The 121,896-nt window shown below is 39.2% G+C and overlaps 8 protein-coding genes across 11 annotated transcripts; 4 read left to right on the forward strand and 4 right to left on the reverse strand.

Moving 5' to 3' along the window:
• Positions 1 to 24,187: 24,187 nt before the first annotated feature.
• LOC134670311 (uncharacterized) lies at positions 24,188 to 26,516 on the reverse strand. The gene is made up of 5 exons (XM_063528065.1): positions 26,345 to 26,516; positions 26,152 to 26,259; positions 25,941 to 26,074; positions 25,305 to 25,407; positions 24,188 to 24,449 (listed from the first exon to the last, which is right to left on the reverse strand). Exons 1-5 carry the CDS (start codon positions 26,369 to 26,371, stop codon positions 24,246 to 24,248), a joined length of 576 nt encoding a protein of 191 aa, XP_063384135.1. The 5' UTR covers positions 26,372 to 26,516; the 3' UTR covers positions 24,188 to 24,245.
• A 323-nt stretch (positions 26,517 to 26,839) lies between these two features.
• Positions 26,840 to 31,522, forward strand: LOC134678547 (mitochondrial import receptor subunit TOM70). The gene is made up of 2 exons (XM_063537181.1): positions 26,840 to 28,499; positions 29,570 to 31,522. The coding sequence occupies exons 1-2, from the start codon at positions 27,007 to 27,009 to the stop codon at positions 29,721 to 29,723; spliced, it is 1,647 nt and encodes a 548-aa protein (XP_063393251.1). The 5' UTR covers positions 26,840 to 27,006; the 3' UTR covers positions 29,724 to 31,522.
• Positions 31,523 to 31,955: 433 nt separating this feature from the next.
• Positions 31,956 to 34,784, forward strand: LOC134678622 (uncharacterized). 2 transcript variants are annotated; one of them, XM_063537294.1, is made up of 3 exons: positions 31,956 to 32,152; positions 34,172 to 34,319; positions 34,622 to 34,784. In XM_063537294.1, exons 1-3 carry the CDS (start codon positions 31,957 to 31,959, stop codon positions 34,758 to 34,760), a joined length of 483 nt encoding a protein of 160 aa, XP_063393364.1. In that variant the 5' UTR covers position 31,956; the 3' UTR covers positions 34,761 to 34,784. The 2 variants fall into 2 exon arrangements, with proteins under 2 accessions (XP_063393364.1, XP_063393436.1); XM_063537366.1 differs by lacking the exon at positions 31,956 to 32,152 and adding an exon at positions 33,420 to 33,627.
• Positions 34,785 to 36,962: 2,178 nt separating this feature from the next.
• Positions 36,963 to 69,094, reverse strand: LOC134679635 (mucin-2). 2 transcript variants are annotated; one of them, XM_063538595.1, is made up of 3 exons: positions 69,076 to 69,094; positions 39,169 to 39,271; positions 36,963 to 39,026 (listed from the first exon to the last, which is right to left on the reverse strand). In XM_063538595.1, exon 3 carries the CDS (start codon positions 39,007 to 39,009, stop codon positions 37,075 to 37,077), a length of 1,935 nt encoding a protein of 644 aa, XP_063394665.1. In that variant the 5' UTR covers positions 39,010 to 39,026; positions 39,169 to 39,271; positions 69,076 to 69,094; the 3' UTR covers positions 36,963 to 37,074. The 2 variants fall into 2 exon arrangements, with proteins under 2 accessions (XP_063394665.1, XP_063394657.1); XM_063538587.1 differs by lacking the exon at positions 69,076 to 69,094 and adding an exon at positions 59,089 to 59,252.
• A 1,201-nt stretch (positions 69,095 to 70,295) lies between these two features.
• Positions 70,296 to 71,508, reverse strand: LOC134679768 (coiled-coil domain-containing protein 97). The gene has a single exon (XM_063538665.1). The coding sequence runs from the start codon at positions 71,319 to 71,321 to the stop codon at positions 70,302 to 70,304; it is 1,020 nt and encodes a 339-aa protein (XP_063394735.1). The 5' UTR covers positions 71,322 to 71,508; the 3' UTR covers positions 70,296 to 70,301.
• Positions 71,509 to 75,779: 4,271 nt separating this feature from the next.
• LOC134679824 (ATP-binding cassette sub-family C member 10) lies at positions 75,780 to 108,857 on the forward strand. The gene is made up of 23 exons (XM_063538727.1): positions 75,780 to 76,571; positions 76,744 to 76,861; positions 77,247 to 77,405; positions 78,143 to 78,386; positions 79,105 to 79,369; positions 81,553 to 81,790; positions 82,462 to 82,610; positions 87,265 to 87,384; positions 88,821 to 89,003; positions 89,380 to 89,575; positions 91,811 to 91,933; positions 92,356 to 92,469; positions 92,719 to 92,898; positions 93,180 to 93,319; positions 93,811 to 94,296; positions 94,484 to 94,616; positions 94,944 to 95,117; positions 96,626 to 96,832; positions 97,733 to 97,860; positions 98,149 to 98,240; positions 101,449 to 101,643; positions 106,628 to 106,859; positions 107,435 to 108,857. The coding sequence occupies exons 1-23, from the start codon at positions 75,966 to 75,968 to the stop codon at positions 107,681 to 107,683; spliced, it is 4,731 nt and encodes a 1,576-aa protein (XP_063394797.1). The 5' UTR covers positions 75,780 to 75,965; the 3' UTR covers positions 107,684 to 108,857.
• LOC134679783 (DNA polymerase beta-like) lies at positions 108,106 to 112,915 on the reverse strand. 2 transcript variants are annotated; one of them, XM_063538679.1, is made up of 6 exons: positions 112,762 to 112,915; positions 111,813 to 112,253; positions 110,969 to 111,091; positions 110,182 to 110,344; positions 109,660 to 109,846; positions 108,106 to 109,119 (listed from the first exon to the last, which is right to left on the reverse strand). In XM_063538679.1, the coding sequence occupies exons 2-6, from the start codon at positions 112,238 to 112,240 to the stop codon at positions 109,025 to 109,027; spliced, it is 996 nt and encodes a 331-aa protein (XP_063394749.1). In that variant the 5' UTR covers positions 112,241 to 112,253; positions 112,762 to 112,915; the 3' UTR covers positions 108,106 to 109,024. The 2 variants fall into 2 exon arrangements, with proteins under 2 accessions (XP_063394749.1, XP_063394741.1); XM_063538671.1 differs by lacking the exon at positions 112,762 to 112,915 and adding an exon at positions 112,562 to 112,704.
• Positions 112,389 to 121,436, forward strand: LOC134679835 (ATP-dependent DNA helicase Q5-like). The gene is made up of 12 exons (XM_063538738.1): positions 112,389 to 112,691; positions 113,210 to 113,856; positions 114,163 to 114,268; positions 115,038 to 115,138; positions 115,516 to 115,575; positions 115,855 to 116,045; positions 116,400 to 116,606; positions 116,829 to 117,036; positions 117,118 to 117,327; positions 118,095 to 118,254; positions 118,329 to 119,735; positions 120,374 to 121,436. The coding sequence occupies exons 1-12, from the start codon at positions 112,598 to 112,600 to the stop codon at positions 120,472 to 120,474; spliced, it is 3,492 nt and encodes a 1,163-aa protein (XP_063394808.1). The 5' UTR covers positions 112,389 to 112,597; the 3' UTR covers positions 120,475 to 121,436.
• Positions 121,437 to 121,896: the final 460 nt, after the last annotated feature.

Consider the following 121,896-nt stretch of genomic DNA (forward strand, 5'->3'; position numbering starts at 1 on the left):
AGCCAGCTTAAGGATTTATGGTATAGTTTCCCTCCAGGGCCCGACTTATCTTTCCACCCTGTATACATATGCATCCTTGCACCCATTTTTTCCACTTGACTGTACAGTCGCGATCAGATATATTATCAATATTATCATATATGCACTTTAACTTCTTGAAAATAAAGACTATGTTAAGATATTTGTGAACACCCTCTCAAATATATACAGTATACCTATGCAATCGCGGTAGCCCCGAAATGTGACAAACAACGTTTTAGAAGGTGTAAATAGCCAGTTTAGTGTCTGTCAGTAATGTTTCCATTGTACCTATACAAAGTTCGTAATACAACGTCATACATAGCTAGGCTTGCATTGAGACGAGAGTAAAATCCGTAGGCATACTATCTAATGTTAATGTTAGCTTGTAAAGCATTTTAGTCATGCTTGGTAGGACTTGTTTTGAAACTAAGCACTAAGTAAAATAAGCACGTAGGTACATAATAAGCATGTACCTAATTGTGTTTCCGTCCTTATTCAACTATAATACATTTAAGTACCCACATATATTCTAAAATTAAAATAATTTATTTTTATAATTAGTACCTACTTACCTATATGAAATTTTCAGAAAGATTATCACATTGAACAACGATTAAAATATGTATTAATAATGAAATCATACCATTTAGTATGTAAGTAGTTAAGTACCCCTTACATTTCATTAAAGTGTCAAAAGGTGTTGGCTTCAGCTCCGCGCACGCGCACGCGTCCGAAGGTCTGGAATCCGGAACACCATTACTCCGTGATAGGAAAGACATAAATCATACCATTAAAATTAATATTGTGTCTAATATTTGTTAATTTTAACAATATACAAAATTTAATTTTGAAATAGGCAAGTAAATACTAAACAGAAATAAGTAATAAATACATTATATAAATAAATACACAAACATTCCGTGTCATTAATTGATGAATGAACATTGAATTTCTATTACCTATGAGTTACATGTTCGTCACCAATTGAATAATAACAATTTCCTATGAAATGGTCAAATAAATATTTCTTAAAGGTTATTTCATTGGAAGGGCCTCGGGGAAGGGCCTCGTCAGTAAAAGTATTGAATAATTTTATTGCCATGTACCTAATTCATGCTTTTCCTGCTTAGTGAAAGGTTCGTCATGGGCATTATGTCTAGGTATAATGTAATGTACTTCTTGTAGATTGCATGGCTATAGTTTTAAAACGTTTGACATACCTAACTACATTTTTCACAGATGATACTGTTTAGCAAAAATACCTATGTCAAGTAATGTCAACCCACAATCATATTTCAATAAAATATATGCACATAAAATGTCAACTTTGTGCGTCAATTCTTTGAGTTGACATCTTATTGGAAAATTGATGTGGATTATTGCTTATCATCATCTAGATGTAGGTACATTGTAGGTACTATCACGCTCCGCGTTTGTTGTGCCATTAGGTCCTAGCTAAATTGGTTGTTCAATACTTACGCTATAGAATTTCCAATTTAGCAAGAACCCTAAATGGTATAACAATCCCGAGTGGTAACTGTAATCTTAATTTTTTTTGTGCCTAAATAAAGATCTGGAGACACTATCTGAATCTCTATCACTCTACAATGTAGAGTGATAGAGATTATGTAGAGTCTACATAATACATAGAGCGGTTGAGAGACAAGATGGCGTTTCGTTGTCGCAGCGCCATCGATTGTCATCTTGGCTAAGCCCCTGTGATCTAAATGCCAAGCCCAAGATAAATAAATTGGGTCACTGAACCGACTTGCACCGATCAGGCAGCGTAGCCAACATGCCAATCGCTTACGCTCCGTAATATATTTTGTCCTAATAATTTTCTAATTTAAGTACGATTTATAGAGATGCGCGTGGAATGACAGCATGTAGAAACACATTATACCCTCCCTATATAGTCGTGTTGTTGTATAAAAAGCCTTATTAGTAGATCTGTCTTCGTACGCACCATACTGCGACTTAATGGCACAAGTGGGCAAGCTGGAAAAAACTGTTCCGTGAAAGGAGCTAATTTCCCAATAGCATAATTCGCAACCCGCGAGCAGTAATCTCAGATTGTGGCATGAACCATCCAAAACACCAGGCAAATGAAAGCAACTTACGACACATTATATTGAGTGCAACTGCATGCAACGACACTACTTGATGTTCACAAGAAGAAGTAATTAGATCGGCGGAAGCAAATGATACCTAGTTTGACTGGAAACCGGTAACACAAAGTAGGTACCAACTTGTCAGCAATTTAATTTTATTAACCTCTTATAATTACATAAACGTAATAACGAAACGATCAACTATCTAATAAACTGATTGTTGCATCAATTCTTATGAAAAATAAATTCGTTTAAGTATATGGCCATGGTAGACCCCATGATAAATACAATGATATTTGATGATAACTGATTAGATACACTTCGCTCAAACACAGCTAGAGTTACTTAGATCAAGAAAAGTCTGCAACGGTTATATAGTATGATTAGTCCATATGATTAGTTCCTCTTCATTAACTCTTTTATGAACATAAGGTGACATAAGCCAAGTGGCTTAACAGACAAAGCAAAGAATATGAATCGCTTAAAAACGTGAATTAACTAATCTCGTTTAGTTGCTCTTGTTTTCACCAACAGTCGGTCTTCACCGACCGGATGCAATTATAAATTAATAAAAATACAATAAAGTAATTTTAACAATACAATATATTATTATACAGAATTGAGAACCTCCTCTAAGTTATTTAAAAAGCCAAAATATCAACGACACAAAGTGTAGTTAGAAGTTTTAAGATGTCCGAATGGTAGGAAGAGCTCTATCTTTCAAATATATTGCATTGATATGAGCGCACTAAAATTGCACTGTACGTACGTGGTCGTAACACAAGAAATATATGAAATATCAATAGATTTTTTAGTCTGAACCGATACGCCTTGGTCTAAAACATCTTTGGACATCTAGAAGAATATCAAATATATTTTTACAAGAAATTAAGTAGTTCGTAAATCGCTTGGAAATATTCATTCAGCCTTTTTCTGCCATAAAGGATTCGTTCAACCCGCACAACGAAGGCTTTTTACATTTATTACGTTCATTTTATTTACCCAATTGCAAGAATCACCGGAAAACAAATGTATTTCAATATCTTAAAGCTTAATATTAAATACTGCCGGAAAACAGACCGACTACGAGGCTAAGATGATTTTAAGAGTTTTTTATTAGTTACCGATCGGTAGTTATCTCCCAACTTGATTACGTCAATAATTAACTTAAGTTAACAATTTAAGTACATACGTTGTGTGCTTAAAATTGAGGTCAAAGGTAAGGCGGCGAGTTCGTTTTCATCTTAGCCTTGTGTGTCGGTAAACATGTATAACATCAAAACAAAAACGTCATTTACTAATTCGTAGAGTCGTAGATGCACTGATTGCGTAAAACACAATGCCGCCGTAAGATTAAAATCTAACTATGTACTATTAAAATCTGAGTGCCTACCGCGAACCACGTTTGCCTCTCTGTCGCACTTGATAATTCGTACGTAAGTGTGACAGGGAAGCAACACGTAGAACGTAGTTCTACGTGTAGTAATTACATGATAATAAGAGTCAAGGCACGCGTCTTCATGAATGACACGATCTATATGGTGAAAACATAGGAACTCCTCGTGGGGTTTCATGCACTGCACTCACCCACATCGGAGGCCTGAGAGGGTACCGCGAACCACGTTCGACGTGTTGCCTCCCTGTCACACTTACGTACGAATTCACAAGTGCGACAGAAAGGCAACACGTCAAACGTGGTTCGCGGTAGGCCCTCTGTGTTCATCATATTGCAATTGTTTAACGTTTAACGTTTTCTCGCAGCATTAATCCCAAGTACAACCTTGCCTATTTTCCAATGTCAATTACGGTTGTTACAGAGTCGATCCAAGCTAACTCTGCATGGTTATTGCAATGACAAAATACGACGTTTATGACACTCCCTCACTTTGGTATGTTGTGCAACGTTAGCTTAGGCAGACTCTACATAATCTTACGTGGTGAGTGGTTAGTGTGAGTTCATATGTCGTGTTGCCTTCCTTCCTTTCTCGAGTCAAATAGGCCCGAAGTATTATTACGTCAAAAGCGCGTGGAATATTGTGGCCTATAAATGAGTATTGTGGCCTATCAATGGCGTTGAATTTAAATATGAAGATGCGCTTTAGATTTTTTCGTACACGTTGCTTGCTAACTTGCTATTTGTATTGCTTGCTGGTAAATATATTTAATGCTAGTTAAATTAACATTTATATTTTTTATACAAGTATTTAGATATACCTAGTACTTTATTTATGTGCCCCACCCCTACCCCACTCGATCGTGGTGAATCAGGATCACAAAAAAATTTGCTCAAAATTAAAAATTCTCTGTAATATATTACAATATAGTACATTAGTAAATTATATAGGTATGCATGTATTAATATGTATAAGTATAATTGTGTAAGATGTACTGATAATGAAGTTCCGGACCGTGAGCAGAGATTTCCGACATTGACTGCTTAATCTGCCGAAGTTTCACAATATCACAATGCTATGTTTATGTTGGGACACATTCTGTGTCATCCACTGATTATCATATGACTTACAGAATTCGGTAACAAAAAACGTATGTACACCAAGGAGCCTGGACAAGATAGCAGCAATCGTTGATAGAAAACGCCAATATAAACTTTAATAATGTATGGATATAGTCACTGGACTTTTCGTAGCATCTGTCATCCCAATACATTTTTTGTCATTTTGGCTAGGTGCCCAAGTAGGCCCCTAGTGCCGTGGTCGCCATAGCGCTACATTTTACGACAAGTGGCGATAATTCCGCTCCGGCCTCACATTACTGATGTACAATTGTACAAAACACATAAAAAAATGCATTTTCGTGTAGGTACTACTTAATGTTGGCCGTAGCTGGTCAAATCAACAATTCTAAGGCTGACCTTACTGGTTGCCACATATTATTTGGAAGCACACGTTAATAATTAGTCTTCACCCGCCACGCCATGCGGCCTTCGCTCTAAATTATATCTTGAACTTTTGCGTGTAGTGTAGACTGTAGTGCATTCGAATCTTTCCGATCACTCGTATTTTTATAATGGCGGCAGTAAAGGCTAATTACGTCGACTGACTATGACTAGGAGGCCAAATTAGGTTTAACAACTTCTTAAGGTTTTGATACGACTCTGAACGCTCACGCTGATTGGTGTATGCAAAATAAATAAAAAAATCAAACTATATATATAAATTATCAATCCCAGGGAGGCAGTCAGTACAGTGATCCCCACGCTATATAGTTCGTTTTTTTTAGCATTAGAAAGAACTTGCAAGAACGTAAAGCGATCTTGACATATCTTATAATTTGAAAAACGCTTTTTAGAAATCAAAAACTACTTATGAAAGCAGAAGAATGGAAATGATCGTATTAGATTCATAATTGTTACATATTTGCACTAACTTATTTTTAAAATGTTTTTTTCAATTAAAAGACAAATCAAGATTGTTTACCTTATTTCTAATGCTAAAAAAACGAACTATAGGCTCAGCCTGTAACGGGGGATCTTAGAGGAATACAGAATATGTTGCGGCTATTAATTTAACAGAATACTACACAAAACTACATTAAAAATAAGAATGTTTATAAGAGAAGAGGAAGTTGTGCGTGAGATGCGCGCCAATCACCAAGACGATCGACGATCAAAGTCGTGTCAAAACCAGTTCAAAATCCATTACAAATGCCAAATTAGAATCTACATCTAGGTGCTTTTGCTGACGGATTAGTCTTGGTCAAAGTCCTATCAAAACCAGTTCAAACCCATTACAAATGCTAAATTAGAATCTACATCTAGGTGCTTTTGCTGACGGATTAGTCTTGGTCAAAGTCCTATCAAAACCAGTTCAAAACCCATTACAAATGCCAAGTTAGAATCTACATCTAGGTGCTTTTGCTGACGGATTAGTCTCGGTCATAAATCACTCTTGGTCATTTGGTAATAGATGCAGATGGTTCATGGTTCTTTATTACAATGCGTTCTAGTTTAGGTAATAGGTGAATAGCCTGAGAATATTGAGCGTGATCGTCTACATATTAATCATCAAGCATGATATTACACCAAATAGACATATCGAGCGTGTCTGATTTACTACTTATATACCTACACTTAACATAAGTACGTACATACCTGAGATAATTTTACTAGAGAATCCATTTTTATGAACAATCTTTTGTCCAATTCTATGGGCATTGGTCCGGCTCCGGCTTAAAAGATTTAATACCCGAGTACAAGAAATTCAATTCAAATATTTTAATTATCGCATTCGCCTTTGCCCTAAGGCTGGATATAAATTATAATTATAAACCATGCCCACACCTACAATAATAAATTTTAGTACGGATCGTGCTCTTAGTTTCTACTGTAGTTTTATTTATCTGGCATTTTTTATGTCACGTCTGTGGCAAACAAGCATACGGCCCGCGTGTGCCTAGCCTAATACGGACGCCTGTAACTCCGGGGCATCCATCTAACGATAGAAATGAGAATAAGTCATCATGCGTTTTTTTTCTCCTCGCTATTTTCGTTACTCGAATTTTAGTATTAATTTTTTTTCATCTCCATAGGCTAACCCCAACTCACCTTCAGTTTTGACCACAAAAAAGCACATGCATTTTTATTATTAAAGTGCATTGATAATCGTAATTATAGCTACGTACTAATTATCTAAAGTTCAAGTCGATCTGCTTGTATACTCGTAAACTATAATCCGAATCACGGTATACAAGGCCCCGAAATCCCCGTTCAGGGTAATACCTTTCTCATATGGTTAGCATTAGCATGCTGATCTTGCACTTCGCTGAAGTCATCGCCTCGGTGACGTCACGGTATTGCGGCAGAAGACACTTACTATAAACATGTGAACTGTCACCAGAGGCTGCGGCGAAACGAAGCGCGGAAATCGAAGCCATAGAAATAATTAGGCATTCCACAAAAAGGTCTACTTTGTCGGGGATGGCAGCTAATACATATATAGCTTAACCAATTTAACACATACAATGCCATAGCTAACTTCCATAAAGTTAGCTATTAAAATTATCGAATTTATATAAATAATTTTATATGTAATGCAGTAAATTAATAAAAAGAAACTGGTTAGGTACAAATTGATGATGGTAGAGAATTTTTTTCTCCTGTCATGGAGCGGTCATGATAAAAGGTAGAAAAGATGCATTGAAAAAACAGTTACCGTTACGATTGGAAGTATTTCCATAAACTATAGGTACTTAATATAATTTAATTAGGTATATGGCCAAACTAAAAAATCCTTATTTTACACTGTATATATATTGTATGTAAATAAATGTTTTCCTTTGTACCTAATAAATCCTTATTTTACAAACCAATCTCTTACAACCGCTGGAAGTTTCTCCATAGCCCGTTAGAACAAGTGCAATATCTCACGGCCAGATTACGAATTGCACATAAGTGATATCCTATGTCGTTGTCGCGCCGTATTTTATTTCAGATAGTCAGCTATATTTCGGGTTGTGCAAGTTTGGCCGTTCTCAGTTTTCAAATCTGAACCGAGACCAAGTAACTAAATATGTAGGTAGCTAGAAAGTCCAGACAAGTAGTCTATTAATTGGTTTACTAACGAATGGGCCAAAATCGTTTCCCAAAGTATCACATCCCAAACTATGTTTCCCAAATTATCATTTCCCAAAAAAATGTTTGGCAAAACAACTTATCGCAAATTTTCAGTTAGCAATAGTCTTTTTTGGCAAGTTATTGTTTAGCAAATAATTACTTGGACAAGTTTCATTTTACCAAATATTATTTAGTCAAATGTATCATTAAGCATAACTTACATGTCCCAAAATATTGCATGGCATACAATTTACATACCAATAAAGTGGAGGCTGCAGAATTTCATTTGTCTAGTATTTAACTGATCATTACATATACATAGTAAAATGTAACGTCAAAAAAAAACATTCTTACTGCCAAAAATATGTAGTAAATGATCACTAAAATTAAAACTCCATTTTAATGTAAAATGACAACCAAATTTGTTACATCTTGCTATTCTATTAAAGCAAATAACACCAAAAATAGTAAATAACCACCAACCACATTTTAGTTTAAAATGTCATGCAATTTTTTTACATCTCGTTATTCTATTAAATTAATTAATCCACTTCGATGACCTTTTTTTAGTACATAGAATTTCGTTTTTGTAAGGACCGCAGTTCTAACCTAACCTAACCCACTTTTCTAATAGCATTTCGATTCTGTGAGGGTGACAGTTCTAACCTAACCTAACCCACTTTTCTGATAGCGATTCCGTTTTGTGAGAATCGCAGTTCAAACCTAACCCAACCCACCCAAATTACGTAGAATTTAACGTACCTATTATAACATAACAAAAAGTACTTTAAATAGAGATGCCTATTTGTCAAATTTGAGAAGTGACAATTTTGACCAAACATCTTTTTGGAATATAATATTAGACAATAAAAAACGTTTGCTAAATAAGTTTTTGTCCTAATAACATTTGACAAAGTAAAATCATGCCAAATGATAATTTGACCAAATAAATTATATGCGAAGTGTAACTTTGCTAAAGGTTCCTTTGGGAAATGAAACTATTGCGATAAGTTTGTTGGGAAGTGAAATTTGGCGAAATGTATTTGGCCGAAACGAAAGTACACCCTATTAATTTCATATTTTGCCCTTTATTTATTAATATATAGGTAAAGGTAAACGAATTCGCATATATCATAGACCTGTGAGTAATAAATCATTACGTTTTTCTTCGGAATAATAAATAATACAAACAAGGTAGGTACTTCTTTAAAATCCATATGTGCCGTAGAATCTATATAGGTAAGGTAAACGTACTGATGCTCGACGCGGTTTCAGTACGTGTCAACTTGAAACTTAAGTCATTGTCGATAGAGGTGACAGCAAGGTGTCATCTATTGGGCATTAGCATGTCGAGCGCTAGTACGTTTACCTTAGTACATGCGCAAAGTTCGCGAGAACGCGTTGATGTCGTTTGTTCGATTCAGCGAGTGAGTGTAGTAAATACATACCATCGCCCACACTCTGTACATCGGTGGACCTTATGTGTTGTGTTATTTTTAAGAGCCCTTCAACGTGCACACTAGCGCCACTCCTAAATAATCGTGATTATTTAAATTTAACGACAGGTATTTAAAAATGGGGGCCGCTACGGACTGTATTGTGTATTTAAGTACCTTTTGAATCCCATCAAAAACATAAATGCATAAATAACAGCAATTGTTATAGGTATCCAATAAAGCAAAGAAATAGAGTTTAATACTTGTTTATAATGTTATTTTGTTCCTATAAATACATATTTGGATTTTGCATTGGCACTCATTTAGATCTCCATTCTTTTTGCGGCGAACCCCACAGCCAAGCATAATTTTTGTATTGAACTTGGCTCTCATTTTTTACATTAATGTTTTTGATGGGATATCAATACTTTTTGTAAAGAAAACTAGGCAGGTATTGAGATTTAATGCTTTTTCTTGTGTTTCCGCTGCATGTTTTTTACTTCTGTTCTTTGTATTAATTATGTGGTGCCGCGCGCCGCCAACGACACGCCGTTGGCCGGTTGTTTAGCGCGTATTACAGGTTTTTTTGTATGGGAACCCCCCCTATTTTTTAACTTTTTTTATTTTTCGATTTTTTCCTACGCTTACACACAATTACCGAGCTGGATTCCAAATTTCATCCTTTTAGGTCATCTGGAAGTAGGTTAGGTTTAGGTACTATATGTCAATCACAATAAAAAAGAAATTTGTATGGGGACCCCCCCTATTTATTAACTTTTTTTTGTTTTTAGATTTTTTCCTATGCTTACACACAATAACCGAGCTGGATTCCAAATTTCATCCTTCTAGGTCATCTGGAAGTAGGTTAGGTTTAGGTACTTATATGTCAGTCACAATAAAAAATGTTTTTTTTGTATGGGGACCCCCCCTATTTTATAACTTTTTTTTATTTTTAGATTTTTTCCTACACTTTCACACAATAACTGAGCTGGATTCCAAATTTCATCCTTCTAGGTCATCTGGAAGTAGGTTAGGTTTAGGTACTATAAGTCTGTCAGTCAGTCTTAAAATTTACGACTTTTTGACCTTCATATCTTTATAACCGTTTGAGCTAGCTTCATGAAATTTGGGCTTCTAGATGTCCTTATGGATATAATTAAACACACGTAGTTTTATGTGTTTACGTTAAAGATGTTTTGAGTTATAGAAGGGTCAAAAGTGGCACCAAGTGGTTCGTGTAATATTACACTTGGCGCTGGCTAGCCAGTTCCTTTGCTTGAACTTGGCTTGACACGCTGCCGCGTGTCTAGATACATCAAACTAGTTTTTATGTTGCTGGATTCGTCGATCTAGGAACTCAAAACAAAAACGGCCGTTTTTACTTTGGAGGCATAGATTGACAAATCAATCAACAAAAGTTAATTTATTTGAGCTTATTCGCACGTAAGTATACTAACTACCATACCCGTACTATATGTGGTCGTATCTAAAACCCACGCCACGCTGTACAATTGTTAAGTGAATATTTCAGTATTAGTATTCAGCATATTATATATAGTAGTATGCAGCATGCCATTGCCGTTATTGCTTGATTCAAGAACTCTAATTTAAATAATTATATATATTATATATTGGAGGCGAAAAAATCACGGCAACTTTATGTTATCTTGAACTTATGAACCATCTTGTAAGAGCTCATAACAGTAAAAATATTTTAGTTTTGACCGCAATATATTTTTATTGCGCATTCTTAATAGAAACTATAGCGATTATTTATAAACAATACCTACAAAAATACTTGATCCAATTTGAGCCTTCATGTCTAGATAGTAAGACTCAAAGTTGTATTTAGCCAAAAATTATGGAACATTATTTCAACGTTCAAGCACCGGCATGGCCAAAAGTACGTAAGCTCTGTTAATATTCATTGAAGTGGAAGATATACGTAATCTCATAATCAATATATGTATACCTCTCACCATTATAGCATTAACTTCCGTTTACACAAACTTGAGACTTGAAATGTTTGATGACGTAAATACTTTGTTAAATTGGTTACCGTTACATCCTGAATAGATAATTATAATCTCGTATAGGTAACGTAAACTGTGCTTAATATAGTTATTTTCTCTTACTTTACGAAATAAACATAAATTATAATTATATGCATATGCACGTTAATTATATGTTAACTTTATAATAATATTATATATGTCATTGTCATGTTGCGTTAGGCATATAAATACAACCATAAATTCTTCTTAGGGATCATCCATTAATTACGTCACACGAATTTCTAGGTTTATTGACCCCTCCCCCCCTCCTTGTCACACTTGGTCACATTTTGCAAATGTCACCTGGTGTGACGTCACATTTTAGGCAATTTTGTTTTCAACGAAATCGGCAATACTAACTCGGCATTATTTTTTTAATAAAAAAATATAATAATATAAATATTAGTAATTTTATAACACAAAACCAATTACTTAGGAACGAAAATTACCTACTTCCAAAACCTCATTATTTAAATGTACAGTCAGCAGCAGATATACCTGAGCGGGCAAGGTGTCCAAGAAAACATATACACTTCAATCGTCACAAAAATAAGGACATCTAAGATGTCATTTTCACGTAGGCTTTCAGTTCGTCACAAATACCTTAACTTCCGAGTTTTTCTTTAACACATACACCCTTATTTAATCACAATGACAATAACGGTTAAAAAGTCAGTGGTAACTAAGCAATCAAATTCAAGCTGCTGTCATTAATACCTACACGCACTGCCAATCACGTACGTCAGCAGCCAGGGTGCCACCAGTTGCTAAGCAGTTGTTATTTCAATGGTAACTAAGCATCAACATTTTATCTGTTTAACTTTAAAATAAATACTGTAGCACTACGAATTGACACCTCCTTTCTTAAAGAAGTATTTTATCGTTAAGTGTCAAACTTATACAATAAATAAGTAGGTTCTACTAGAATGATCGTTTTTTTTTATTTTAACTGTCATATGCAGCTGTTCTTCCAAACGGTTGATCATATTATATACCTTTGTTAATATATTTATTTAGCCCACTTATTGTAGTAAAATATACTATACAGGGTGGCCCATTTAGATCGGCCAGTATGGGAAAATCTGATACTATACGATATACACCGATCTCTTCTTAGGAATCATGTCATCAATTTTAGTAACACGAAAAACTGCATTCATACATTAAAAAAAATGTGTACTCAGCTCGGGAATCGAACCCCGAACGTTTTGAAAAATAAAACTAAGACTATTTCTATTTAGATATCGATTGTGTAGGTCTTAAGCAATAAATGTTACTATGAAACATGATGTCTGAAATTAATAAAATGCATTGTTTTCATATCCTTTAATTTAATTTAGTCAGTTTTCGAAGAGACCAGCCATTTTTAGGGTTCCGTACCCAAAGGGTAAAACGGGACCCTATTACTAAGACTCTGCTGTCCCTCCGTCTGTCTATCGACATCCGTCCGTCCGTCCGTCCGTCACCAGGCTGTATCTCAGGAACCGTGATAGCTAGACAGTTCAAATTTTCACAAATGATTTATTTCTATTGACGCTATTATAAGTAACAAGAAATACTAAAAACAGAATAAAATAAAGATTTAAGTGGGGCTCCCATACAACAACCGTGATTTTTGAGTAGTAAATATCAAATGGTACTCCGCACAGGAGTAATCTAAGTAACGCCCACTGCGGGTTCAAACCAGGGGTCGGAAACCGGTATTTGCTCCATACAAAAATACCGGTATTATTACGTTCGTTTTCGTTCTTTGGTTTATTATTTCATTTTTATTGGGACAATCTAATAATGCGAAGTTGTTACCTAAATACATGATTCAGTCCTATCCAAAGAGCATAAAATAATTCAAAATATGGGGCTATTTCGGGGTTTTTAAAAAATACCGGTTCCGAGCCCTGGTTCAAACCTACAACGTCCTGATAGAAAGTCGTACATACGCTACATGTGACATTATCTTCAAAAATTATATAAACTAATGCGAAATTAACATAAAACCAGAAGACACAAATTAATAATAGAAATGAAATCCAAAAAAAAAACAAAAAGCTGTAATCTCTAGGTGCGTACGACTGAGATTTGAACCCGCGGTCTCTGCTTTGAAAAGCAAACGCCTGTTACTGAGACCACGACGTGCGTTGACAATTGGCTCTAAATTCGGCTTCAGTTAGCTTTTGCTATGTGTCATTCGTCTTGACGATTCTGTTAAAAGAAATAGTTTGCAGTAAGTTGACCGAGAGGCTCCTGTCAAATGGTTGAAGGGCAAAACGTGAGATAGATGTATGTGATGACAAGACTGTACTGCTTTCGATGATTGTCAAAACGCTTTACCTGAAATTAGCATGGCTATCTTTTATTCAATATTCGACCATACTTGTATGCTTTAAAGTCTATTTTTCCATATTGTTCAGATATATTTGACACGTTGACCGCTTAGATACCATTGGTTTTTTGACAGCTAAGGTATCAATGACTTGTTGTAAGTGTAGAAATTAATGAATAGCGACTGTTAACATATTTGTGACACGTTGAGCGCTCACAAGTAAATACTACCATGACAGTCAACAACTTTTTGACAGTTTAAACGTTTACCTCTCTTTGAGCACCTGGAGTGTATAGCGACTTCTGCTGCTGACTGTACAGCGACTTGTGACTCCCCCCTCCTCCATGTCACAACATGTCACATTTTCTTGACCCCCTCCCTCCCCCTAAACGTGTGACGTAATTAATGGATGACCCCTTATATATATGTTTCTAAAGTTCCATGTTTTATTATGTTTAAACGCTCATATCTAACATATTCAATGACCCTCACCAATAATCATAAACTAATTTGTCAGCAATTGTGACTTAGCAGATACTTCTTAAAGCGAGCTTTTAAGTATGATTTTACTATTACAAGTAAAATCATACCTATTAATGCATAAAGTTCGTAAGTACGATTAGTGTAAATTACCTTTACGGTATAGACGGCGATATATATGTACAGTCAACTGTAAAAATATGGGTGTAGCCAACTTATTTAAAAATATGTCCCACAGTTCTTAATTCGCTGACATTCGAGCTATGGGACATATTTTTGAGATTATTTGTGCACCCATATTTTTACAGTTGACTGTACCTACGTATGCCTTGTACTTATTACCTAATAATCTTTCAAAGCAAATGAATACTTCATTCCAAATATGAGCATTATGTTGTATGTCTACTTGTCTGGGTACTTAACTATGTATGTCGTAATCGTAACATTGCATAGAATAACAATTAATTTAATAACACTGCTTCAAAATTTAAGCCAAAGTCGAAGTCCGAATAAATAAATAAGTAGGTAAACGTTCACTATGTACTTACTAAGATTGTTGCAAGGATTTATAGTTACATATATCTTTGATTGGTTGATCAAACAAATGCTTGTCTAGTGATTTGACATTAAGTTAGAATATTTTCTCAAACATGCAATGAAATATTGATGTTATGTTCCTTATAATAGGCTGCGAAGTATGACGTTTCAGGTGCGGCTAGGACAAAAGGTCGTTAATGGAATTTCATACAAATCTTGCAGGCCTAGGCCGGCAAAGTCCTCTTTTTTAATTTTCATTTCACAGATATTTGTGACACAGCATTGTGGCATTCATCCATTAAAAAAAAATAGAGGCTGTATTTGCTTTATGGTTCGTAATGACACCAAGGGCCCAACCTTTTCTGTTCTCTTTCACGACGCAGCAACTAGTATCATTTCTCTCTCCTCGCTCTTTTAAAATGCCGTTTGTCAAAAAAGGACAACCATACTGTTGACAAGGTGGACTTCAAATCAAGTGTTGCCTTTCTTGATGCGCCCAGGTTGTGTATGTGTGCGTAAAAGCGTATATGTGTGCTCTTTTAGGGATGTGAAAAGTCGATTTTAATCATGTTATATATCGATAAACGCTACACAGCGGAACAAAATAGCGATTAAGTGAAGCTTCAATATCTTCGTTAAACATAAACATAATTGAAATGCTAATGGATAATGAATATATTATAATATAATAATATAATTCAATTATTGCGGAACACCTATTTTAGGAGGTATTTATGTATTTTAATTAAATATCTGAACTTTCCCTTGGTTCCCTGCTGGGGCGTGACTATAAAATTGTGATCTGATAACCACAATAAAGAATAAAAGCGTTTTTGGTCATTTTAGGTATCGTTAAGCCTTTGAAGTAAAATTAAATTTGCAAGAAATGTCGATAGTTTATCGATATGACTTTATCGACATGGCTACAGCAACGTGGGCCTCATTGTTAATCGTACACTAAACAAAAGTGGCAACAGTGACAGCTCGCTGAGACTCCGTCTATATATATATTATGTCTATGAATGACACTGTCACTACGCCTATATAAAAAAAAAACAAAAAACAATGTTTGCTATAATTTGCAGTTTTATTTGTATAAAATCAACATGAACTTAATAAATAATACATTATTAATCAAATTCTATAATTTTAAATTATAAATTTAACTACACAAATAAAAACATTTAAAATATTTCATCTAAACGTTAGCGGTAAAAAGGTCTACTCAAACACGCGTAGTTATTTTTTTTAAATTGTTATGGAGGTAAAGTTGAAAAATTTTCATTCTGTTTTATTGGATTTATGGTGCGTTGTTGATTTTTTTACTTTAATATGAGTTCCGACGAAATAATGAAATTAATATTAGAGTCTGTGCGGAAAGAGAAGAGTTGTGGAATGTATTGAGCCCCATACATTCCACGACTCTTCTCTTTCCGCACAGACTCTAATTGTAATCGTAGGTGTTAGAATTGGCAGCGTAAGCAGAATTGATTTTAAATAACTTGCTGCCTCTGCCGCCAAGTCAAAGATGAAGTATGTATATGGTTGCTTATGGCAATTTTATTATTTGAGAAACTAAGAAAAATGGCTTACAGTTTATTAGAAACAGTTTTGTGGCATATTTTAAATGAATGTAACTGCAAATTCGTCAACACTGTGGAAATTATACTTATTTACTCCATGCATAAAGCAACGATGTATGTTAAACATGATATCAACATGAAAGACTATGTAAACTTATGTGACGAAAACGACAGTCAGACGGATACAAGGCGAAAAAATCAAAGATACATGAAAATATACGGGTAGTGAAAATACACGACTCGTGTAAAACATACGCGTGATAATGATATAGGTACGTGTTGGTTATATTTTGGGTGTAGTTTACTTTTAGTTTTTTCTATAAATAAAACTTGGGTTTCGTGGATTTTTTATTTTATTTATTTCATTGCATGTTTGAGAAAAGCACTATACATACCTCGGCGGGAAATGGGGTTGCCCGCGCTCAGACCTATCCGGCCTCGCTTCGCTCGGCCGTCTATATGTCTTCGGCCGGCAACCCCTTTCGTCCCGGCCTTTGTAGTAATGTACTATTACAAAATATCATGTGAGGATTTGACAACTTAGGTTTAACTGAGACGCGTCGAGCGAAAATAGTTTTTTTCACAAACATGATGACTACAACGGTCCGGGCCCGGTCCGAGGTGGCCGACACTTCGGTTTTCTATAGAAAGGATCACGAGATCACATTACCTGTCATAGAAAAGGAAGTGTCGAACGCCCCGGCCCGGGCCCGAAACGTTGTAGCGTGAGTCATCCTTAATGATCATTGTCGTTACCTCATATAATGAGACACGCCGGCAATAGATTTTCATGCAACTTGGCTGATCTATACCTCGTATTTTTTAGCATTAGAAAAAAGGTAAACAATCTTGATGTGTCTTTTAATTGAAAAACACATTTTAAAAATAAGTTACGGCAAATATGTAATCTAATACGATTATTCATATTCGTCTGCTTTCATAAGTAATAGTTTTTGGTTTTTAAAAAGCGTTTCTCAATTTAAAGACATGTCGTCTAGATCGCTTACCTTCTTGCAAGGTCTTTCTAACGCTAAAAAAACGAACTTTAGAATAGAACCATTTATTGCGAACCATGGTAGGTGCATAATTATAAAGCTGTTACAATAACATTTTTAGAACACATACTTATGCCACCCTGGTAGGGCATTGCAAATTAATTTTAATTTATGGATCTAGACCCAACTTAGCTGGTTATTTTATGTTTTAATTAGGTAGGCATTCGCTTTTTATGAAACCTAGGTATTACAACACTAAATAACCATTGTTTTAGATTAAGCTAAGAAGATAACATACTTGTAATTGCGCTAATTTGCAAAGTAAGTACATACCTAGATTACAAAATGCCCACTCAGATTTTGTTGGCCGATTTTACACGAGGTGTGATCGGAATGAAAAGTAGTGCGGTAGAATGAGAATGCAATATCACTTACTCCCTCTAACGTCTGCGTGGTTATGCCTTGGAGTGGCCAGCGTTGGCCCATCGTGTAGAGGACCCATAATAAATCCGTGTCACTCGTGTCAGCATATGATAATGCCCCCTATAAATATACCGTCTTGAAGGACGAAGGGAGCGCCCATCGGTACCTCGCCCACGCGTCCTCAATACTGATGGCCATCTATTCAAAGAACGCAGCTCATCTTTTGGCCAATCTAGTATAACTTGAACCAAAGGATTAACTCATTCGTGCGGGTGGCGAGGCAAATGATGTATTAGTCGCCATCAGATATATCGAAGCGGCCAAAGTGCTCAAAAATATCCGAACACGCACTCTAATGCTTTGACAATAGAGGCGTGTTATTATGAGCGATATTTGTGAGCATCATGGCTCCGAAACCTATATCGAAAGCGACTTACCTTTTCGACGCCGTGTCAAACACAAAAGCTGTCACTCAGGCAGGACGCCACATCGCCGAAGTGTCAAAATTTAACTTTATGCATATGCACGTAGGTCTATGTTGCTCTGTGGTCTGGGACCGATTAATCCGTCTTTGGCATTGGACCTGCGGTGCGGATATATCGGTCACTGGCGTCCAAAAGGTTAAATAAATAAATAAATATTATATAATAATATTATAGGACATTCTTACATTGACTAAGTCCCACAGTGACCTCAAGAAGGCTTGTGTTGTGGGAACTCAGACAACGATATATAATAAATTTAAAAGTGGAAAAATTACTGTCTTGGGTGAGACACGAACTCACGGCCTCATAGCATCGAATCGTTCGCAGACATTTCTGCTTGTTAAAAATTAAAACGATATATATAATATACAAATACTTAAATACATAGAAAACACCCATGACTCAGGAACAAATATCTGTATCATCAATATCATCATACAAATAAATGCCCTTACTGGGATTCGAACCCAGGACCATCGGCTTCGCAGGCAGGGTCACTACCCACTAGGCCAGACCGGTCGTCAAACAAACAATGTTTACTTTATTTCAAAGCGTAACTTGTAAAGTTGTAAATTGTATAGGTTCGTGTGACTCTTATATTATACGTTTACTTTGCCCGATTTAAGCTGCGAAGAAGTTTAGTTGCAGGAACCTTACACCTAATTGCTTAGTAGTTAGGAGTGGCAATTTCGCAACGACCACCGGTCATTCACAGTGCATATAATGGATCACTCCACCCGCTGATTGATCGAGTCTGATGCTTAGATCCGTTTATAGATTGCATAAAGCTTTGCTGTAAAAGTTTTGTTGCAAGAGTTTTAGTGAGTGTTTTGTAGGGCGAATAGGGAACGGCTTGAATTAGCTTGCGCAGAAATGACCACTTGGCCTTTAGAGACCTAAAGGATAGACTAGTCAATTTCGTAAACATAGAATTAATCTTCTAAGCTTAACATAGGTGGTGAAAATATTACCTACTAGGACTAGGTAAGGTGCATTGAGGTAACTTCGAAAGCGGAGGCGGGTAACTGAAAATATTCAGATACACACTACCTAGAACTACTACTAACTAGAAGCACGTTTTACTGTCGAGTTATACTTAGTTTTCCAAAGATTTTACTTGTTTTGTTACGAATGTAGAGGCCACACTAAAGGCGGCGGACTTGACGCTCGCGACCGGCGGCGCGGCGGCTAGAGGACGGCGACCGCCGAATTCGTACGAAAGTGTGACAGGGAGGCAACACGTGCACGTGCCACGAGGCAAGGCGTCCCGTGCCTCTGATGCGGGTTCGCACGCCGCTCCGGTATCATATGGGTATCACCGAGATAACGCTATAGCGCTCACTTACACAATATACGTACACCTATGACAGCGATGTCCCGCTCGCACACCAGAACGGCGTGCGGAGTTGTATCCCATGTGAACACCGCCTTAGAGACTAGACCTATAGAAGCGAACGCTCGGTTCGCGGTGGTAATAACAGCCCCTGTCCTTCACTTGAAGATATGTGTTAAGTATCGCCTAGATCGCATCTGGAGACGTGGATAACTTAGCAATTATCATTGTTTGTCTAGCAGTTGCGAAAATGCACCCGTTGTTAGGATTTGCACGAAATGTAATTGACCTTACGCAACTTGATGCAACGTCCATCTTGCACACGCGGACTCGAGACAGACCGCATTCAAATTAAGCTACTTACGGCTCGGCCACGACATCGAGCGACTTGCGACGGCGGGAGCGATAACCATTGGTTGGAGCGTGACCCAGCGATCGGACCTATGGTTATCGCTCCCGCCGTCGCAAGTCGCTCGATGTCGTGGCCGAGCCTTTAGGGTCGGTTGTACTAAACTGTTTGACATCGTCGCGGCGCGCCGGGTGACGTTGATCAGTCTGTCAAGTGCTGATGGTGCAACTGGCACTTAATCTTATCAGCATACTCCTCTAGCTGTTGGTGATGTACGATTGTACAGTCAGCAGCAAAACTAACGCGTCAAAAGGTTTTAGTATTCTCTAATAGGTAACTTAACAAAAAGGCATGTATTCTATAAGTAGAAGAACTACGTTTCATGCGCTTTTTTGATGCTAACTGTACCTTTGACGAAAAGTTTCACTATTATCTTTTAATGGATAGACCGAATCTTCTACTGCAGCCATTCTCAAAGAAAAAAACCAGCTCTTCTACAGGTATATCTGGTCCACAGTGATGAAAGGAAATTTTTAACTTGGGGTTCCGACAAATATTTCGCTTGCCGAAAGGGTTCCGTCACCAAATAGTTTGAGAACCGCTGTTCTACTGTCTAAAATGAAAATTGCCTTCAGGTTCATGAAATACCCAAAAACATTTCAAATTTTTAGGGTTCCGTAACTACCCAAAGGGTAGACTCTCACCAGTCTGTAACTCAAGAACTATGCTAGACAGTTGAAAATTTCGCTTATGATGCATTTTTGTTGCCGCTAAAACAAATACTAAAAACAAAATAAAATAAATATTTAAGTGGGGCTCTCCCATACAGCAACGTGATTTTTTTGCTGTTTTCTGTGTAACTGTACGGAACCCTTCGTGCGCGAGTGCGAGTCGCACTTGGCCGGTTTTTTTCCCAATTTGAGCATCAGCTTCTGTATCAAGTACGTAATTCTGACATCATTTGTTTTTGTGCTGATTACACAAAGATTGTCTGAAGCTGATTATGATCAGTCTATTGCAATATGAAGACTACCACTTATTTAATGTAATTTTGTGTGGTAGGTATGTACTTAAAAGGAAACCACTTCACACATCCCAAGGATATCTTATTAAGTTATTAGAGTTGTTAACCGAATCTGAATCTCATTAAAATAACGAATTGCGAAACATGCCTGTACCTATTATGTGTACCTACTTACAGTCAATTGTAAAAATATGGGTGTAGACAACTAACTCAAAAATATGTCCCATAGTACTTAATTCACTGACATAAGAGTTATGGGACATATTATTAAGATGATTTGTACATCCATATTTTAACATTTGACTGTACATACCTATACCTCTATATCATAGGTACATGCATATATTTTGTTCATACAGGTATAGAGTATATAATAGTTATCTACGCAAAATCACGCCGAAATGGTTTTTAAGGTTCCATATACCCGAAGGATATAGCCCTAGTTACGAAGACTCCTCTGTCTGACTGTCACCAGGCTGTATCTCATGAACCATCCAGGCTATCACAAATGATGTATTTCTGATGACGCTATAACAACAAATACTTAAAACAAAATAAAATAAATATTTAAGTGGGGCTCCCATAAAGAAAACGTATTTTTTTTGCCGTTTTTTGCATAATGGTACGGAACCCTTCGTGCGCGAGTCCGACTCGCCCTTGGCCGGTTTTTTATAGCGCCGGAGATTGAAGGTCCATCATTCTGAACAGGGCATGCGCTAAGGGCTTTATCACACTGCACTGGCGGTTTGCGAGCTAACGCATTATTTGGATCAATTACGAGTATTACAGCCTACTAACGATCCGGACTAAGAACAACCATAACTATAGGTTCAGGGATAACATACAATCCCTAGGTATCGGAGCGGCCAAGGTGCTCAAAAATATTTGAACTCGCACTCTAGCGCCTTAATCATGCCTTGACAATAGAGGCGTGTTCAGATATTTGTAAGCACCTTGGCCGGTCCGGTAGGTATATCTGATGGCGACTGTACTAATATAAATACGAAAGTAATATTAACTTCTGTCTGTTCACGCTTCAACCGCTGAACCGATTTAGAAAGAATTTGGTATGGAGATAGTAACAGACAGTTTGAGGCCTAGGGTTGGATATAGGATAGTTTTTATCACTCATCATCATCATCCCCGCAGACTACGCCTGCAGACGTTATTTAGTATGAAATAAAGGGCCACGCTGCGCAACTGCAGCGAACTCGCCGTGACTGAGCTAGCTACAAGCACGCTCACGGCTCGGCCATGACATTACGCGACTGGCGACAGCGGCAGCGACAGCCATAGGGAACGAAAGGTCCGATCGCTGTGTCTCGCTCCAACCTATGGTTATCGTTGCCGCCGTCGCAAGTCGCTCAAAGTCTTGGCCGAGCCATGATCGCATCGCTTGTAAATCACTCAAGTATGACCACGCCCTAAAGCGCATTAAGATGCGCTGACAATGTGTTTGATCTCCGAGGTTTCCACCGGACCGGACACGATAACATCACCGGCACCGCTAGTTCGGAACAACGAGAGTAAGTCGACAGAGACCAGTTTCTGATTCAGACCGTCAACCTTCAAAGTGTTGTACGAGTCTAAATATGAAGAGCTGTAATAACTAATTTTTAGAAGACTAGACTACGCTCTGAATGTGCACTGTTTTTGTCGATGTCTTAATGTTGCGAAGCGCGAATATAAAGGACTTCAGACGAATAACAGGAAATACGTAGGTACCTAACCTACAATTTAAGTAAACAAAATGCTAGTCATACCTATTGCAAAACTAGGTTTCATTTCAATTCTATTTAACTACTATTCATTTTTGTATTAGATTAAAAAACCGGGCAAGTGCGAGTCGGACTCGCGCACGAAGGGTTCCGTACCATAATGCAAAAAAAAAAACAAAAAAAAGGGAAAAAAAACGGTCACCCATCCAAGTACTGACCACTCCCGACGTTGCTTAACTTTGGTCAAAAATCACGTTTGTTCTATGGGAGCCCCATTTAAATTTTTATTTTATTCTGTTTTTAGTATTTGTTGTTATAGCGGCAACAGAAATACGTCATCTGTGAAAATTTCAACTGTCTAGCTATCACGGTTCGTGAGATACAGCCTGGTGACAGACAGACGGACGGACGGACGGACGGACGGACAGCGAAGTCTTAGTAATAGGGTCCCGTTTTACCCTTTGGGTACGGAACCCTAAAAAGGGACTCTAATCTGCATAGGAATACACCTTACCAAATTACAAGTATAACGAGGAAAGCCACTTTAATTTTAAACTTATAGCAGGCGTGGCTCACTCTGCGATTTCGTCGCTTTGCTACAGGTAGCTAAAAGTACATCCGTTCGACCCCAATTTTGGGGTTTACCATAAGCCGCGCGTGGCGCTGTCGCCACCTAGCGGCCATATCTGTGCTGATCGTGACAGACGCGTTTTGTTAGAGAGTGAGTCTTCTGTATCTAGAGTACTATTATTTATTATGAGCTTATAGGTAGTCTTTGTTTATAGTTTGTCGCGCGTAACTAATAAGATAAAGAATAAAAATGGACAGCCAAGGCCGTACGCGTCCCACGGAATTATAGCTTTGTAGAACCATTATTAGACGAATACAGATAAGTGATCCGCTAAAACGATTACGTTGTTACTTTTCTGTTTTGTGCGGCGTTTATTTATGTATGAACAAAGGTAAAATAAGTTCTCAGACGCTGGCTAGATTAAATATGAATAAGAAGCCGTTATATTTATGGTTTCGTTGTCAAGTATGGAACTGAACCGAAACTAACTAGGTATAATAATATTAATAATAGTCCCGGATAACCTGTGAAATATACCTGTGGGGGTATATTACAGATGCGCATTTCATGCATGCATTTTCATGGGAATTGCAGGAAATTTTCACAACACCTTTTCATTTTGGAAATGATAAATTACGATTGCTATACAACAAAAATATGAGAAGTTTCCTGCTTTCTTTCAAGTTTAAATTTCGCCGTACAACACCGCATGGTGGGATTTCAGCGCGATAAAAAAAAAAGCAAAAATGGCTTATTCACTTATTCAATGACTAATTTAAGCAAAGTTATTTTTATTATGATATAGGAGGCAAACGAGCAGACAAATCGCCTGATGGTAAGCGATTACCGTCGCGCATGGGCACCCGCAACTAGGGTTGCCAACCGTACTATATTATATAGTATTGTACTATATTTTGGCTCTCTGTACTATATACTTTTGGAAAAATATATAGTACGCTAAAATACTATATTTCCGATTAAACGTATATTACACTCATGTTTAGTATTTTATCTAAAAGTACTATATTTTTTTGAAATGTACTATATTTTTGATGCCTTATTCTGGAAAATACTATATTCCACCAAAAAAAAGTTGGCAACCCTACCCGCAACACCAGAGGGGTTGCCGGCCTTATCTTATTACGGGGTTGTATTCTTCGTAAGAAATAAAACGATTGTATAACAACAAAACTTTATTAACCTACTAAGTAAGACCTACATTAACCTACAAGTCTACTTCCTCTTCTTCTTCTCAGCGCGGCTGCCGCCCATATCCTCGAGTTGTTGCTTGAGCTCGAGCAGCTGGTTGTCGGGCACGTAGCGCACCTCCTCGTGCTCGACGGCGTGCTCGTGCACGCGCAGCTCGCAGCCCTGCGGGAGCGCGGCGCGCGCGCACCGCAGCAGCGTGCCCAGCGCCCACGCAGGCACGTCCACTACCTGACAACAATGTTATAGACCAGTGGTGGGCAAAGTACGGCCCGCGGGCCAGGTCCGGCCCGCGAAAGGGTTCTATCTGACCCGCCGCCGGTCATTTAAAAAAATGTATAATATGGCCAGCAATAACTATAATAAAAATACATTTTTGCTGTAAATCTGGCCCTTCTCTGAAATTCCTTCAAGTTTTGGCCCCTCATGAAAAAAGTTTGCCCACCACTGTTATAGACAGTTGCAGAATAGAGTGGTATCCAGACGGGACTGATCACATCGGTCGATTTGATCAGAAATGTAATTGGCGTCAATCTCAAATTTTAGATTTATGGTGATATTAGAGCCCTCTAAGTTGAAAAAATGCCCCAGAAAGAAAAGACTGGCCTTCCAAATTGGTATTCTTGCGTTCGCACCTCATTCTATCGGTAATATCGGTCATTATCGGCGGTTGAATTCGGCATACCAAATTGGCGTTTGCGTCGTCTAAATTGACTAGTCTGGATACACCCTATATGTTTGAGGAGTTATATGTAAGTAACATTTTCTTTGCAGATGTCGCTTTCGTTCTTCATTCCTTAAGATGAGCGAAACCGAATATTGCGAAAATCGAAATTTTGTAACAATTCGTATATAAGTATACAACTTCTATTTCAGTTTAAGTACACCTAAAGTGCTTTGCTTATAATTTATAAAATTTATATTTATACCACATAGCATTTATTTTCATAAATAGCAATTAAAGGACCAAATTGACTAAGTGGGAATAGGTGGTATTCAAATTCTTCAAGAATTTAAATATATTTTATAAACCTCAAGGTTAAGCATAGATCTAAAGACAAAATAGATACTAAATTTTTAATTTACCTGTACATTGCGTTCATAGACACTGAGGTTGTATTCTGCATCAACAATGGTGCCCCCCGGCTTGAACCTCTGCACCTTCAGCTTCTGAGCTGGCGTGGCCCAACTGTGCACAACCATCACTTTTTGTACACAACATTATGTTTGATAGGTTTATTAAATGTAAGGTTTAATATTGAGTTATAGTTTCAGTAATACTTTTATGAAGGTCTTTTATAAATCCATAAATTGTAATGAATCTAAGAATCTAAAATAAATATAGATTAATGAGCTAAGTACTCAAAGCATGTATTAGAAATTTTTCTTTAAGAAATATACAGTTCGAATTTTATTTTATTTTTTTAATATATGTATATTAATTTTGGCCGATATATTTTTAAATGATGTTACATGTTTCTGGTATTTAAATTGAAAATTTTTTAAGAAGATTATGTTTTAAAATATCATTACTACTTTGAAAAAAACTTGAATCTTGATCTGTCAATAAAAATTATTGGCAACTATGTATGAGATGTTATTACATTTACTGTGTTTCAGCTTGGAGTACCAGTGTTAAATACATACAAGATGTTTTTCAAAGTAACAATATATATAAAAACAGTAGTAACACTCCATATGCTTAGCTTCTATCTACCATACCTGTCATCAACCTGTATGCCCATAATTTCAGCATATCTGTGGATCTGCTTCTGGCAGGCCTCCAGCACGGCAAAGTCATAACCCTTCAACTGCAGGTTCAGGCAGTCGTACACCGGCTCGTCCGGCTCCATACTCTAAACATTTCAAGTTTGTATACACAATTGATTCTCAAATATCTTGATGTTAATTTCATTTTTATGTAAGTACTTACGATTAGATAGTCTGGTTCATATAGATCAGTTTTTGTTCGTATCTGATGGCATACTGAGACTCCTAAGCTAGGCCTGCTGTTGGATTTAAGCAATTGGGAGAATCTTGCCTGTAAGTAAATATAGAATAATTTCAGTAAGGTATACATAACCTAAAGAATGTTAGATATAACAAAATTGTTGACTGAGACTTACAAGCCTAGTAATTTTTGAACTAAACATTGCTGTGATTTCAATTAGCAAATTGTATACACAAGGTATCTCGTCAGTAATTGTTAATAATTCTATAACCAAATATATTAAATTATAAATCTAAACCTAAATAAACCAAACCGAACCCTAAAATGACATTGACATTTCATTGATTTGTTTTTTTTTTTCAACAATTAGGGTACGATTTTTTTAAGCTAATTGATTTGACAGTTATAAAAAAACGCCTGTAGCGCAGTAGTGCCAACATTTAAAAATAGATAATGTGTTAAAGGACATCTACACGTTACAATTTACAACTCCACAAAATGATATTGTACTATTTAGTTGCTCATAGTATTTAAAATGTAAATTGTAAATACTTGAATTGATTGCGTAATTTGAATGGAAACATATAATTTGAATCACTTACAATATTTATTAATGGTTATGCCTACTGGCAGGATGTGTGCACATGATTAATCAATTATAGAAAAAACTTAGTTGTCAAAATTTTGTCTATGTATGCTCCTCGCTTGGAACTTGCCTTGGTATCGAAATGGAAAGAGCGGTGTAATAGTTATAGTTTTTGTAGGTATTCTTGTAATTGTGTAAAGACAAAATAAATGGTGTAATCTTGAAACTTCTTGAAGAAATCCTTGTAGGACATGGCGTCAACCGGCAGCACACCCTTTCCTAAATGGCAACTGGCCATCCTTCTCGGCGCACCTTTGGCCATCGGCTTAGGTTACCTTTATCTAAGAAATAGATTAGAGGATCCGGAAAAGAAAAAAGTGTCGGAGCTAAAAGCCAAGAATACAATTTCACTAGACAATGAGGAGAACAATGTGAAAGCCGCCGAAAGCGCTATCGACCGCGCCATGAAGCTGAAAGGTGCAGGAAACCGAGCTTTCCACGCAGGCGAGTACGACAAGGCGATCTCGCTGTACAACGAAGCCATCGAGTCGTGTCCGCCCGACCGGCCGGTGGACCTCGCCACGTTCTACCAGAACCGCTCCGCGTGCTACGAGAAGCGCGAGATGTGGGAGCAGGTGAAGGAGGACTGCACCTTCGCGCTGAAGCTCAACGAAAAGTACGTCAAGGCGTTCCTGCGGCGCTCCCGGGCGGCCGAGAAGAGTGGCGACCTCGTCCTGGCCCTAGAGGACGTCACTTCCGCCTGCATCCTAGAAAGGTTCCAAGTGCAAAGCTCCCTAGTCAACGCCGACCGCATCCTAAAGGCGCTAGGCCGCCAGCACGCACGCGAGGCGCTGGCGCGGCGGCACCCCGTGATGCCGTCCAAGCATTTTATCAAAACATACTTCTCTGCCTTCTCTGAGGACCCTATTGCCAAGATCCAATTAGACGACAAGGCAACCGGTGGGTTTGCAAAGGCAAAACAAGCTCTTGATGCCCAGGATTATGATTCAATTGTAGATGCTTGCACTGCAGAGTTGCAGGCAGATGGAAAGTACAAAAATGAGGCACTGCTTCTGCGAGCTACATTCTATTTGTTGCTGGGCCGCCACGAGGAGGCTCAGGCTGATCTTGGCAGGGTGATTGACAGTGATGCTTCAACCAAGGTGAAAGTGAATGCTCTGATCAAGAGGGCCTCTCTGTACACTCAGCTGGAAAATACGGAACGCTGCTTGGAAGACTTTGCCAAGGCTGCCCAGTTGGATCCCAATAACTCGGACATATACCACCACCGAGGCCAAGTGTACCTGCTGTTGGAGCGCATGGATGAGGCCACCGCTGAGTTTGCTAAAGCCGTCCAACTAAACCCTGACTTCTCCATTGCTTATATTCAGAAATGCTATGCCGACTACAGACATGCCCAGTTGAGCAAGAATGTGGGTGCTCTGACACAGGTCCGAGCAGATTTTGAACGTGCACTGGAGAGGTTCCCGAAATGTGCTGAAGCATACATCCTGTTTGCTCAAGTGTTATCAGACCAGCAAGAGTGGGGACGAGCAGAGTCCCTGTTTGACTCGGCACTGACAGTGGACCCCCACAATGCCACGCTGTATGTGCACAAGGGGTTGGTGCAGTTGCAAAAGAGCACAGACTTTGACAAGGCTGTCAAACTTATTAACAAAGCTATTGAGATGGATGATAAATGTGATTTTGCTTATGAAACACTGGGTACCATTGAAGTTCAAAGGTAAGATCTCTGTTTTCATGTGTTTTACATAGCAAATAAACAAAACAGTAGATTTCAAATTTCCGAAAATTCTTTTCACATTTTCATAATTATAATTGAAAACACTCTTTAGAAAAAAATGTATACAGAACATTCTTAGCACTACTGTATTAAAAAGTTTAAAACACAAAAAAAAAAACTATCACATTTTATGACTTAAAAATTATTATTTATTAACTTCTGCTAAATTTCTTGTTTACCGAATGTAATATACACATATTTTCATAATCTTAAAAAAATTGCATTGGGTTCATAAATTTTTATGGAGATGTTTAAAATAATACCACCAAGTTTAGTTTAGTCAATGTACCAAAATCTCTTCCGCAATATAATAATAGCCCTACAAATGGCAAACAACAAATGCTTTGTCTTATTTCTTATGTTGACTGGATGTCAACATATCTTAATATATTGTTCAGGGTCAGAGGTCAGCCCAGTAGTTTGTAATCACTCGCAGTGTCAATATCAGTGACTTGTGGCGCTCCGCCAACATAATTTAGGCCACCTCTGTCTGAATCTGCATTGTGTTCCTATTAAACTGTTGTCTTGGCTAACTACATGTTAAGAAATAATTTTATGATTTAACTTTATCCATTGAGTTCTTAGTTTAGATTAGTCATTATCAGTATATGTCCTTGAGGCGTTAAAGATAGTAACAGATTATCATTTCTCTGCATCAACACCTGAATGAGAATGAATGGGTTTTATCTCAAGTATTTGGTTTGTTACATAAGTGTTAGGTAAACACATAGATTTGTTGTAAGGATGAAATAAGTAGTTAAGTAACTATGAGGAAAAACAAATTTATATATAGTGTCATTAAAAACTCAATGAGATGAGGTAATTTTTATACCTATTTCCATTTTTTTAGTGTTGTTAACTTGAACACTACTTAAGTGAAACAATCATGTTTTATTTACTGTTTCACTAATGTTTTATGGATCATTATGTAATTGCCACTAGAAATTGCGGAGGCCCTTGAGCTCTCATGTTCCACTCAATAATCTTACATTATTATTTTTGCTTTCCAGGGGTAACCTGAAACGATCACTGGAGTTGTTTGAGAAGGCGATCGCGCTGGCCAAGACTGAGCTGGAGATGACGCACCTGTTCTCGCTGAAGGACGCCGCCGCCGCGCAGCTCAAGGTGTCCGAGCGCTGGGGGCTCGACTGGACCGTTAGCTAGGCACCCCGCATACTACAAGGCATTTGCCAAGTGAGATTGGCCTTACATACTTTGTTTTAGACGACGATTTTATTTAAAATCTGCCATTTTTTTGTGAAAACAGTACTTAAAGTTTGCAAGCTTGTTTTGGAAAATTTACTTCAGTATAATGCATTATTAACTTACGGCCAAGTCTCGGATTCGGCGGCCCGCCGCGCCGCCCCCGCATCTTACGTCTAGTACGGTGTTACTATGCTCTACTCTAAGCCGCTTCCCTCATTTGCCATTAGCTCGTAAATGTTAGGTGCACTTTGATATATATCCAACTTCGTATCACAAATTGTTATGGACAAGAATGTCTGTTTGATGAATGATGAAGTTAGAAGTAAGATATTTTTGGAAATGTAATTTAACTTGAATTTCAATTCTTTAAATGACCTCGTATTAGGCCCATATAAGGAGCTTCAAAGTGTAATTACAATCTTGTATAAATTTGTTTATCGGAAGTACACGGGGCCGCACTACAATTTGATGTGTAGTTCAATACTTAGGTAATTTCAAGCTTCATAAGAAGCAGAACAGAGTACAATTGTAGCTAGCTAGTGCGGCCCACGTGTCTCCCCCTCTGTTTTATTACACTTCATATTGAAGTTCGCGCTGAATTTATTTGGAAATGAAATGTACCTATTGTTAAATTATGTAGTGATAGCTATCTTGCATTTAAAATTTTACAATATATTTTGCGTCTGTAGGTAATTAATAAAATGCTGTATGTATATATTTAAGACAAACCTAGAATGAGTGGCTACCTTGAATGGATGTGGTAAATATCTCGAACACCAGACATTTTAAGGTAATAAAGTATGACTTATCTCATCTCGTCATGGCTTTTGTACATATCTATGTATATTTTTTATTAGGTATGCTGCAAATATATTCTTGTGAAATACAGATACATATATATTTGTGATACAATTGTTTTGTATTGTCCTAAATTGCCTCGTCTTCACTGGCTATTCGAGAATATTATTGAAACCAATTGTGTATGTTTTTGCAGTTTCAATAGTTGATTGATATAAATAGGTAATGAATATTAAAAGCTGTTTGAATTCACAACGTTAACTAACGTTTTAATTGTAAAGCGGCTTCACTGGCAACATACCACGCTAAAGACGTTATATACAAATATCTTATATCCATCATTTTCAGAGTATATATGTTGTACACAAATGATGTCGATGTAGATTCATTTTCTCGTAACACTGAATTGTTCAAGTCGAGTAAATGTATATGTACCTACTTCGGCATAACAACTCGATACCAATTTCCTGATATTTTAATTAAATAAAAGTACTAGAAATAACGTAGCTACGTATATTTCGAAATGTCATTTTAATTATTAAATTATAGTTTGTTGTGCAGTGCAGTGGTAACAATTCTAGTTGTCTTGAACATAACCGTTTTAACTACCATTGTTTTGTTTTGGTAAATGATACATCACAGGTTCTGTAAGTGTCGCGGAGACGGTAGAGAGATCGTTAGTGGCGCCGCGCCGGGCCGCGCGGGTGCAGCCAAGGCGTCGCGGCCGCCAGGCGGGCCGGGGCGGGCTGGCAATAAACACATCATGTTTTGCCTATAATCCTAGGTATAATCACAAATTAAATGACGGCAGATGTTTTGGATGCACCCCTCTATTTTACCAGTTAGGTAGATCGTGAAATTAGAACTGCTCGCGGATGTTTGTACGAGTTGTTACCTCACCGATAGTGGATAGATTAAATTTATGAAAAATACGAAATACATTATTCGAAACGATTAAATCATCTTTTACTTCTTCCTGCATCTATCAGAGATAACCGAAAACCTGAGTAGGGCCTTCGGGAAATAGAACCTACTCTTGAAATCTTATGTATCTATGTCAGAGGTAGGGGTAAACTTATTAAAAAAGCTGACAAGTACTAAAAAAGTCACCATATTTGCATGCTTTAGAATAATGGCCTGTGCACACCGGCTGCGTGTGCGTGACGTGCACGTGTGCGTGCGGCGTTGTAGTATACAGATTCTTATGAGAGACAGCACACCGCTTGCGTGACGTGTGCGTGTGCGGCTCCAACATTTTAGCGCACGCGCACGTGCACGTCACGCAGGCCTTAAGGGTTAAAATCCCAACGATTAGTATCGTTCCTACGTCTACGACTAGGGTTGTCTATCATGGTGTTATTTTTGACGTCGTCCATATGTATTCAAGTCGGCCATGAGTGTCGCACGTCATCGTTCTAAAGTGTTCACATTAGTATTGGTGCTGGCGAGCTCGGGGTCGGGGCTGCTCTGCTACAACGGCACGCTCACGTCGGCGCGGTTCGGGGACGACCCCCTGAGCGCGGGCTCCCTGGTCGGCGGCGGCGCGGGGCTCGCGCGGCTGCGGTGCGCGATGACGATACGGTGTGAAGGTAACTTGTAGTCTGACAGCAGTGACAGCTACCTTGTGACTCGCGGTTCGGGGACGACCCCCTGAGCGCGGGGTCCCTGGTTGGCGGCGGCGCGGGGCTCGCGCGGCTGCGGTGCGCGATGACGATACGGTGTGAAGGTAACTTGTAGTCTGACAGCAGTGACAGCTACCTTGTGACTCGCGGTTCGGGGACGACCCCCTGAGCGCGGGGTCCCTGGTTGGCGGCGGCGCGGGGCTCGCGCGGCTGCGGTGCGCGATGACGATACGGTGTGAAGGTAACTTGTAGTCTGACAGCAGTGACAGCTACCTTGTGACTCGCGGTTCGGGGACGACCCCCTGAGCGCGGGGTCCCTGGTTGGCGGCGGCGCGGGGCTCGCGCGGCTGCGGTGCGCGATGACGATACGGTGTGAAGGTAACTTGTAGTCTGACAGCAGTGACAGCTACCTTGTGACTCGCGGTTCGGGGACGACCCCCTGAGCGCGGGGTCCCTGGTTGGCGGCGGCGCGGGGCTCGCGCGGCTGCGGTGCGCGATGACGATACGGTGTGAAGGTAACTTGTAGTCTGACAGCAGTGACAGCTACCTTGTGACTCGCGGTTCGGGGACGACCCCCTGAGCGCGGGGTCCCTGGTTGGCGGCGGCGCGGGGCTCGCGCGGCTGCGGTGCGCGATGACGATACGGTGTGAAGGTAACTTGTAGTCTGACAGCAGTGACAGCTACCTTGTGACTCGCGGTTCGGGGACGACCCCCTGAGCGCGGGGTCCCTGGTCGGCGGAAGAGGGCCTCGGTGTGAAGGTTACTTACAGCTTGATAGCTTATCTTTGACTTTAGTCAACAGCAGTCACTTTATCACTTAATGATAATCATGAGGACTGTAGGGATTTGATGATTGCCTTAACCTAGTTTTGGTCGCGTTCAGATATAACCTATATGGAAGCAATTGAGATTTGAGAACAAAGAATAATACTCACTAAGAAATCGATCGAGACCTTTAAAATTATAAGGTTTAAGGTAGGTAAAATGAATTTACAAACATCGGTTTAACAAGGCTGTTTAAATATCGCCCTTATTAGGTACTAAATACAAGTGCTTAGGTAAGTAGATTCAAAACCTGATAAGTTTATTGAAAATTATTTTCTACCTACTGGGGTACGATCTCGTCGCTCTCAATACCTACTCTAACCCAAAGAGTGTAAAAGTCTATGTAGAACATACAACCTGTATAGTAAGAACCTACTTACAGTCAAATGTCAAGAGTTTGAGCTATGCAAAAATTTCTGGATAAATTTTCATCACACTTGTCTCAATGTGGAGCACACAGTGCTTCGTGCTGCTGACCGTGGCGGGCGCGGCGGCGGGCCTGTCCTGCTACAACTGCTCGGAGACCCAGTACGAGACCAACCAGTGCGCCGGCAGCTTCGGCACGGGCGCCATCTCGTTCAATGCTTCCAGGCTGCGATTGGCTACCTGCACGGGAGGTTTCTGATCTCTTGCCTTTTTTAACCGTTTAGGTAGGAAGCTACACTCAAACTTTATATCGTATTAATCTATGCTATGAAAGCTACTGTTTGTATTAGGTATTTATACTTAAAAGAAGAAGCAATAAAAGTTACACTTAGCCTATTATGAAAAACCCGAAAGGCGATCACCGCTAGGCAAAATATACCTAATGAAAACGAGCGGACGTGCTCTCCCTTTTCCTCATTGTATCATATTCCTGGTTGTACCTGCGCTTTTTGCAGTCTCATCCCAAGACTCATGAACTGTTAGGCCTTAATAGTACTCTCGTAGGTATTTTCGTTTTTCACGGTATTGTCCTTCACCAAAGAGTTGGTTATCAAATGATATTTCGCACCTTAGGTACTAGGTACTTTTCGTATCTAATTCTACCTACACGGGCTACACGACTAAGAAACTCTCATGGGTTCCGAACCGAACTCACGACAGTTTTAGGTCGCGCACTATATTTTGAATAATCTAAACAGGAGGACAGCGCTTACACCTACCTACCTGTGCTTGCAGATAACGCCATGTGCTTCGTCCGCTCTTGGTCGGCGCGCGCTAAACACGCGTGGCTGGTGCAGCGCGGCTGCTACAAGTCCAGCCCCGACGACCCGCTGCCGCACACCGTGCGCAGCCCCACCAGGGCCATGTCGTGTAAACGAGAGAGGTATAATAGCTTGCTTCGTTCGCTTTATTAGTAACTAGCTTTTGTCTGCGACTTCGTCTGCGTGGAATCTGTAACAGCAGCTAGTGGAAGTATATCGCCTGAATAAATAAGTGTAATAGCAATCATTCAATTTGAGCGTAAGATTCAATCAATCTCACTCAATTTTCTCTCTAACTCTATGCCAAATATCAACGGATAGTATGGATTAGTACTTACCATTGTTTTACTTAATTTTACTCTTTGTGATAAGTAGTGAGTGTCAATGGTTGGACAGCCAAGTGAAGAGAAATTGTGAATTCCAGGTACAGAGACGCAGAATACAGAGTCTGCCTCTGCCAAGCGGACTGGTGCAACTCTGCGAAGTGGGACCTGCATACGCCACTCCATGTGAGCACTTTGGTCGGGTTAGCGAATGTATTACGCTCTTTATATCTGCCATAATCATTAAATTAATACAGATTACGATGACATGTGTATTTTATTTTGTTATCGTAGTTGGGTATGGAATAATCGATGCCTAATCTAATAGGCCAATGACGGGTGATTTCTAGTTAAAAGAAATACGGAAGTAATTCAATAGTCATATATACCCTGTCCGTACAAACCTTATAAATTCGCCAGCTTATGAATCAACTTTTAAGTATGATGTCTATTGCGTGTCAATTGTTAGCAGGCGCCTTGAATATTTTATGATCTCTTTTAACCCTTTGAACGGCAGACGGCGCGCGAATATGCCGTGCCCCGGGCGCCAGGCGATCGCGATTATTTAAGCGAAATTGAACTTTACGGAGTCTCGCGTAAATCTCTATTGAATTGGCGAAGCTGACGGCTGTAGCCGTCATTGGCGCCCTTGGCAAGACTTTCCGATGAGGTCCACAGCCTGTGGCGGTCAATGGGTTAAATTCTTTAGGTATAAATTCTTACAGTGTAAAAGTATTGCTATTTACGTCAAGTTGAAATTAACTTAGAATCCCATATTATACATCATGTAGCTTGCAGTAATACACTCGAAATTCATAACTTACCTACCCCTTTCTTGCCAGTCAGATTAGAACTTAAATCAAAGCTAAATCCTCAATAAGAACCTCATTCAGTTCAAAACCCTCCTCATTATTAAATTTATTAATTACCTAAGTCAGCTTTAAGCAAAAATCTCCTACACAGTTTACGATGCTGATGCATGACGTCAGATGATACCTACCTATAGGACCAGTTTAACATCAATTCAAAGTTGGATTAGTAGTTAGTAGGGGATGAAACAACGTGCCAAAATATAATGCTTTTCGAAATAGAGGCATTCAAAAGTATCCGTAACTGTCTAATTGTTTTACATACTTATACAGACATACTCGTATCTCTTTTTGTTAAGTTATTAGAAGATGGTACCTAGGTACCTTAGAAGCGTAGTCTAATCCGCTACTTTTAAATGCTGGCTGTACCTTCTTCTTCTTACAACTTGTATTATGTTTACATATGGGTTCAAAATGGACAGGAAGTACCGGTCAATGTCGAAGAAAACTTTCCTACACTGCGCCTCGAGTTTCAACAAATGCTGGATTATCTATTGCCGCTTTCACTTTATCTGAGGTCTATTTCCACGAAAAGGATGGTAAGTAAGTGTGTGTCAGTGTGCCGCGTCCGCCGCTTCGGGAGCGCCCGACATGGCCGCGAGAACCTGGGAGATATTCACTATTAAACTCGACTCGACTGCCCGTTCGTTCCCATTTATAATTAGACTTCAATGCTCGCAACAACTGTAAGCAATCGGAGATCTCTGTAAACTGGCTTGGCAGCCGTTACAATGGCAAGTTGTGAAAACGTCCCTGCGTGCTCGGTTTTTGTACGCCGTGTCAGAACCTACATAATTAAGAAGAAAATAATTTTCTCATTGCCATCAATAGATATTGGGCTACTTAGCTCGCATTAATGTGTTTACGTTCACGGTGGAGACAGGTGCCGGCTGTGTCGTTTTATTTATGGCGTTTGGAAATCTCTGAACTAACATTAACACTGCCTGACACATCTCAAGTTTGTTAACCCCCGACGCAAAAAGATGAGTAAGTTTATAAAGTTAAAATCACGTAGGTATCTGTTTGGAGCGTCTGAAGAATAATATTTTTATGCACCGAATGTTCCTAGTTTTTGGGGTTCCGTACCCAATTAGGGAAAAAAACGGGACCCTGTTACTAAGACTCCGCTGTCCGTCTGTCTGTCACCAGGCTCTAACTCATGAACAGTGATTCACTCATGAAATTTTCACAGATATTTATATATATGTTCTATTGCCGCTATTAATTATTGTTGTTTTAACTTTTAACCGACTTCAAAGTTAAGTATAAAGGAATTCATCATTCACCTTGATTAAAAGTTAAACGTGTGTAATAATACTCGTATAGGTACGTATCTCTGTCTGTAAGGTACGTGTAGGTATCGTGTAATTGTAATTAGTAATTACTGTGTATTCGGGTAATTTCTAATAAAAATCTTTAAACCCTATTTTACACAGACCTTAGCTTTATATATAGTTATTGGGTTCTAAGCAAAAGTAAAAGTACCTACTTACTTTCTCTAAAAAAAGGTTATAAGAGTTCAACTTAAAAAGAAATTTAAGTCCTCTGGGTTTGGTTCAAGAAATAAAATAAATGGTTTGCATTATTTATCTAACTTTATTAATAACGGAAATAACTTAATATGGTCAGTCGATAATAACAATAACTACATTTTAATAATTTACCTAAACATTCTTTCACGAAGCTCATCTATCGTCGTCGTCGTCATCATCATCATCGTCATCGTTTTCATCGTCGTCGTCGTCGAGGTCGTCGACGATCTCGCTGGCCGCGTTGCTCGTCACCGCCTGCGCGATCAGCCCCGTCACGCCCGTGTCGTTCTTACGGCTCTTCAGAAAGTCAAACACGAATTCTTCTATAGTATCTTCGTCAAAAGGTATCAAATCCTCTAAATCTACCTGTCTCTTCTTTCGCGGCTCTTTCTTTCCTTTCTTCTTGTAATTATCTATGTCGACGTCGCTGTCGACAATTCCTTTCCTGTATATTTCCACAGGAACATTGCTTCCGTCACTGACGTCATACTTGATCCCTACGTTAGCTTCCTGAATTTCTATTGAACCTAACCCGTTCTCTACTAACGCTTGCAAATTCTGTGTCCGGCTTGTTCTATACGCTGAAGGTTTGTCATGTCTAACCTTTTCTTTGGTGTGTAAATGTTTCACTTCGTTAGTTTCATTCTGTTTTATAATTTCATTACTAATTGCATCATTGTGAATTGGTTTAGGTTTCGATCCGTATGTTTTGACTTTTGAATGTCCTTGTATGATCAAGTACGGTACTGAAGGTACCTCCGTTGTCGGCTTTCGTTCTGAAACATCGGCAGTTAAAGTCACCGGTGTGGTCTGTCGCAAGTGCAAATATGGAACGTTAGTCGGCGGGGGTCTCGGAGTGAAGCCACTTGGAATGAAGGGATTCAGATTCTGAGCTTGTTTGACGGGTGTTGACGAGCCTTCTGCTGTTTTTGTATTTGTAACTGGCGGCGGCTGCATAGTTTGCATGGTTTCTAGTTTGGCCGGGTCTTCCGTCTCCTTGAACACGTGGATGTTGTTGGACGCGTGCGCGTATAGGTTGTCCTCGGGTCTCTCCGGACCATTTACCAGCGGCATGCTCATCATGGAGCCTAACATATCGAATAAAGAGGTCTTCTCAGGGGTCGGTCTAGGAGCAGGCGCCGGCGTGGGGACAGGTGTGGGCTGGAAGTATGAACTTTGCTTATCGGTTGTCGTATCTTCATAGTATTCTGAAGTTTCCGTCGTTGATTCATACACTGTCCAAGCGCTTGAAGCATCAGTAAAACTTGTGATTGGTGCAGCAGGTGCGGGTGTCTCGGTGGGCGGAAGAGCGGTAGGAACGAACATTGGCAGCAATATCGGATTAAGATTCTTCTGAGGCGGAGGGGGCGCTTCCGACAACACTGGTTTGTAGAACGCGTACGGTTGTTTGGACAAGTCGAAGTGGTCGTTGAGGATGAAGTTGAGTGTGTCGTTGACGTCGCTCTCGTCGAGCGGCGTCGTCGGTCCCCAGCCGGCGTAGTCGCTACTCACCGAACTGTAGTTAGATTTTGTTTGATTAGTGTTAAATATCCAATTTTGATTCGTTGACGACGACTGGTAGATCAAATTCGATTCCTGTAGGGCGTACAGTGACGTGAGGTGCTCCGGAGCGTTAGTTGTGGGTTCTTTTGTTTGTGGCTCTGGTTTGGGGTGTGGGGTTTGGTGAGGTAGTTTATCATCGAGGACGAAGAGTGGAGTCTTGTGGCCCGGAGGCGGAGGTGGCGGTGGAACTAGGATAGTCATAGGGTAGTGGTCGTTGAGTTTGTATTGGAAGTCTTCGTATTTGGGGGGCGGGGGTCGGTGGGGCCGTCGGGAAGGAAGGGGTTGTCGGGTCCCCAAGCTGGGTTTGCGGGAGGAGACTCCGAGCATGAGTACTTCTGATTTCCTTTCGGGGTAGTGTTCTCTCTCGAGGCGGGTGTCGTCGGCCCAGTAGTGCACTCGCTCGAGCACGGGCGGCTCGTAGTCGTAGGTGGGGTCGTTCCGCAGCGGGTCGCCGCGCCCCGTCAGCGGCCGCCATTGCTCGAAGTCCATCCGCGGGGAGAACATCGACGCGGATCCACTTGCCATCGGGTCCTCTGCGGCGACTGGAATTCAAACAAAATTACTTTATATAAAGGTGCGTTAATGTCAATTGAAGTGAATTCTGACATTTTCGTATGGTTATCATAAATTGTCTCGTTCTTTCCTTTATGGAACGAACGGGATAATATCATTGGGTTAACTTACATGACACGTTAGCTATATGCTTGAGCGAGGAGCTGTCAGCCGCGCTGAACTCTGCCGCCACCGCCGCCAGCAGCCCGAGCAGCACTATCGTACGGACGTGGTTCTGTGGATACAATAAATAACATGAATAGATTATTCTTGATTATAATGATTACTCAACACGATTTCAATGAGCGCATCAAACTCGACGATCTGCCGAGTTCCACTGTCCAGTCTGTCCACCATCTGGCAAACTTAATAATACCTACAATATTGCATTGCCACCGAAGTTATGTACCTAAATAGCCATGCTATTTAGTGTCCAAGTTGATTTAGGTAGATAATATCGGGACAGTTAAAAACTTTTGTAGGCAAGATTTGACTTAATGGAAACTATAACACGGATTATTACAACCTTGTAAAAAATCATGTAGATATTCTAGATTAAGAGTCCTAAATACCAATTCTATCCTGTAATATCCCCCAGTCCTAGTCATTACTCTTTTGTCCTATCAACTTAGTTTGGTTTTACATATCTTTAGGTACCTACCCGTAACTTCAAGCGTTATCAAAGATCGCTCATCGCTCATAAAGGATCGCCAGAGGCGACGCGCTCCGGACCATTGTGAATGCCTGAATGGTACAGAATACCCGCCTCGCGATTTTTGTGCAATTAGAGCTGGTAGTTGCCGCGGGTTTTTTGGCCGCGGCTCGTTAAAATGCCGCGCCGGCAAAGAACGCATTAACCAGCCATCCCCTGTTCCCATACGGCCTGACCTCGATACCTTATTATGGATTTCTTTCTCTGCCTCAAAAAACTTGGATTCGACCGGTTCGTGTCCCATTATACATTCGACGTAGTTATATGAACAATAGTTTTAATTTAATGATGTATACCTACTTTCAGATTCATATACGAGTATTCGGGCTAATTACGAACTATATAGTTACCAACGCTATGTTCACTACCGATCGGATTTCTTAACCCTTTACTTAGGGTGATTTCGTTATGTCTGACCATACTCTGAGGGGTGAATATGTAGGTCATACTGAATAACTTTTCCTAAGGGGCCAATTCCAAAATCACGAATAAAATTACTGTTCCTTAGAAAACATTGACATACGATTCTCCGAAATCGTATATGTAACACTTTTTTTTGATGCCCTAGTATGCAATTTCTAGAACCCTTCCTTTCGGGGTCAAAACCATTGACGTGGTGTCCTAAGAAACTGCTTAGATTCTGACCACCCATCTTTGCCTAAATTTGACAGTAATCTACAAATCTCCATAAGTACTTGACGTAGCACTCGACATGAAAACTATTTTGGTTATGATTAATCTCGTACTGCCAACTTATATTCTGGGCTATAATTAAACCGCGAAAACCGAAGTTCGCAAATTGCGGGGATCTTTCTCTTTTACTCCAATGACGGCGTAATTAGAGTGACAGAGAAAAATCCCCGCAATTTGCGAATTTCGGTTTTCGCGGTAGCCCCTCTGTCACTTATTGTCTCAAAGGAGCAGGAGCCGCTATAAACCAGGATGCGCAGTGAAAGCCGCGCGTGCGCCGCATCGCGAGCGGGAGCGCACCTGACGGGAATCCCGCTAAGGTGTTTTACATCTATTACCTTCTATTCTTGGCCCTTTCACTCTCTTTGTCATGCCGTGTTTTCGTCCCGGTTTGTTGTTTTACTTTCTATGTTTTAGTATTTTATCGGAATACGGTTTTTATACTTACCTTTTTTTATACTTACACTTTTGATTTGGCGACAAATTCCTCCGAGTTCGAATTCAATAAATACACTGAGAGAAAAATCATCACTAGGAATTAAAAAACAGTTCTGTACTGGGGGAAAAAATAAAGTTTTAGTAATAATTATGGAACTTTCACTATTTCTGTAAAATTTATTTATTTCTACAAACAGCTCAGTAATCCTAAATCTAATTTCAACAAACAGACTTTAGTAAATGGAGCATTAAACAAAGTTCAGTATTTGTTACAATCCATTTTCATTACTACTAAAGTTCTCCGAATTTTACTAGTGAAGTTTGCGATTTTTGGAAAAAATCATCTGTGATTTCAAGTTATGTTTTTAGTAAATGTCTCAATTACATAGTTTTGTAATATCTAAAAAACGAGTTCGCGGGAATAACATTACCCCATTTAAAATAACAATTCAGTTGTTACTATAGCGACATTACAAAGTTTACTGGTATTTAGTAGATAGACTTGTTGTTTTTATGTTCATTGTTGTACCAATCACTAAACGAGTTTTGTAATTCCAACACAACGAAACGAATGTTAGTACTTTTAGTAAAATTTACTACTTGCTACGTTCATTTGGTTAGAGTTAGTATTGTGTCGGATGTCGGGCGGGCGTGTCTCGTGCCTTCTTTGTTTAAAATATACTTAAGTTAAATAATAAATTTAGGATATATTGTGCGCCATGGACATATTAACCCGCGACCTACTGTGTAGTTGGGGTCTACAGGAATATATTGTTTCGAGCTAGCTGTTGTTATTCTAGTGACATCATAGGTAAATCTAAACTGTTTGCAATTCCAACCTCCCTAGCACAGGTGCGCCACGAGAGCATGTTGCGCGCGTAATAACTACTAGTCTTTTTCTGACTGTATGAATAAGAAAGGAATGGGTAGAATATTTCGACAGGCTTTTATAGTGCCTCTTTAGCACAGAGATATACTACCAATTGCTATTTTATTCATACAGACAGAAATAGAGACGGGTAGCTACCACGCGCGCGACATGCTCTCGCGGCGCACCTGTGCTAGGGGCGGTGGAATTGCAAACAGTTTAGTTTTTGCCTGTGAAGTCATTATCTCTAGAATAACAACAGCTAGCTTGGAATCGCAGTACAGTTTAGTAAAACCTGTGACGTCATCGTCTCCGATATTGCAAAAGCACTCTTAGAATTACAAAACGATTAGTTTTCACCCATGACGTCATCACCTCCGATATTGCTAAAGCACCTCTCGGAATAACAAAACCAAATTTCTGAAATTACTCTAGCATACTTCAAATTACAAAAATAGAAGTTGTATATCCTACTAATAGAAATTGCAAAAGTCAATTTGTTCCTATTAGTTGACTCTCCTTGTCCCCGGATTAAGTTTTATTTTTGTAATTCTAAGTGTGTTTTTGTTAGTTTTTTCTCTCAGTGTACCTATGCTTATAAGTATTTTATATCTGGGAGACCGAGCTTTGCTCGGAAACCATATAAACACAGAGATCGATTTATCGCCCCCTAAAAGCCCCATGTAGCAAATTTAATCGAAATCGTTAGAGCCGTTTTTGAGATCCATAATATATAAATAAACAGGTGCCCTATTGATATTCCGAAAAAAATTACGCCGATTTTTGTTTCGCCGACAACGATTCGCCGGCGGGTTCTTTGGCAGAGTAACGATTGGCCGAATCTCATTACGCATAATAGTCATTTGCGAGAGTAGTCAATAAGCAGAACATTGATACGCATATTTACTATTCGTAGAATAATCATTTAGTAATTGTCATAATTACCCGAGAAACCATTGGTCGAAACACAATAGGTCGAATGTTCATTTGGCATTAATATTGACTAGAAAAACTTCTCTCTAATTTATTACTTTACTAAATTAACTTTCACATACTCGTAGTATTCATTGAAATTGCTAAACAAGCAGTTTAGGTTAGTTTAGAGCTGCACCCTTAAGAAAACGAACCGTTGCTGGAAAAGTGGGTTAGGTTGGGTTAGAACTGCGACCCCCAAGAAAACGAACTGTTGCCAGAAAATTGGCTTAGGTTAGAACTACGACCCCGAAAAAAACGAACATTTTCCAGAAAAGTTGGTTATTAGGTTAGGTTATAGAACTCCGACCCCTAAAAAATTTATTCTTTCCAGAAAAGCAGATTGCGTTAATTGACGAATAACTACTCAATAAATAAAAATTTTGGTAAAAACCGGATTTATAAGAAGTAACTTTTCTACAGGTCCATGAACCTGTGAAATGAAATTACATGAACAAATTGTCCTTGAAACTAAACCAATGTTTAAATTTTTTGGTAAACCATAACTAATCCGAATTAAAATTATTTGAAGTAAATATTGTATTAAAGATTTTGCCATTTGAAATAACTTGAATTTTTTTCTGTGAAACAAAAATCTATAGAAAAACTTGCCGGCAAAACAAAGCTAAACCATATAAATATAATAATTCTTATAAACCATAATTTACTTAAAAAAGGATAATATATTATTTAATCCTTTTGGATATGGGTTTTCTTTATTTCTGCAAAAAGTTTTTGTTTCGAAAATAACGACTTATATATAAAATGTGAATCGTTATTCGACTAAACATTGCTTAAACGAAACGATTACTCTGCTAAATGGAAATCGTCTAATAATAGTTACTGCTAATTTACACAGAAGCGAACTGAACGGTATGTGAACCAAGAGTCTACGTAACGTTAGTCGACCAAAAGTTACACTGACAAATAAATGACTCTGCGAAACGATGTTCGGCGAATCGTTGTCGGCGAATCGATGATCTGCTAAAAGTTTTTCGGAGAATCATTAGGTACCCAAATAAACAAGAATTGCTCGTTTAAAGGTTAACGTAAACCCTATGTAACACATTCTCAAAAAGATGTTTAGTAGGTAGAATTAGTAAGTCAGCTGTGGATAAAAAAACTGTTTACTATGGTAATAAGTTGGGGTACCTAATGATTCTCCGAGAAACTTTTAGCAGATCATCGATTCGCCGACAAAGATTCGCCGAACATCGTTTCGCAGAGTCATTTATTTGTCAATGTAACTTTTGGTCGACTAACGTTACGTAGACTCTTGGTTCACATACCGTTCAGTTCGCTTCTGTGTAAATTAGCAGAACTATTATTGGACGATTTCCATTTAGCAAAGTAATCGTTTCGTTTAAGCAATGTTTAATCGAATAACGTTTCACATTTTATATAAAGTCGTTATTTTCGAAACAAAAACTTTTTGCAGAAATAAAGAAAACCTAAAAATAAAACTATCAGATAAAATATTATCCTTTTTTAAGTAAATTATGGTTTATAAAAATTATTATATTTATATGGTTTAGCTTTGTTTTGCCGGCAATTTTTCTATAGATTTTTGTTTCACAGAAAAAAAATCTTGTAATTTCAAATAGCAAAATCTTTACACAATATTTACTTCAAATAATTTTAGTTCGGATTAGTTATGTTATGGTTCACCAAAAAATATAAACATTGGTTTAGTTTCAAGGACAATTTGTTCATGTAATTTCATTTCACAGATTCATGGACCTGTAGAAAAGTTACTTCTTATAAATACGGTTTTTACCAAAATTTAAGATACCTACAGAATAGTCATTTAGTCGAATTTTATTTATTGAGTCGTTAATTTAAGTTAACGCAATCTGCTTTTCTGGAAAGATTTAATTTTTTAGGGGTCACAGTTCTTACTTAACTTACTTTTCTGGGAAAAGTTCGATTTTTTGGGGGTCGTAGTTCTAACCTAACCCAATTTTCTGGCAACAGTTCGTTTTCTTGGGGGTCGGATTTAGAATAGAATAGAATAGAATAGAAATACATTTATTTATGACAAACAAACACAGATGACAAAAACATGTTGACAAATATACAATGTATAACATTTAGTGAAAAATGCCATAAAAGGGTCACAACTCAGCATGTTGCTGGCAAAGCCAGCGCTGTTCTTCCGTTGTAACCCAGGCGTACTAACTATTTCTAACCTAACCTAACCCACTTTTCCAGCAACGGTTCGTTTTCTTAGGGGTGCAGCTCTAAACCAACCTAAACTGCTATTTTAGCAATTTCATTGAATACTACGAGTATGTGAAAGTTAATTTAGTAAAATAATAAATTAGAGAGAAGTTTTTCTAGTCAATATTAATGCCAAATGAACATTCGACCTATTGTGTTCTACGAATAGTAAATATGCGTATCAATGTTCTGCTTATTGACTACTCTCGCAAACGGCTACTATGCGTAATGAGATTCGGCCAATCGTTACTCTGCCAAAGAACCCGTCGGCGAATCGTTGTCGGCGAAACAAAAATCGGCGTAATTTTTTTCGGAATATCAATAGGGCACCAATAAGCTGCATTTTAAATCAGCTCCAGTATACGTACGGTCAGCCAAGAAAGTGGTCTACCACTTTTCGACTCTATTTTCAATTAGATGATATTAGAGTCGAAAAGTGGTAGACCACTTTCTTGGCTGACTATACAGTTACTGACAAATAGGTACAGTCACCTACACCTAAAGTCTACGTTCTGTTGTGCGTTAGGGTAGTATTTGTCGACAACTACGGTCCACGCTCGATTAGCATCATCACATGTCCGCGCAATCAGCACGTTCAGCAAACATTTGTCCGGACGCGACTTTCCATTTCTAATTCATGAACTATTGTGGTAATCCTCCAGTTTTACTCGGACCGGCCGGATGAAATCCACACGGCCACGTGCTGGTGAAATCAACGCATCAGAGCTGCAAGTTACCCGCGGCTGGTGGTTGATGTATTATGTTACGTGCTATTTGCGGGGCGATTATGGGAAAAGTGAACTTGGATTTTCTTATAAACGGGCAAAATTTTGCTGACTACAGAACATGATTCGAGAAAGTGACAGTAGGTGATATATATGTCACCTGCTGAGTACACGTGACTACGAACTATCTGGTAAACAGAGTAAACTAATACGGATGAATTGGGATTAATTAAATCCCATATTTTTTGTTGAAACAGCTTTAACAGCTCCAATGTTTTTTTGAACTAAAATCGTTTAATTATAGGCCACATGCCCAATTATCGAACCGGCTGAAAATGGATCAAACAAGTTAATGGCTGTATTTCTAGGTAAGTTGCGATAATATTATAATTTTTATGGGGCGTAATTTGGCGAACGAGCGATATTAACCGCCATTAACGTTTTAGAACATGCCCGAGTCCGCTCTCCCGAGGCTCCTCTGGATTTACGACGTGCAACATATTGTCGTCTACAATAAAAACTGGCGAAATAGTTCAGTCATTATAGATTTTGACCTGTGAATAATCATTTCCTGGATTTTTTTTTCGTAGGTCCCTCGGGGGGGGGGGGGTCACTGAATTTGATTCTCTACAAGTTTAGTCCTCTTCATTTATGCCATAAAGTTGAAAATAAACGATATGATGAAAATATTTTGAATTTGTCGCTTTTTTAAATTTAATTTCCAAAATATCGATGGGGCTAATTTGGGTTACATATTTCCTTTACAACTCTGCTCAAACGTCCAAAAACAGGGAAGCCGGTGGGAAATTGGGAATCGGCTTTTATGGACGCGCCGCCACTGGTACCTATGCAGCAGTCGAAGCGACATCTGTTGAGATACCCATTAATATACAGGATACATGCATCTTCTCGATTCTAAATGCAGGACGACAAGCACATTTACATAATGTTATGTTGGTTTGCAATGTTTGCATGTAATTTTAACTAGACAAAGCTGCACTTTGGCGCCGGCCCCTGAACCCGTCCTCGACAAAGATTCCGTTAGGCTTCAATAAACTTGGAAGTAACACTTAGCTACGCTTGTATGCGACCTACTGTAGTCTGTCACATAATAAACATCTACCTAGAAACAAACTGCCTTGCTACAGCGTATATCTAGCTGCTATACTAGTGGCTCTATGGGGTGTAGACCTCGACAATTTCCATAGCTAAATTGTAAGTGTCAAGCTATTTCAGTCAGTAGAAAAAGGAGGCAAATTACAAAAACAAATAGGCTCGAGCTCGAGGGTTAATCTATCATCCCATAAAGAATTTGAATATAGCGTCTTTTCCTACTGGCAAAGTTGTTTGATAGAACTCTATTTATCCCTTTTTAGCGTTAAGGCAGCCCGTAGTCTGCCTCTGCCTTTGATTAATTGTTTTTTTCTTTCATTTTTATCTTTTGTGGTGTGCCAATAAAGAGTATTCTATCTAACGTGCTGCATGGACACAAAATTTCACGAAAATCGGCTGAGAAATGGGACCTGTAGAAAAGAACAGCGGGACTACCGACCATGATACGAAAGCATTTTGCCCAAGCTGAAACAAAGAAGACGATCCGCTCGCGGTTGCACGGTCAATAGTAACGTTCGCATTTTAAACTTAATTATGTAAGAAATTCCCCCGCTCCCGTATTGGCTTATACAGCCATGAAAAACGTTGTCACCCTGCCTTACACTGTTTGTATCTGCAATAGACTGAAAGGCCTATGATGATGATATAAGAAATTCGAAGAATGTCACGAATTATCGCAAACACTCATTACACCAGCAGCACCTAGCCTTCAACGTTGGGATTATAGGCATACAGGTTAAACCAGTTTCACGAGTAGGTAAACAGTTTAACTGATGTGAGTATGAAGTGCTATGTTCCATAATAATACATAATAAATTTTAAAAAAGATGGGCTAATCTACTGGAACCTACGAATTTATATTAAGATGCAATATGGGCCTTGGGTCAATAACTTTGGAACAAACCTGTTATAATTATAAATCTAATAATTCAAAATTATCTCTGTATTGTTGTAGTTCGGAAAAGAGTAGCCGAGTAGATTTATGACGATCTATGGCGAGAAGTGATATTGCCCCGAGAAGACAATGCGACACGACACACGACGTTTGTCTCTAAGCGTCTGAATTAAACAGGTTTTTTACATGGTTAAATAATTATTCACGCACTTCAGCAAAACCCGTATTTTATTAGGCGGTGAAAGTTTTGAGCATTTATTTATAAAACGTCATATTGGTTGATACACGAGAAGATACGGCGGGCGGGGCGGGGCGGCCGGGGTGCGGGGAGGCGTGGGAACGCGCGCGCAGACCGAGTGGCGCCACGGGCGGTTCGCGCCCACGCTCACACAAGCCAGCGAGCCTACAGAAGGTCCGTAGAGAACTGCTTGAAGCTGCTTTCCGGCCAAAGATGCTGTTGCTATGTCTTATTTTAGAAACGAAGGCAATCGTCATGCGTAATAAGTCGAGGCCAGAGAACTATATTCAGGGGCATAAAAGTATGGGGAAAGACTATCCAAATAATTCCACTTACAGTACAGTGCAAAAGAGAGAACATGAAGCAGTAAAGCACCAATTTAATCGCCTTTTTTGAATGTCAAAGCAAATAATATGTAAGTCCATCAATCCTCTGCGAAAACTGGTGATAATAACCTAATTCATGATGATGATGCAGGGAATATTAAAAATTAAATTTACCATCAGGTGCAGCTGTCTCGATTAATTTAACGAGATGACACAGCCAATGACCTAGAACCTGCTATAACTCTGAAAGGAGATCGAAGAGGCAATCCAAAAACTCAAATAATATAAGGCACCAAAACCGAATACTACCTTAGTAGAGCATTCAAAAGTTTGGAATTGTTTTAGATTACCACGCGTTTTCGTAACAACTGTTTGGAAAACGGTCATTTTCGGATGAAATTGCTAAATCCCAATAATGGAGCGGTAGGTATCTTCAATAGGTACCCCAGTATAAGAAGCCTAATAAGTTCAAAAGAGTCATAAATTCAGTAAATACAGAACGGGGCTTCTGTGGCTGTCGCCGCCGCACCGCCGCGGGCGCATGCAGACCATTAATCTCGTCCGACATGCGTCCGACACATCTGTCGCTGCGCAAGTGCGCCGTCCGGCGTCCTACCGTATTCGACCTGTCACCACTCACCACTATCAGCGCTGATGTCAACGGAGATAACACCGGCTAGGGACACAAGTCGAAAAAAAATATGCAATTATAGGACATCATTTTTTAACTCGGAGTCATTAAGACACACGTGACAGCGGACCGGGTCTACTCGGAAGCCGAAGGTTGCGTGTTTATGAATATCATGCTTTATTGATTGAATTATCTATCTCTCTGGGTCTAACTCAAGGGTTGTACACTCAGTCGCAGTGGTCAGGTCACTTAATGCATGCAATTATGCAGCTCGCTGATGAGCGTTGGATTCGTTGCAAGTTATGCCGAAAATTGCTTTATCCTGATTTTTTTGTAATATGCACTGGTTAAAAGCTTTCTTGAGAGATCAGTCCGACCCTCGATTTTGTACAAGGAAAATAGTGTTCCTCCTCAGACCTAGAACTCCCAGAAGCATTTCTTTCTGTTTTTGACTTTGAACCCTTAGTTACTTACTCCATAAGAGTTCAAAATAGATTATGGAATATTATGTACAAAAAATTTGTACGCAGGGTCTTAGAAGGTTAAAACTTATCAGTCAGATCTTTTTCCATTTATGAAATTAATCAAAGCTTGTATGGTAGGTATTTCTTTTTTTTCCCCAAATCGAGGTTAATGGTCAAACAAACCAGTTCTTAATGAACTGAAGAAACATAATGTCAAAGCTCATCACGCCAAATTTGGCGTCAGACGAAACCGCACAGAAAGTAGACAAGCATAAATGAATACAATTCAGCTTGGTGTCCTCCCGTCCTAGACGTGTGGGCTCACAAGGAATAAATAACACTTTCTTTAGTGCTGTGCCGATGACCGCCACCCACGCGCTATTACTCATGTCACAGTTTAGAAGGATTTATAAATTTACCTAACATTAGTAAATGTGAAGTTTAAAACTTTCTAACTAGGTACTAAGGAGACAGTTGCTGCATTGTCATCGGTTGCCGAGTGCTAGTCTCAGGGGAGCCAGTGTGAGGGTAATCTTTGATTACAAATACTTAATTTCGAATCTGGGGGCCATAATATATCGGTTGAACTTTAAGCGCTGCGTGAGTAACAGGAATAGCAGACAAATCCGTGATTTGTATTGTAACTTGAGCACGTGGTGGGCATGAGAATCTGCTGTCTTCTGGAAGTACCTATGAGGCACTATATTCCATGCCTTGCAACAAGATTGTATTTTTTTTTTGTTATTTGTAATTGTAACTTTATTGTGTAACTAGTTCAATAATTTTAACTGTAACTGGTTCCCCGCGATACAGGCGTAGCTTAGTGCGGAAACACCTGACATATTCTGTCATGTGTTTTATTGTATTGATAATAAAATTTATGCTTATTCTTACTATGTTTATACGATTTTCATGCAGTTTAATAATTTGACACCGTTCAAGATCCTCACTATATTGGATCACTCCGATTAAATGACTATAAAATTGATAAATCTGTTCTAAAAGCTTTTTCAATGACGATGTCGATATCGTGTTGATTAAATGTGTATAATATTTGGTACCTATATTGGCCCTAGTGCGTGCAAAATATGCTTAACCGTGATGCTCTGATAATTACATTAATTTTTTTAATTAACTATTGCTGAATGCGACTGTTTGTAACACCGACAGGTCGTTTAACAAAGGTAAAGTACCTAATTGGTACCTACGTTACGTCACGCGATTAGAGGCAGGGAGGGGGTCAAGAAAATGTAACATGTTGTGATAAGGGGGAGGGGGGAGTCGCAAACTTTGCGACGTCACTTTAATCCATCTGTAACCGAAAAATAATTTTGTTATTGGCTGTACAGTTAAATAACTAGTTTTATTGCAATGATAAATCATTTTTATTAATTCTCATTTGATTCCAAATCGGTTTTATGTTATAAAATGTCTAATATTGCTTTTATCAAAAATATTTTTACTAACATAATTATATCTAATTACCTAATTTGAATTGCTGAATTCGTAAAAAAAATGCTAATAATATGACGTCACATCAGGGGTGAGGGTGTTGCCAAATGAGACCAGGTATGACAAGAAGGGGAGGATCAAAAAATCATGAAATACGTGTGACGTAATTTATGGATGACACCTAAGCAATTACAATTTCTTCATGAGTTTAAGAAAACTACCTATGTGTTGTGGGTATTCAAAGGTTATTTATGTGTCTACTTAAGATATTTTACTTAACTTATAGTCTGTTTTTTTTAGCATTAGAAAGAACTTCGCAGAAGTAAGCTTGTGGTTCCAAATCAGGCACTTTTAGCGGTAATAATTTGAAGTAAGTTATATGTATTGGCCATGCTACATTAGATAATTCAATAATTATTAACAATTAAAGAGCCTGATAAAAACTGCACGCTTGCTTCTGTGGAGTTCTTTCTAATGCTAAAAAAACGAACTATAGTGTGGAATAGTACTTCGGTAAACAAAAGTGCATAAACGCCCATAAGTCGTTACTTAATCGAATTAAAGATAGGCCATTTCAGAAGCGATTTTCAGAATTTGCTCGGATCAGGTCGCCAGTGAAAGTCGGTTGCCATTTTCATTGGAGTTGCTTTTAGTAATTGAATGTCACTGTACCTTCGCCGGTTAACATTACATTTGGGACTATGTAAATGTCAAATCTTATGGTCATTAAATAAATAAATAAGGAGGCCATTTCGAACGTATATTTTGATAGAGTCGGACCACACTAAGTTTTCATGCCAAGTACAGTGGCGGATTTCCCTTAAGGCCCAGTAGGCCCGGGCCTAGGGCGGCAGACTACAAATACGCCACTGACTTATGTATGCATTCTTACTGCAAAGTTTGTGAAAAGATAGCGTAGTCAGAGTTTATTTAAATGATGTTATTTTGCTATCATTCGCCCGTGTGTCTCGTTCGCGCCATGACAAATGTATACAGTCGACGTAAAAGATATGTTTACATTTTTCGCCTTATTACAAGAGTGTACAAACAAGTAAGAGCGAAATGCAAGCGCGAATGATAACGCAATGACATCATTTACATATCAATAGGTATATGTGCGTTCGAATTGGCCTCAATGTGTCTCTCCTGTTAGCTTTAGGTAGGTAAGGTGTATTCGGGTAATACCGAATGTCGGATAATTCCGAAATTCAGATGAAAACCCTTAATTCCATCATAATAAAAGTCTCATTTCGGAATTATCCGACAGTTTTCGACATTCGGAATTACCCGAGTAAACCCTACTGATATTATGACTGGTGCCTAACTTTATAGGTACCCTCTATAACGCTACGTCTTACGTAGGCGAACAACGCGCGAACGCGGCGCGGCGCGGCGCGGCGAAAGCGGCCGCCGCCGCGCCGCGCCGCGCCGCGCCGCCTGACATTCGCGTGCAAATCGCGCCGCACCGCGTTCGCAACGAGATCGCTTACGTAGGACACTTCTATGGGCATCAAAGGATTGATTTCGCCGCGCCGCGCCGCGCCGCGTTCGCGCGTTGTTCGCCTACGTAAGACGTAGCGTTACGCTTCGGACGTTAATTCGGTCCGGGGCAATATTTTCATATCGTTAATTTTCGGAAAACAATTTAGAGACCAACTCTTTTGAACTTTTACACTTGGATTTACTTTGACTGTATAAAAAGTTGCGATAATCTCTCTACCCGGTTCTTTCAGGAATCGGTTTTCAGAATGCGGGTAGGTTAGGTGTTAGGTTAATATTGTTATTATTATTTGGAGCCTTACGTGTCCCACTGCTGGGCAAAGGCCTCCCCCCAATTTCTCCACAGATCTCTTTCCTGTGTCTGGCCACTCCTTCAAAAAGGAGTCTAGTTCATCCCGCCATCGCCGGCGGGGTCTGCCAACTCCCCGATTTGAGTTTTCGGGCTCCCACTCTGTAGCAATTTTGCCCCACAACTCATTCGGCATTCGGCAGACGTGACCAGCCCAGTCCCATTTTAGCGTTAGGTATATACGGTATATTGTATTATTGAGTACCTAATTTGAATTTCAGATAGTATAGGGAAAACATGTGAGTGGTTGAAGACTGGCTAGATACTTTTCCTATTAGGGCTAATTTAAGATAAAGATTTATGTTTAGTACCAGTACAATAAAAAATAAGGGCTGGCAAAAATACATACTATTGTTAGACCAAGAAAAATGTGCAGCGATTTTGATAGCCCACGCAGTGCACGTGTTATTTATAAGTAATAATTTCGTATAAGTTTGACGTTTAAAACAACACTTGCACTGCGTAGGCTATCAAAATATCTGCAGACTTTTCTTTGTCTAACTCTACCTACTTTAAATTCGCCTTTAGTAATAACTTCGGCTTAAGGTGCTGTAGGTTCAGAAAACGGTTTTTATAAAGCGGTCTAACATGCACTTTAATAAATAATAATTAAAATCTGTTTTAATTTTTTTTGTACGTTGAAATAAAAAAACGAGCGATGTTATTCGCGCTCCCTGGTACGTATTTCCATCTCGCTAAATACGCTCAGTGACAGTGAGAGAAGAACACAAACTTACTGGGCCTTAACCTAGCATTAACGACATCGCAAAAAAACCTACATCTCGTGCTTAAGACTGCGTCGACCGTCCAGTGCCTCATTAGGGGAATTCTGTTATCTAATAAACCAGTTAATTTATGTGTGTATTCATATATACTTATTAATATTTTTGTCGTACTAATTCCCCCACTGTTGGTTTTTGTCACATAGTTTTATTTTGTTTATTTTGCGCTTTATCAACTGAACGGCAAATGGTGGCCACATTTTTTCCGTGTAGGTACCTATATAAAGGTATCCCTTTTGTTTTCAACCAAGTGTACTAACTTCCGGATATTGTTCGTCATTCGCTGCGGAAATAACTTCCGGTGGTCGGTAGGTAGATGAGCTTTTTTGTCTAATTAAGTTTATGTGTTTTTTTTCTGATTATCTTATGGTGTTAATTAATGAAATGGAAAGTTGGTCCGGATGTCACACGTGTAAGTGTTATTGAGATTAAAGTCTATTGCTTACTGGGTCAATTTCACCAAACGAGCATTTTTGTCTAATTCCCATGGAATTTTGAAATACCAACATTACACAAAAAAAAATATGCTGAGAATTTGACAAAAAATATAATAAATATTAATTTTCTTATGGGATAAAAATATTCATAAAACTATAAAAGTTATTTAAATTTAAAATTTTGGTCAGGGCACGGGAATTAGTGTGTCCATGGAAATTAGATTTTACTAGGACAGAAATTAGAACACGGCACGGGAATTGTTTTCTTAACTTATTTTGGTACTTAAAACTATTATTTATATATATTTTAATCTACAATAATATACTGCAACCATACTGAAGTGGCATCGGACATATTTACCTTCTTTAATTTTAGTTTCGAACGACAAATCTACGAAAGTATGTTACACTAAAAACTACCTATTTGACTAATCCTTTCCTTTATTTTAATGGCAACTAATCTCTCTTTCTTAGTAAAATGTACATATTTCAAAACAATACTTTGAGTAATTTCGTAAACTTGTCCGCCTTTACATACAAAACTATTCATTAAAAAGTGTCATTATGTATCTGCATGTAGATAGGTACAAGGTGTATGATCTGGTATATGGTCGTATTGGTCGTATAGGAAATGATACTAAGAAATAAATAGGGGCACAGTGAGAAGAAGTTATTGTGTAAGTTAATCTGAAGAAATCGAATATGCTGCCTTCATAAATTAATAACCCAAAAAATTGTTTGAACACATATGAGGTAAGGTGGGGTAAGACTATCACCGGGGTAAGACTATCACTTGTATGGAATCCTCATACTGTTAGTCTTGCCCCGATCAAAATAAACTAAATTAGTCTTACCCCGCCTTACTTTACACATAGGTATACGGGGTGTCTCTGCCCTCGCGGGAAAATCTTCAAAGTGTAGGTTGGTTAAGTAATTTTTCAAAAATATCATAATCTTCCTAAAAAAAAAACTTGCTTACAAAATACCCCCTGGTACTGACTAAAATAACCGACTTGGTTTCACATTACATCCCAAAACTTTTTTGTAGTAGAGTAGAAGAACTGCGTTGCGAGATTTGCATCTTTTTACATGAATTGAAATGATCCCATCTCTTTTTGTAGGCTGTCCTTCTTTTCGGGTAATCATACCCATACCATACTGATACTATGTATATACATATCATAATACATCTTTATTCATACTCACATCGTCCATCGTAGTGTACCTTTACTTTCCCTACTAATTGTAAGAACTAAAAGGTAACGTTGTTATCGCATATATTTCTATAGGATTACAAACTTAATTATGCAGTTATCTTTAAAACGTGACTAATATTGCAGTATTATTAGATTTTTATTGGCTTAAAAAGCTAAAACCCAATTACGTTTCAAATTTGGAACTTGTGGGTATGCTAGAAGTACCTTAAAATAAGTAAGTACCTAAGTAAATATTCTTTATTGCACCAATAATCATACATCTTACATACATGTAAAATTACAAAGAAATTTAAAATAATATTGATTGAGAGTGATTGTGCCAGTGACAAAACTAAGGGATTTTAAAGTGTATTAATTCTTAGACTACATGCTCAAATTAAATGTTATTTAGATATAATGTTATTGAGATTTGATGGTACGGCCGTGCCACTTTGTTTTGCTCGACTTGGCGGTGGCACTGCCGTGCCCCCAGATCCTTTGTCCTTCTTCAGGCCTCAAACTATCTCCATGCCAAATATGTATTATCAAGATGATATTGTTTCAGCGGCTTAAGCGTGACGAGATAACAGACAAACAGACAGAGATACTTTTGCATTTATAATATAGTAAGAATAGGATATTGTATTTAATTTTTCTTGTACCTATTAGAAAAGCTAATTTATAACAACTAATCTATTAAACGAGCAATTCTTGTATATATTTCGGGGATCTCACGATTAGTATACGATCACGACAGCTCTAACGATTTCGATGAAATTTGATCATATATGGGCGTTTTCTGGGATGAAAAATCGATCTAGCTAGGCCCTGGTCTTCTATTTTATGCTGTACGCGGCGTCTGGCGTCAGCGTCAACGTTTTTGAACAAAAAAGACGCTGACGTCGACGTCTAAAACAGACCACAACAGTACATCTCTATAGTAAGCATCGTGACGCAGACGCTGTAAGCGGCCGATGGCGTTTATAGGAGACCAGGGCCCTAGGTGTCTCTGGGAAAACGCGCATTTTGAGTTTTTAGGTAGGTATATGTTTTCCGAGCAAAGCTCGGTCTCCCAGATATTTAAACTTTATACGGCTTACGCTGTCAGTTGTCAAATTTACAAAAAAAAAAACCATTGTAAATTTGATTCATTTTGTTTTATGTAACCTTAGGTACGGGTTTTATAATATGTAATAATTCCAAAAATAGTTTTATGTTTATATAATATTTTAATGTTATAATATGATTAATGAATAAGGTAAGGTGGCGCAAGACTAACAGTACGAGGATTCCATACAAGTGATAGTCTTACCCCGGTGTTGTCTTACCCCACCTTACCTTACGTATTAAAATTGCCCGGGTTATTCGGGTCCACCCTGTAAGTATGTACTATAGTGCTTGTACTAAAAAACCGTTCATAGATTTTTGTGCATTCTTTGAGATTTCCTTAAATGTAAAATAGAAAGATATACGTCATATTATTATTACATATAATATATATTCAATGCCAATATATATATATATATATGTAATAATAATATGACGTAAACATTGCCAATTAACTTACAGTGCCCCCAATTAAAAATTTGTTGACAATAAATGTAATACTTTCTAATTCCCGTGCCACTTAATCAGCTGTTTTAGGTAAATATTCCATGGGAATTAGGGCACGGAAATTAGAATTCGTAATAAAAAAATACGCCAAAAATTTTAATCGTGTTTAACCAAACTGTTATGTTATCGCTTACATAAAGATACATAAAGGACTCCTAAATATGACAATCGTTATTGAAAAGCTATGTGGGAAATAAAATTTATAAGGGGCATCGAAATTAGAAAAAAATTGTCGCCCACCCGGATTCCGAAATACTTATGCGATTTGCTCGAACACGCCGCGGCTTGCCGTACATCCGCTTGCTTTGAGAAACAGCCGAATCCTGCCAGTACAGGTGAGGCGGGACACGAGGCGGTTCAGATACAGACGTCGGCTGTCAGAGCCCTTTAAGTTTTGCCGACGAAATTTTACTCGCGCGCTCGGACAAAATTTAATAGTACAGTCATTATATCCAAAAAACCGACCCTACCCGTGAATAATTAGTTCTTGGATTTTTTTTTCGTAGGTCCCTCGGGGGGGTCACTGGGAGTGTAAATTCAAAAAGTAGGCTTAATCAAGCTCCTGCGTATATTCGAAAAATGGTTTTTTTCCAAAAAAAACGGTTTTTCTTCAATAACTCGGCCATTTTTGATTTTCCAGTAAAACCGTAAGGACAAAAATTGTAGGAAATTTGATTCTCTACAAGTTAGTCCAGCCATTATATCCAAAAAACCGACCCTTCCCGTGAATAATCAATTCTTGGATTTTTTTTTCGTACGTCCCTCGGGGGAATCACTGGGAGTGTAAATTCAAAAAGTAGACTGAATCAGGGTCCTGTGTATATTCGAAAAACGATTTTTCTTGAATAACTCGGTCATTTTTGATTTTACAGTAAAACCGTGAGGCCAAAAATTGTTCAGAATTTGATTCTCTACAACTTTGTTTCCCTTCATTTATGCCGTAAAGCGTGAAACATAGGAGATAATGATAATATTTTGAATTTATCGCGTTTTTCAGGTTTAATGTCTAAAATATCGATTTTGGGGGAAAGAAGGTGGGAACCAAAATTGTTCAGAATTTGATTCTCTACAAGTTTAGTCCTCTTCATTTATGTCGTAAAGTTGAAAATAAACGAGATGTTGAAAATATTTTGAATTTGTCGCTTTTTTCAAATTTTATTTCCAAACTATCGATCCTAGAAGAAAAATTGTGAGGACCAAACTTGTAGAGAATCCAATTTTCTAAAAATGTTGTCCTCACGGTTTTACTGTAAAATCAAAAATGACCGAGTTATTCAAGAAAAACCGTTTTTGGAATATACACAGGACCCCGATTCAGTCTACTTTTTGAATTTACACTCCCAGTGATTCCCCCGAGGGACGTACGAAAAAAAAATCCAAGAACTGATTATTCACGGGAAGGGTCGGTTTTTTGGATATAATGACTGGACTAACTTGTAGAGAATCAAATTTCCTACAATTTTTGTCCTTACGGTTATACTGTAAAATAAAAAATGGCCGAGTTATTGAAGAAAAACCGTTTTTTTGGAAAAAAAACCATTTTTTGAATATACGCAGAAGCCTGACTAAGCCTACTTTTTGAATTTACACTCCCAGTGACCCCCCCGAGGGATCTACGAAAAGAAAATCCAAGAACTAATTATTCACGGGTCAAAATCTATAATGACTGTACTATAAACTTCGATCACGAGTTATTTACCACAATGAAGTTAATAGTGTATGTGCTCAGTGATAGTAAATATCATCTAGTTTAAGTATTTGACACCAAATTAGTGATACTAATGTAGAATTTTTCGTAGGATTTTTCATTATGCTCAAAAGTAGATTCCGGACAGGGCACGGGAGTAGTAATTTGAGCCTTTAGGTATTTTTAAGTGTACTCTAAAAACCAATTAATCAGTGAATTCATATGGAACCCGGTGTGAAAGTGTGGCTTCTTTATGTAAAAAAAAAAATGGTAAGTATTATTTGATGCTAACCCGCGATTTTCATCACGGACAGAAAAAAAATCGTGTTCAGAAATTGACCCTACTGATAAAAATACAAGGTACCTAAATATATTTCAATTAAATCTGTTAAAAGGACTTAAAAAGTTTAAAACAATGTTTTGTATTTGAAACTAATACGTAAATAATTTTGTCTGTAGGTATGTTAGGTTTTCATAAATTGATCGAGGTCCCTACTTTGTTACTATCTCGAAGGGCAGGTATACAATACTTTTCTTCCAGTTCTACGCGGGAAAAAAATATCATTATTGAAGAAAACTTTACAAATAAATAGTAATTTAACATTAATCACTAATAAAAAATAACAACCGGGAAACTTAGTTACCCGCACGCGTTTATGTCTTTGATACACGCTAAAGCACTTCACCACAATAAAAATAAAACTAAATTAAACAGATATATAAAACGAATGTGCCGAACTCACCGAACACGTCATGATTCATTTATCACTTCACTACGGTGGGAACAGTGCGCACGGGCATGGGGTGCGCGCGCTTCGCGACGTCTGCGGCGCGTCTGCGCACGCGCAGGCCGCCATAGCGCACGCGCCCGCCGGCGACGTGTTTACGATGCCACCGAACCTGCTGCTCGAGGTGCCTCTAACAAGTCTAACATCTATTTAAGGGTCACACACAATACACACTATACGTACACAAAGTACACACTACAGAATACATGTCCCTTCCCAACAGTTAAGGGTGATATAATTTCTGGCGCTATTTCACCCACATGTCAATTTCCTATAAGGCATTACGAAGAAGCGTGGCTAGGAGTAAGTGTAAATAACTGATACTACACGTCAATTATTATTCATTCATACATTTGATTTGCATTGACAATCAATGTGTAAACAGGCCCCAACCCCAGTGTGAAAGCTTATCCCTCGGCCGCACTTAGGTACCCGTATTGATCTTACATTTGGAGTCACACGAATTTCTAGGTTTTTTGACCCGTTCCCCCCTCCTTGTCAAACTTGGTCACATTTGGAAAGCCATTTTCTTGACTCTCCCCCTAAATATGTGATTAAATTAATGGATGATCGCTTTTTGTCGCTGATGCAATGTATTGTGTATTGTCACTATGTCCACGTACCTAAACATGTAAAAAGAACAAATCTTTGGTACAGAGAAACCAACGGAAAAGCCAGTGGGAGTATTTACAGATACTTAAAAGTCTTCAAACAAGCGCAATCACTCTTAATCTTAAGTACGAGTAGATGTTAACACCGGATATTCATAAGTTTTGTGTAATTTATAAACCCGCTGTTAAGAATCACACGAATAAATAGCAACCACCATACAATCGAAGTTAGACTCTCATTTTAAGAATACATTATGAAATAACACGAAACTTGACATGGACCTAGAGTGTAGGTAGAATATAGCCAGATAGCCACTATCAAGAATATCAAGATCGACATTGTGCATGCATGTGCAGCAAACTGAGCTTTCACAAAACAATAAAATTTAGCCAACGTTCTAATGGCGACAGACGGTTTGGTGCAACCTACCCTTAAGGCTCCTCTTCACGTTGGGCCAACCCCAACGCCAACGAGGGACGCATTTATGCGTTAGAGGGAGCAAGTGATATTGCTATCTCATTCTACCGCATGGCTGCGTCTCTCGTTGGCGTTGGCGTTGGCGCAACGTGAAGAGGAGCCTTTAGACGGCGCGTGAACTCGCACGCGATTTCAGTTACATTGCGGACCATTGAGCTTACAATTCAGCCGACTGATCAAATAACGCAATGTAATGAAACTCCCATGCGAGTTCTCGCACCGTCTAAATGTTGTAACGACCCAACGCCGCCCACCAACGTCGAATTACGTGAAATCGGCCTTTCCTTGTCGGCTTAGTAACAGACTTGCTAAAACATATGACACATCCTATAAAAGCTCTTAAAATAACAGTATTCTCATGTTAGATGTTAATAATTCCAATTAAACATGTGAATCGGCATTCATCAACCTCACTCGCGCCATAATTCTTATCTTATCTTTATCTTTACAGGAAGCGTCTAACGAGATCGAAAGAGTAGTCAATTTAATTTACATAACTATGACCTACATACGATATTCGATCAACACAATCTTTACTCTTAAATATATCTTTTAAAACAAGACCTTCCTAATAGTGCCGCTAAGGCGTCATAGAGTGCGCTGTTAAGACAGAAGAAAGATGACATCGAGAACAAATTGAAGATATGCTGTAGATCAATCTCCAGACGAGAAGAAACGGGAGAAGGTGACTCCGGTGGCGGTTACTGCATCTCTCAAAAGGTTTTTGCTCAGCTTGAGGAACAAGTTACGGTAGTTTGCCAAATTGCAACACAAACAGACATCGGGATGTGGATCAAATATACATATAGATAGGTATAGGTGATTTTATTATGTCTGACTCTGAGACTTTTTCAGTGAGTTACGTCGATGTTTGTATGAATACTGATCAGACAATAACAAAATCAGCCTGTATTATTCAGGTTGAACGTAATGAAAAGCGTGTAAAAACAACTCTGTTAACCGAAGATTAATATCAGAATGAAATTGTCATAAGATGCTATTAGGTATGCAAACTTTTGCTTTTGGTAACCAGTGGAGTTTGGGTCATTCATAATCCTCGAGCCGCCGGGTATTGTATGGTAATGCCGGGTCTGAGGGGACTCCATATTAGTCATTATTCTGTGACAAGTACGCATGTTCTTTGCTCTTAAGCGCAAACGAGTCGAGGGCTCAAGCTAGCCAGTGGTACTGGAACCACGAGATCGAACCACTAGGCGAGAGCTGATATAATTCGAGGGTTTAATTAATTGTTATTTATACTCAAGGAGGGAAATAAACAGAATGTAACATAACTATATATTTAAGGTTATTTTACCGTATTTAAACTTGTAACTGAAGGTCTACCGCGAAAATCGTAAATATAAATATCGTTATCTGCCCGCTCGAAAATGCAAAAGCGATAAAGAAGCATAAAACGAAATTTCCATTTAGATAGATTTTTGCGGGGCCTCTGGTCTGGACCCTGGATGGAGGAGAGCAGCGTTGAAGGCATTAATAGGTACGGTTGCTGGCCGACGGGTATAGTACATTATTGCAGAGGCCGGGAAAGGGCAATTCGTGGATGAGTTTCGATTTTGTCGGACGACGCGAAGCGGAGTCCGACAAAGAAGACGAATCCACGAATTGCTATTCCTGCCGAGGCATATATAGTGCTTTTCTCCAAACATGCGAGGAAATTAGCTAAAATAATTATTATTTAAGCATCAAGCATCACTCAAATCAAACCTTCACATCCAAAATGTCAAAAACAATTTCCCTCTTTAATTAATTTTTAAAAGTTAAAGGCACAAACTTATTCTGCCATTCAGTACCATTCAATATTCGTTCATTCAATATAATTGCGCAATATAGTTTGTCAAACCAACTTTTCAGTCAGTAAGAACCAGGAAAACTACACCCATCCTTTTCTTTTGGGTGCTAGTACTAGTGTAAGACAAAGATAGTATGATTCTCTTTGTCTATGTTTGAAATGAGAAAGTCCTTTGACAAACTATGTAAGCTTTATCAACACGGATGAGATTTAAAAAATATATAAAAATAATCTTTGATTTTATTAAGCAGTATTCGCACGATCATACACGTGAAATGATAGCTGATCGGGTCGTGTAGAAGCGGCTCGCGGCAATAATAATTGGCTGTTTGCGTTTTTTATTATTAAAAAGTAAAAAACACTACAGTAATAAGTTATTACTGTAGTGTTTTTTTACTTCCCGTCCGCTAGAACAGGACAGCGATAGTTTGATGTTTTTTAGTTAGAGTTTGACATTAACGAAGAACTTCCCGTACTATTTTTGCTACAGTAAGGTGAACATTTCCGAGCATATTGGAGAAAAATAGTTTTTGCTGTGGGCTCTACTGCCAAGAAAAGAAGGTCTATAAATAATGTAACTTTTAGAAGTTTAGTCATTTAGTCAATAGTCAAACATCAAAATTACCCTTAATTTTAGCTTTATCATTGTTGAGCAAAACAAAGATAATACAAGTGTGCATTTCATCAGTTTCCCTTCGGTTCAACTCGCTTAATTTCGATCAGCAAAGAGAATACAGTGCGCCCGAGCTGACCCCGCGCCTGCGCGAGAAAGCGCCGCGCGCGCCGCGGTGCGCCTACTAATTATCATACGATACATGTCCACCGAGCTTCTTACTCGATTAAGACTTTACACACAATAGCCTGTGATCATGATCAATTGTGTTCCCGTCTGTCTTTTTATTTATTTATCGTGTCTAAATAATTAAACTATTCCAGGCGGTCTAGCATGAGTTGCGTTATCGCACGCGCGAGTATCCACTGTACCTACGAGCCTACGACCGGCCTAAATCTTTCGTTCTTTTTCATTTAATGCGCAGCGGAACCCTACCAATAATAAAACTGACGGGCAACAACAACCAACTTGGCAAAAATAGCAAAGCTTCTTCAAAATATGCGGAATTTCCAATAGCTCAGGTCGCAAATCGGTGGGCCGACGTCTCAGAGGTAATTATTTTAATTCTAAATTTTAAAAAACCGGGCAAGTGCGAGTCGGACTCGCGCACGAAGGGTTCCGTACCATAAAGCAAAAAAAAAGAAAAAAAATGCAAAAGAAAACGGTCACCCATCCAAGTACTGACCACGCCCGACGTTGCTTAACTTTGGTCAAAAATCACGTTTGCTGTATGGGAGCTAGATATGAGCGCCGCGCCGGCGCGCCGCCGCCGCCGACAAAATTTTCGCGCCGCCGCCGCCGACGTAGCGCTATCGGCGTGGCATCGGCGTGACCTTGTAGATACTACTACTTTCAGAATCACAGATGATATATATTTTATGTAGTTTAGATCTTTAACGGGGCTAGTCTGAATAGCTTATAGACATTCAAAAGGTATTTTAGATCCAAAAAAATCAAAAATTTCGATCATCATCATCATCAGCCTACTCTTGTCCACTGTTGGACATAGGCCTCTCTTATTGCACGCCATTGAGCACGATTTGCGTTATTTGCGGCAACTCTGTTCCAGTTCTTGCCAGCCGCCTTGCGAAGGTCATCGCTCCATCTAGTCTGCGGGCGTCCTACGCTACGTTTGGCGATGCGCGGTCTCCACTCGAGAACTCGTCTACCCCAACGGTTATCGGTTCTACGGCTAATATGACCGGCCTACTGCCACTTCAGCTTGCTAATCCAGTGGGATATGTCGACGACTTTAGTTCTCTGACGGATGACTTCATTTCGAATACGATCCCTCAGAGAGACTCCGAGCATAGCCCTTTCCATAGCTCGCTGAGCGACTTTAAATTTATGGACCAGTCCTACCGTGAGTGTTCAACTTTCGGCTCCGTATGTTATCACGGGTAGGACGCACTGATTGAAGACTTTAATTTGTCTTCAGACTCTGTGGGATTGATGACGTGAAGACTCGACTAAGCTTCCCATATGCTGCCCAGCCCAGCTGTAGCCTTCTATTCGACTCTTTCTCGAAGTTGTTCCTTCCTAGCTGCAGTATTTGCCCGAGGTAGACGTATTCCTGAACAACCTCGGGAACAGCCTCTTGTACTGCAATAGGTCCCGGAGCAACACGTTCGTTGAACATAACTTTTGTTTTGTAAAAATTCATCCGGAGACCTTTCCGTTGAGAAGAATCAGCTAGACAGGTCAGCATATGCTCTAAATCCTGCAACGTCTCAGCCATGATGACGATGTCGTCCGCAAATCGCAAGTGTGAGATGTACTCGCCATTAATATTGATACCATGTTCCTTCCAGTCGAGCGTTTTAAACATAATATATCCTCCAATGCATTTGTGAACAATTTGGGGGAAATCACATCCCCTTGTCTCACGCCACGATGCATGGGAATAGGCTTAGTCTGCTGGTTTTAGACTTGGACAGACATGGTAGCTGCGTTGTACAGATATCTCAACACTTGGATATATCGCCAGTCGACTTGGCATCGCTGCAGGGAATCCAGAACAGCCCAGATTTCAATGGAGTCAAAGGCTTTCTCATAGTCCACAAATGCTAAGCACAGAGGCCGATTATACTCCTCAGTCTTCTGTATAATCTGCCGCACTGTGAAGATGTGGTATATGGTGCCGTATCCTCCTCGAAATCCGGCCTGCTCCGGTGGCTGAAATTCGTCGAGTCTTCGTGCTAGGCGGTTCGTGATGACCCTCGAAAACAGCTTGTAGATGTGGCTTAGGAGCTAAATGGGTCGGTAGTTCTTCAATAGGGCCTTATTTCCCTTTTTGAAGAACAGCACGACAGCACTCCTACTCCATACCTCTGGAGTTCTCCCATCGAAGAGAACGGCGTTAAAGATGTTCTGGAGCTCCTTCAGTGCAGGTTTGCCTCCCGCTTTCAGAAGCTCAGTTGTAACGGCGTCGAAGGCGTCGGAATCAGGTCTTCGGTGTTAGGTGGAGCTCGGCCTTGGCCATAAATCGGTTTATTGGGTCGATATTGGTTAATGACGGACCTTGATTTTCTTCACTTCGGCTCTTTGGACTGTCGACCAGACGTTTCCCTGATACAGTCAATCCGCTACTTCTTACTTACCACAAAAGATAAGGGCCACGCAAAGATCTTCCGGCGAGGGCCTCGCCAAGATTAAGACCGCCTCTGATGCTGCGCGATATCGTTTATACTATATAAAACAATTTCGTACCTTTATTCAATAAATATTGCTTGAAATAGAAAAATGCACTTATTTTATAACTTTCTTACAGCAAAAATATGTATTTTCGGTAATATTTTGGTTCTAATTCTTTTTTCATTAATCAAAGGTGTTTCAAGGCCACGCCGCCGATTCGCCGCCGCCGCCGACCGATTTTGACCGGCGCGCCGCCGCCGGCTAAATGCCTATCGGCGCTCATATCTAATGGGAGCCCCACTTAAATCTTTATTTTATTCTGTTTTTAGTATTTGTTGTTATAGCGGCAACAGAAATACATCATCTGTGAAAATTTCAACTGTGATAGCTAGATCACGGTTCGTGCGATACAGCCTGGTGACAGACAGACGGACAGACGGACGGACGGACGGACAGCGAAGTCTTAGTAATAGGGTCCCGTTTTACCCTTTGGGTACGGAACCCTAAAAATTGGAACATCAGTACGTGCAAAATAGGTAAATAGCGGACCGCGAAACTTGCGCGCAAATCCTAAAACACTCAAACATTTGTTGATGCCGATTAAGCTCGCCAATACAATTTTATTCGCCGATTTGGCATCAATCTAACATTCGATGAGTGATAATTGTTACTTAATGATAACGGCGCATGCGTGGCCACGTGGCCAGCCGATTACGGTAACCTTACGTAACAAGAGAAATTTAATGTGACAACATATATAAACAGTCGTATTAAACATGTATAATACTATTAGCTAATAGCTATTTTCGCAGATTGCTATTTATAGCCATTTTTGCATTATTTGAGATTTGCATGAGATTGGCATCGCCTAGTTAATATCAGGAGAACTTTTCGACTTAGGCTGATGGCTGTTGGAGTAAAAAGTTCACCTGGGTGCGTAGCCAACATACCAATCGTTTACGCTCCCGTGGCGAACGAAAAGCAACTATATTTGTCGCTCCCTAATATAGACTACGCTACGCTACGGAGGAGGGTTAACGATTGGCATCTTGGCTAAGCCCCCAGGCTGCTTAGTCAATAATCATTTGCGCTGCAACATCGAAACGCTATCTGTCTCATTATCGCACTAATATGGAAGAGTGAAAAGAAGATTGTCAATTTGGACAATTCTGATAGGAGCTCAAGTGCCTATATTTTAGTTTGAAGTGTTTGGGACTTCTGGCTTAATCAATGAGGATGAGCCGCTTTCGCGTGCTGGGTAAAATTGGGTTGTTTAAATTTTGATGAATCCTTGTAGGTAAAGCTATAGCACAGGGCGGACACGCCATACATCGAAAATCATTTGCGTTTATATGTGTGCAAGGCACGTCTGTACACGCGTCATTGTGTGAGTAAGTGGCTTAGGGCTGACTCGTGCGGCGCGCGGCGGGGAAGGCGAAGCCGAGGTTTGCCGAGGCCGGCCGAAGGACGCGACGAGCGGCCCGCTGCGTTGCATAATTCGACCGAAATACGTAAAAAAAACAAAATATAGGTTTATGTTTAACAAAATATAGGTTTATGTTTTATTTCGCTCCAATTATTGAATTGGGTTTGTCAGTTTATAGTCCTGCACGTACTTGGACTTTCAACACGCCATTATTAAATGTACCTTATTGTTGATGCCTATTGATTATTTTATGTAACATTTTAAGAAATAATTATGTAAATTATTTCTTAAATTCTTAAAATTAAATTAAAAATCAAACGGGAATGTCCCGCGACCAACAAGTTCTTTTTTGTGAAAAGAGTGTTAAACTAAAAATAAAACATTTACGAGAAATATCTGTGTATATAGAAGGTCTAGTTACCTTAGGTACTTTAAATATTAAATGTTGGCTTAACATTCACAAATTCAACGAACGGGTTTTAATTCATATGATATTATTATTTTTACGCAAAAGTATAGCCTTATTTACTGATACATATTTCGTCTCTTTGGAAAACTATATTATTATTCATTTCTACAATAAGTAGGTATCCGTACTACCCGTACATCGCACAATACATCGGCATTTTGAACGTTGCGTCTCATCGCGTCGCGGCATCGCTAGCCGAACTGAGCGTACGTCAGGAGTCCGTCAGAACTCAGTCGCGGGGCGAGGTAATCCGAGTCGGGGCGGGGCGGTGCGTGTCCGTTCTGTATGATAATACTATTACTTATTCTGTGGCTATAGGTACCTAACGGGTAGACTACGCGCCCCGCCCTCTGGAGATGCAAACTCCCACAGAGGCGTTTGCTTGCCATCATCTTCTTCGTTGTAGTATAAAATGCACGCAGTTATATCAAGGATTCATCGGGGAAATAAAGAGTCAAGCGTCAGAAATGTGAAATTCTCCTTTAATTCGTATGCATGCCATGCCCGCCAGAACCATTTAGAGAAACAGCTAGCCAGCCTACATGACAGTGAGTGAAACACCGCCAGGGTCCAAACGACCGAATACACATTAAGGTTGTGCAACATCTCTATCTTTGAGACAAGGAAGTGTTACTTGTGTTATATCAACGAGCCAACAATGTAATGGAGGGACTGCGTCGCTGTAGCCGAAAACGGCTAGGAGGTGATTATGATGAATGGAGGGAGCAGGGGACTTTAATTGCATGATATCGTTGCCATTGTTGATTTTCGTTTGTTTGGAGTTGAATTAATATCTCTAAATGTCCATACTATTAATATAATAAAATATATATGTAGCTCGGGCTGATGCCTCTTTACTACCGAACCTGAGGACGAAAAAAGGGTACTTTCTTTTTTAATTCCCTAGGGGGAGGGGAGAGCCAAATGACTACCTAATACATACTAGTTGAACCTAGGGAACAAATCAAAATCATTTTATTAAATATTCGGACTTTGTGTTTTTGAGTAGTCTCACTACTGTTTATAATTCCTAACTATTTCTGTTAGAAAACCTCTGCTCAATTAAGTATACCTAACTGCGTATTGACAGGATTAGTATTGATAGGTATTATACGACCAGTTTATTACTTTCGAGGGGTAAATCGTATACATTTTCATCATTACTATCTAATTAGTAATTACGGTAGTACCACCTCTAGGGAAAATCGGAAATCAATATGTTCATTAATTTATGGTATTCGTTTTCTACTGTCGTTAAATACCTACATGCCGATGTTGCAGTGAATAAGCAGTAATTTATTTGATTAGGTAGTAAATATCAAATATCTAAAGAAAGCTCGAATTTTATATAGGTACATTGTGTATGACCTAGGTACTGTCAGGCGTGGCTCACTCCGCGATTTTAAGTACATCCGTCCCACACCAATTTTGGTGGCTAGCCATAAGCCGCGTTTTGTTATAGAGTGAAGCATCTGTACCTAGTACTACTATTATTTATTCTGTGACTATATGTCGGCATTAACGCTGTGGCGCGCTCTGTGCGGAAGAATGGGACGGGCTTAGCGTAGGTATACACAGTTATACATATTACTTGATTTTTGATTGCTTACTCTAAATGTCTATGTGAGTTGCTGTTTTTCTATGCGTATATCAAATCAAATCACTTAGTCAAATATCGATGTCGTCGAGATAAATCTGAAGACCAACACACCAAGAGCCTATTGCATAATAAAATACAAGCTAATACTATTTTACATACAAAATCATTAATAGTATTAGCTTGTATTTTAGTATGCAATAGGCCCCAAATCCCAATTTAAGTTATTCGCGCGAGATTTAGAATCACCAATCTTGACTTGAAATTACGTAATCTAAGTAACTTTTAAAACATAGGTACTTACCTTTAAACTGGATCTTCAATATGAGGTCTTGATCATTGTTACAACCATAGCTTGTGCCATTTTCTTTTTTTTATTTCTGATTCGGCAGTTGGTCAATGTTTGCTATTGGAAGAAGAAAAGGGTTTGGGGTCATCCATTAATTACATCACACGTTTAGGGGGAGGGAGGGGGTCAAGAAAATGTGACATATTGTGACATGGGGGAGGGGGGAGACACAAACTTTGTGACGTCACTTTAACTTTATCAGTAACCGATAATTATTTTATTCGCTGTACATTTAAATAACAAGTTTTTAAAACGATAATCGTTTTTATTCGTTTAATTTTCTTTCCTAAGCAGTTTTGGGTTATAAAATTACTAATATTTATATCATCAAAAATATTTTGATAAAATATTAATAATACTTAGGTACTTACTTAATTCGATTTGGCGATTTCGTAGAAAAAATGTGACGTCACACTAGGGGGGAGGGGTTTGCCAAATGTGACCAAGTGTGACAAGGAGGGGGGGGAGGGGGAGGGGTCAAAAACCTAGAAATTCGTGTGACGTAATTAATGGATGAGCCCTTTGGATAGAACAAAAAAAAAACAGATTAATGAAGAACCAAGGAGGTCAGAAGTATTTAAACTGTCTGTTTAAATAAGACTGATTAATAGGTAGTGTTAAAGCATGCAGGTGCTCATATCAATTTTCTATTAAAAAGAACTGGCGCGCCATACCATGCATTTTCAGTAATGTCCAACCGAAGTAATCGTTTCGGAAAAAATATCTGTTTTGGTAAGAGACTGACAGATTATTTTCACTTGATATTGCCACATATATAGCTCTTTGGTGAAGGAGAACATTGTGAGGAAATTAGACTAATCCCAACACTGCCTAGTTTTCCCTCTGGGCAAAAGGAAGAACGAAAGATGAGGCAGCCTCTTTTAATCAGTGTTGGCCGAAAGTTAATGCAAATTGAAAATGCTGGCCATTAAACATTATAAATTGAATCGTAAACTGTAATAGTCCGTTACGGTTTAAGGTTCAATTTATAGTGGTTAATGGCCAACATTTTCAATTCGCATTAACTTTCGGCCAACACTGCTTTTAATTTCCATATGAAAAACTGCCAATTCCTGGGATTAAATTGACTAGTGCATCTAACATGACGAGGAAGTAACATGACTATTTACAACAATTGGGAAAGCACTTACCTACATGAGAAGAAAGTAAAATAATCAGTTTCAACTCTCAACATGCCTTTTATTGAGATGTTCCATAAATAAATCTAAAGGGTCTTCGCCACTGTCAGTGGAGTTTTTCCTTCCGTACTCTGTGACCAGTTCCATGTGCTCCTCCAGGTTCTCCGAGTCATTTGGCTCGGAATCAAAGTACTTGTCCTCTGCGTCTTGTGAAACTTGCTTTAGGTCATCATACTGCTCATTGTTGTCTATGGTAGTGTAGTCTATATCGTCTCTGCCTTCCACGAAGCTGGAGTACATCTCCTGCATGAATTCCTCTCTAAGGAGTCTTCTTTCTGGAGCGCTTATTGTTTTCTGGGTTCTCACTTCAGGCTTAGAAGAAGACTCGGGTATTTCATGATCATCAAACTCGCCCCATTGCTTTTTCTTAAACTCTTTATCTTCATCATGGTCTTCTTTTGGTGCATTAATATCTATAGACTCTATATCTTCCTCGAGCATTTGTTGGTCTTTTGTTTGTCTCATTTGATTTCTATCAACTGTCTCCAATATCAAGTTTAGGAATGTAAGGTTTTCATTGTCCACTCCATCTCGCTCCTTTATTTCTGCTTCTGTCAAATACTGCCCCACTAGTTGATCATAGAGAAGGGGGCTTCTATACATCATTTGCTTTTCACTAAAATAATCAGATTCATCTTGCAGCTTCTTCAATGCATTGTACCTTCTATTTCTCACTCTTTTATGCCTTGTATCATCAGAGTGATATTGTTTTAATTCCTTTATACATTCCCGATATTTGCTATCCCCGCTTTCAGGCCGATAGTTATTAAAGTATTCTATGTGATGTGGTGCTAAGTATTTTCCAAATTGTAGTAAAAAATCAGTCGGCGCCCTTCTGAAGAGATCACAGGCCAACTTTATCTTATCCCGTGTCCGTATTTCTGTTTCATTAACGTGAGCAGTTTTTATAGAAATCTTTGCGCATCTCACCAAATAATCTACAATATCTGTGATAGGATCTTCAATGTCGTCTTCAGCATAACAGTTTTCATTAACCGACATGGTAAATTATTGTTCTTTTACCAAAGATAAACGTAAAATAAAGGCCTTTCTTCAATACCGTGTTGTGTTTTGCGATATTTTTTTATTTATTAAAAATTCTCAAATAATAATCTTCACGACTTCACGACAAGTCAAGCCATTTTTTACAATATTTTTACAATTTATTTTTGACAGCCCAATGACATTTGTGGTTTTTTTATTCAGAAACTTTGAATTATACTGCGTCAAGCAAATCTTGTCAGTAGCAAACGGCGGCAAATTTGAAAAATCGCGGGTTAGCAACACTGTGTTCGAATAATTCGAAAATCGCGTGTCATCTTTGTTTTATCTGTGGAATGTGGATCGCGATTGACAGCCATCATCTTTGTTTACATTCTGAATCGATTCTATTTCCAGAGATATTTCTGCTGTGTCGCCATTAAATACCAATTTATTAAATAAAATTGTGCTTAATCAAAGATAAGGTGCCTACAATGCCTACAGTTCCAAGATATAAATCTAATAAAATATTAAAATCCAATAGGACATCTACCTGCTGAAGCAATGATTTTATTCATTACATTCTTGTTTAACGGCATATTCCACTTCTAATTTTATTTTGAGATCTTCAAATTCACCACACACCGCTTTTAAATTGTCCGTCCATACCATTTAAATGCCATTTAATAACAATTTCAAACATTTTCAATAGAGAATCCACGAGTGACAATTTGAATTGACGTACGTAACAGGGCGCGCTCAGCGGAAAAAAAAGTTTTGGTACGATGTACATTGTACATTGCTGCTTTTCTTAGCGCAATACTACTCTTTGAGTGGTGCCCTACTTTAGTTTGCTTTACATTGCTACTGACAAGATTTGCTTGACGCACTATAGTTCACTGTCTAGATCAAGGCCTATTGACTTCCTTGGAATGACGTGACCAAGGGCCCAACCTTTTCTGTTCTCTTTCAAGGCGCAGCAACTAGTATCATTTCTCTCTCCTCGCTCTTTTAAAAATGCCGTTTGTCAAAAAAGGACAACCATAACAGTTGACAAGGTGGACTTCAAATCAAGTGTTGCCTTTCTTGATGCGCCCAGGCTGTGTATGTGTGCGTAAAAGCGTATATGTGTGCTCTTTTAGGGATGTGAAAAGTCGATTTTAATCATGTTATATATCGATAAACGCTACACAGCGGAACGAAATAGCGATTAATTGAAGCTTCAATATCTTCGTTAAACATAAACATAATTGAAATGCTAATGGATAATGAATATATTATAATATAATAATATAATTCAATTATTGCGGAACACCTATTTTAGGAGGTATTTATGTATTTTAATTAAATATCTGAACTTTCCCTTGGTTCCCTGCTGGGGCGTGACTATAAAATTGTGATCTGACAACCACAATAAAGAATAAAAGCGTTTTTGGTCATTTTAGGTATCGTTAAGCCTTTGAAGTTAAATTAAAATTGCAAGAAATGTCGATAGTTTATCGATATGACTTTATCGACATGGCTACAGCAACGTGGGCCGCATTGTTAATCGTACACTAAACAAAAGTGGCAACAGTGACAGCTCGCTGAGACTACGTCTTTATATATTATAAGTCTATGGACGTGACCCTTCATAATTGTACATGTTTGCTCCGTTTCTAGAGCTGTATTGCCAGTAATTACCATAAAAATATTTTACTACAGCAACATTGCTAGAACTGGCTTTGTCTATACGATTTCTAGGAACAAATCCAATTATTTTATCAAATATATTTTGATTTGTATTTTATGAAGTAGTCAAAGTCATATGTAAATTATTATTTATTTTTTGAAATATGTAAATTATTATCTATTTCAGTTTGTCTTTGTCTATGTTCATAAAATCTATGAAGGGTAGACGTGCCTCTACCCTCCTTGATACAATTTTTAAAAAAATCTTTGTCAATAGGCCTCTTTGATAGGCCTTGATTTGAGTCTGGCCGGTAAGAACATAGACAAGACAAAAGTCTGTAATGTCAATGCTGTCATTTAAGTCATTTAACGCCAAAAATATAAATTTTCATATTTAACGATTTATTCACTTGAAATATATTTATTTACCTATTAATTTAAAAATAAAAACTATTCATATGTACGAGCAACATATCTAAATGCGTCTTCGCACAGACTTAGTTAAATTTAAACCGTTGTCGCTCTTCCTTCCTTGCTGTATTATGTATCCGGCAATGGCGACTTCATCAACAATTCTTATCCGGATTATGAAAAGCCCTAATGTGTGTGTGGAAACCGTTGTAGTAAACCAGAAACAGCGATAATTTCAAGGTAAGAAATATATCAATCTTTAAATAAAAATGAGCGTACTAATTACCAAATTCAAATATAATAATTTAAAAAATCTTACTATCCCCGAAAGTCCCGCGGACGCTATATCGCGTCCGAAATTATAAACTAAATTCATCACCTATCATTGTTTACGAGTAAGCTGGTAAATTTAGACCTTAGGAATTAGCGACGTTAGAGTCTGGCTAGCCAAAAATTGTTGACAGATATTTCGTTGTTGTATCACCAATTGTCTATGATTTGAAAAAAAGCTAAAAGTCAGTTGTCGATTTATGTCATTCATTCAAATTGTTTGCGGTTTTTATGGGGTTTATTTTAAATAATATTAATAATTTCTATGCTGAGTGAGGTTCACAAACTATTATTTAAGCTCGTAAATAATTACGACAATGTGCGAAGTCGACGTGTAGCGTTGTATAATGAAAAAGTGCAATGTTTACAACTTCTAACCAAATGTAAACAAAATACGAGGTTGGTGCTCTATAAATATTTTGATACTTTAAGTACTAGTTCTAACATTTGCCGATTACTTTGATTAAGTACGTGAATTTATTAATGCCTGAATCTCATAAATAGGACAAGTGTATAAAGAAACGGATAAATTAAAAGTTCTGAAAAATATCTATAAAATCTAAATATTGGAACGTAAACATGTGTGTTTGTCGTTGACTGTACTTTAAATAGTGGTAGAAATTATGTGAGCTGACTTTGAGTGCACTTAAACGTTTATTTAGCTTATTTCCTTAGGTACCTTATTTGTGCACAGAATATCAAAGATATTGTCTAGTATCAAAACTATAATTCCTACTACACAAAGTGTGACCAGCCCAAGATTTTTTGAATTTTCCGCCAATAATTTAGGTAAAATTTCAGTAGCCAGACTCTAGTAATTAGGAAGTTAGATTATATTGTTTAATTTGTGACTATTTTGTTTTAGAAAGTGAATCATGGCTTGAGCGTGAGATAATAATATAATCCTGGCCCGTCATATGATTTCTTGGAGAAAGCTCAAAGGGTGACCAAGTGACCAAGAACGCTGCGTGGAGCTGTGGAGCAGAAATGTCCGATAACCGGATAGATGTAATAACAACTTGTAACCATTTGCCATATCAATGTATGTATTCATATGTATTGCTCCTAACATATATACACTAATCCTAAAAGGAATGAAAATATTTATATCTTAATAATACGTAACTTTTTGTAACCTTTTATATTTGACGAATTTTTAAATATAGTACCTAATCATTATCTTATAACGTATTTCTTTATTTATTTGTGATATGCTAATTTAAGAGCCCAACAACGTGCACACTAGCACCACTGCTAAAATAAATAATCGTGATTATTTAAGTTAAATTTAAATTTTACAGGTATTTAAAAAAGTGGCCGCTACTGACTGTATTGTGTATTTAAGTACCTTTTGAATACATCAAACTAGTTTTTATGTTGCTGAAATCGTCTATCTATGAGCTCAAAACAAAAACGGTCGCTTTAGTTTTGAACGGGTAGGTTGACGAATCCAGTAACATAAAAATTAGTTTAATGTATTCAGCAGTGGCGCTAGTGTGCACGTTGATGGGCTCTTAAAAACCTGACCCCAACAAAAAATAAAATAATACAAAAAGAAATTCCCTCTCCGGGATTCGAACCCAGGACCATTAGCTTCCTGAACTGGATTACTGCCAATAGCCGCTAGGGGCGCTAGGCTAAACGGGTTGTCAATTCTAATTACAATGGTATCCTACCGAGCGCTAGTAGTATAAACGAACTTTTGAAGGGGACATTTTTTTGTATGGAGTTATCGTTCTTCTCCTAGTGAGTATTATATTCTTTGGTCTAGATCTTGTAACAACATAAATTCTATGGGTTAGATAATTAATATTTATTGTTATGTATTATACAGTTATATCATTTGTACTTCAACATAGTTATTATACATGATATCATAAATCTGATAATATCATTGTGTTGCAAAAAGAGCATGAAAAGAGTGTCGATTTAGTATTGTTACTGAACGTACGCCATGTTAAGAAAAACCTGTTTGAGATACAGAAATAATCGTTTGAATATTAGAGCCAAGAGTCAACTGTCATGTCATAATTTTATTGAGTCAGACTCGGACTGTCAATGTGTATGGGTTGACAAATAAATATTTTGCATTGATTCGGGGATTCACTAATCAACAGAAAACTAGTAATCCAGATGCATATTACTCATAATTAGATCTACGTTAACATAATAATTAGTCATAAATTCGAACAAGTTATTGTATAGTTGGGTAAATGACTTGGTGTGTTGGTGCTGAAACTGATCTTGACTGGAATGTTTTGGGACATACCATGGAGATGGGAAGATATGTGTGGACCGGCCGGGCTGCAGCCCTGGGATCACGCGTCAAAGGATCTGGGACTGTGCTTCCAGCAGTTGTTTCTGCAAATTCCTCTGTACTTCATCATTGCGGTCGTGTCGGGATACTATATCGGCTACAGGAGGGATTGGGTGATAAGAGAGAAGTTGCAGGAGCGTGCAATAGTCCTCCGTAGTTTTGTTGTGCTGACTTTAGTTTTTATTCCGATAGTAGAACTGTATATTTTTATTACGAAAGTGGACTTTGTGTTGCTGCCTGTGGATTATTTTGTGGCTGGAGCATCATGCTTATCTTGGCTGGTCCATTTTGGATATGTGTTGTCTCTGAAGCACCGGTTAGGCTCGAGTTCCCGCGGGCCGTCAGTGCAGCTGTTCCTCTGGGGGCTGACGGTGGTGCTCAATGTGATAACTCTGCGTAGTTGTGTTATTCTCGGAGGCCCTGTTGCCTTCTATGTTGCCACTCTGTGTTGCCATGTAGTGTACTTTATTACTCTAATACCATCAAGTGAATCCAGGCCTACTTACTACTCAGCCTGCCTGGTTGGATCGCAACATGCTCATGTAAGTGTTTTTTTAATTTATTTTCTTAATGCATGGTTTTCACAAATAATTTCAATTTTTAATGCATATCAGAGGTTAATATTGATCCATATTCATAAATTATGTTATGTGAAATACATTATTTTCATTAAAAAATATTTTTGAAAACCTGACTCATAATTTGATGTTACAGAATGAGTATACACCATTGTTGCCCCATATGGACGAGGGTGTCTTAGGCACGGCTATGCAAGGCAATGGCTGCATATCACAACTACTGTTTTTATGGGTGAATCCACTGCTAAAGAAAGGTAACTATTTATTTATTTTTTACATGAAAAGTTTCACTAATTACACTTGTAGGAGTTGTAGGTTTACATGAATGAAGTCAGCCAGCTAAAACATCTGTTTTGCAGGAAAATATGTTTTTATTTGGCAAGCGACACTACTCATATTTGTTGATTCCTTTGTGTTGTATGCACTAAGTATAAATTTCCATTTTATATTTATTAATGGTGAGCAATAAAGAATATAAAGTTGGTCAAGCAGATATTGTCCATAGAAAAGGGCGGCAAATTTGAAAAATGTATAAAAAGTTTGAATTTCGCGGCTTTTTCTACTGACAAGATTTGCTTGACCATCTATAGTATTCTGTGTTCTTAACTTCCTAGAAACTTATTTCAAAATTAATTCTAGGTTTTGACAAGAAACTGCAAGACCCAGAGGAACTATTTGACATCCCAGCAAAGTACCGGTGTGCTTATGTGGGGGCTAAGATGGATAGAGCACTGATTGGCAACGTAGACAACTACCAGCAGTATGCGGAGATACCGCATGAACCTTTTATCAGTTCAGGTGAGTGACAGTAAAAAACATTTCTACACATTAAATGCAAACAAATGTTTTCAAGCAAGTAATGTGGAAAAAGAGTTGTTGGCAGGAAACTTCCAATAGATCTTTTCTTTGTGCTTTCCTGATTCAATTCTAAAGAATCTCTATTGGCCTTGACTAGCTGATGATAAACAAACCAGGATATAGATTATGTAGTCTTTAATAACATTTAAATAAACGATTCTTATAATGAGCTCTTTCATTTGATATGTAACACAATATAGTTTAAAAACTTTATTTTTTAATTTTCTCATTTACCCCCCAAAAGTGGCCCCTATGTTTAAAATTCATTTGTTTACGTTACATGTCCGTCTTTGGGTCACAATCTTACATATGTGTACCAAATTTCAACTTAATTGGTCTATTAGTTTCGGAGAAAATAGGCTGTGACAGACGGACAGACAGACAGACGCACGAGTGATCCTATAAGGGTTCCGTTTTTTTCCTTTTGAGGTACGGAACCCTAAAAAGGAAAATATACGAAGTATGACATAAATGTTTAGGTATTTTTATGTACCTACCTACTTCAGTAAAATTACTTTAGGGCTGTATTGTGACTCACTAAGCTATCGATGCATTCATGTAAGTAAAAAGGAAAAATATTCCATAATTGCTTTATCAGTACCATATTTAGATTTAGTGGAAGCACCATTTTGGCGGGTCTATGCAGACATGGCCTGATATTGAACATGAATTGGCAGGCTACGGCGCGGTGGGCGAGTCGGCGCCGCAGTCCTCTACGCCGGTAACGCCGACCTCGCGCGTGCCGCTGCGCCGTCGCCGAAATGTGACTCTTCTCCGCGCACTGCACTCGTGCTTCGCGTACCAATTCTATAGCATCGGCGTGTTGAGGCTGGTGTCGGACATGGCGGGCTTCGCTGGACCTATGCTGCTCAATAGGCTGGTCGCGTTCGTGGAGGATGAGAGTATCGATCAGCATTATGGGTAAGATTTTGTTATGTCATGATGACTTTTGTAACTCCTCATTTGAGCGTTTTCGTTGTTGAATCATAAAGGAACCCGACGACTTTGTTAACCTAACCTAACCCCAAGAGCTGGCGCATGAAACTGTATTTATGAAAGTCACTGCCATTTGGCCTTTTAACCAAGAAGGGATACTTGGCTTAGCTGAAATCAGTTCCTCACAATGTTTTTCATCACCTAAAAGTGACTGCTAAGTATCTATCAAATGATATCTCGGACATAACTTGAGAGACGACATCAAAAGAACAGCTGGATCAAAATGGGTACAAAGGGCACAAAATAGACCAGAATGGCAAAAATTGAAGGAGGCCTACATCTCAAAGATTGAAAAGGGCTAAAAAGAAGAAGAGAAGAAGAAGAGAACTTGAAAGAAGCTCACTAGTACTACAAGTCGGGGTTTGTACCTGCGACCTCCAGTTTCAAAGTCGCACGCCATGTCTTTAAACATGAAACTGTCAGCTCCATTTTTAATTTAGAACTCTTAGCTTCACTCCCTGTGTGTTAATTCCATAATCATTTTTCTAGCACGAACGAGGCAACGCTAGTGATTTCCTTCCGATATTTAGTTTATTGATACCTATCTTATAAGTTTCATATACAACGGCCACATTTGTAAATAAATGAACAAGAATAAACTAAATATCATAATTAAATCACTACCATTGTCTTTTTTTTTCAGCTACATTTATGCAGCAGGTCTCATGGCCTCCACCCTAATATCCACCTTATTCAATGTGCACTTCAACTGGCTGATGTCCCTCATCGGCCTCAAGACGCGCGGCGCCATCGTCTCGACCATACTCCGCAAGACCCTGAGCGTCACGTCCACTGAGCTCAATAAGTCGTTTTCCGTTGGAGAGATAACGAACTTTATGTCCACGGATACGGATAGAATTGTGAATTCTTGTCCGAGCTTTCATGCTTTGTGGAGTATTCCTTTACAGGTGTGTATTAGTGAAATTATATGTTTTTATACTAAAACTTTTCTGTATTTTGGTCATTTGGTGATCGCCAACTAATACACCAAAACGTCTAAACATTGTATGTACTTACCTACTTAAGCGCTCAAAAATATCTGGTGCCATCGTATTTCGTTAATCATATTTCAGTCAATCATAATTCATTCGTAATCGAAGTATCCGATCGAAGTTTAGGCATAAAAATCGTGTTTCGCCCGAATGTTCGGTTTCGGCTGGGTTCCGTCTATTTGGCATAATTTCCGTGACCCGAAACGCATCTGGCATAACCTATTTCGCAGAAATGTATTTCGACGAATGTTAAATTTGCAGAAAGCTTCAGTTTGTATAATATGCAATAGGCCGAATGTTTGCAAGTCCAAATCTTAAATAGACTACTATTATTTTGGCCGACTTTTGATACGAATAATTTTATTTTGCGTTTGTTTAAATGTCCGAAATGTGATTTGCATAATCTGTTTAGCATAATAGGATTTAGGCGAATATTTACATCGCAGAAAACGTATTTCGATTCTTTCTATTTGGTATAACTTGTATGATCTAAAACGCATCTGTCATAAGCTACATTTAGCAGAATGGCACATAGCATTAGCGCCTGCGCTTTGCTACGCAAGGACGACGAGGCTGCTATGCCCGTAGCGCCGGAGCAGATGCGGAGTCCAACAAAAAAACTGTTGCTAGAAAAGTGGGTTAGGTTAGGTTAGAACTGCGACCTCACGGAAACAATCTATTGCCAGAAAAGTGGGTTAGGTTAAGTTAGATCTGCGACCCCACGAAAACAAACTGTTGCCAGAAAAGTGGGTTAGGTTAGGTTAGAATTGCAACCCCACGAAAACAAACTGTTGCCAGAAAAGTGGGTTAGGTTAGGTTAGAACTGCGACCCCACGAAAACAAACTGTTGCCAGAAAAGTGGGTTAGGGTAGGTTTGAACTGCGACCCCACGAAAACCAACTGTTGCCAGAAAAGTGGGTTAGGTTAGGTTAGAACTGCAATCCCACGAAAACAAACTGTTGCCAGAAAAGTGGGTTAGGTTAGGTTAGAACTGCGACCCCACGAAAACAAACTGTTGCTAGAAAAGTGGGTTAGGTTAGAACTGCGACCTCACGAAAATAAACTGTTGCCAAAAAAGTGGGTTAGGTTAGGTTAGAACTGCGACCCCACGAAAACAAACTGTTGCCAGAAAAGTGGGTTAGGTTAGGTTAGAACTGCGACCCCCAAGAAAACGAACTGTTGCCAGAAAAGTGGGTTAGGTTAAGTTAGAACTGCGACCCCATGAAAACAAACTGTTGTTATTCGGCGAAATGAAATTATGAGAAATAATAGTTGCGAGTTGCGAAACATTCGGCGAATTAATTTCAGCCAAAAAATATTGGGCCTACAACATATATGATTCTCGCAAGTATGCAAAACATTTCTATGCCATAAGATTTTATGCTTGTAGTACATTATGCTTAATGGCGAATTATGCTAAAATAAATTATTACAAATAAAATTATGCGAAATGAAACAGATACCAGGTCTCGATTCGGACATTAAAATGATGCCAAAAGACACTTCGATCAATAAAAATTATGCGTAGAGCACGTATGCGCAACAATCCAGTACCAAGTGAGTTTATGCTAACAGTATATTATGCCTAAAGTTATTATGCACAATAGAATTATTACAAAAAAAATTATGCCAAAGATAGGGGAACCGTTTCGGCTATATAGAAATTGCCGAACGAAACTGGATTTTCGGTAGTGTCCAACTGAAGTTTCGGTTTCGGCATGATAATGATGATTTTCGGCCGAAATCAAACCTAACCTAACCTATGTAAGGGCCACCCACACTTACCAGTATTAACCTTAACCCTTTAGTCCGTAGCGGCAACATGCTTACCATCATACTTAACACAAACGCATCTGTACTTGTATTATAAGAAAGGAATGTCAAATGGTTAAGGGCCACCCCACATCTAGCGTCCCTCGAGCGTCGGCGTCTGGTCAGCGCTATGGAAAATATGGAAAATGACGTCGCTGCGCAGTTGCGTCGACGTTGTGTCGAGCAGCGGCCATAGAATTGTAGACGCCGACGCTCGAAAGGCCAGATGTGGGGTGGCTCTTAAGGGTTCGTTAAAACATTTTAATGTAAATTAATTATTGTTCCAGCTCTTCATCACGCTATTCCTCCTCTACCAACAAGTGGGTGTCTCCTTCCTCGCCGGCGTGGCCTTCTCCGTCCTCCTCATCCCCGTGAACAAGCTCATCGCCAACAAGATCGGCCAGCTCAGCACCGAGCTTATGAAACACAAGGACTCCCGTGTTACTCTCATCAGCGATTTACTCCGGGGCATTAGGACCGTGAAAGTGCATGTTTGGGAGGACTACTTCATAAACAGAGTAACAGGTAACTAATAAATATTAACTTGCATATTTCCTTCTCTACAACTAGATCGGGCTCTAAGAGCTCATGAAACACAAGGACTCCCGTGTTACTCTGATCAGTGATTTGCTCCGGGGCATTAGGACCGTGAAAATGCATGTTTGGGAGGACTACTCCATAAACAGAGTAACAGGTAATTTGTTAAACTATTATTTTACTAAAACAAGCAATTACTCTTTGGATTTCACGGGCCTATAAATCCCGGTCTTTTAATAGGCTTGCGTTGGGATACAGATCGAACCCGTAGAGCCCCCTTGGAGAGCTTTAATGTCATGAAGAACGCCTGCTGTGGCATGTAGAACGCCTGCTGATTACTCTCATTATTATGATAGTTGTAGATCTTAATGGACTTAATGACGCGTTTAGCTTAGGGTGGTATTCCACCTACCCACTTTATTTTTCCAATGTGTATTGCGTCTTATGTTTGCGTTCATGAGAGAGTGAGCCGCACTGACATTGGACAGGGGGAATAACACCCTAAGGTTTTTTTTATCTGAATAGAGTTGCATTGTTTTATTTCGTTCAATTTTCAAACAAAAAAAAATCAACTCTGTTAGAATTTGACTGGCAAATTTTATATTATTCCTTGTATGTTTTCTTAGGAGGTTAAAAAACCATTTATAAACTATTGCCAGAGTCCCGAACATTGGAGCTGAAGTACCTGCGCTGGCGCAAGTACCTGGACGCGATCTGCGTCGTACTGTGGGCCACCACGCCCGTGCTGGTGTGCGCGCTCACGCTGGGCGTGCACGCGCTGCGCGGACAGCCGCTCCTAGCGCCCACCGTACGTACAACAAACAACTAGAACAACTAACCTGAGCTCAAAAACCGGCCAAGTGCGAGTCAGACTCGCGCAGGAAGAGTTCCGTACCATTACGCAGAAAAACGGCAAAAAAAAACACGTTTGTTGTATGGGAGCCCCACTTGAGTAGTATTCAACGTTGCAGGCGGGGTATATTTTATCGAGATGGGGTAACTGTCTGTATAATATCTGAAATGTTTTTGGAGGTCATGTTTGTACTGAGAAAATAATGAGATGAAAATGAAAAATGAAAAAATTGTTTATTTGGATTAAAACATTTCACAATTCACAATTAGTTATGCTTGTAATCTCCTAGTAAGTATTGTAAAATACTTGTGACAGAAGACCCCGCTACTAACTATTAAGGTTTTATAAAAATAGTAGTAACCGAACATATCATTACAAAATATTTAGGTGAAGGTATTAAGTATGAACTTAAGGTAAAGTAAAGTTTAACATACCATTTATATTATAATTAAAATTTAATTTAATAATTACGATATTATGTTGAAAGATTAGTGCACTCAAAACAATTAATTTACAAAATTTAGTTAAGACGTGTGTGTGTGTGTGTGTGTGTGTGTGTGTGTGTGTGTGTCTGTGTGTGTGTCTGTGTGTGTCTCTCTCTCTGTGTGTGTGTGTGTGTGTGTGTGTGTGTGTGTATGTGTGTGTGTGTGTGTGTGTGTGTGCGTGCGTGCGTGCGTGCGTGCGTGCGTGCGTTCGTGTGTGTGTGTGTGTGTGTACGTGTATTTGGTATAAATATGTATCGAGATAATATTATTTATACTATTATACAAGTAGGCAGAATGGTAAACAAATTGCCTTTTGGCGAAAAGTGATTTTGTGTTAGAAGGGACAACTACTTTACCTTTTCTTCTTTGTGTTGATGTAGGTGGTATATAAATTAGAGTCCTATGTAATTTTAGGGTCGTGTTCAAAATATATAATTTTCTTACGCTCAGCAGTTTACACTCATTGTATAGTTCAGCTGTTGGGTACCTATATGATTTAGAGAACATCACTTTAAGTAAACATCTTTGTCCCCTTTCAGTATCGATAAACTTGGATTTGTTTGCTCCAGAGTTGGGCAAAAATTAACTTGAATAAGAATAAGAATAAAAACAGAAATTTTATTCTTATTCCAATCGATTTGAATAAGAATTATTCCTGCACTCGTTATTTTAGAATAAAATGAAAGTGAATACAGTGAAACCTGGTTAATTGGCACCTGGATAAATGGAAAACCTCAATAATTGCAACCAAAAGTCCGGTCCCGGTCCCTTGAGACCAAAAGGCCTCTATAATTGAAATTTTGGAACCTCTATAATTGCAATTTAGATTTTAGTGCTTTTCGTAATTTTGCCTCTGTAATTGACCACATCGCAAATTAAGACCTCTATAATTGACACTGTGCTAAAAAAAATCCGTTATTTTTGCTCTTTTTTTACCTCTATTATTGAAACGAGTCTTACTTATTACCTCTGTAATTGAAATAATGTAGTTGTAGACAGCAGAAACAATTTTTTAATAGCAATGATAATTTTATTTATATCTCCATCCAGAATTCAATTTATTTATTGGGTATCTATCACTGGCCTGTAGTAGGTGAAATAGTTTTGATCAATAAAAAACAAAGTATGCTTTTTACATTCTAATAAAACTTTATTCTACAATTCAAGGGAATTTTTTAAACCCAAATGATAAGAAAATAAAGTGGTAATTAATGTAGTGTAAAAGTGCAAGTATAGAGAGAAGCAATATACACCAGACCAGAAACCCAGAACGTAAGCGTGTAAATCTACTTTAAATGGTTTTTGCACCTCCATAAAAGAAATTTGTCAGAACGCAACCTCTATTAATAAAAACCTCTATAATTGACACAACAATTTTTTGAACCTCGTTAATTGACACGACCTGCTTAAATGAAAAACCTGGTTAATTGACAAAAACTGGCCGGTCCCTTGAGATTGCAATTATCCAGGTTCCACTGTAATTCATGTCACTTTTATTTTAAATTAAGAATAAAAAACGGAATAATTATTCCAGTTGTAGGATTATTTTAAATAACGTTTTATTCAATTAAAATGTTATTCTGAATTAAGTTAACTTTTGTAGGACAATTGGTTATAGTTTGTGAAATGAATTTCACCCCTTTTCAATGGTCGGATTGATTTGAATTTTTTTAGCGTAAATAGATTTTATTGTGATAGATAAGTAAATTTTTTGGTGCCTTCGAAATGGTGATAATAATTTGATAATGAAGCTAAATTGCGATTTTCTATGATGGTTCAATGTATATTCCTTTGCGTATTAAGTACATATTTAGTTTATTATTCCTATCAACCTTAAGCCTTGAGGTCTTACGTATGATATGTCTTTCACACCTACGGAAAGTGAATGAGATAGTAAATAATAGCAGGTAAGAAAAGAGTTCACGCTTATCGCTAGATTTGCAGAAAGTCGCAGGTCGCAGCATGAATTGTATTGAATTATTTGGCGTGTTTCCACTTGAGACCGTCATTTATTACTCATTGGCAATAACAATAGGATTAAGTCGTGTCGTGGTGAATTGTGAGCATTTGCTAAACACGTGCGGCAGGCGGTGTGTCAAACGATTTTAATACCTAATGCAAATATTAAATATCAGAAGGACTTTTAAAAACCACACACAAGTCTCGGTAGAGTTAGACCAAGAAAAGTCTGCAGCGATTTTGATAGCCCACGCAGTGCATGTGTTACTTATACGTCATAATTTCATCATGGCTGGAGGAGGCGGCCGAGGTGGCGCGCGTGCAGGCCCAAACGGAGATGGCGAGATGACCTGGACAGCTTCCTGAACAACTGGCCGGAGGAAGCACCAAATCGGGAGTCGTGGAAATTAAGGGGAGAGGCCTTTGCCCAGCAGTGGGACACTGAAATAGGCTAGGAAAAATTTTTTTTTTTCATAGAAGTTTGACATTTAAAATAACACTTGCACTGCGACGGGCTATCAAAATCGTTGCAGACTTTTCTTGGTCTAACTCTAGTAACTCGGACCCTGAAACTACTAAACATAATTCGAAAACAGGAAAAAATCATGAGTGTATTCCCCATTTGTTCCTACCCCACGTGACCGCCGCGATACATGAGGCGGGGACGTATGGGAATAATTTATATGAAGCGCCTATTCACATCTGTGCCCGGCGGGGAGAAATAGGAATACACCATATCGAGCCATTTCTCATCATACCTTTAAAAACATCTTTTTTTATTTGTTACACTATTTTAGGTACAGTGAGCCATTCAAGAGTTTCGCTATCCACCATCCGATCAGATCAGCTGATTTGTACCTGATGATTTAGTTATCACATTAAAAGCAATACGGGTACTAATACCAAGACTATGTGGCAGTAAATTAAATTTGTAAGATTTTATTCCATAAAAATCGGTATAAATTAGAGAAGAAACTACTATTATTTACTTCTATCTATACGTAACGCCTAAACGGCACTCGGACTAGATATTTAATCCAGGAATATTATTTAGAATATAAAATCATGATTACATTCATTGGATTAAGAATAAGATTATTCTTATTCAATTTTTTCACATACGAATTATTCCCGGCCAAAATTATTTGAATAATTTTGACGGGAATAAAATCAACATGATTTTATTCTTAGAAATTCTTATTCAAATAATGATTTTATTCTTGAATGCCCAACACTGGTTTGCTCCACCCCAAACTGGGATACAATATGTCATGACGGATTGAGCTAACGTAATATATAGTTGTTTTTCTTAGAGGTAATGTGCTTTAGTATTTTAAATATCCATATTAACTTTCTGATTCTATTATTAATGTATTCAATATGATTGTGCCAAGATAGTCGCTGGTCGAGAATTATCCCAAGGTATTTTGTGAAAGTAACCTTATCAATTGTGTTACAATTGCAATTTGATAGATCTATTTGACAACAATCATGTATTCTTAAACTAAAAGTAGGAGGTGGTTGAGTACTTACGTATTTTGTAAAGCAAATATAGTTTGTCTTAGCCACATTAAGTGTGAGAAGGTTAAATTTTAGCCACGAAGATATTTTTTGTAGTCCTTTTTCCGCCTGACTAAACACAGCCTCCCATGTATTGTCTGATATTAGTATTTACTTTATACGTATTCGATCGCCGGGCCTATCACGCCGGTCCTAGTGTGCGCTTTTACCTCTCACATCTGTAATAATATCTTGCGCGTCAATAAAGAGCCCTGGTGGCCTAGCGGTAAGAGCGTGCGACTTTCAATCCGGAGGTCGCAGGTTCAAACCCCGGCTCGTACCAATGAGTGTTTCGGAACTTATGTACGAAATATCATTTGATATTTACCAGTTGCTTTTCGGTGACGGAAAACATCGTGAGGAAACCGGACTAATCCCAATAAGACCTAGTTTCCTCTATGGGTTGGAAGGTCAGATGGCAATCGCTTTCGTAAAAATTTGTGCCTACGTCAAATCATTAGTTGTCAAGCAGACCCCAGGCTCCCATGAGCCATGGCAAAAATACCGGGATAACGCGAGGAAGAAGAGAAAGAGACCTGTAATAATATCTTGCACGACCATTAAATCCCCGTTCATATAAAGACTAAATTGAAAACATTTACCAGGTGTTTACAACAGTGGCTCTGATCAACATGCTGATCGCGCCGCTGAACGCGTTCCCGTGGGTGCTGAACGGGCTCACTGAGGCCTGGGTGTCCATCAAGCGGATACAGAAACTATTAGACGTGAGTAATAGTACATTATTGCAGAGGCCGGGAAAGGGCAATTCGTGGATGAGTTTCGATTTTGTCGGACGACGCGAAGCGGAGTCCGACAAAGAAGACGAATCCACGAATTGCTATTCCTGCCGAGGCATATATAGTGCTTTTCTCCAAACATGCGAGGAAATAAGCTAAAATAATTATTATTTAAGCATCAAGCATCACTCAAATCAAACCTTCACATCCAAAATGTCAAAAACAATTTCCCTCTTTAATTAATTTTAAAAAGTTAAAGGCACAAACTTATTCTGCCATTCAGTACCATTCAATATTCGTTCATTCAATATAATTGCGCAATATAGTTTGTCAAACCAACTTTTCAGTCAGTAAGAACCAGGAAAACTACACCCATCCTTTTCTTTTGGGTGCTAGTACTAGTGTAAGACAAAAATAGTATGATTCTCTTTGTCTATGTTTGAAATGAGAAAGTCCTTTGACAAACTATGTAAGCTTTATGAACACGGATGAGATTTTAAAAAAATATAAAAATAATCTTTGATTTTATTAAGCAGTATTCGCACGATCATACACGTGAAATGATAGCTGATCGGGTCGTGTAGAAGCGGCTCGCGGCAATAATAATTGGCTGTTTGCGTTTTTTATTATTAAAAAGAAAAAAACACTACAGTAATAAGTTATTACTGTAGTGTTTTTTTACTTCCCGTCCGCTAGAACAGGACAGCGATAGTTTGATGTTTTTTAGTTAGAGTTTGACATTAACGAAGAACTTCCCGTACTATTTTTGCTACAGTAAGGTGAACATTTCCGAGCATATTGGAGAAAACTTTATTATTTCATATTTATAAGTTAAAGCGAAAAGCGGCAAGTTGAAAAAAGTGAGCGCAAAAGATAGAGCATCTGTAAATTTTTAATTACACAAACGGGTCTACCGCGATATAAGGGTAAAAACAATGAAATTATATCGCGGTAGACCCGTTTTGTGTAATTAAATATGTGTACAAAACGCGAGAGTTTAAAGTGTAGATTTAAATCTACACTTTAAAAATCATTTTTTTAAATCTGTAGATTTAAAAAAATGATTTTTATTTTACTAAATAACGTCATAGCTACAGTCCAAAACGCAGACATATTCGCAGACAAGTGGCCGTCCTTACAACGTAGTATCAGGATTTTATTAAACTCTACCTTACTTAATATCAGGATTTTTTTAAATCTCTACCTACGGAACTTAGTACTACATATGTATGTTTAATTTAAGATTCTAAAGATAGTTCGAAAAGTGTATACATGTTTATGATACTGATGTACTAACAGTATAAGTGTCTTGGCATCCTGCAGCTGTAAACTTATACCAAGGGTTTGTTTGGATAAAGAATTAGCTGGACTGGTTAGCCCAGTATGTACAAAAATGTCACTCACTCGTAAAATATCTGTTTTAGCTCCCAGACATGGACCCGGAGCGTTACTACGACAAACTGAACACGAATCGCAACGAAGACAACATGTTCATGATAAACAACGCAACCTTCGCCTGGGCCAAGCCGCCCGAGCGCAGGACACCCCAACCGAGTAGAAGAGGCAAGGGCAAGGCCAAGAAGAAACAGTCTAAGAGGAACATTCAGGTAGTCCTACAATTTATACCGCACCTTCCGGAAATGGATAGTTTAAACTAAGTAACTAAACTATTTTGACTCAGCGATCCAAAGATAATCTTGGCCTCCGAAACTGGAACTGTATACTACGAACCAGATTTTGTTGAGGGACCATTATATTGTGTTGACTATAAAATAAAACCATCATATAAAAAAAAAAGAAGGAGGTTCTCTATTTGTGGGAATGTTATCACAGACAGAAAGTCTTTTTAAGATAATCCTTTGAACTAAAATAGATTTGTTTTATCTTGAAATTCAACGTCTATAAAAAAAACTTCCTCTCTAATAGTTTCTGATGTTAAGGATCACTGCTCATTTGAATGAATATTTTTATTATTTTATGCAGGCCAGCGATTCGTCAAACGAAGTGGTGGAACACAGCGAACCATTCATGCTGCGCGACATATCGCTGGAAATCGAGCGAGGGGAGCTAATAGGCATCACCGGGAGCGTCGGCAGTGGGAAAACGTCCCTCCTGCACGCCATTATGGGGGACATGGTTAGGAAGAGTGGGGCTATACAGATCCCTGAGAGCCTTAACAGTGAGTATCCTTGATATACAGGGTGGCTCATTCAAATCGGTCAGTATGGGAATGTCTGAAACTATAAGACATACGAAGATTTGTTCTTAGGAACCATGTCACCGATTTTGATAAAAAGAAAAACTGCATTCATACATTTGAAAAAAAACTGTACCCAGCTCGGGAACCCGGTTGTTTTAAAAAAATAAACTTACACTTTTTCTATTTAAATATCGATTGTGTAGGTCTTAAGCTGTAAATGTCTCTAAGAAACATGATGTCTAAAATGAATAAAATGCATTGTTTTGACATACTTTAATTTATCATAGTAGGTGTTCGAAGTGACCACCGTTACAATATTCAACAAGTTCAGGCATGTAAAATTGTCTCTATGGCTGTTTGTATGTACCTCTCTACTTGTTACATACACCTTATCATGTGGCATTAGCATTGCATTAAATCTTTAAGGAAGTTTTGTTATCTACAGTAATCAAACACTTACAATCAATTGAAAAGCCCACTTAAAGTAAGTATGTAGATATTGTAGATAGAGAGACGTGTTAAACCTCATTTGAAAATGGAACGTCTCGGTGTGACTGGCCGCATAGCAATAAAAAGAAAGAAAAAAAAGAAAACTCGAGTGTCAAATGTTTTGGCGGGAACTGAAAATCAATGCTTCGGTATTTTTGTGCCTTTCGCTGTGTGGTTGGGAAAATGCGTTTTACAAACTCTGAGCACTTTGATTTATTGGAAGCTTACTTTAAAAATGACAGAAATTGCTCCCGTGCACTACATTGGTACCATATCAAATATCCGACACGTATTTTACCTACTCGTAAGATATTCATCAAAATTGTTCACAATTTGAAGACCCATGGAAGTTTTAAAAAGCCAAAAAAAGTAAAACCAAGAATATGTGATGAAAACATGGAAATTAACATTTTAACCTATTTTGAAGCAACATCAGATGCCTCCACCCGTAATGCAAGTCGTGATATTCCTGAAATTTCACGTCGGACTATTCAAAGAACCCTAAAGAAACACAAATACAAGTGCTACAAGAATGGACATTAGGTGCAGGCCTTACACGCAGGAGATGATATTAGACGACTTGAATTTTGCAATTGGATAAAAGAAACAATGGGTCTAGACAGACATTTTTTAAAGTACGTAATATTTTCTGATGAAACTCAATTTTCCAACAACGGAATGTACAATCGTAAAAATCATCACTATTGGAGTCGAGAAAATCCCTTACGAATGCACGAAGGACGCCGTCAAGTTAGATTCTCATTTAACTGCTGGGTCGGCCTACTCCACAATAAGGTACTCATGTTTAAAATTTATGATGGACATTTGGACAGATTCAAGTACCTTGCAATCTTAGAAGATCTTTTAGAGGCCGTAGGAGAAATGTCAGCAGAAGTAAGAGAACAACTTTATTTTCAACAGGACGGAGCACCGGCTCACAATAGTCGCATAGCAAGAGACTTTTTAAATGAAAACTTTCCGCAAAAATGGATTGGTACGAACGGCCCTATCAAATGGCCGGCGAGGTCGCCCGATTTAACGCCTCTAGACTATTTCTTGTGGGGTTACGTTAAGGATGAAGTTTACAAAATAAGCTATGACACCGTTGAAGACCTAAAAGCAGCCATAGAGTCAATTTTAACGCAAATTCACCACATGAAGATACAAAATGCAATAGTAAGATCTTTACCTAAACGTGTTGAATATTGTATTGAAAAAAAACGGTGGTCACTTCGAACACCTACTATGATAAATTAAAGTATGTCAAAACAATGCATTTTATTCATTTTAGACATCATGTTTCTTAGAGACATTTACAGCTTTAGACCTACACAATCGATATTTAAATAGAAAAAGTGTAAGTTTATTTTTTCAAAACAACCGGGTTCGATTCCCGAGCTGGGTACAGTTTTTTTTTCAAATGTATGAATGCAGTTTTTCTTTTTATCAAAATCGGTGACATGGTTCCTAAGAATAAATCTTCGTATGTCTTATAGTTTCAGATATTCCCATACTGACCGATTTGAATGAGCCACCCTGTATACCTTTTTGCAAGTAGTACTCTATAGTTATGTGTACGTCAACAGTAATCATTCACCCCAACTCTCCTACTGATACTTATACACGTCATCGTCCTACATTCGGCAACGGTATGATTAAAAGCTGTTGTGTCGAGATGTAGTCCTTCTAAAAATTAATTTGTCTAATTCTTATTTTAATTTTTAGGTTTCGGCTACGTGTCTCAGAAACCGTGGTTGATACGGGGAACAATCCGGGATAACATTTTATTCGGGAAACCGTACGACGAAACCAAATTCCAGGCAGTTGTGGAAGCTTGTGCTCTTACCGGTAAGTGAAAATTATTATTGAGTGGTTTTAGGTACCGTTTAGCTCAAACCCACTAAAATTAGTCAGTTTTTACCCCAGAAAGATTATATGATGCTCAGTTAAATGCTGATTTTGTAAGGCCCATTTATGCTGCAAATTCTCAAATACTATAGAATGTGTGATAGCTTTCAAGTGTCGGGTGTTATCGAATGGATTCGGGTCGTATGTGTGTTTTCGAAATATCTCGTCTGAAAAGTCTGCTCATGACTTGTCTTCTATTACCTAATGGCTGACATTTTGTGAGATGATGGATGCTAGGCTGTCAACTGTTGTTGTGTAGTTTTAAGCTGTTAATATATATTTGATGACGTATTGGTTACGACGGTTGTAATGTTATGTAAATATGTTTGAAAAAAAAAGAAAATGAGCATGAATGTTGACAGAGGACCTGAACGTGCTGGGCTGGGGCGCGCACGTGGGCGAGGGCGGCTGCGCGCTCAGCGGCGGCCAGCGCGCGCGCATCGCTCTAGCAAGAGCCGTTTATCAGGACAAGCAAGGTAACTACAAACTATGCGCGTCATTTGACTTTTCTAAATCAAGAGTGAATGGTTCTTTGAGGCCATTTGCTATCATAACGTTAATAATTTGGTGCAATATTTCTACTTTGAAGTAATGATCGCGAAAAATCAAAAGTGGTCATCACTTTTGATTTTACATTCTTTATAATCATGGAAAAATGTAGGACAACTTTCAAATGTCAAATAATCATAAATCTTTTCTAATCTATACTTTTCTGTGTGTTGCAGTGTATCTACTAGACGACATATTCTCCGGCGTGGACACGCGCGTAGCTCAACACATCATGCAGCGCTGCGTGCTGGGCTTGCTGAAGCGAACAACGCGAATACTGGTGTCACCATCGCCGCGCATACTCGCGCGCTGCTCACGAACGGTGCTTGTACATGACGGCCGCATAGAAGCGTTGGGTAAGTAACTACGATATTATGGCAGGGTCGCCATGTAAGTACACTGTAACATTTGAAACACAGCTAGCCCTAATAAGGGTTAATATACAGTTTAAAGCAGGTAAATAATGTGAATGCCTTCTTCAATAACTGGGCACGATTTCTTAGTATCTTTTAACGATTTGCCATAATGAAGGCTTTTGTCAACCGATCTGTCTATGGAACACGTCCATCTGCGTTGGACTATTATTACTATATGTCACTAAACGATAATGTCGGAATATTATTGTTTTTTTAATCAGGGCCTCCAGAAGCGGTGCTAAGTGAGATCGAGGAGTTCCTCCCGAGCGACTCAGATGCATTCGAAGAGGAGCCTCCCAAGGCCATCGCGCCCGCACCGGACAATCAAGACAGTGTCAGTCGAAACAGCTTGGACGAGGATGTAAGTTCTATTAATAACCTTATGGACTTAGAACGCAGTACGTTTTTGTATCAAGTATCGCCGCAAGCAGAGGAAATCGAATCTCGCTATAGTCTTCTATCCTCCGCTGAAATGGAAATTCGGATGACAGTCGTTTTCGCAATACGTCTGCACTCACCTTTTGAACCCGTGCTCCACTAAGACGTAACCATTAAATAAATACCTTAATTACCACTACATAGTTTGTTGTTTACAAATACTTTATTCTGTTTACGTTTAGGAATAAAATAAATGTATAAAAACGTCTCTCCATTCATTTTAATCTAGAAACAGTTGAAAACGAATGTTGTTGTTGCGAATAAATTAGTTATGTTCCTTTGGAAATTATAAAATCAAAGCATGACAAATAATTGATTTGGTGCCGTGACCAGGATTATTATTGTATCTCGTTTTATGGCGTAATTGGTTAGTAGTTATGGGGCAGGCTTTTACATATATTTTTTTTATTCTAGGAAGCGATGTCGGAAGGCACAGTCGGCTGGTGGGTGCTGGGCCTGTACCTCCGCTCCGTCGGTTTCTTCCTCTCCGTAGCCATCATTCTCTCCCTCATCCTCATGCAGCTCTCCCAAAACTTCACCTTCGTGTGGCTCACCTTCTGGGTGCGCAACAAATCGCGCAACATTACCGAGACCACCGCCCACGAGAACACAACCACTTTAGACCACGGATTTAACGCTATCGACACAGTTATTGACACGATAATGAACATGTCACAACAGTTTATCAGCCACTTAGATCGCAACGTTACGCCAACTATAAGACTTCAAGCGCCAGCGAATGTGACGCCGAGTTATGACGATGACTTCTATTTGGAAGTGTATTTTGGACTAGCGGGGTTAAATTTGTTGTTTACGGTGATGCGAGCGTTCCTGTTTGCTTACGGCGGCGTGCAAGCGGCCACTAGGATACATAAGATCCTTCTTAGAGTCGTGACAAAGGTAAGCAACCTACTAGTAAATCATAATTTATGATCACTTTTACGAATTGCTTGATGTTTTTGTTTTTAGACCATTTTACAGAGTAAAACTGTAATACATTAACAATGGAGGCATTTTGTCATTTTTTGAATGTAGGTATAAATTCAATTTACATTGGTACATTTATCATTTTATCCCGTTGTTTTAGGCGAAAATAAAATTCTTCGACGTGACCCCGACGGGGCGGATTCTCAATCGCTTCTCATCTGACACGTATACAGTTGACGACTCGCTGCCATTTATTATGAACATATTTTTAGCTCAAGTATTCGGTTTAGTAGGTAAGTCAAAATCGGTTTATTACCATTAAGCTCATTTTACTGTCTCACTCACATATTTTTTTGTCTTCACGTATCTGGCGCGATATATTTCAGTGAGCCTAGGTCACCAATGCAAGTGTTAACAGGGCATGAGCAGCATTCGCATTGGCTGGGGTGCGTGAGTGAAGAAAAATACGTGAGTTAAACCGTAAGATTACTTTAATGTTAGTACTACTCAGTTTAAATTCGACGGTTTATTACTATTTGTCTTTTCAATAGATCTTGCATTGTAAAGTAAACTCTCCTAACGTTAATTTAAAGTTAATTTTTGAATGTTTGTCTACTCAGGGGCGGTGGCAGTGACTGTGTATGGGCTTCCGTGGCTTCTAGCGGGCGTGGTTCCCGTGGCATTCATATACTACCGGTTGCAGCGTTTATACCGCGTCACATCTCGACAACTTAAGCGGCTGCAGAGCGTTACTCTATCACCTGTGTACGCACATTTCAACGATACGCTAGAAGGTATAAAATTTTCCCGTTTTGAAGGGCATATGGAAATCGTCAATGTCAGCGTGCTTGCGATTGTGATAAATTGATTATGCTGCTTAACACTCGCTAAGATAGATCAAATGCAGCGCGTTACCTCCTTAGGTATGGCCCTCTATGGCCCTTGCCATAGAACGCCGACATACATTTTTATACCAATTTATGACGGTAGGTGTCAGCGTCGAGCGTGCGTTTCAGAGGTGTTAGTGTGTAGTCTTCGAGCAATAAAATGCGTTTAGATATTTTAGGGTCCAAGGAGCCTTCTTTTATGTGCAAAAGTCCAACTGTCTGATATGAAACGGCTACTAGTTATTACTTGTAAACTTATTATATATCTACTTGGTGTCCGATATTTAACTGTCAATTAGTTCAGTCATTATACAGGGTGTCCCAGAATTCGACGTCAAGCCGTAAACGGATGATAGACCAAGTCATAACAGTTATCATAAAAATACAAAAAAAAATCCAACTCATGTTCTTTAAAAATTATGGTCACTTTAAAAATTCACTTAAAAATCCACACCCTGTAATTATTCAAGATTACACAATAATAAAAAAAATAGAATAAATTATGGAATTTGTAGTAACAAGAGTTAAAGAACCATTACAGGTTGTGGATTTTTTTGTGAATTTTTAAAGTGACCATAATTTAAAAAAAAACATGAGTTGGATTTCTTTTTTGTATTTTTATGATAACTGTTATGACTTGGTCTATCATTCGTTTACGGCTTGACGTCGATTTCTGGGACACCCTGTAGATTTTGACCTGTGAATAATCAGTTCTTGGATTTTTTTTTTCGTAGGTCACTGGGAGTGTAAATTCAAAAAGTAGACTGAATCAGGCTCCTGTGTATATTCGAAAAACGGTTTTTCTTGAATAACTCGGCCATTTTGGATTTTACAGTAAAACCGTGAAAACAAAAATTGTAGGAAATTTGATTCTCTACAACTTTGTTTATCTTCATTTATGCCGTAAAGCGTGGAACATAGGAGATAATGATAATATTTGGAATTTGTCGTGTTTCTCAGGTTTAATTTCCAAAATATCGATATTGGGGGAAAAAAGGTGGGAACCAAAATTGTTCAGAATTTGATTCTCTACAAGTTTAGTCCTCTTCATTTATGCCGTAAAGTTGAAAATAAACGAGATGATGAAAATATTTTGAATTCGTCGCTTTTTTTAAATTTAATTTTTCAAAATATCGATCCTAGAAGAAAAATTGTGAGGAACAAACTTGTAGAGAATCAAATTTCCTACAATTTTTGTCCTCGGGGTTTTACTGTAAAAACAAAAGTGGCCGAGTTATTCAAGAAAAACCGTTTTTCGAATATACACGAGCCTGATTGTCTACTTTTTGAATTTACACTCCCAGTGACCCCACCGGGGGACCTACGAAGAAAATCCAAGAACTGATTATTCACGGATAGGGTCGGTTTTTTGGATATAATGACTGGACTAAATGTAAAGTAAACGGTCCGTCCAGGTTTATCGACAATCCGCGCGCTGGGCGCGGGGCCGCGCTGGGCGGAACGCGGCGAGGAGCTGGTGGAGGCGTGGCAGCGCGCCGCGCTGTGCGGCGCCGCCGCCGCGCAGTGGCTCGGCCTGCGCCTGCAGGCGTGCGCCGGCGCCTGCGTGGCCGCCGCGGCGCTGCTGGCTGCCGTGCAGCGCGCCACTCATGCTTTAGATCCAGGTATGTATTTGTAGCAGGCGGTGGATCGCAGTGGCCGGTTTCTAGCCTGTACTGGCGGGTGTGTGGCAGCAACGGCGCTATTGGGTGCTTACACCGCGCCACTCGTGCTTTCGACCCCTCTCACCTTGTTCACGACATTCTAGCAGGTATTGACTGACGCAAACTTAGTTAGTCTCTCTTAGTTCCTAAATAGTCCTGCATATTCCTTGTACCTACTTGTTTTTATGACTGTTCAAAATATGATGTAAAAAAATATAGAATAGATTAAATTTGTGCAGCTTAGGTACTTATGAAATTTCAGCCGGGAGTTTGGCCCTGACAAAAAATATGACAGTCTGTAAAGTCAGTTTACGGACGATAATTTTGCGTGATAACTCATCAGAAATCATAAGAAAACATTACCGAACCGTTTACTTCGGGGAGTGTGCCCAAGAGCTACACGAGCTTATACCACCGTCCCCATTCTACCATCGGACTTTTAGACGCACGGCCGGTTTCCATCCTTACATGGTAGATATTCCACCAATTCGCACGAAGCGCTTTGCTTCTACTTTCCTTATGCGCACTGCCAAGGAATGGAATTCCCTGCCGGCGTCTATATTTCCGTGTTCTTATGACCCGGCAACCTTCAAATCAAGAGTGAACAGGCACCTTCTGGGCGAGCTCGCTCCATCGTAGGCCACGTCTACGCCTCGGCTAGTCTGTGGCCATGAGTAAGCCCATTCATAATAAAAAAAAAAACCATTACATTACGTAACATTACCATGGAGATCCGTCCACAACCTTACCATGGCGATTTGTCCACAACGTGATACTTTTTCGTGCATGCTACCGGTGTTCATCGATTTATAAGACGTTATCACGTCAAAAATAGTATGAAATCCATTATTTTCCGTTTAGGTCTGGTGGGTCTGGCGATCTCCTACGCGCTGTCCATGACGTCCATGCTCAGCAACGTGCTCAACTCCTTCACCGAGACCGAGCGCGAGATGATCGCCGTCGAGCGCGTCGGCGAGTACATTACACAGGTGGGATAGGCTATTATGCTATAAAAATATTATAAAAGTATAAAAGCGACTTGTTATTTGACTTATTTGTTAATTAAATCAGAGGTGTACAAAAACTTTTGACCCGGATACCATGCTTAAGCACTTAACCAGTATCGAGCAATCGCGATAGCCGATGGTTAAGCTTTTCCGAGGGTTAAAAGTAAGAGCTCGAAACTCAGATCCGGCCTGGCGGTCGTGTTTGAAAACTCTGTAATTAAATCGAAATACAGTACAATTGTACAGAGGGTATAATAGTTTTTTTTTTAGGTGGAGAGTGAGAAAATTGATGGCGAGCCTCCGCCGTACGGTTGGCCTTCGCAGGGAGTAGTCAGCTTCGAGGATGTCCATCTTAATTACAGGTAATACATTTATAACGTTGGTAAGTATGTATATTTACTTTGGTATTTTTCGACTCAATAAATAAAACAAAACATAAATGCTAGCATGTACATTTTTTATAAAACTTTTGTTAATTGGCGCAGTCAGTGGGATGCATCTATTTGCTTAAGTGTGTTTATAATTAAAAAGTTAAATTAACCTGCATCTTTTAAGTGAAGCGGCTAGTGGGATAGGTAACTTCATTCTAATGTATTGGTAATTTTTAACCGACTTCCAAATCTCAAAGAAGGAGGTTATCAATTCGGTTGTATGTTTTTTTTTTTTTTAATTTTTTATTTTTTTTATTTTTATGTTTGTTACTCCATATCTCCGTCATTACTAGATCGATTTTGAAAATTCTTTTTTTGATTGAATGTATATGCATACAGATTGGTCCCGTTTTTGTCAAAACCCAGTTCTGATGATGGGATCCATGAGGAATCGAGGGAACTCCTCAAATCTTAAAGGCATACATATAGTGATTTTTGGGTTTTTATCAACAAATCAAGCATATACATCCAAAAAAGTGACATTTGATGAAGTGGAACTGCTGATGATGATCAGAACGGAACTCTTTAACGACGCATAGTTCACGGTTGGCGATTTGTCCTCTTCGTTATGTTTGTTAAGCAAGTTAAGTTTTTAAGCCATATTTTTGTCAAGCTCGAGTTCTGATGATGGGATCCATGAGGAATCAAGGGAACTCCTCAAATCTTAAAGGCATGCGTATAGAGATTTTTGTATTCACACCAGAAAATCAAGCATTTTCATTAAAAACTGTTGCATTTGATGAAGTGGAACTGCTGATGATGACCAGAACAGAACTCTTCAACGACGCATAGTTCGTCGGTTGGCGATTTGTCCTCGTCGTTATGTTTGTTAAGCAAGTTAAGTTTTTAAGCCACATTTTTGTCAAGCTCGAGTTCTGATGATGGGATCCATGAGGAATCAAGGGAACTCCTCAAATCTTAAAGGCATGCGTATAGAGATTTTTGTATTTACATCAGAAAATCAAGCATTTTCATTAAAAACTGTTGCATTTGATGAAGTGGAACTGCTGATGATGATCAGAACAGAACTCTTAAACGACGCATAGTTCACGGTTGGCGATTTGTCCTCGTCGTTATGTTTGTTAAGCAAGTTTAGTTTTTAAGCCACATTTCTGTCAAGCTCGAGTTCTGATGATGGGATCCATAAGGAATCGAGGGAACTCCTCAAATATTAAAGGCATACGTATAGATTTTTTTGTATTTTCATCATAAAATCAAGCATTTACATTAAAAACTGTCGCATTTGATGAAGTGAAACTGCTGATGACGCATGGTACACGTTTGGTGATTACGAATTTCGATTTTGACTTGGACTGGGACCCGGACTCGGAGTCATACCCGGATCCGGTTCGGACCCGGACCTGGACTGGAATCCGGATTCGGACCCGGACTCGGAACCGGACTCGGACCCGGACTCGGATCCGGACTCGGACCCGGTCTCAGACCCGGATACGGACCCGGACTCGGACCCGAACCTTGACCCAGAAAACCACTATGATACCTTAACTAAATAAACAACTATGGTTACCTACCATAAATTAATGTAGGTATAAAGTACGATGATGCCAATCTTACTAGCCCCTCCCGCTTAAACCCCCGTACACCGCACGGCATGCGCCATTAAGTGGGTTAGGTTAGGTTTGAACTGCGATCCTCACAGAACCGAACAAGGATTAGGTTATGTTAGAACTGCGAGCCTTACAGAAACGAAATGCTACTTGAAAAGTGGGTTTGATTAGGTTCGAACTGCGAGCCGCACAGAACCGAACTGCTATCTGAGGAGTGGGTTAGGTTAGGCTAGAGGAAGGCGCGTCGAACCATCTGGCGCGCCTAGCGTGAAGGGCCTTCGGGCATTTGCGAAGGAGCCGCTCGTGGGCGGCTGCCGCCGGTGGGGTCGCGGATGAGTACGCAAGCGTCCCCGTAACCCCACCAATAGGGCGGCGAGGCGGTATATGGGGGGTTTTTTGTGGGTATACCGTGGGCCTCATTAGCCTAGTGAGTCTCACATAACCACTCGGGTCACCCCCCGCACCCGGGTGGTATGCGGAATGCATTTTCCTCCCTTAAAAAAAAAAAAAACTACGACTAGAACTACGACCCTCATGGCTCCTCTTCACGATGGGCCAACGCCGGCCACTCCAAGGGATGCGTTAGAGGGAGCAAGTGATATTGCTATCTCATTCTACCGCATGGCTGCGTCCCTTGGAGTGGCCGGCGTTGGCCCATCCTGTAGAGGAGCCATTATACAGAAGCGAAATGCTAGTAGAAAAGTGGGTGGTTTTACCTCCTTTTCTACATAGTGTACCATCTACAATAATCTTTCATCGGCCCCCATGGAAGTCGGTTTTTTTTTCTTAAAAATTATGATTACTTAATCTTCTTCTTACGGTGCCATATCCTATCGGATGTCGGCGATCGTCATGCGAAAGTTTTCTCTGTTTGCCGTTCTAGACAGAGGGGCGGCGTCCTTGGGATTGGACCGGTCCAATAACCTAATATTTTTACTCCATGATGTTCTAGGATTTAATATATGATAATATAATAATATTTCTCAAAAATGGACGGCAAAGTCGAATTTGCCGTCTAAAAAATAGGTCGCGAAGCGCGTAGTTTATGGTCAGTCAAAAATTAAAAAGTTAAAAACATTGCAGTCTCGATTTTGGGACTGCAATGTTGCATACAAATTCCATTATTTGTCGAGTTCCAAACTTTTTAAACGTTGAAATGGCCATATCAAATGAAGGCACAGGCCCATTAAACAGCCAAACAGATGATTAGTACCGCGACTATTTAGATGTCTCAAATAGGTTGGCGTATTTTTGGCAGAAAAATACACTTCTATTTTTTTATTAAAAAAAATAAAAAGGCGGCAATGGCTTTTTTCTGTCAAAATATATATGTAAGAACGTTGCTTTTGTAAAATATTTCTATGATATTTATATTTCTTGCACCATTTTTTTGAGAAAAGCACTATATATGACTCGGCTGGAAGGCTACTTGCTGGCTTCGGATTCAATTAAACGGACTCCCAAGGTCGTCCGTTTAAAACGAATCCTCAGCCTGCAAGTAGCTACTTCCGAGCCTCGACAATAATGTACTATAAATGCCTCCTTCAATTGAGCAACTTGTGTTATTTCAGTCGCGACGGTCGCGGCGCGGCGCTGCGCGGCGTCACGTTCGCGAGCTACCCGGGCGAGAAGCTGGGCGTGGTGGGCCGCACCGGCGCCGGCAAGAGCTCGCTGCTGCACGCCGTGCTGCAGCTGGCGCCCACCGCCGCCGGCCGCGTCGTGGTGGACGGCGTGCCTGTCCACACGCTGCAGCTTCACGCGCTCAGGTACAGACTGGATGGTGCACCGGTGAGCTCGCTGCTGCACGCTATCCTGCAGCTGGCGCCCACCGCCGCCGGCCGCGTCGTGGTGGACGGCGTGCCTGTCCACACGCTGCAGCTGCACGCGCTCAGGTACAGACTGGATGGTGCACCGGTGAGCTCGCTGCTGCACGCTATCCTGCAGCTGGCGCCCACCGCCGCCGGCCGCGTCGTGGTGGACGGCGTGCCTGTCCACACGCTGCAGCTGCACGCGCTCAGGTACAGACTGGATGGTGCACCGGTGAGCTCGCTGCTGCACGCTATCCTGCAGCTGGCGCCCACCGCCGCCGGCCGCGTCGTGGTGGACGGCGTGCCTGTCCACACGCTGCAGCTGCACGCGCTCAGGTACAGACTGGATGGTGCACCGGTGAGCTCGCTGCTGCACGCTATCCTGCAGCTGGCGCCCACCGCCGCCGGCCGCGTCGTGGTGGACGGCGTGCCTGTCCACACGCTGCAGCTGCACGCGCTCAGGTACAGACTGGATGGTGCACCGGTGAGCTCGCTGCTGTACGCTATCCTGCAGCTGGCGCCCACCGCCGCCGGCCGCGTCGTGGTCGACGGCGTGCCCGTGCACACGCTGCAGCTGCACGCGCTCAGGTGCACTACCTGTATTCTTTCTTGTATTGAGGTGTGAAAATCCCTTCTGAGACCTATGTCCCTGGTGAGGGATAACAAGATACACAGACCACCTCAACTACCAGACGGAGCACAAAAATCAATCGAGGTCACCCCACATATCCTCTCCCGTACAAATTTTGTATGTCAGAGCGACCGCTTATTTCAGCTGCGCCCACAATTAGGACCATCTCTCGGGTATTTTAAATATACATATTTATAATTATTAAGCTTTAGGGGTGTTCTTGGATTATTATCTATATAAATAATCGTGAACCGGTTTGACGGTAGACCTAAATGAAATTATGCTCAATCGAAAGAGCTTGAAAAAATATCACTTTTGAATCGAGAACATGTATCCGCAAAATTCGTATTGTCGAGTATTTTGCATTTAAAAGTGAAAAAATTTCGACAAAGAATGCAAATGTTCAATTTGTTGATTGTCATTTGACAGCGTTTGTTGCGTTTAGAAACTGCAAACATGCTTACAAGTTAGGTTGGTCGTTTTTTTTTTTTAATAAAGGCAAGACGAATATTACTGTTTATTTGATGACTCCGGTATGTATAATGGTTATTATTTGCATTAAGTTTCGTTTCATATGGATATGTATACCGGTATAATTATTACATTTTTTTTTAAGCCAGAACGTGCGATAGTCTGTTACGGCTTTTAAGACGATTGCAACACTGCCTAGACGTCAAACCATTCGTTCGGCTTTGGGGTGTTTTGAATTACTAATTTATTCGAAAATACGTGATAAAAACCTGTTAAATAGTGTATTGTGTCAATTGTGTGTGTTAACAATAAAAAATAGTCACCGAACATAGTGCAAAGTGCAAACGCCATCGTAACGTAACGAGATTTGAACTTCAAAGCGTTCCATGGGAGTATTGTGTTTAGTATAAACATCGGTCTCTCAGTTGTATTTTAATATTTCAGAATGGTTCCAAATATTCTTACATGTCAATTCACTACTAGCTACCTGGAAATGCAAGTGAAAGCAACCAACCTTGAAGCAGCTGTGATAAACTAATAAGTGAGCGAGATGAAAATGACGTTGTTCAAAGAAACTTTGAGTTTAAGTGCCAGCTGACTGTAAACAGTGCGAAACAGTGAAAAAGCTACAGTATATTGTGGACATATTTAATAACTGTGCTTTAGTTTAGACTATGAATCAAATTTGAGGTGTATCGGTGAATTGGAAAGTGAATAAAATCTAATAAGTTATCTCCGGAGTCAATGTAAGTTGAATATAAGATTAAATATAATAAGATATATAGATAGTATATATGTCGCAGTCAAAAGTGTGATCTGGTCAAAAGAACTTTTAACCGACAAAAACAGGCAAAACTGCTTTTGACTGAGCGTGTTGGTCAAAAGTAGTTTTACCTGAAAATCATTGATTAATAGTAATTGTGACTGTTACTATCAGTCAAATGTACTCTCAGAGATAGGTAGGTTAGGGTTATTTTTTTTTGCTACGCTCAAAAAATGAAACTGTTCCCAGAGTTTGGTAGGTTAGGGTTATTTTTTTTTGCTACGCCCTAAAAACGAAACTGCTACCAGAAATAGGTATGATTTTCAGGTAAAACTACTTTTGACCAACATGCTCAGTCAAAAGCAGTTTTGCCTGTTTTTGTCGGTTAAAAGTTCTTTTGACCAGTTCACACTTTTGACTGCAAAAGGTTGGGCTGGACATATGGCAAGGGAAGGTAAAGATAAGTGGGATAGAGAGGTAGCGGAATGGTATCCTAGAGATGGAGAAAGGAGAGAAGGAAACCAATAATGAGGTGGTCGGATGACATAAAGAAGCATGCGGAGCCGAATTGGATAGGGACGGCAAGGGATAGAGAGCTGGGGGAGGCCTATGCCAAAAAAGCAGACTGAAATAATTATTAAAAAGCAATGACATAAAAATTATTTAATAAAGTTACTAAGGAAAAAATATTGAAAAACTAATTGAGATAAATGAAATGTGAATTTATTTAAATGTAATATGTACTGAAATTTAATTTTTTGGGCAATAAAGGCTATTCTATCCTATTCTATTCTAATTTGACAGGTGACAACAAAAAAAACATTAATTCCTGCTAAAATTTCAGAGTCATAGTTAAGCGTAGTGCATAAGTATACTTGGAAAAATCCGACCTATGCCGCCGTGGATGGCCCGGTGGCAGAATGGCACAGGCACCTGCTGCAATAGCAGAGGACGCTGCTTTGATTCCAGCCTGGGGCACTGGAGGCCATAAGGCTGCTGTCCGTCTGTCTGTCACCAGGCTGTATCTCAAGATCTCATGAACCGTGATAACTAGATTAACTAGACAGTTTACATTTTCACAAATGATGTATTTCTATTGCCGCTATAACAACAAATACTAAAAACAAATTAAAGAAATATTTAAGCGGGGCCAATGAAATGAGTAAATTTTTATTAATATGTTTTAATATGACATGTTGGTGGCAAACAAGATACAAGGCTGTTAATGCCGATGGTAAGTGGGAGTTTAGACTAGACCTCTGCTTCTCCAAGGGACTCACATAGCTGACCGAGTAAATTTTTATTAATATGTTTTAATATGACATGTTGGTGGCAAACAAGCATACAAGGCTGTTAATGCCGATGGTAAGTGGGAGTTTAGACTAGACCTCTGCTTCTCCAAGGGACTCACATTGCTGACCGGTTACAAATCTATTACACTCATACTAGGGTACTGTACCTGACTAGGGTACCGTACCATACTAGGGTACCGTACCTGAAGGGTAACTAAAAACGGGAACCTATTAGCGATTCCGACTCGCACTTGGCCGGTTTTTCTTAGTAGGTATATGACATTTGTTTCAGTTTTACTTCATTGTCCGTCTGTCTGTCTGTCTGTCTGTCACCAGGCTGTATCTCATGAACCGTGATAGGCAGTTGAAATTTTCACAGATGATGTATTTCTGTTGCCGCTATAACAACAAATACTAAAAAGTATGGAACCCTTCGTGCGCGAGTCCAAATCACACTTGACCGGTTTGATATTTCAGGCTCCGTCACACAGGCGCGTTTCGCGTGCGGCGCGTGAGCGGGGCGCGCCGCTTTTTCATATAAAACGCTCAGGCCCGGCTCTGAAAACGCGCCGGTGTGACGGAACCTTTATTTCAGTTTACTCCACTGTCCGCCTGTCACCAGGCTGTATCTCATGAACCGTGATAGCTAGACAGTTGAAATTTTCACACATGATGTATTTCTGTTGCCGCTATAACAACAAATACTTAAAAGTGTTCCGTTCTTGATGGGTGAGTCCGACTCGCACTTATCCAGTTTTTTTTTTAACGAATTTAATATTAACGGATAGGCATTAATATTAAAGAATGAAATAGTAGTCATAATTTCCATACTTTCACTTTAGTGCCATGAAGGGTAGGTACAAAAGGGTTCCCTCTTTTGAGATTGGAAAGTGGGCTAGGTTATAAATGCGGCCTTCACAGAACTGATCTGCGACCAGAAAAGTGGGTCAGGTTAGAACTGTGATCCTTATAGAACCAAACTGCAACCAGAAGTGGGTTAGGTTAGGTTAGAACTGCGACCCTTACAGAACCGAACTGCTACTAGAAAAGCGGATTAGGTTTTTTTAATTACATATTTGTTTTTAGATATATCGGAATAGTAAATTTTTCGAATTATAATTGTATATTACGGATTTAAAGTTTTCTGAGATGAGATAGGTTTGTAACCGCCTTGATGAAGGTTTGAAGACTTTGAAGTCTAAAAGTAAATAATTACTTAATTCAAAATGAGTATTACCTATTACTATTATTTATTTTACCCGAGCGAAGCCGGGTTTTCATCTAGTAGAATATAAAATAGCATAGAATGCAACTCTATTGTGCTGGTGGATTCGTAGCATTTTACAAGTAAAATTGTACATATGTGTGGTGACCTCGTGCTCTTTGTAAACATTTCGTAATGCGGTGTCTGTGTAGTCTGTGACAAGATATCATCATCATTGAGGTGTGCAGTAAAGAGTACGTATTGTGTACGGTATACCACAGGAGTTCTTTCATTTCCGCGCGCAAAAATACAAGTAGGTATTCAAGACAAAAAGCGTGAATATAAGCGTGAGTAGTGTTGAAGGCATTCGTTTAAATACATAGATGCGGTACCAATTTATGTAACACTCGCTCGGGCTCCGGATACCTCAGGTGGAATATTTTATTTATGATCTCTCGGAATGAGAATTTTAGCCAATTTAATTCCAAATTTATATTTAAAATCGGGCTACCAACCACTGAAAGGGATTATCTCACGTTTACTTTTAATAAAGAGTACATTATATTCCATCCCCTCGTCAGGTCCCGGATAGGCATGATCCCGCAAGAACCGTTCGTGTTCACGGGCAGCGTCCGCGAGAACGTGGACCCGCTGCGCCAGCACTCGGACGCGGAGGTGTGGCGCGCGCTGCAGCGCTGCGGCGCCGAGGAGGCCCTGCGCGCGCGGGGAGGCCTGGCCGCGCCCGCCGCGCTGCTGTCCCGGGGGCTAGCACAGTTGCTGTGCCTTGCGAGAGCGCTGCTACAGAGAGCCAAGGTTAGTTTTAAACCGATACTAATAATGCGGAAATACTTATGGCTATGACCTTGCGGGCGAACGAAGGGTTAATCGCACCCGCCGCGCAGCTGTCACGCGACGTAGCGCAACTACTGTGCCTTACGAGTTACGAGGGCGCTACTGCAAAGAGAGGTTAGTTGTACTTGGATAGTCGTGTCCAAAGAGTAAAGTGAGTATAATGGGTGGTCGTGGCGCGAAGATATGTGGGGCTGGAGATACCATACTGGCGCGTAAGATAATGTCCTTACTTCGGTAGATCGATTCGAATACCTACCTGGCTAGCAGAGGACTATTGATATCGAAAAAAAAAAACATTATTTTACATATATCAGCTGAAAACCGTCCACTATTGGACTGGTGCTCCTGGTTGTGGTACTGGTGCTCGACACGGTCCCAATACATGTCATCTTGGAACTTAAGTCATTGTAAATAGAGGTGACACCAGGGTGTCATCTATTAGGCATTAGCATGTCGAGCACTAGTGCCACTACCTTATATTGCGGAGCGTTACTCATCAGTCTATTTTGATCTAAAAAAATCCAATTTAATTTCAGATCGTCCTAATAGACGAAGCGACAGCGAACCTCGACCAAGAAACCGAGCGGCTGATCCTCGACACGATCCGCAGCGCGTTCGGCGGTTCCACCGTGCTCCTCGTCGCGCACCGCGTGGTCGGCGTGCTCGAGTGCTCGCGGGTGCTCGTCATGGGCGGCGGGAGACTGCTCGAGTTCGACACGCCCGCCGAGCTGCTCGCGGACCCTACCTCGCAGTTGTACGCGTTGGTGCATGCTCACGACCAGTGACCGATCTCTTTAACCCTTATTATAAAGTGAAAAGTAGTCTTATTTAAAAATACAAAAACAAGATTTAACATCGGTTGATCTGTCTGTGATACGAAATACGAACGCAAGTCTGATTATTAATGGAGTGGTCGGTAAGCTCTAGTGCTCGTCATGGGCGAGGGGAGGTTGCTAGAGTTTGACACAACAACAGAGTTGCGAACTCTACGACGTCGCAGTCAGGACCGGTGAAATCGAAGATGTAATAAAGTCAAATTAAGATTCGTCTATGACACACAAGACAAGAAATAACATCGACTGATCTGTCTTTGTTACATTGCGGTATAATACTACATCGAGTCATCAAAGTACTCGTGAATTCTCGTCATAGAAGGCAGGAGACTGACATCACATGGAGTTTGACGATATTCTATATAAAATATTGCTTCAGTGGCAAAATCAATTTATTTTCATAAACGACACAATATTAACCCAATACAAGACGAAACATACTTATTTTTAAATTAATTAAGCCAGATTTATATGTATAGGTATACTTTGAATGATGGCATTCCTTTTACGTTAAGTATTATGAAAACTTTTATGTTGTATTTAAATGAAAACAGTACTATTTGAAGTCAAGCATAATAAGGCTAAAATATTACTAGTCTACAAAAGATTACTATATGATATGGTGTGATATAATATTATTACGAGTATGTGTATGTTGAATGAATATTTGTACTTTTAGGTTAATTATTTACTTATGAATTCGAGTATTTATGATAAAACAGTTATGTGATTACCAAAGTTTACTTACATACTGTACTTGTAATGTTAAACAATTTTAGTTTTAGTGTAGATATTCAAGAATCATGTATCATGTTGCTCCATTATAACTTAAATATCGTATTTATAAAATAATCATTTAACAATCACATGACAAATTAATTGGCAGATAATGAGATTATAGTTTTTTGGTAAAAGTAAAATAATACAGACTTTTTATAAATTGTAAAAAGCAATGAACTGACTGAAATTGTTAAAAAATCAAATAATTAGTCAATTAAATTCGACCTCATGGCTTCCTTATGTAATAAATGTAATACGAAACTAGTTGTAAGACAATTACTTTGTTAATTGAATTATGTTATCTCGTCCTAGTTTCCCTTGTGATATTATATTTTTATATGCAATACACGAAACTTTTATTTTGGCGCCACCATAAGGGGTTATTACCATCCCTTTGCCGAGGCCATCACCTTGTATCTTGCTGCTAACTTTATAAAAAAGGATAGATGTAATAACTCCTTTAGGGTAGCTACACACTGAAGCGGTTTCCGGGTGCGACGGTGTGATGACCGCCTACATGTTGCGATCCTCGGGTTTCTTGTAAGGGTAGTCAATGTACTCGAATATGTCTTCTTCCGAGGATACCGGCACTGGTTCTCCAGGCACACCTGGGGAGCAGTAATAGTTATTGTGTTAAAGGCCAGAAACTTCTTGATTGTCGAACGAATACGATTATGACGCCTGAGTCATAAAACTCATAAAACTAGCCCTATGCGAGTCAGACAAGGTCGTTGCCTCGCCATTAAATTGTGTCACAAAATTTTATTGCTATTATACCACCTGTAAAAAACTCGCAAATAAAAATGCTATAGCCGCCTTTAGGCACAGAAGTAGCGGCGTACTTTTTGATCCGAGGTATATATGGCCTTTGCTGGCGAAGAGAGAAGCGAGAGACGCTTCCTTTTAGCGGGTCAAAAGTAAAAGTCCCTGCAGACTAGACACTACTCTCCCATGGGCGTACACAGCATTTTATAAGGGGTGGGGCAGAAGTAGGGGAGGCTGGGTACGTTGTAACAGGGTACGGTTGAAACAGAAATTCTTAGCTTACGGTCAGAATCTAGGGTGGGGCAACTGCCCCACCTTGCCCCACCGTGCGTACGCCTATGTACCTACTCTCCTGCTCTACAAAGATAAAAGTCTGTATCTACCTGTAACTCCTACCGGCCTCAGTGAGTACTCGTTGAGCGTGAACCCCTTCTCGAGTGCGTGTGCCCGCATCTGCTTGTTGAACACGTCGCTGCCCGTGAAATACAACACGGCGCAGTGGTAATGCGCGGGTGGGACTACTCTGATGTCCAAGCGGCGCGCCGGTAATGCTGGTAGTCGACATACGCCCTAGTGAAAAAATGGGATGTCCGTTTTAGCTTATTCATCACTGCAATGTTTAATTGCGAGATCAGATCAAGTAAATAATGAGTCGCATTTAAAGCACTTGTTCATTACTAGAAACTAGTTGCATGCTTTTCAACACGATATGAAGCAATCGTACACGTCATTCTACACACACACATCACACATGCACACTCATATCAGTCATATCGCATAGGTACGATAGGTTACCCCAGATGAGTATGCCGTATAATAATAGAGAATGAAAATGAGCAGAGTAAACTTTTTGGCGTTACCTACTCGTGAAATATGTTTTCGGTTACAAGCGTTAGTCCACATACCATGAATTTAGTGTCTCCCATAGAAATAGTGTCAGTAACCAATCCGCTCAGGGCATCCACCAAGTTCCTAAGCAGTTGCTCGTTGTGCTTCTTCTTACTGTCCGCTACCACAGAAGGGTGGGTCACGAGCGCGTCTATATCACCGCTTTCCAGCTTGCCGCGCCTGCATTTATTTACAGAAAAATATAAAATTGTCCTACTTTCCCAAACTAGTGCGGGAAAGAGCACTTTTTGGGCGTATGTCAAAAGTTTAAGGGGCCATATGTACTGTAAAACGTTGTACGATACACATGCTAATAGGTATTCGCAACTCGTTTCGATTTAAAACACTCTCATAGGTCGTGTTTTAATTTATCGCCACTCGTTTCGAATTTCCTCTTTTCCGCACTTGTATCGTAAAAAACTATTGTTATATGGATGGTGTTTAGCAAAAATGAGTCATCCCACATCTTATTGAAAATTTAATGTGGGTTGACACATTATTGCGTATCGGCATCCATATATTCAACTGCAGATATGCAAATATAAAGTTACATGCAGGGGGTCCATTATTTTCTGCAGTTGACATAGATGGACCTCATCTAACAACAAATTGGGACCGTATTGCAGGATCTGCCTTAATGAGACTAGTGAGATTTCAACAAGGAAATCATCGTAAATCAACCTAAGCTTTGAAGAAGTAGGTAGTAGGTACGTATATAGATCGACGAATGTATTGGATCGCATACATTTCACGAATCTTCTCTTCCCGCACAGACTACAAAAGAAGTAAAAATTGTAAAGTGACCTGTAACTGCCACAAATTGTTACGGTGAATTGAGGATCTAGTTGCAAGATGTTGGCTCTTAATTTTGTTTCAATTTCTTGTATCTCGGATCTTGGTATCTTCTTTTCAAAATCTTCAAAATATCTGAAAATTAACATTAGCTTTACAACCACATCTTTTACACGCTATCTTTTTGGTAATTAATGTGTAAAACTGTTTAGAAAAAAATCAATCATTTTTATTTTATCGAGGGACTCAACAGCAGGTAGGTATAGGGTTTTAAAAAGGAGTAAACAGGTTTGCAAAGAGTCGGTAACGCGCATTTGCTTTGTCTGGAGGAGTAGGCGCCAATGGTTACGGTAGGTAACCACTTACCACAAGGCGGGTCGTTTATTTGCCACCGACGTGGTACCTTTAATTATCTTTTCACTACACCAGCTCGGAAGTCTTACTTGTTGTAAAGTTGCATTATATTCACATGTGAGGCAAAGTAATCAAATGTAAATTTTGAGTTGTTTTCTTATGTTTGCTGGAAGAATTGACTTTTAAATGATGACTTTGGATGATAAATATTTAATAACATTTATTTGGATTTGATTTGGTTTGATTTTGTATGATATTTTACATTTAATATTTGCTTCGGATTGGTGTGGTGAAAAATTTTGTGTTTCACTAGGGGGCAAATTTTGTTTAACCCTCGTGCTTTGAAACCCTCACAACGCTCAAGATTCCATTTTTCGAACCACTCGCTACGCTCGTGGTTCAATTTTGGAATCTTTCGCTTGCTCGGGTATCAATATTAGCACGAGCGGTTAAACAACAACTTTGGCCCCTTGTAAAACAAATAACTATTGTCTGTACTTACTTTAGACCTATTAGTTGATGATGGTTAAATTTTTTCTGGTTAGTTCTGAGATCTTCTATAGTTTTAATTCCGCTCTTTACTAAGTCAGCTGCTTTCACGGGACCTATTCCTGAAACTCGCGTAAGTAAACTGATGGATTGAGCTTCCTCATCATGATGGATATTTTCAAGCTTCTGCAGTTTTCCGGTTTGTAGAAATTCATCGATTTTCTTTGAAATTTTTTCACCAATTCCGTTTAATTTTTTGGCCTCATCTCCGGATTCTATTCTCTTGCTGTGAGACGCTAGAACACTTGCTGCTTTCCTGTAGGCATTGTACTTGTGTATGTTCCGGCTAACATTTTTTTCAAATTCTGCTAATTCCATCAAGAAGTCGCAGAAGTCCCCATTTAAGTTGTCCGTTCCCGAAGGATTTTTACGTTTACTCATTGTAGGCAAAAATCTGTGGCGAAAGTTTTGATTATTTTTTATACGATGCTCATTTTGTAAAAATTTCTAAGGCAAATGTCTAACAAAGTTTAAATTTTACCGGGTGTCTGGTTCTGCAGTTGGACAGCCTGATTTGAACGGTCTGAATGAAAGTTAGCGGTTGGCGGAATTTCTATGGCAATTCGCAAATGTCAGATTGATTTTGAGGTTGTTTTGATAATTGTTATTTTTGTTGAAAATACTTGCATATATTTAAATAAATAATGTGTTATGATGATAACACAGTTCACTGTGTTGTGTGTTTAAAATTAAGTGAAATACCTGTTACGACTGTGCGACAAAAAGAAAGTCTTCGATATGGATAATATAACACAGAAACTGTCGCAGTATTTTGGACACCGAAAGTTTAAAAGTGAACTTCAAGAACGTGCTGTTAGGGCGGTAGCTAGAGGTAAGCGTATGAAACAGACAAATATGTATACGAGTTCAGTAATGATTTATAAATAAACACCAAATCTTACACGCAATAGTTTTTATACTGCTATATTTGGTATGAACACAAAGGTCTTGTATTGCACGAGAAGAATCACGCTTCAAAATAGTCGTGTTATATCAATGTTGCCAAATTAAAGACGCGATAGGTATGATAATATCGCACTTTCTTTTTTGTTTTCTTTATCTCATTATCAAACAAAAACAACAAATACTGCCTTTTCAAAATAATTAAATTGTTATTAAGTATATATTTTGTTATAGATCTTGCAAAATATCTTAATAAATAATTTAATATCAGTCATCAAGTCACAATTTTATTATCAAAATATAAAGACTGTAAGTTCTTAAACTGCAATGCAAACTTATCTTTTATCAGGCAAGATGCTACATGGATTATTTTCCTATCATTTTAAATATTTTTTAACTTCATTAAACTGGCTCAATATGTGAAAGATGTATAATGTACACTTGCAGGGGTCCACGATGTGTATGTGTCCATGCCCACGGGCTCGGGCAAGTCCCTATGCTTCCAGCTGCCCGCCATGTTGCAAGACAACAAGGTGGCTATTGTGTTCTCACCACTGCTGGCCCTGATCAAGGACCAGATAGACCACCTCACCAAGATCAAAATCACTGCTGAATCAATCAACTCTAAAATGACTGGAAAAGATAGAGAAAGAGTGCTGAATGATTTGAGAAGTATGAAGCCCAACACAAGGTTTCTTTATGTAACACCTGAGCAGGCTGCGACAGCGACTTTCAAATCATTGATGGAACATCTCATTAAGTATAAGAAGATCTCATATGTAGTTGTTGATGAAGCTCATTGTGTCAGTGAATGGGGCCATGACTTCCGGCCAGATTATTTGAAGTTAGGTGACCTGAGAGAGAAATATAAATCTGTGACATGGGTCGCCCTAACTGCTACAGCGAGTTCGGAAGTCACCAAAGACATAATGGCAAATCTCAAGCTTCTGACCCCGGTAGCACAGTTCAAGACACCTAGCTTTAGAAAGAATTTGTTTTATGATGTTGTTTATCAAAATTGTATAGATGATGAAATTGGACATTTAATGGAATTTTTAAAGAAGAGTTTAAAGGAAGATGAAAATGTTAAGCCAGTGAGTTTCACAGATTTTGTATATTAACTTTTTTGTTGACATTATCCAATACCTTTAAATGAGCAATTCTTGTTTGTTAATTTATATATATATATATATAAATATATATATATGTGTATTTCGGGGATCTCGGAAACCACGATTTTGTTGAAATTTGCTATATGGGGATTTTCAGGGGTGATAAATCGATCTAGCTAGGTCTTATCTGAAAACGCGCATTTTTGAGTTTTTATATGTTTTCCGAGAAAAGCTCGGTCTCCCATATATTGTAATGTTATATGTAATAATTTTTTTGTTATATTTCAGAAAGACAAAAATGCTGTTATTGTTTACTGTAGAACCCGCGATCAAACTGAGGAAATATCAAATATGCTGAACAAAAGAGGTTTACCATCATTGGCATATCATGGAGGTATGTATGGAAAATTTCATGTTAGGTAAATATTTGGATAAATATGTAGCTGTTCAAACAATGCAGCTGTTGTGTGATCAGGTTTATGTTATTTGACGTAAAACTCGAAACGCAGTGTGCCGCCAAATAAACAAATTTTACATGAGCTATGTAGGGTAAATCGCCAGTAACTGGCCACCCTAAACTAAAAATGAACTCTATTCACCTATAAACAGAATTAATTTTAGTATAGGTAAGGTGGTGGTGGTGGTGGTGGTATTGAAGGCTGTTGGATAGGTGAATAAAATTCATTTTTAGTTTAGGGTGGCCAGTTACTGGCGAATTACCCTAAATGTTTATTTTTGTTGAAAGTTTGTTTTCTGTTGACTATTTTTGATCCAATATTATTTTTATCGCCAGCACGTAGGTACATTTGTTTGGCCATTGGCCAAAAAGCTTGCAATCAAATTCCACAATTGGGGATGTAAAGGGCGTTTTCGCTTAAATAGTTGCGAGAGATAATTTGTCCTTCGCGTACATACTGAACCTCTCAACTCCCAAGAATCTTAAGTTTTCTAGACAAAAAACGACCTTCAAGTTTAAAATTTTTGGGTTCTATCTACTCGTATTTGCCATCTCAATATCGCTTCGATGGGAAGTCAATATATTCAAGATGGAATAGGCCTCCTGATTTTATCCTAGTCGTAGTTTTTCATCCACCAGAGCCTGTTGTATGCAATAATTTGATGATAGTCAATAGTCATTACACCCCTGTCATGAAACTCTGCAGGTATGAAATCCGCGGAGCGCGTGTCTGTGCAGGAGCGCTGGTCGCGCGGCGAGGTGCCATGCGTGTGCGCCACCGTGTCCTTCGGCATGGGCGTGGATAAGGTCAGATCATAATACTATAATAATAATAGTGTAGCATCTAGCCAAATATTGATCTTTAGACGGCGAAAATGGAGGTGTGCGCAACGGATGGGCCGTAAACAGCGAGCCGTTTCGCGAGGGAATTAATTCCTGCGGGAGCAGTTCGGTCTTTTTAAGGATGAAGGAGTAGGTATTAATTATTTTAAGTACCTATTTTAACATAACAGCTTCTCGAACGTTGTAGTAAATGTGTTTACTGTAGGGTCGGAAATAGAAAGATAACGCCGCGGTTGACTGATAGTATCGCTACTACCTAGTGGGTTTAATTTTGAAATGCGGGTAACGTATTTGTGTAAAATGCATGAATGTTATTGATGTATTTATCTAAATGTGTTTAGGCGACCGTGAGAGCTGTGGCGCACTGGGGGTTGGCTCAAAACGTCGCGGCCTATTATCAGGTACGTTAACGGGTTGTTCATTGCACTATTCTTCCTTAACTTATCATGGGTAATAAAAAACAAGTAATGAAATTGTGGCTCGCATATCTTTTTCCTAGAATAACCCGAATTGGAACCTAAAACTTAAAAAATATACTCAAGTAAAAAACCAAAGTAACTTTAAATGTTAACTGGAAAGGCAAAAGTTCGCTTTTGTATATATTTTATTTTTATTGTAATTTCCACCTGTTCTATAAATCCTCTAAAATCAGTCTCTAAAAACAATGCCAATCATCCCAGGAATCAGGTCGCGCCGGCCGCGACGGTAAGCCGGCATTCTGCCGCGTGTACTACTGCCGCTCGGAGCGCAACGCCGTCGACTTCCTGCTGAAGACGGAGCTCGGGCGCGCCAAGACGCCCGACCAGAAGAACCGCTGCAAGAACGCCTACAAGAGCTTCGAGATCATGGTCAACTACTGCGAGCAAATCAGGTTCGGTTTATTCTAAATACGTATTAGGATATAAAAGTTGTTTAAAAAAAAAAATTTACATAAACCATCAGCTTTTCCCCACAATATAAGGCCGTAAAGTAATTATACAATGGAAGTAACCAAAGTAGAGTGACCACGAGCCTACTTTATGTACTCGACGCCCACCGACGCTACGCGACGCTGTTCTATTCACAGGGAGGGGAGAAGGAAACTACGTCACGGCGAGAAGCGGAGCGACTACATAGAGGTTGGCGGCATCTATAGACCGAACTACGGACCTCGCTTTCTCATATAAGATCTCGGACGTAGAACCTATACGGTTTTTTTAGTAAGAGTATTTTTTTCAATCCACAGATGTCGACACAAAACGTTCGCGGATTTCTTCGGCGAGGAGTCGCCGAAATGCGTGGACCGTTGCGACGTGTGCGCCGACGAGCGAGCGGTCAGGCGCGCGCTCGACCAACACCAGCGGAGAGCCATGTCGGCGCGGCTGCAGGGCGGGCTGGTGTCCAACGTCGACCCCGCGCAGCTGTACGGGGAGGGGCGCTACGGGCAGAAGAGGTGAGTGCGCAGGGCACATATGTAGGTTAGAGAAGGATGCGACATCAGAGAGGAAATTGCGCACATCAACACGCATAACTCAGTCAGTCTAGTTGAGCACCAGCGGTGTGACATGGTCATGGCTATTAAAGAGTCCAAAACGTAAAATTTACAAAGGAATCAATTTCGCCATTTGTTTTTATTTTTATTGTGCCATAAAATAAAAATAATATTTGTTTACAGGGAGGCGGATGCGTACGGCGCCGACGACAGCGGCTCGGACAGCGAGGAGAGCCGCCGCCGCGTCGCGCAGGAGACGCGCTCGCTCATACTCGAGGAGTTTGCCAAAAGAAAGAAGAGTACAGAGAAAGACAGAAGAAAGGATAAAGATGGCGACGAACAGGCTGCTAAATACTCCAAGTGCAGGGCCGCGGAAAGCACGGGCACAAAGGTATGTTTAATGAAATAACTTTAAATACCATTGATTCTCTAGGTATTAATGTTTTGAGTCCAAACAAGTTTTTAATTTCAGGTAAACGGGCTAACAGTGGCAACCCGCGAGAGCTACCTGTCCCTCGTGAAGGACGCATTAAACAACAACATGGCGGCCATGAAAGGGACGGAGGAACCGGTGCACCCTCTCACTCGCACCGACGTGGAGCAGTGCGCCGCAGACTTGGAGTATGAAGCGTTCTGCGCCAGCACCGTCATCAGTCTCTACCGCCGCGCTGTCCTCAAAACGGTACATGTTTATAAGACCGCTGTCTCGGGCCAACTTCTACCCGTCCCTCGTGAAAGACGCCTTAAACAACAACATGGCGGCCATGAAAGGGACGGAGGAACCGGTGCACCCTCTTACTCGCACCGACGTGGAGCAGTGCGCCGCAGACTTGGAGTATGAAGCGTTCTGCGCCAGCACCGTCATCAGTCTCTACCGCCGCGCTGTCCTCAAAACGGTACATGTTTATAAGACCGCTGTCTCGGGCCAACTTCTACCCGTCCCTCGTGAAAGACGCCTTAAACAACAACATGGCGGCCATGAAAGGGACGGAGGAACCGGTGCACCCTCTCACTCGCACCGACGTGGAGCAGTGCGCCGCAGACTTGGAGTATGAAGCGTTCTGCGCCAGCACCGTCATCAGTATCTACCGCCGCGCTGTCCTCAAAACGGTACATGTTTATAAGACCGTTGTCTTGGGCCAACTTCTACCGCCTTCAAAAGACGCCTTAAACAACAACATGGCGGCTATAAAAGGGACGCAAGAACTGGTGCACTCTCTCACTCGCGCCGACGGGTGTAGCATGCTCTATATTAGGTCGAGCAGGTGAAAGAGAAACACATTACAAACAGATCATAGCTCGCTCAAGGGGTTGCAATGGTATAGTCAAACATTTCGGACGCGTCTCTCATGCACCAGAGCTCACCCTAACATTTAAATGAAACAACCCTCTACCCGGAATGGTATCCTATAGTTATTAGATACATTATCAATACCACTTTCATTTCAGATATCTTCGATAAAATCTCACGACGATAGTCTCTATCCGGCGCTTAAAGCCTACGAACCGAAGAAACGTAATACTCTCAGAGAGTTTGTGAAGGAGTTTGAAAAATCGAAACAGGGGAAAACGAACATGGGCTTTGTCACAGCGGCCGAACTAGACATGGGTAAGTCTAAATCTTTACACCAATTTACTTTTATCTTTGTATAATTATATAATTGTATATATTTTGTTTTATAGAATCGAAAAAAGAAGAAAGAGTTCTCTCTAAAGCGGACAAAGAGGCACAAAGAAAAGCGAACTCTTTCAAAAGAGACCCGTTTCAACAAACAAAGTTGCAGAGCTTCTTTAAAAAGGCCTCTCAAATATCTTCAGATAATACTCCCGATGAAAGTGAGGATGACGCACTTTTCATAGACGACAACAAGAGCCCGTGTGAAGACACACTCAAATTGGAAGACACTAACGATGTTGCCTCTAAACACGCAGAAGATATTCACAACGACACCACATTCAAGATAGAAAATAACTCCGAACCTGAAGATAATACCGAAACAACCGATGATTCTAAAAATGAGTCCAAAGAGGATTCTGAAACGAAAACTTTTGTGATTAATATTACGTTGCAAGGTGTGCCAAATAAAGATAAACATAGCAGCCAAAACCATAGCAGCAAAAACAATAAAGAATCAAAACATTCAAAAAGTGATAGCCACAAGAAAGAGTCTGACCGACACAAATCTGATAGGAAACATAAGGAGCATAAACATAACAAATCTAATGAAAACAAATCACCTAGTAAATCACCGAAACAAGCTAAAAGAAAACTTAAAGATTTGTTTGGAGAATCGTCTGGAAGTGACGAAGAAAAACCAGAAGTTAAGAAAGTTAAAACTGAAGATAAAAAACGAAAGGATAGCAGAAAACACGAAGATAAGAAGCATCACAAAAAGGCTGACCATTCGCATGAAAAGAAATCCACAGAAACGGTTGCTCCAAAAGAACAAATTAAACCAGAACCAATATCAATCGCGGAGGACAAAAATACAGATAGTGAGTCTGAAAAAGAGCTAGTTATAGATGATCAAATTGAATCTAACAACGAGAACAAAACAGAAAAAAGTATTGAAAATACTTCATCCGAGCAATCTCATAATTCATCAGCAGCCAGTTCTAATCCAGTGGAAGTGAGCGAGGAAGACGCAAAGTTGGACAAAGCGCACCAGCTCAGCAAAGAAGCCGACAAAGTATTACAAGCGCTGAAAATGTTCTCAGAAAATCCACCCGAACTGGTAGTTATAGAAAAGCCTGTAGAAAAAGAAAAGCCTATAAAAGAGCCGATCTCTCCTACAAAAACAAAAACATCACATAAACATAAAAGTGATCATCACTCTAAAGATAGAAGTAAGTTAAGTTTAAGACGTAAATCTAAGGAGCATAAGGAACATAAAGATAGGCATAAGGAGAAAAAACATAAAATTGAGAAGATAGTGAAGGAGGAGAAGAAATCTGAGAAGGTGGACGTGGCGGGGCTGGTGGTGAAGCTGCTGATGCCTTACTACAAGAAAAAGAAGATCGACAACCGGGACCTGTTCAAGGTGACGGCGCGGCACATCGTGCACCAGCTGCTGGCCATACAAGTCACCGGTAACACTACAGTCTGATATATTACAGTTTTAAGGCTCATTTAGACGGTGCGAGAACTCGCATGCAAGATGCGAGTTTCATTTCTACATTGCGGTATTTGATTGTTAGGCTGAATTGGTTGTAAAGGGGCCCACTGATTAACAGTCCGCCGGACGGTATCGGAAAATTTTTACAGTTCCGAACAACTGACAGGCCGATACCGTCCGGCGGACTGTTAATCAATGGGCCCCTTAACCAATAGTCCTCAATGTAACTATAATTAATCGCATACGAGTTCGCGCGCCGTGTAAATCAGCCCTTAGAGTCCATTTATATCTACAGACATTGAGCGTGCCAAACACTTACCGTGCTTTTTTTTTACTAATCTAATATTGAGTTGTCGGTGTCTACGCGGCCGTTACTGTCAACAAGGTATACTTTTATATACATATAACTAGCGACCCGCCCCGGCTTCGCACGGGTTAACAAATTATACACCTAAGCCTTCCTGCAGAACCGCTCTATTGATAGGTGAAAACAGCATGAAAATCCGTTCAGTAGTTTTTGAGTTTATCGCGAAAAAACACACAAACAGACAGACGCGGCGGGGGACTTTGTTTCATAAGGTGTAGTGATTTAACACGATGTTACTTTTGCAGAGGAAGCAGCTATCGACATGTTACTCAAGAAAGCGTTCAGCAAAGAAATAAAAATCGAGAATGAAAGTGACTTGGCGGTGAAGCTGAACCTTAGCCAATGACGGTTTCTGTTTTATTTATATAGTATTTACATTATTTATATTTATTGTTGCGGTTGTGTGATTATTCCCTACATACGAGGGTCGCACTGAAATATTCGGGAATGGGACACTTAGAAATAACATAATAGAATGAGGCATATAATTTATAAAAATGTAACTCTTTATAAAACTTTTAAGGTATATTCCATTTGGTTGTCATTTATATTTAAAATTTACTGACAATTTGAAAATTGTATGTCGAACATTATTTGAATTTTTGGCCAAGTGATTTTTCGGATCACATTTTTAAACGGTTTTCAATATGCCCTCAGCGAACAAATAAAAGTTACAATGGGCTTCTGTTATTTTTTTATGAACTAGAGTTCATCGTACGCTCGTTTGCAGTTAAAATTATATATGAAAGTCACTTTCATTTTATCCCATGGGTGATCTTAAAGAAGCATGTCATTCCAAAGCGACGTCAAAATTTAAGATCGCATTTGTGCTGTTAATTAAAAAGACTGCCAAAAAAGTTGCATATCGGCAGATTTCGACATTCCTAAATATTCATATGACAACAGTAAAAAAATCTTTTATATATAGATATATGTAAAAAAAACTTCAATTCCGTTGGCTACTCTACGAATTTCATACAAAACCACTAAGGCCCCAAAATCGCCATACAAAAAGGACTTTGGGATTATGAGCCGTGTGCATTACAGAATGATTACTTTCAAAAGAAAATTTATATGCGTGGTCAGTTTGAGTTTAAGTATGCATTAAAATAAAGATTGACTGTCTAGATGCGACAGTTTTCTCTATTCCCGACATTTTCAGTGCAACCCTCGTAATAAAATTATTTTCATGGTCAAGCATGAGATAAGAAATATCTTGTTTGTAAATATGCTTAATACAGCTATTTTATTGTTGTAACAAATGGTTTGATTGATCAAATCACGATTAAAACCACTGTTTTTCTAAAATGGTTTCGAGTATTCATTCAACTAATTCCACTAGTAATGCAACTAATAAAATAAAATATTATCATAATAAATTAATGTCTGTCTGTCCGTCCGTCTGTCACGTTGCTAAATATGTAGTTTATATTGTAACTTGTTTGATTATTTAATAAATAAAATAGGTTATAATAAATTGTCCATTTTACGCTAATTCACAAAATATCGCGCTCTATTATCATGTAGATCCACTTGTTATAGAAATCTTATGGCAGTAGCATGGTTGCGTTTTATCACCTGATGTGTCATGAGCATACATCGTTATCGCGGGAGCAAATATAAATTTATTAAAGAAGTGGTAAAACAGACTGCCCGTTTAGTAAAAACAGACCTTTCTGCCTACACATTATAAGCCTCCAAGAAGTTCATCATACATAGCACGAAGTTTTTGTTGCATAATGTTCATAAATCTTGCTTTACACTCTGT

This window comes from Cydia fagiglandana, chromosome 1 (assembly GCF_963556715.1).
Source record: "Cydia fagiglandana chromosome 1, ilCydFagi1.1, whole genome shotgun sequence".
NCBI classification, from domain to species: domain Eukaryota; kingdom Metazoa; phylum Arthropoda; class Insecta; order Lepidoptera; family Tortricidae; genus Cydia; species Cydia fagiglandana.

Coding starts and splice junctions, on each gene's coding strand:
- LOC134670311 (XM_063528065.1), bottom strand. CDS start 26,371: ATGTTTAGTTCAAAAATTACTAGGCTT. Junction 26,260..26,344: donor GTTCAAAAATTACTAGGCTT/GTAAGTCTCAGT, acceptor ATTTACTTACAG/GCAAGATTCTCCCAATTGCT. Junction 26,075..26,151: donor ATGAACCAGACTATCTAATC/GTAAGTACTTAC, acceptor TGAAATGTTTAG/AGTATGGAGCCGGACGAGCC.
- LOC134678547 (XM_063537181.1), top strand. CDS start 27,007: ATGGCGTCAACCGGCAGCACACCCTTTCCTAAATGGCAACTGGCCATC. Junction 28,500..29,569: donor GGTACCATTGAAGTTCAAAG/GTAAGATCTCTG, acceptor TTTGCTTTCCAG/GGGTAACCTGAAACGATCAC.
- LOC134678622 (XM_063537294.1), top strand. CDS start 31,957: ATGAGTGTCGCACGTCATCGTTCTAAAGTGTTCACATTAGTATTGGTG. Junction 32,153..34,171: donor GATGACGATACGGTGTGAAG/GTAACTTGTAGT, acceptor CTGTGCTTGCAG/ATAACGCCATGTGCTTCGTC. Junction 34,320..34,621: donor ATGTCGTGTAAACGAGAGAG/GTATAATAGCTT, acceptor TGTGAATTCCAG/GTACAGAGACGCAGAATACA.
- LOC134679635 (XM_063538587.1), bottom strand. Junction 39,027..39,168: donor GCATATAGCTAACGTGTCAT/GTAAGTTAACCC, acceptor TTTGAATTCCAG/TCGCCGCAGAGGACCCGATG.
- LOC134679768 (XM_063538665.1), bottom strand. CDS start 71,321: ATGTCGGTTAATGAAAACTGTTATGCTGAAGACGACATTGAAGATCCT.
- LOC134679824 (XM_063538727.1), top strand. CDS start 75,966: ATGTTTTGGGACATACCATGGAGATGGGAAGATATGTGTGGACCGGCC. Junction 87,385..88,820: donor GGATACAGAAACTATTAGAC/GTGAGTAATAGT, acceptor TATCTGTTTTAG/CTCCCAGACATGGACCCGGA. Junction 94,297..94,483: donor TTCTTAGAGTCGTGACAAAG/GTAAGCAACCTA, acceptor CCGTTGTTTTAG/GCGAAAATAAAATTCTTCGA.
- LOC134679783 (XM_063538679.1), bottom strand. CDS start 112,240: ATGAGTAAACGTAAAAATCCTTCGGGAACGGACAACTTAAATGGGGAC. Junction 111,092..111,812: donor CATCAACTAATAGGTCTAAA/GTAAGTACAGAC, acceptor GTTAATTTTCAG/ATATTTTGAAGATTTTGAAA. Junction 109,847..110,181: donor TGGGAGACACTAAATTCATG/GTATGTGGACTA, acceptor TTTTTTCACTAG/GGCGTATGTCGACTACCAGC.
- LOC134679835 (XM_063538738.1), top strand. CDS start 112,598: ATGGATAATATAACACAGAAACTGTCGCAGTATTTTGGACACCGAAAG. Junction 112,692..113,209: donor TGTTAGGGCGGTAGCTAGAG/GTAAGCGTATGA, acceptor GTACACTTGCAG/GGGTCCACGATGTGTATGTG. Junction 116,607..116,828: donor GGGCGCTACGGGCAGAAGAG/GTGAGTGCGCAG, acceptor ATTTGTTTACAG/GGAGGCGGATGCGTACGGCG.